The sequence below is a fragment of the Microtus pennsylvanicus genome, chromosome 1, assembly GCF_037038515.1.
Source record: "Microtus pennsylvanicus isolate mMicPen1 chromosome 1, mMicPen1.hap1, whole genome shotgun sequence".
In the NCBI taxonomy this organism is placed as follows: domain Eukaryota; kingdom Metazoa; phylum Chordata; class Mammalia; order Rodentia; family Cricetidae; genus Microtus; species Microtus pennsylvanicus.
Window position 1 is genome coordinate 32,051,067 of NC_134579.1, and position 121,896 is coordinate 32,172,962.

Below are 121,896 nucleotides of genomic sequence, written 5' to 3' on the forward strand. Positions count from 1 at the left end.
AGCCCTGCAGACTGGTCACGGCCCCAGAACTCTCTCCTGGATCTTCCCTCCTGCGTTGGTGTCACACGTGCTCCACCTGCTGGTCAAACATTGTCACTACATCTGAATGCCTTTCCACTCCAAGCATTGGTGGCAGAGATAAAGACAGTTGGGAATTTTTAAATGGCGAACTAGGCTATTAAATTAACTAATTAAATTTTAAAAAAGAAAGTGGATTAAATTTTAAAAAAGAAAAGTGTAGAAAAACAATCTTAAAATCTTTCCCATGTTAAAAATTGAAAATACCACAATGCAGGGAATTAGTATTCTGTTTACTGTTACTATAGACCCAATGCAAAGAGAAAAATTAAATGAGATAAACAACTTAGCTGGGATTGATATTAATGTCAGTCATAATTATTATCTATTTGGCAATTCATATTTTGTCCTTAAAAATAGTTTGATAATTGGGCCAAATATAGAAATCGGCTAATAAGATTAAAACCTTAGGAAAAACTTACTCTTCAGAAGATACAAGCCTTAGAAAAGGTTCTAAGCAGGCATATCTCTGTGAATTCAAGGCTAGTGTGGTCTACAAGAGCTAGTACCAGGACAGGTTCCAAAGCTACAGAAAAACCCTGTCTCGAAAAAAGAAAGAAAAAAATTCAACCACAAAAAGTACAAATCGTGAAAGACCAATTTCAAACTCTTAATGATTTTCAAAAATTGCTGGGAAATATTAACTGACTACAGCTCACAACTGGATTAACAACTCAGGAACTAAGGAACTCAGGAATTTATTTCAAACCTTACAAGGTAAGAAGGACTTGAGTAGTTCAAGAAAATTATCAGCTGAAGAGAAGAGAGACTCGGCTCTGGTGGAAAAGAAATCGCAGGATGCACGTGTGGATGCCTTGGATGCAGAGTTGACTGTGTTCCAGTCTTCGACCTTCTACTCATTCTCCTTCGGGGATTCTTATGCAGAGAGAAGATAATATTCTAGAAAGGATATTTTTGCCACACAGAGTAAAAACCTAAAGACCTCTCATGTGGGGTTCACCTCTGTATGCTGTAAATACGTTTTATTACAGTTAGTTAATAAAGAATCTGCTTTGGACCAAATGACAGCACAGGATAGAGCAAGACAGGAATTCCAAGCAGAGATAGATAAGGAAAGAAGGCAGAGTCAGGGAGACCCCATGTAGCTGCTGAAGGAGACAGACGACAGAACCTTACCAGTAGGCCGCAGCCATGTGGTGATATACAGATTAATAGAAATGGGTTAATTTAAACTGTAAGAGTTACTTAATAAGATGTCTAAGCTAATAGGTTGAGCAGTGTTTTAATTAATATAGTTTTGTATGATTATTTCAGGTCTGGGCAGCCAGGAACAAACAAGCAGCCTCTGGCTACAGACCTCTATAGGTTCTGAAAGGGAAACTGAGACTTCATCAATTAACAGGGATAGACTCAGCAGAAATTGTGGTACCTTTTACTAATGTGAACATTGAAAAGAGCTTGCAGTGATTTTTTTGGGAGAGATTAGCAACAGATACCCCAAAAGCAAGAGACTTCTGTTTATAAAAAACCATTTTGGTTCTTCCTCATATGGTTCAGGGAGCATCAGTTTCCGGAGCCCCTACATTCTATGCTGATGCAAATAAATCAGAAAAGACAGGTTATAAATCAATAAATGTAAGTAAAGAAATTTAAAACACTTATGATTCCATTTAAAAGTCAGAATTATATGTTATTCTCATGGTATTATTGGATTTTCCAGAACCTTTTAATTTAGTTACTGACTCTCCATATGCAGAAAGAATTGTTTTACATATTGAACTTATTCCTGATAATTCAGAACTAACTTCATTATTTATCCAATACAGGAGACAGTCAGAAACAGGAATCATCCCTTGTATATAACACGTATCAGACCCCATACAGGTCTCCAAGTCCCTCAAGCATGAGGTAATGATGAAATTGATCAGCTACTATAGGAAAGGTGCTAGAAGCATCCAGAATTTCATAAGAAACACCATATTGATAGGAAGGGTTTGGAAAAGAAGATTTTTCTATCACTTGACAAAAGCCAAGGAAATTATTAGGCCATGCCCTATTTGTTCTTTGTATAATCAACCCTCACAACCTGCAGGAAGTAACCCAAAGGGTACTCAAAAAAGTGAAATTTGACAAATGGATCTGTTCCATTTTGCAGAGTTTGGAAAATTAAAGTATATATGCCATGCCATAAATACATATTCAGGATTTCAATGAGCAACCGCTTTGAGTTCTGAAAAGACTGATTCTGTAATTACACATTTATTAGAAGTTGTGACCACATGGGGATACCTGTACAAATTAAGGTTGACAATGATCCGTTGTATGTCTACAGTAAAATGAAACAGTTTTTACATATTACAACATAAAGAATATCACAGGTGTACCACACAACCCTACAGGACAGGCAGTTATAGAAAGATCTAATCGAACTCTAAAAGAAATGCTCAATAAACAGAAAAGGTAATAAAGACCTCCTAGAGATAGATTACACAATGATTTATTAGCTTTGAAACTTTTAAATGCTAATAAAAAGGGAACAACCACTACAGAAAGACACTGAATAACAGAAAAAAAAAACCCACTGAACTGAATCAGTCTGTATACTTTAAAGATGTGTTTATCCCAAAATGCAAACCAGGATATGTGTTACATGGGGGAAGAGGTTTTGCTCAGTCTCCACAGAAGAATAAAATTCATGGATACCATCAAAATTGATAAAGATGTGATTCAAACATGAAAGATCTCTTGATTAGGGAAGGCAATCAGTTCATCAAACAACATGGCAATTCAACCTGGCAAAAAAAGAAAACACCCCAAAATTAAGGTCAGGGCAGGGTTTTGTTTTTATCTTTCCAGGAAAATAAAAACATTCAGCTAAAGAATCCGAAGACCTTTGGACAAATGAAGGATCCAAAGAAGAACGGAGAACAATCTGAAAAAATATACCAAGAAAAGGGGTAATACACTGGCCTAATGTTACAGCACACTCTCAACAGGGTAAAATTTCATAAACCTTTTAAATGTCTGTTTCTGCTGGTCTCTACCGACATGTTAGACAGACACATGGTCTTCATGTAGTCCTGACTCAATTAAAAACTAAAGTGGGCTTTGGAGGTGGAGTGTGACTCTCTCTTTCTCTAAAGTCAAGCATGTTTGTTAAAGAAAATCTAAAGTCTCTGTCTCGTATCAGAAGAACCACCTGGTATGGGTCAGGAAAAAAAAAACAAAATCTAGGGACTGTTATATTGTCACTAATCTCATATCCTTCAGATTTATTTAGACTCTTTAAAACTTTTCTTAAGGTAAAAATACTATCTCAAAATTAAAACTTTCTGTTTTGATATTAATGGTTGTATAGAGTACTAACTAAAGCCGGGCAATGGTAGCGCACGCCTTTAATCCCAGCACTCGGGAGGCAGAGGCAGGCGGATCTCTGTGAGTTCGAGACCAGCCTGGTCTACAGAGCTAATTCCAGGACAGGCTCCAAAGCCACAGAGAAACCCTGTCTCAAAAACCAAAACAAACAAACAACAAACAAAAGAGAGTACTAACTAATTCTAACCTTAGGCTTCATTTAGCTTTCTGTATGTGACATCAGGCCTGAGTCTGAAACAGGTATTTAGGAATTAAACCTGTGTATCCTGGATGTATTTAATAGATTATGGTCCTTTAACATCCCCAAGATCTACTGCATGTAACATTTAAAATGTTTAAGTTTTCTGCAGTGAATGATAACATTTTTTTCTTTTTTTATTGATATTTATTTATTAATATTTATTTATTATGTATACAATATTCTGTCTGTGTGTATGCCTGCAGGCCAGAAGAGGGCACCAGACCTCATTACAGATGGCTGTAAGCCACCATGTGGTTGCTGGGAATTGAACTCAGGACCTTTGGAAGAGCAGGCAATGCTCTTAACCTCTGAGCCATCTCTCCAGCCCCGTTTTATTGATATTTATTGAGCTCTACATTTTTCTCTGTTCCCCTCCCTGCCTCTCCCATCCCCCTTCAACCCTTCCCCAAGGTCCCCATGCTCCCAATTTACTCAGGAGAGCTTGTATTTTTCTACTTTCTACTTCCCATGTAGATTAGATCTATGTGAGTCTCTTAGTGTCCTCATTGTTATCTAAGTTCTCTGGGATTGTGGTTTGTAGGCTGGCTTTCTTTGCTTTATGTTTAAAAACCACCTATGAGTGAGTACATGTGATAATTGTCTTTCTGTGTCTCAGTTACCTCACTCAAAATAGTGTTTTCTAGCTCCATCCATTTTCCTGCAAAATTCAAGTTGTCGTTATTTATTTCTGCTGTGTAGTACTCCATTGTGTAAATGTACCACAGTTTCCTTATCTATTCCTCGGTCAAGGGGCATTTAAGTTGTTTCCAGGTTCTGCCTATGACAAACAAAGCTGCTATGAACATAGTTTAGCACATGCCCTTGTGGCACAATTGAGCATCCTTTGGATATATACTCAAAAGTGGTATTACTGGGTCTTGAGGAAGGTTGTTTCCTAATTTTCTGAGAAATCGCCACACTGACATCCAAAGGGGTTGTACCAGCTTGCATTCCCACCAGCAATGGGAGAGTGTTCCTTTTCCCCCACAACCTCTCCAGCATAAGTTGTCATCAATGTTTTGATCTTGGTCATTCTTTCAGTCTAAGATATTTCAGACTACTCATTGCCCTGCCTCTACTTCCTGCCTGGCTATTGGCCAATCAGCATTTTATTAAAAAATAATACAAGTGGGGCTGGAGAGTTGGCTCAGCGGTTAAGAGCACTGGCTACTGGCTGTTCTTCCAGAGGTCCTGAGTTCAATTCCCACAACCATATGGTGACTCACAACCATTGGTAATGAGATCTGGTGCCCTCTTCTGGCCTGCCCATTTACCTGCAGGCAGAATACTGTATACTTAATAAATAAATACTATCTTTAAAAAAAATAATAATACAAGTGACAGGATAAAAGACCACTGACCCACAGCACAGTCCTTCAAAATTTCCTGCTCCACAGAAAAGTCTGTCGGATATTCTAAGCCTGTAGGCCAGGTATGGATGCACCAAAGTTACAGAGGAAACCTGGGTGAATATCTGGACAGCCAGATATTTCTGTCATCTCTTAATTTTTTGGAAGACACTTTCTCTGCACTTCCTGTTTACTTGGGTAATAATAATTCCTCCTCAGGTCTTTAATGGGGTTGACTGAATAGTTACGGTCATCCTAATCATGGTAGGAAGTAAATTAGCTACAAAACTTTGAACTCTTCAGGAGAGGACATCTAACAGAGTCATCTCTCTAAATTTCCCAAACACATATGGACTGAGCATTGAGAATGTATTTCTTACTTGATAATTGTTCTTGCTATCTCTAGCTTTATTTTTATTAAGGTTATTACCTTTCCTTTCTATTATTATTAGACATTACCTGATTATCATTTTTATTGTATATCATATTTTGTATAACATATTTTACTATGTTAGCATTAGAAACTTCCCTTTTTAATTAAACAAAAAGGGGGTAATGTTGTGGGGATTTTGTCTGTGTTGTTGTCTGATGCTCAGTGAAGTCAGGCATTGGTTAGAGAGGCAGAGTTCGCATTCAGTTGTCCAGAATGGATCGCAGAGCTCCCCAGCGAACTTAAGGAAAGGAGGTCTCCAGCAAATAGGAGGCTTTTGAGACAAGAAGCAAGTGGTGGCGGGTGTGTCACAGCCATGGTGATTGTCTCGGGTTCTTATATTTATATTTGCCCCCAAGTTTTCTATTATAATAAATAGTGAAAAGAAATCACTCTAGTTCTATTGAGAATAGTTTCTGAGGGGTTTTGTTTTTGGGCAGAGAATGGCCGTTTCAAAAGCTAAAACCAGCCCAAGAGAAAGTAATTAGTCTCTGAACCTGAAAAATCCCAGTCTCTCCGTAATACTGAAATTCCAACTGGGTCCAGCAGTCTCTGCTGACAAAGAACCTCTTTCTAGGAGTTCTGTTCACAGCCAGACCCAGCTTTTTATTTTTCAGGAACTTTCATTCACATCAGTATGCTAGGCAAGTGTGAGAGCACTGAACAACACTCCAAAATCCCCACTGGTCTTTAGGGAAGAAAGCAGTGGAATCCCAGCACTCGGGAGGCAGAGGCAGGCAGAGCTCTGTGAGTTTGAGGCCAGCCTGGTCTACAGAGAGAGTTGCAGGACAGCCAGGGCTACACAGAGAAAGAAAGAAAGAAAGAAAGAAAGAAAGAAAGAAAGAAAGAAAGAAGGAAGGAAGGAAGGAAGGAAGGAAGGAAGGAAGGAAGGAAGGAAGGAAGGAAGGAAGGGGAGGAGGAGGGAGGGGGAGGGAAGGAGGGAGGGAGGAAGGGAGGGAGGGAGGGAGGAAGGAAGGAAGGAAGGAAGGAAGGAAGGAAGGAAGGAAGGGTGTGTTCTGATTCACAGTGGAGGGTCCTGCCCATTATCGTGGGATCATAATGGCAGGAACATGGCACAGACGGTCTAACTGTGTCTGCAGTCAGGGAGCTGAGAGAAATGTACACCAGTGCTCAGCTCACGTTTCGTTTTGCGTGTGTGTGTGTGTGTGTGTGTGTGTGTGTGTGCATGTATGTGCCACTGTGTGTGGGGTGGGGTGTCTTTGAGTGCCAAGGCCAGAGGTTGACATCAAACGTCTTGCTCCATCCATCTCCTCCCGGTTTTTTTGAGGCAGAGTCTCTCACTTGAACCCAGACCTTGCCAACTTGGCTAATCAGCTTGCTTCTAAGGGCTGGAATTGCAGACCAGCCAGGAATCCTGCCTCTGGTTTCTAAGGGCTGGGATTGCAGACCAGCCACCCTGTCCCACATTTATGTGGACCTCGGGGATTTGAACTCTAGTCCTCATGACCTTTACCCACTGAGTCAGTTCCACAGCTTCAGCTCGGCATCCCATCCTGCCTTCTCACCCCAGTCAGCCTATTGAGAAAGTCCCTCACAGACACACCCAGAGGTCTGTCTCTCAAGCTAACCATCACAGGCGCACCAGCCCCTCCTGGAGCTCATCATTCTGACCTCTGGGATCTTTTGAAAGAGAAGGTGGAGTCAGGAATAAGAGGCTGGGGCAGTTTGACAGGATCCGCAGGGGAAACGCTGAATCACCGTGAGGACTTAGTTGTCCTTAAACCCCGAATTGCTAGCCAATCCCTGGGATCAACGCCGACTGGGATTCCACCGAAAATGGGAGGAGGTCTAAGTTCACGCCCACACTTAGACAAACCTGGAATTTTGTTTCTGAATTCGGTCTCGTGGGGAGAGGATTCGCATCGTTCTAGACCCTTATAGGTCTACCTACATACTTGGGAAAACCAAAAAGGCCGGCAGTGCTGGCTCCTGTAGGTGTGCGGATTACATAAAAAAAACGGTCCTGTAAATGGGAGCCTGCTCTCCCACGTGCGTGCGCACCGCGACCTCCAGACGCGCAGAGCTCGCCCACACCTGTCAAGTCTCCTCCCAGGCTCTGTTCCCTAAAGCAGGCAACCGGGAATCGGCGCTACAGCGGCTCAGGTTATCAGTGCAGAAGCAAGTTCCCCAGAAGCAAGCATTTACATTTTGCACAAAACGACGGGCTCCGGTCCAAGAAAATTACGTTGACTTGTTTTCCTCCTTTTGAGGTTTTCCCAAAATAGTTGCTTCCATCCGACTGCCAAGAGTCCTGCTGACCCCCTCCGATTTCTTTGGGAGCAGGTCTCTGACCCACACACAGCTCCGAGCTCGGATGACTACCTCGGCGGGCTTGAGGAAAGAGGCGGACCCTTCGGGAACAGATGGCCCCTCCTCGGAGGGGAGGGACCGACGCCCAGGGCCTTGTTCTCTAGCAGTCGCTGCGCCGGGTCCCAGAACTTAGTCCTGCGCCACGATTCTAACCACGCGTGGCCCGCTGCCCAGCCGGCCCTGCAAGCCGGTGATCCGCGTGTCCCTCCGATATGTCATCCTGCAGCCGCGTGGCGCTGGTGACCGGGGCTAACAAGGGCATAGGCTTCGCCATTACGCGTGACCTCTGTCAGAAGTTCTCCGGAGACGTGGTGCTCACCGCGCGGGACAAGGCGCGTGGCAAGGCGGCGGTGCAGCAGCTGCAGGCGGAGGGCCTAAGCCCGCGCTTCCACCAGCTGGACATCGACGACCTGCAGAGCATCCGCGCCCTGCGCGACTTCCTACGCAGGGAGTATGGGGGACTTAACGTGCTGGTCAACAACGCGAGCATCGCCTTTAGAAGTAGGTGCGGGGCTCCAGGAGGAGATGCCCGGGGTTCTTCGAGGGTGCTGGGCAGCGAGCGTTGGCGATACGAGAGGGCTGCGCCATCTCCTCTTGTCGCGCCCAGCTCACACCCTGCGCGGCGGGTTCCCGCGTGCCGTGACTCGGGTGCGGGCCTGCCCAGGCGCCCCACTCCACGCCCCGCCTGCCCAGCCGGCCAGCGGCCTGTGCTGGCCTGTGCGCTGCCGGAGGCCGTCCTTGGAACTTTCAGCTGCGCTTGTTTGCGAGAAAACCGGCCTCTTGGGAGTGGGCCACGCCTTGCCAAGCTCATCAGCTTTCTGTCCCGCGCACGAAGGCTTTTCTCACAGAAGGGTCTTCCAAAAGCGGTTAGAGCTTTCACTTTGCGTGAAACAAGGGCGCATTCATAGATGCCAGGAGACATCTGCTGAGGACAGGAAATGGGTCGCCCAGACACAATTAGCGCGCGCTGGCACGATAGTGGGTTTCCTACAGGCTTTAATGGAGCGTTTTGAGAAGCTCTAGCAAAAAGGAAGCGAGCCCCGCTTCCCTCCTCCTGGGCACTAAGGTTTGTTATCAGACTTGCAAGTGTGGTTTTGAAAGCATCTTCCTTAAGGGGGGGAAATAAAAATCGCTTACTCTAATAAATGCTCAATTAACAAAGTTATCCAGTTGTCACGTGCTGGGAACAAAAACAAACAGGCCAGCTTCACTTTAAATGCTGGTGGGACAGAGACAATTGTGGAGCCTAAGTCTCCCTCCTGTCTGTCCTGGGCAGCCACCTGTGCCTTGCATGAGACCCAAGGTACACTTCCACCCGCCCGCACTTCCAAACTCAGCCCCTGGACTTGGGGGGCGGGGGGAGGGGGGAATTCACCACCCCAGCAACTGTCAGCCGCTGATGGAGGGGGTGTGATCTTCAGCCCTGCAAAGCTCCCGCTTCTTCTGGAAGTGCAAGCGCTGAGTGTGCAAATCCGAGCCCCAGCCTTCCACAGGCAAACTGAGGCCTTAGACCTGCTGCGTCAGAGCCTGCATTGTCACCCTCTACCCTGGAACCGCCTATGTGCATCCCAGCTTGAGATGAGAAGACCCAACTAGGTGTTTTTGAGGTGTGGCCTGATCGCTGATCTTGAGAAACTTGGGGTGTGAACCGGAAAGTTCTTTCCCTATGCTCACAAGAGCTTTAAAACTATCAAGATCTAGTTTAGAGATTGTGTGCATGTGCGTGCGTGCGTGCGTGCGTGCGTGCGTGTGTTTGAAGATGTTTACATCGCCATGCTCAGCAGGACTGTTCTAAATTTAACTTACTTCTTCTTTGCTATGTGATGGGATCCACCTTCTCACTGGAGTTTCAGAGGGAAATGTAATTCCTCTTTTTTTGCTTATGCTTTTCAAAGTGGATGATTCAACGCCCTTCGACATTCAAGCAGAGACGACACTGAAGACGAACTTCTTCGCCACTAGGAATGTCTGCACGGAGTTACTGCCCATCATGAAGCCACATGGTAAGCCCAATGTGGGACTGATGTCCCTCAGGAAGCAGCCATGGGTCCCTCAGACTGGGCCACCTACAGGAGTCACCCTGAGCTGCTATGTGCTCATGAGTTGCAGGGTAGAAAACACCTTTTTCCCCCCATCTCAAAGTGTCTGACTTCTCCCTTGAGCCTTTTAGCTGTGGTTTTCAGAGCTCTGTGGGACAGACTGGTGTTCTTGGGTCGGTGTCATGAGCTCAACCCTCCAACACAGGATGTAGCATGTTTCCCAAGGCCGTGATGTCAGAGAGTCCTCCCCTGTGATGTCAAAGAGTCCTCCCCCATGATGTCAGAGAGTCCTCCCCTGATATTGCAAGGATGGGCCTGCCCTTAGCTTGTCTGGCCTTATGACATTCCTTCTATCTTTCTTCTTGTATAAAATTTCAGAAAACTTACATGAAAGTTTTTATTCTAAATGTTGTAAGCTGACTGAGAGAATCCACAAGCAATGTTCTTTGGTGGGAAATATCTTACCTGGGGGTTCAACAGATTATAATTTCCCTCTAATGACGTTTATGCCAGTTCTGCTGATGTATACATGAGAACCATCTCATCCACAGAGCCTGGCGCTGACTTGGGGACACAGATTAATTAACAAAGAATCAGACCTGGGAAATGGCCAGTTCTGCTGGGGGAGAGGAGCAGAATGCTTCTCTGAAGATTCCCCCCCCCCCCAAGATTAGCTGTGATATTGAGGGGAAACCCTGTGGCTGTTGTTTTTTAAATGTAATTTTCAGAGCTAGAGAAATGGTTCAGCAATTAATAGCACTTGTTCTTGCAGAGGACATGGGTTCTGTTCTTATGGCTCCCAGCACACACATAGCTCACAGTCATCAGTAACTCTAGTTCCAGAGGATCCGACATCCTCTTCTGACTTCCTTGGCCACAAGGCATGCATTTGGTGCACATACATACATACAGGCAAAACACTCATACACACACAGAAAATAAATTTAAAAAATGCAATTTTCAGCCGGGCAGTGGTGGCACACACATTTAATCCCAGCACTTGGGAGGCAGAGGCAGGCAGATCTCTGAGAGTTCGAGGCCAGCCCGGTCTACTGAGTGAGTTCCAGGACAGGTTCCAAAGCTATAGAGAAACCCTGTCTCAAAAAAAAAAAACCACACACACTTTTTTAAACATTTTGAATGAGAATTAACTCGAGATACAAGAGTTTACCTTCCTCTGGTTTTGTTTGATGGTGGTTGTTTTGAAACAGGATTTCACTCCATAGTCTTGTCTGGCCTTGAGCTTGCTGTGTAGACCAGGCTGGCCTTGAATTCTAATGCCCTCTCCTACCTTTGCTTCCTGGGTGCTGGGATCCCAGGGGTGCTCCTACCTTTATTTCCTGACTTCTGGGATTCCAGGGGTGCTCCTACCTTTATTTCCTGACTTCTAGGATTCCAGGGGTGCTCCTACCTTTATTTCCTGAGTTCTGGGGTTCCCAGGGTGCACTATCACACCATGGGATTCAAGGGGTGCTCCACCATACCATGGGATCCCAGGGGTGCTTCATCACACCATGGGATTCAAGGGGTGCTCCACCATACCATGGGATTCTAGGGGTGCTCCATCACACCATGGTATTCTAGGGGTGCTCCATCACACCATGGGATCCTAGGGGTGCTCTACCAGTTTAGCTGTAAGAAATTTTCAATCTGAAAAGTGTGGTAAGAGAGGAATTTGAATTCCTGCCCACCCACCTGCTCACACCCAACCTGCAAGGTCACTCCTCCATCATTTTCTTAGTGTGACAGGATCACAGAAAGTCTGTGGGCACTCCACACCCGTCGTCCCCAAACTCAGGAGCCTGAGATTCTGGAGGTCAGCTTGACCTACACCACCTGATCAAATACAATTCATTCCATTGAAATAAAAATTATGGTATCAGCAGGGCGATGGTGGCACACACCTTTAATCGTAGCACTCGGAGGCAGAGGCAGGTGAATCTCTGTGTCTACAGAGAGAGTTCCAGAACAGCCAAGGCTATACCAAAAAAAAAAAAAAAAAACCCTATGTCTTGAAAAAAAAACAAAAAACAAAATAAACAAACAAACAAAAAAAGAATTATAGCATCAATGTGAACCAAGCTATTTGGAAGGTAAAGAAAAGCCCCAGGTTAGCCCAGCATGTCAGCAGAAGGAAGGGTGTCACATCTTTAATCAACCTGCAATTTCCTCCCCAAAGGGAAATCTGATTTATTGTATGGCTAGAATATTTGGCTTTGCTAAACATATGTTCACTGAGGGATGCAGTGCTAACCATTGTGGGCTCTTACTATTAAGCTTTTAACATATTACTTATAACAAACTTGCTTACTTGCTCAAGACAAAAATAACTTAAATAACTTAAAGCAACAATTAAGCCACTAGAGGGAGCTACTTGCCTGTTCTCTCTAAAAAGAGGCAGGCGATGTTTCTGGATGGGTGGAGACACACACACATACACACACACTCACACCTTGTTATGAGGCTGACCTTTGATCTCCCCCAGTATTTCTCACACATGTGCACTCAGATCAAAGAGAACACAAGACAGTTTCTCCCCATAATTCCTCGAAGGCATCCAACAGCAGCTACAATTAGTGTTCACTTTCTTCTTTGCCCTCCTGCCCTCTCTCCCTTCCTTCTATATGGACTTTGCAGACCTGAAACTGTTTAACCCAGGCTGGCCTTGAACTCATGGCAGTCCTCCTGCCTCAGCCTCCCAAGTATTGGAATTATATTATGGACCCAAAAATGCCTCTTTAGTAGCTATGAATTTTTGTCAATGTGAATATTAATTCTTATTAACATTAATTAGAATGTTATTGCTAATTTATATTAATGAAACCAGAACCAGGGTGGAGAATAGGTCTCCCTCCTGTGTAGATGTGGTCATCACTAGGTTCATCACCCCCAGGAGCGGACTGATTCTGGTTTAGGCTCAGGGATGCAGGTGGAAATGCAGGTGACTGCCCACAGCCCTAGCTAACTGTGCAAACTCAGGGAATTAAGAGCTTTGATACTGAAGGAAGAAGGCATGGTCCCTTGGGATGCAGGTTATAAGTAGGTGAAGAACATGTATTGAGGGAAGAAGGTTTTTTGTTTTGTTTGGTTTTGTTGTTGTTGTTTTGCTTTTTCGAGACAGGGTTTCTTTGTAGCTTTGGAGCCTGTCCTGGGACTAGCTCTTGTAGACCAGGGTGGCCTCGAACTCACGGAGATCCACCTGCCTCTGCCTCCCAAGTGCCGGGATTAAAGGCCTGCGCCACCGCCACCCAGCGGTTTTTACAGAACTGCCCAGTGATTCTGTCACCTGACATGATGATTTGGGTCTAGAAATCATAGCAGTAAGTCTGCTGGGTCTGGACTCGGGGGTAAAAGAGAAGCTTCTCTGTTGCTTAGAAACAAACAAGAACACAACAGCAGCTAAAGGATATCTGTTCATGCTGGATGAGAGCTTTGAACAGAGGAAAAGGTGGGTCGCTGATGCAGGAAGAACCGAGGATTGCAGTTTGCACAGCACATCCATCTTGGTGGCGCAAGTGTTTAGGAGGCCGGTCCTGGCTGTGCGTAGGGTGTGTTTGCCACTGCGGTATTTTTAATCATAGGGCTGTGGGTGGCCCCTGGGTCCCGTGTCTGTTCTTATGTGTCTCTGCTGTGAAAACATCAAACAGATGTGTTCCCGAGGACTCCTTCCCTGATTCTGTATTTCACTTCCCTCTTGGGTGGTCCCCAGCTGCCACAGATCTCCTACAGACCTAACGTGCCACATCTTTGAAGCAAGTTCTGTTAAACCTTTTCCGCTTATGCCCTTTTTACTCTGGGGAAATTTAGTGCTGCACCAGGTCTATGAAATAGGCATACAAACCGACATTTTCTGATGATAAACAATCAAGACGTTTATTTTAAAATAATTCCTATTACAGAGCTGAAGCTATAGCTCAGGTGGTAGATAGACAGCTTGCCAAGCATGGGTTCAGGGTTCAGTTCCTAGTGCTATACAAACTGGATATGGTGGCATATGCCCGTATCCAGAGGTGGGGGCCGGAGGATCAGGAATCCAGGATCATCCTCAGCTCCTTAAAGAGAGTTTGAAGTGAACCTAAGCCGCATGAGGCTCTGTCACCAAGAAAAAAAAATGAAGCCAGGTGGTGGTACACACCTTTAATCCCAGCACTCAGGAGGCAGAGGCAGGAGGATCTCTGAGTTAGAGGCCAGCCTGGTCTACAGAATGGGTTCCAGGACAGCCAGGGCAACATAGAGAAACCCTGTCTCAAAAAACAAACAAAAAAACAAAAACAAAAACCCCAGAATTTATCATTTAAGATTAAGGCAAGCTTGCACGCTAATGAGATGCATATGCTTTATTTGCATAGAGGTTCTGATCTTGGTTGAATATTTGGTGCTGTAGGATGTAGCCTATCTTCACCATTCTCCAAAAGTCAAGCAGTATTTTGATTTTATAACCATTAGTACCAATAACACCTCTTCACATGAGTATATTACAAAACGGTGGAAGCATGTTAGGGCCATTTCAAAAGTAGCTGCAAGTTCTACGCTACGAATGCATTCCACTAACTTTTATGAAACTTAAATCAGCAACTCCAGCAACAGTAGAATAGAATTGCTGTGGAAGAAAAACCTGGTGGCCAGTGGTAGAGATGTGTTTGTCCCTTTGGAATACACACACACACACACACATGCACGCACACACACACACATGCACGCACGTGCACACACACGCACTCGTGCCCCTGGGTGTATAGATTGTATGTCTTCAAGACTGGCTTTCTATTTTTATTTTTTGTTTAATTTCTTTGGGGTGTCTTTGCGTGTGCATGCGCGTGCGTGCGTGCGTGCGTGCGTGTGTGTGTGTGTGTGTGTGTGTGTCAGAGGACAAACCACAGGAGTCAGTTCTCTTCTTCCACTTTGGGGCCTCAGAACAGAACTCAGGTCATCGGGCTTGGAGGCAAGTGCCTTTACTTGCTGCGCTGTCTCTGCGGCTCCACCTTCTATTTTTATCGGCAATTGAACACAAACTGCATGGTGACCGCAGCACAGCGGCGCACACAGCCTAGCGCCTGTGAAGTTCCCGCTGTGGTGCAATGCTCCCCGGTGTTGTCTGTTGCAGGGAGAGTGGTGAACGTCAGCAGTCTACAGGGGTCAAAGGCTCTTGAAAACTGCAGTGAAGATCTTCAGGAAAAGTTCCGATGCGACACCCTTACAGAAGGGGACCTGGTCGACCTCATGAGAAAGTTTGTGGAGGACACCAGAAATGAAGTCCACGAGAGGGAAGGTTGGCCAGACTCAGCCTATGGGGTGTCCAAGCTGGGTGTGACGGTCCTTTCAAGGATCCTGGCCCGGCAGCTGGATGAGAAGAGGAAAGGAGACAGGATTCTACTCAATGCCTGCTGCCCGGGCTGGGAGGGCTCCAGGACCGCGGAGGAGGGGGCTGAAACCCCTGTTTACTTGGCCCTCCTGCCTCCAGATGCCACTGAGCCTCAGGGCCAGCTGGTCTGTGACAAAGTTGTGCAAACATGGTGAACATCTGCTCTGACTTAATGTGTAGTAAACGCTGGCGAGAAGTGAACGGAGACTGATGTAGTTTGACCCTCACTGCACATTGAGAAGGAAGGGCCCTTTGTACCTGTGTGGTTCCACAATCAAAATCTGAAACGATTTGCTGTGTCCAAACTCTTTTCAGTCCTTAATTTTACATCCAGTCAATTGGTCCTGCTTTGTTTTTCAAATTAAAAAAAAAAAAGGTTTGCTTTTACTTTATGTATATATGCAAGTGCCATGTGTGTGTTCACGGGCGCACGTGTGTGTGCACGCGTGTGTGTGCACGCCTGTGCGGTGTGCGTGCCTGGCGCCCATAGAGGCCTAAAAAAGGTGTTGGATTCCCTGGAACTGGAGTTACAGGTGTTTGTGAGAGACCCCTACAAGAGCAGCAAGCGCTCCTAACAACCAAGACATCTCTCCAGCCCGCAGCCTTCTTTTACTTCACTGATGAAATCCAACATCTACTCAGCCAGGCTGTAGCTCCTACACCACTAACGGTCCCAGCAAGCTTCTGTGTGGCTTCCACAGCCACGTGTCCCCCCTGCAGCCAGTCTCCAGAGTCCTGCTGCTGGTGGGGATCTAGCGAAGAAGCACCCAGCATGGCAGGCTCGGCTTAAACACAGGAAGTGGAGAAGTAGGAAGTGGAGAAGTCAGCTGCCTAGACTTTCCTTTCTCCTTCCTCTCCAGCCAATCCCAGCTTTGAGGGTGGAGCCATGAAGCAGGAGAACACTCATGGGTGTGCTGCCTCTCCTCTGGATGCTCACGGTTAAGTGACAAGTGTAGGTGACTTGGTCTCGCTCTAATAAAAGCCGGACTGGTAGAACTGGCTTAGGGCTAGAGCTGTGAATGGCCACACCCATCCATGTGCTCAGAGGGACAGACCCAGGCAGGTCATAGACAGAGGGAAAAATAGGTCAACCCTCAAGAGGAGCATTTACCAAGGGGCCTGGGGACTAGCTTGCCTCCAAAAATGTCTGTTCCTTTGCCTCAGATAGTTCCCAAGAACATGGACATCTAGGAGATGCTTCAAGGTACTCTCATGTGCCTATGATTCCTCATTCCCTTATCTACATGGGATTGAACTGCTGCTGGCAGCGAAAGGAACTTAAGTCTAGAAATGGTTTGCTGTAGAGAAAATAATAATTGGGTTTAGAACCCAAAGGGAAGCAAGGTCACGACCTAAAGGCCCACCACTTACTGGCTTGTGTGTCATGCTGGTGTTACCCAACGTGGCTCTGTGTAACCAGCGTGGTAACGCGTTATGGCTGATGACACTATTGTTTTCCTTGCTGTTCCTTCACTTTGGGTTTTTTTTTTTTACGGGGAGGGTGTAGCATACAAAAAAGTAAGTTTCATGGTGATTGCTGCATATATACCATTTTATTTTGTTATTTTTATAAGCTTTGTATTATTTATTACTGTGGAGTATGTGTGTGTGTTAATGCCATATGATGAGTAAGTCATGCCATCTACATGCCACGGCATGTGTGTGGAGGTCAGAGGACAGCTTTCAAAAATCGTTCTCACCACATGCTTGCCAGGGATCTGCGGGCTTCTGGTTTGTATGGCAAGAGCTCATATTTTCTGAGTGTTCTTGCCAACCTGATTTGGGGAGTTTTTTTAGATGGGGTCTCGCTCTGTAGTCCAGGCCTAAATCTATGCCGTCTAAACTTGTATCAGTGCCCGGCTCCAGCCCCTTGAGTGTGAGGGTTACAGGATGAGCTCCACACCCTGCATTCAGTGTTCAGGCGAACATATAATCTCAGAGGCATTAATTCACTCGTCCTGGATCACACAGCTGTGGAGAGCAAGGCCACTCTGAATAGAGTCCCTTGATACCTGACACTGGGCACATCTGGTTTCTGTTACAATTCTCGAGGCCATGGTGTGGTGGTTTGAAAGAAAATGGCCCCCATTGGGATTTATTGGCACTATTAGGAGGTGCGGCTTTGTTGGAGTGGATGTGGCCTTTTTGGAGGAAGTATGTCACTGTGAATGTGGGCTTTGAGTTCTCATATACGCTCAAGCCACACCCAATATCTCAGTTCACTTCCTCTTGCCTCAGCTCCTTTTCCAACACCTGCATGCCACCATGTCCCACCATGATAATAGACTAAACCTCTGAAACTGTAAGCCAGCCACCTCAATGTTCAGAGTTGCATGGTCATGGTGTCTCTTCACAGCCATAGAACATGAAACCCTGTCTCGAAAAACCAAAAAAAAAAAAAAAGATACATGGGGAACTCTGTTGTTGTAAACTTAAGGGAGATTTCGGGGTATCTGGGATGTTCACCAGCTGTAGACAGACAGGTCACAGGAATTCACCTCAACACTCAGCAGCTAGTATTGGCTCAAACCTCTGGTGTTTGACCCTGAATGGCTTATTTTAGGCATATTTAAGCACAGCACAATTGTAGTAAGAGGAGCGGTGGGCTGCATTCCGGCCGCCCCAGCTCCCACATCGCTAGTTTATGCCCCGAAATAATTACACGGAAACTGTATTCTTTTAACACTGCCAGGCCCATTAGTTCCAGCCTCTTATTGGCTAGTTCTTACATATTGATCTAACCCATTTCTAATATTCTGTGTAGCACCATGAGCTGGTTTACCAGGAAATATCTTAACCTGCGTCTGTCTGGAGTGGGAGAATCATGGCGACTGCCTGACTCAGCTTCTTTCTCCCAGCATTCTGTTCTGTTTACTCCACCCACCTAAGGGTTGGCCTATCAAATGGGCCAAGGCAGTTTCTTTATTAATTAACCAATGAAAGCAACAGATTAGAAAGAAATCACTCCCACATCACACAATTTGATGAAAATTGGTGATAATTAGCTGATCCTCATACATAAGTCTCCTTGAGGAGCAAAGTAAGCAAAACTGGGTCCAATGTGACCACATTGAAACTCATTGTAAAGACCATAAAGATAGGTTCTACAGACTGACTGAGAAAACAAATTTACCCTAAGGGTCTGGGGGAGTGTCCTGAGCTAGAGAAGTCTCTATCCACCCAGACAGAGCAGAGGCTGGAAGCATGTCTGTTACGGTCATTCCCCAAGGGGCCTGTAGACTACGAGGGGCAGCGAGTACTCCACCACTGAGCTCATCCTCCTCCTCCATTTTCTTGTTTGTTACTTTTTGATTAAGACAGTATTCTCTTCTGCTACTCATGGTTGTGATAAATATTAATGGAAACCAACTTGGAAGATGAGAGGGTTAATTTGGTTCACAGATTATAGCCCATTACTGACAAAACCATGGTGGTTTGAATGAGAATGGTCCCATTATATAGAGTCCCCAGTTGGTGGAAACTTTTTGGAAAGATTAAGTGCTTTGAGGTTTCAAAAGTCCATCCCATTCCATTTCCTTCTCTTCATTCCCTCCATCCCCTTTGCTTGGGCATAGAGTTTATTTAGTGGGTATTGGGAAGGGTATAAGGATAAAGGAATTATTGATGGAAGAGATAGAGGAGGGGTGAGGTAGGGAGAGAAGGGGAAGGGGGAAGAAAGATGGGGGAGAGGCAGTAGATCAGCTTGCCTCCGTGGGAAGGTGGGGTAATTGGGGGTGGGCGGAGTTTGTCTCTTAAAGGGACAGGGTCCCGTGTGGCAGGGAAGGCCAGCAGAACGATAACACTTGGTATCCAGCAAATGGATGGAATAAAAGTCAGCACCCCAACCCTTCCCGCCGCCCCCCATGTGTGCTGGTGTTTGCCTGCATGTGTGTCTGTGTGAGGGTGTCCGATCCTCTGGAACTACAGCTAGTGTGAGCCGCCATGTGGATGCTGGGAATTGAACCCAGGTTCTCTGGAAGAGCAGCCAGTGCTCTTAACACCTGAGTCATCTCTCCAGCCCCATATTTTTTGTTATTATTGTTCTTTTTTCAGCAACCCAGATTTAACATTAGCATAACTCTTCCCGTTCGGGGTTATCATTCGGGCTTTGTTTTGTAATTTTTTTTACAGTTGTTTGTGTGTGCATGATTGTGCACACCTGTACTACACTGTAAGCATCTGTGAGAAGGCAGTTTTTATATGAGTTGGTTTTCTTTTCCTGGGATTAAATTCAGTCTTTTGTTTGTCTGTGTGTTTGTTTTTCAGACAAGGTTTCTCTGCATAGTCCTGTCTGTCCTGGAATTCACTCTGTAGACCACGCTGGCCTCAAACTCACTGAGATCCACCTGTCTCTACCTCCCAAGTGCTGGGATTAAAGGCGTGTGCCACTGCCTGGCTCAGGCTCAGTCTTAGCAGCAAGCACCTATACCCACTTAGCCATCTTGCCCACTTGGACAGATCTATTTTGGAATCAACAAATTTTGGTATCAACAAATGACATAGATCTCTCCCAGAAACATATATATTCACTGAACGTTTTAAACGATTACTAAATGGATTTGGGTTGTGTCTTAGTTACCATTGCTGTGGTGAAACACCACGACCAAAGGCAGTTTGGGGTGGGGTGGGGGATTTATTTGGCTTACACTTCCACAGCACTGTTCATCATTAAAGAAAGGGCAAGAACTCCAACAGGACAAGAACTCGGAGGCAGGAGCTGATGCAGAGGCCATGGAGGGGAGCTGCTTACTGGCTTGTTTCTCATGGTTTTCTCGGGCGTTTTCTTATAGAACCAAGGACCAGCACCCGCCATGGGCTGGGCCCTCCCCATCCCCATCAATCACTAATTGAGAGAATGCCTTACAGCTGGATCTTACGGAGGCATTTTCTCAATTGAGTTACCGTCCTTTCAGATGACTCTGGCTTTTGTCAAGTTGACATCAAACTAGCCAGCTCCGTCCAAACTTTCAACGACTGCCTAGTCCCAGAGTGGCTCCAAAATCGAGGACTCTAACGAGTGAAAAGGGGAAGAGGCCATCACTGACATGACCACTTAGTCAGTAGGCAGCGCTGATTCAGCTGGCTGGGAGCTGCAGCTGGAGTGATCGAGTCAGGGTTAATGTCAAGGGGAGCCCTGCGAGCTCCCAGACCCCGCCACTCTTCTTGATTCGTAGCTGTGGGTCCCGAGATATTAATGTTCGAGGATGCAGAGACACCTGAACCCGGAGACCCCCAGCCTTCGGCTAACCCTGGAGCTTGGGATTCTTCCTGCCTCCTCCCAGCGGTGGAGGATGTGGGTGTGGTCCTGACGCAAAGCCTGGGAACAGCCCTCCGTGGGCCAAAGGGGCAGGGGAGGGACGACTCTGGGCAGGCCCTGACTGATGTCCGAAAGCCTTTGCTTGTGTCAGAAAAGCCCAGGGCTACCTGCCGAACCGTGTGAGGCTTCCCCCGACTGCACCGCGAAACCACGTCCTCCCGAGGCAGCTTGAAGGCTCAGTCTAGACCTCGCGGACACAGGCCTCTGACCCCACGGCCCCGCCCTCAGAGGCCCCACCCACCCGGCCAAACCTTCCCCACCCACCCTGCCGCCCGTCTCCTCCTTCGGTCTCAGCCCTATGAGGTCAGGGCCCGGCCCCCTCTCGCCTAGGCCACGCCCACCCCACCGCCAGGGCCCCGCCCACGAGGAGAGAGGCTCACCCAGGAGGTCAAGGCCCCGCCCTCCGCACCGCCCACGCACCAAGGTTGTGGCCCCGCCCAGACACCCCGAAGACTCCTCCCCTCGCCGAGGGCCTGCCTCCGGGTCCCGCCCCATCTCGAGGCCCCACCTTCCGGCCCCGCCCCCAGCCGCCTGGTTCCCGGGAGTGGCGGCGGCTGGGCTGAGGTGCGGCTCTTCCTCCGCGGGCTGCCGCCGTAACGCTGAGCCGCTGTCTCCCGCAGCCGACTGGTCCACATACCCGCCGCCGAGCTCCACGGCCGCCCGTAAGTCTCGTCCCCGCCGGCCCGGGAGCGGTGGATGCGCAGGGCTCGGGCGGCGGCAAGGCTGCTGCACTGCGGGTACGGCCGCGCGTGGGTGTGGGCTTCAGCCCCGGCCTTCTGCGGCTGGGCAAGGTCCCAGCGAACCGGCCTCCGGCCGCAGGTGGAGGTCGGGCGGCCACCCCTCTCCGCCCAGCGGTCCCGGGGCGGTACCAAAAGCTCAGCCTTTGTCGGGCAGGGCTTCCCAGTTCCCCGATGGACTCCCAGCTTCCGTGCGTGTGCACCAGCCGGCCTGGCCTTGCGCCTGCGGATGAGCCGCCGAGGAGGTTGTCACCCGGTGACAACAGTCTCCCTCTCGGGAAACCTGTCTAGGGTTGTTTGTCGAAGACACCCCATATTTAAAAGCCATTCCTGTGAAGCGTCAGGTGTCTTGCTTTTATTTTCCAGTGCCATTTGGTCTCACTCTGAAAGGCCGAATTCAAAACTGGGCCAGTTGGTGAAGAGGGTTGATGTGCTGTAGACGCAGGGACATTATTATCTACAGGTAAATGGGAAGGCTGCTGTTTGTCGGTTGTTACTGTGTTCGCCTGACTCCTTCCTTGTACGCACATTTACAATCGACTTCCGGATTTGGCAGATGGTTTGGGGTTTTCACTTGAGCTAGGAATTAGGAATGGGTACGGTGAGGGAGCCCCCACTGATGCTTTCTGTGGTAAGGTTAATGAGTCAGGGGTGCCTGTGTGTATGCCTGTTCCTTTGTGTATAATCGTTTGTAGTCTACATAGCACACACTCTGCTAACTGAGCTGCCCCACTCACAAAGGTGTCCAGGACAGCTTGCAAGAAGAGCAGTGTAGAGTTTGACCTGGTCATTCTCACATCTTGTATAACAGATTCCCGCTGAACTGAGCCCTAATCCTATAATTCCTAATAGTCCCATCTTTTGGCAGGAATGCCCCTCGTGAAACTCCAGTGTGCTTCCTAAGTGAAAGATGTATTGAACTGACACAGAAGCTGTGTAGTTTTGTAATTCCCCTTGCCCCATATTTTGAAGGTGTTTTAAACAGCTTGAATGAGTAATTTCTAAGCATCTTAGCAGTGCTGTTACACCAGCTAGCCCTTCCTTCCGGCATCAGACCATAACAGAGAGCTGCACCTGCTGCCTTCATCCCTGGCTGAGAGCCTCGTGGCTGGGAGCAGCCTGGTATTTGCTCCTGAACACTGATCTTATCAGTGATGGCTCTCTTCCTGGTAACACAGGAGTCCGCACCTGTGCTCATAGTTGGGCTTCCTCTTCCCTTTGTTCTCGCCCAAATCAGACTCTGGTGTGTCTATGTCTGTCAAACTTTGAGTTTCATTTCTCAGAAAAGACCATTTTATTTTGAGGCAAAGTCTCTCCTTGAGCCTAGAGCCCAGGTTAGGCTATGGACAGAGAACCCCTGTCATAGGATGACAAGTGTGTGCCCCACCACATCTGGCCTTTTTACATGAGTTCTGGGGATGCAGTTCAGGTCCTGAGCACCTTTCCTGACTGAGCCATCTCCTCAGCCCAGACTGGATACTCCAGGCCACGTCGCTGGATGCCCAATTCAGCTGCAGTTATCTAAGTAGTTCCTCTGTTAATCCTGCTCAAGTTCTTTCCCTGGTTCTGGGACACTCAGTAAACAAACTGCACATAGGATATTTCAGGACTGCAGTGATGTTGGGAGTTCAGACTGGAAATTCTTTACAGGAAAAAAAAAGTGCTCAGCTATAGACTTTGCGGTTGTAGGAACTTCGTAGACTTGGCAAATTAAACCACTGCCCCAGATCATCACCTTTTTGTTTGTTTCCACAAAGCATGAAGCCTGTTATTTCAGAGAAAGCTTACAGGTCCTCCTGAGAGTGAAATTGCAGATTGACTTGCATAGCCCAGCTCTGTGGTAGGATGAGTCTCTCTGAGAACATGCCCCTGCGGTATAGGCAGCAGAGGATGGAGCCTTGTAGACTGGCATTTGTGTGGAGAGAGCGCGCTTACCTTACAGGAGGATTCTGTAGACTCGCATTTGTGTGGAGAGAACACTTACCTTACAGGAGGATTCTGTAGGCTGGCATTTGTGTGGAGAGAGCGCGCTTACCTTACAGGAGGATTCTGTAGGCTGGCATTTGTGTGGAGAGAGCGCGCTTACCTTACAGGAGGATTCTGTAGACTCGCATTTGTGTGGAGAGAACACTTACCTTACAGGAGGATTCTGTAGACTCGCATTTGTGTGGAGAGAGCGCGCTTACCTTACAGGAGGATTCTGTAGACTCGCATTTGTGTGGAGAGAACACTTACCTTACAGGAGGATTCTGTAGACTGGCATTTGTGGGGAGAGAGCACGCTTACCTTACAGGAGGATTCTGGGAGAGCTGTGTGAGAATGTGGTGGGTGGGAGAAGAATGGGAATGGGGGACCTGCGGGGAGCAGGGGCTTGCACCGCAGGACAGCAGGACTTGGGTTGAGTGTGGCAGGCCAAGGGAAGGAAGAAATCTAGAGCAACATGCCTGGCCACATAGGGGCCACTTTCTGCAAAGTGGGAAAATGAGGAACGAGTGTGCTGAGCAGATGGAATTCAGAGTTTAGGTTAGTTTTTGTTTGTTTGTTTGTTTTTGATTTTTCGAGACAGGGTTTCTTAGGTTAGTTTTTAAAAGTGTTAATTTGGGTATAATTTACAGACTGCAGAATTCACCAGGTGTATAATTCAGCGATTTTTGGAGATTTACAGGGTTTTGCAGTGATTGCCAGAACCTCATTTCGGTGACCTCAAATGACCCTATCGCTGTTTGTTTCTGGTCTACCCCAGGCACCCCCTAACCTGCTTACCATCACGAGAGGCTTGCACGCCTTGGGTATTTCATACAAATGAAGTCATACCATAGATGATCTTGCTTGGCTAGCTGTTTTCATGAAGCTTATATTTTCTCCCCCCCCCCACCACCACCCCCAGCCCCACCGCATCTCATGTCCTCCTCCCTGCCGTCTACCTATGTCTACCTATGTCTGTCTGTCATGAGCCCCAGGATCATGTATCTTAGGTTGAACTCGTAACTCTCTTGCCTTCCTGCCTGGTACTGTGATCATAGGCATGCTCTCCACATCTGGCCCAGAGTCAGGTTGCTGGTCCCTGTAACAAGCACTTTTCCCTGCTGAGCTGTCTAGCCAGCCCTCTTACCTGGTTTTGGTGAAGAATACTCCCAGTCTCCTCATTTAGTTGTAGAGAATTGAATTACTAAGTGAACCTTTCTGGTTGAAAGCACACACATCCTTAGGTTTGTAATGGAAGGGCCCTTCTGCGTTCAGAATTAGCAGCCAGCAGTAGGATGTGATTTTGCTAGTTTCTCTCCTAGAGTTAATGTTGTCCGTTAGGCTGATCTGGTCCTAGCATCCTTGCCTCTTTCTACCCAGCGCACTTGAATCCGTCAGGACCCATAACAGTGGGAGCTCTGTATCTTTATTTACATTGTGCCTGGCCTAGGAGCCTTGTAAATATTTGAATTGGATTGCCTGGTGAGTCTGTGGACACAGGTCTCCAAGTTGGAGAGGGACTTGTGCCTGGGAGCGGCTCCCTCATGTATTTTCCGATTTCCCCTGTAGACCCCTCCTTCAGTGCGAGAATGTAAGATGGACCCGGAGGAGCAGGAGCTGCTAAGCGACTACAGGTACAGAAGTTACTCCTCAGTGATCGAAAAGGCCTTAAGAAACTTTGAGTCCTCCAGCGAATGGGCGGATCTTATATCTTCACTTGGCAAGCTCAACAAGGTACGGGGCATTTCCTGTTTGGAAGGTGCGGAGGTGGGGCCAGAGTTGTCTTTTATTATGGTAAGGAATTTGTGAAGGTTAGAACACCTAGATAAACAGAAAAGAGGAGCAACTAGAATCTGTACCTCAGACTTACCACGGGTAGCACAGCTCCGCATGTAACTCTTCCAGCATCTTCTGAGCCCAGAACTCATCATGTTGGCTTTTATAGCGTTGATACAGGAGAGTGGCCTTTTCTTTTTTTCTTTTCTTTGGTTTTTTTTGAGACAGGGTTTCTCTGTCTGTAGCCCTGGCTAGCCTGGAAACTCAGAACAAGCTGGCCTCAAACTCAGTCCACCTGTTCCTACCTCCAAGTGCTAGGATTAAAGGTGTGCACACCACACCTGTCTGAGTGGCCTTTTCTTGATAAATCTGTGTACTGACAATTTTAAATTATTCAAAGATTATTCTGTGTCTGCTGAGAATTTTTCTGTTTCTTTTGGGCTGTAATTTTTGGGTCCTTTCATTGCTGACTGGTAACTTCTAGAAGAATGGAAGGCAAACTAATTGTGTGAGTGTGTGTGAGTATGTGTGTGTGTATGTGCACGCGCGTGTGTGTGAGTATATGAGTCTGTGAGTGTGTATGTGTTAGGGTGTGGAGAAAGAAAGGGTTGTGGTCTGGGAAGACCCAAGCAGATCAAATGGAGCTCCAACTACTTCTGTAGGACTCACCTGTTGTGCCCAGCAGGAAGACCCCCCGCAGAGATTCTTAGGCACACAGTGGGCTGCGAGCCCTCTCAGGCTGTCTGGCCAGCACTTGGGTTTGGAGCATGAGTGTCAGGTGAGAGAGTTGGGGGATTCCTCCTCCAGCTCTAGTCTGCAGGTCAGGGAACCCCAGAAAAACCCACTGAGGAGAGAGAGTGCTCCCTTTATCTTTCCCAGGAATGGACAGGGCAGTGAAGGACAAACAGTCTGAGCCTGGTACTCTGCCTAGGCAGCTGTGTCCCCCCCACCATGTACCCACCCCAACACCCTCACTCTGAGGCCAGAAAGCAGTTCCCAGAGTGTTGGCCTGACACGCCTAAGGCCCTGGGCTCAGTTCCCAGCATAGGGTGTGTGCGGGGCTTGCAGCTCAGCCTGGCAGATGGCTGTGGGGCTCCAGCGAGATAGGGGGTTGCAGCTCATTGGCCAGGAAAGGCCTGGTTTCACGCAAGGCACGTTCACTTGCAAATGTCACAGCAGGCAGGTGCTCAGTGGGATAGAGAGATCTCTACTCCTGAGGGTTTTTAGGTGATACTGGAGCCTGAGGTTCCTTGGTTGGACAACCCCTGCCCAAGAGGAAAAGTCTTGGCAGTTGACAATATTAGCCATCACGTCCAGGAGAGCTAACGCTTGCATAGCGGTCTGAAGGAAGTGTGTTCTGTTAACCGACTCTAGTACAGGAGAGTGGTGGCATTCTCAGATTTATTTCCAGCGAGGAAACTGGAGCCTGGGGAGCTAACCTATTACTGTGGGTACAGCTAAGGCACCCTGGGGCCCTCTCTGCTGCCCTCCTGGTATCCAGAGCTGTCCTGGTGCTGGATAGATGGTGCCTTGGACGTTTTGATAGGGCCTGAGACGGAGGCCATGGAGGTGTAACACGTGGAGATGTGCAAAGGCTCCGCTGTAAACACACCTGAGTGGGGTGGAGCTGGAGTGGAGCCGACAGGTTCCACCTTCCCACTTGTCTTATTTCCATCCAAATGGTCCAAACCAGGAAGGACTGAGTGCAGCCCCTCGCCCCTTATTTTCCTAAGGATTATTCCCTGATATGACACCTGCCAGTGAGATTACACTGGATAAAGGTTTAATTTGAAAGGTCACTTCTTGCTACAGATTTTACCCACTAAATCCCACCGTCGTTTGGGCAGTCTTGCTGCAGCCGCCACCACTGCCGCCGCCCCCACCAAAAACAAGGTCTGGTGTTTCGTGGTTGGCCTGGGGCTTGCTTTTCTGCCCACCCTCCAGTCCACCCCCATGATGGTGCAGTGGTGTGCGTGGTGATAGCGGTTGAACCCAGGGATTTACGCCTGTGAGGCAGTTAAGCTGTAGCCCTAGGCCTTTGATGACGTTTCTTCTTCTCTGCCACTATAATTCGGCCTAACGTGAGGCTGTAGGTTCAATCCCCAGTACTGTAGCATAAAAGAAAATAGAATAAAATAAAAAGAGACTTGTGAAATAGCTTGACACCCAGCTATGGCCATGCCCACGCACAGGCTCAGCCTGTGTTTCTGACCCCCAGAGCTCTACTATTGTTAGGCTTTCCCTACATTTTCCTGCCCTTTGTCTATGCAGTTTCTCTATGGAGAGTGGGCTGTGCCTTCTCAGGGCCATGGAGCCCCACCCCGTTGCCCAAGTGAGGCCAGTGTGATTTTGTTGCCAGTAAACAGTATTAACTAACTTGTTCAGATCAAGTAGCCGTTAGAGTTGTGCTGAGTTGTATTTCTCAGAGCCCTCACTCTGGGTCCTCAGAATCTAACTGTATTTGCAGATAGGCGCTTTGCAGGGATGGTCAGCCTGCAGTGGTGTGACTAGTGATGGCTGGACCCACTGGGAGGCACCCTTATCATAACGAGAATGTCTAATGCCATCCTTGGGAGGCAGAGGCAGGTGGAGCTCTTGAGTTAGAGGGCAGCCTGGGCTATATAAGAGGTTTTAGGCCAGCCAGAAATATATAGTGAGATCTTTTCTCAAAAAACAAAACAAGAAAACATCATAGAAAGGGGACATTTGAGCCAGGCCTGTTGGCTCAGGCCCGTAACCACAGCTACTCGGGAGGCTGAGGCAAGAGGATGGCAGATTTAAGGATTGTCTGGACTACAGAGAGTCTAATGCCAGCCGGGCAATTTAGTGAGACCTTGGCCTGATGAATTATAGAGAGGGCCGAGGGCTGTGGCTTAATGGTAGGACACTTGCCCGCCATGCATCAGGCCCTAGGCTCAGCCCCCAGTACTGAGAAAAAGGAAAAGAAAAAAGGAGGGAGACTTGGACACAGACATAGGCGTGTATAGACAAGTGACACCATGTGTGTGAAAATGGGGCTCAGGACCTTGACGTCCAGGAAACACCCCGAACACAGCAGACTAGCAGAGTGGCTGGGCCGTGGGGATCGATTATCATCAGCTGGGCCGTGGGGATCGATTATTACCAGCTGGGCCGTGGGGATCAATTATTACCAGCTGGGCCGTGGGGATCGATTATGAGTAGCCAGTGTTTGGTATCTGAAGTGTTAGGCGAGGGTGGCTTCAGTTTCTTACAGAACATTCTTACAGAACTTTGTGTGTGATATTTGTTACAGCAGATTCATCCGAGGCTGCCAGACGCCACAGTAGACCAAACATCTGGATGCTGGGTTGTGGCAGCTACGCAAAACACCCGCTCACATGGCATATGAGGCTTTATTGGTGGGACAGCAACCAGTGTGATGTTGAGACCTGAGCACTAGGGAGGAAAATTAAATGTGGGGCACGGGGGATGAAGGGCCCAGTGACCGTTCTTCAACAGCATGGCTTGCTGCTCACATGATATTTGAGCAGAGGCCTGAGTGAGGGCTGTGACGTAGGTCTAAAGTATAGCTGGTTTAGAGAAAGGGGGACTTCAGTTGTGGGGAGCAGCGGGGTTTTTATAGAGAGGGAAAGGAGGAGTTGGCAGGAAGACAGCTCCTGGGCAGGGACTTGGTTGACAGATCTAATAACCATGGTGGCATCTGACAAAGAACATGAGATGTTCCTGGTTATCCGAATCTAAAGAAAATTACTTTGGTAGTTAACGCGTTAACAGCTAGGTGGGAACATTCCTAGTGTAGTCTTGAGCCGGGTCTGGCCCAGGCTGGCTTTCATCCTGCAACCCTCCTTGCTTAGCCTCCTGGGTACTGGGACTGAAGGTGTGTGCCACCATGCCTGGCTCTAGGTGGGGATTCTCTTTAGCGGAATTAGGGAGGAGCAGGGGTGGGGGTGGGGCGGTAAAGGGCACCTCTGTCCCAGCCTGGTCATCCTCTGGAGGTGTCTGTACTGGTTGCCCCTTCTTTAAGTGTTGTAGGCAGCGGAAGCAGAGGACCTAGGGCAGAAGAGTTGAGTCTGTGTGCAGCTGGGCTTAGGGAAAGGTTTTTGAGCAGATTTCAGCTGGGCATTAGAAAGAAAGAGAGAGGCACTGAAGAAAACGACAGTTTGTACCCCAGTGAGCTGCTCAGGAGAGGTTCTGTTCAAGTGTCTTGGTAATGGCTGTCTGTGGTTTTGAAGTCAGATGGCTCCACAGGTTTCTGAGGAGCTCTCTCTAGGAAGTGGGGTCTGAGGGTGGTTCCTGAGGTGTGCTGGACAGGACTGCAGTCTGATCGGACAAAAATCCAAGGCCACAGGAATTCAAGGGATCCTTACTATAGTAAGACACAGGAGTTAAAATATGTGTGGGCCATAAGCAAACTTCCTAATTTTGTTTATGAGATTCTTAGGAAGTTTTGGGTTTTACAACTGAAAAGGAATAAGGTTAAATTCAAGGTTGTATACCTTCTGGTGTTAAGAATGGTTGGGGTAATTTTAACATTTCTCTAGGAAATACCTCAATGGAAGAAGAACCCTATTTCTAGTTAGGCAGCCTCCACAGTGAACTTAGTTGTGTCTTATAGTAAGGGTTCCTTGAATTCCCAAAATTCCCTGTTCATCTGGCTCAAGACTTCAACTAGTCTCTGAATGGGGGCTCCCCTTCCTTCCTGTGCCCCCTTTTTGTTCGTCTGATCTCGTAAGGATACCAGTGGCACTCCCTGAGGAAGATGACCCCAGTGCCTCACTCTGACCTAATGTCCTTTGGAATGGTCTCTCCACATGCAGTCCCTCTGGAAGGTGTTGGCTATTAGGACTTCAGATAGAAATTAGTAGATCTGTCCTAACTCCAGATGTCCGTCCACATCACAGTTCCAAAGCTCCTTCTCACTGATGACCAGATGGCTTTTCTCACCTACCAGTGGAGGCTGCCCCGTCCTTCAAGCCTTTTCAGTGCCGGTGATCTGGGGACTTCCTGGTCAGGCACCGCTGCTCTCACAGCCTTCCTGATGACTTGAGCTCTGGCTGGGGCCCTTTAAGGAGGGACAGCACTGTGGGTGACCTAGAGAGCGTGTGAGGATTCCTGTGGTGTTCAGCATCTCCTGGGACCCTGAGCAGCTAAGACTCACTCCTCACTCCGCACCCCCACCCCCCACCCCCCCTCGCCCCGCTGCCTGGGCCCTGAGAAGGGAGGTGATGAGACGCCCTCTCAGCCTGTGGCACCTGCCTGGAGCTATGCTTTATCTACTTGCTAGTGGCCATCTAATGCTCTCCACTGATAGAGATCAGCTCAAACCCCTGGTTCTGGTGTGTGGCAGCAGCTGCTGGATCCTGGTGTGTTGTGCCCAGCTCAGGGGTTCAGGTGACATCATGGCCCTTATCCAGGTTACTGGGGCTGTGCTGAGACTCTGAGGGCATTGCTGACTCAGCTGCCCCGTGCAAGCTTCTCAAATATGACAAGGCTGAGGTGGTTCTTTGAGATGAGCTTGCTGTCTGCAGAGGAGTCTGTTACACTTCCCAATTTGTGACCAAGATAGCTGATCTATTTTGTGTTTGTGTGAAAGAATTTGTTTGTAGTTTATCCTCTCCAGTCTGCTGGAGGTGTGGAAGTTGGCCAGGTTCACACAGACAATGAACTCTCCTGTGACCAATAACAAAAGGACAGCAGTGTGTCATCCAGCAGAGTGGCGTTCAGGGTCCAGGAAAGAGACTCAGTATTGCTCTGCCTAGAAAAGGTCCCCACTGGACAACCCCCAAGTGACTCTAGAGAAAGTGTCATTAGTAGGCAATTTAAGTTAAATAAGGTCATAGGTTGGGCCCTTATCTGATAGGACTGTGGCCTTACAAGAGGAAGGAAAGACACCTTTCTCTTTGTCTGCTTTCCCCAAGCACTCCATGCAAAGACACAGCCAGAAGGCAGGCATCTGCAAGCCAGGAAGAACCCAAGTCACCAAGCCCCTGAGAGGTAAATTTGTGTTGTTAAGAGAAACGTTGTATAGTATTTGTAAACATAGCCTAATCAGACAAAAACATGGCTGCCTTTGGTCATGAGCACCAACCTTCAAGCTGGTATTTTGGTTGTGAGCACCAACCTTCAGGCTGGTATTTGAGTCCAGTATAAACTGTCCTTTTTCGTGGGCCCCACATCTCCAGCCAAGCCATACTGACAACACAGTAGCCTGAATATTGTTCTACAAACCAAGTCTACCACCGAGCCGCAACACCAGCCCTACACGTATTCAGCCGGACATGATAGGTTTTTGACATGCTTACAACCCTTGTGAGACCCTGGTCACCATCAAATTGTGTGTCTGTCACCTCCAGAAGTTCCCTCTTGGCATTTCATATGCACATCACCAGACAACTGTCTCCTTCCTCTCTGTCACTGTAGATGAGTGTGTATTTTAAAAAGTTTTATGTAAACAGGCTAGGTGTGGTGGTAATGGCTTGTGATCCCAGCAGCTGGGTGCTAGGTGCAGGAGGCTCAAGAGTTCAAGGACAAGCTGGGTGGTGGTGGTGGTGGTGGTGGTGGTGGTGGTGGTGGTGGTGGTGGTGGCGGCGGCGGCGGTGGTGGCGGTGGGGGCACGCGCCTTTAATCCCAGCACTTGGGAGGCAGAGGTAGGCGGATCTCTGTGAGTTCGAGACCAGCCTGGTCTAAGAGCTAGTTCCAGAACAGGCTCCAAAACCACAGAGAAACCCTATCTTGAAAAACCAAAAAAAAAAAAAAAAAAAAAAAAAAGAGTTCAAGGACAGCCTCCAGCTCCAGTGTGAGTTTAAGGTTAGCCTGGGCTACCTAAGACTGTCCTAAGGGTACTGATCTAGAATTGTATGAATGGACACACCCTCTGTTTCTCCTGCTCTGGCCTCTCTTACTTAGCGAAGCTATTCTGAAGGTTACCCAGCTGTAGATATTGATAATTCATTTACCTGTACTGCTGAGTAAGGGCCACAGATACACGGTTTGTGGATTCATTTCCTGGTAATGGACAGTTGGGTTTCTTCCAGTGGGTATGTGTTTTTATTTTATTTTTTTAATGATTTATTTGTGTGTCTATGTGAGGATCCCCTGGAACTGGAGTTACAACATTTGAGAGCTGCTCTGTGACTGCTAGGAATTGAGTCCGTGTCTCTGGATGAGCAGCCAGTGCTCTTAACTGCTGAGCCATCTCTCCAGCCCCTGTTTTAGTTTGTTAAAGATTTATTTGTTTGTGTGCGTGTGTGTGTATGTGTGTGTGTGTGCATGCACGTGTGTGTGTGAATGTGTGTGTGTGTAGGTGTACATACCTGTGCTTGAGTGGAGGTCAGAAGCAGCTGGGATCACATGGAGTCACAGGCTTGTTGACAAGGGTACTGAACTACAGACCCTGTTCCTCAGGATTTACAGCAAGTTCTTTGAGCTGCTGAGCCATCTCTGTGGCCACACGGTTAATGTCTTTAGAGGCCACAAATGGTTTGGCACAGGGATGCACCGTTCTACATCCTGCCGTGTGTGGGAGCTGCAGCCCTTCCCTGTCCTCAACTCTTGGTGTGGGCAGACTTGAACCGCTCTCCAGAGGGAACAGAGTAGAGGTTCACTGTGACTTTGACGTTTCCCACATGACAGACAATTAGGATGTTAGCGCAGGCCAATATAAATGGACAAGAACCACAAAGGCAGTTGTAAGAGCCTTTATTGTTGTATGGTGACAAATAATTGGAAGTAACCACGTCAGTCAGGGAGTGCCTTGAAATGTACCATGATGTGACAGTATAATGGCTTATGTGTCCTTCAGATGAGGTAGACCAGTCGTCTGACAGGAGAACGTGCTCGTGATAAGGGAAGGGACAGAAAAACAAATGGATTGTTCTACACAGCTCTCTCAGTCCTGCAGTGCACACATGTGTGTACTCGCTCATACGTGCATGTGAGTGCAGGTTTCCCGGGAAGGTGTCAGGTCCCTCAGAGCTGAAGTTAGCAGCAGTTATGAGCTGCTCAGCATGAATACCAGGAACAGATCAGGCTCTTAGCCACTGGGCACCTGTCCAGCCTACAGCGTTCGGGAAGTTTTAAGGGCACATGTTTCTTCCACTCACATCTTCAGGCTCACTGAAAAATGTCCCTGGCTGAGCAGATGGCCCGACAGCCTTTACTGTGGGAGACTGGGCAGGTGATCTCATTTGGCAGTGATTTTAACGGCAGGGCCTCTGGTGTTTCCCAGTGTCTCACCCTGCCCTCCCTCCGTGGCTTGTCTCAGTTTGTTCCTTAGTTGCTGTGCGTGTTATTTCAGTGGCTAATCAATATGTGACGTGCTGGGCTGGAGAGATGGCTCAGCAGTTCAGAGGACAGACTGTTCCTGCTTCAGAGCATGAAACTCAGCCAGGTAGCTCACAACCTCCTGTAACTCCAGCTCCAGAGGACCAGGGTCGGTAGGCTTCAAAGCTACTTGGACTCACATGCACGTACCCACACCTGGACACATACACGTTATTTGTTAAGATAAATCAGCCTTTAAAAATGTGTGTATAGGGCTGGAGAGATGGCTCAGTGGTTAAGAGCACTGCCTGCTCTTCCAAGGGTTCTGAGTTCAATTCCCAGCAACCACATGGTGGCTCACAACCATCTGTAGTGAGGCCTAGTGCCCTCTTCTGGCCTTCAGGCATACACGCAGACAGAATATTGTATACATAATAATAAATAAATATTTAAAAAAAAGTGTGTATATAGCCAGGCAGTGGTGGCGCAGAACACCTTAATCCCAGTACTCAGGAGGCTGAGGCAGGACGATCTCTGTGAGTTGGAGGCCAACCTGGTCTACAGAGCTAGTGAAGAAGGATACTTAAAAGAAATCCCACACCAGCTCAGAATTGAGAATAATAGAGGGTTATTTATTTAGGGGTAGACAGACTCACAGATCACAATCCTCTGCTGGAATGGGGAATAGTAACTGAATTCTGCAGCCGGAAAAAAAAAAACCAGACTCACGCTTTACATTGGCATAAATAGTATAAGAGGCCACGCCCAAGTGGGCGGGTTACTTAATGGCTACTGGTGGTAGGAATTCCTACAGCACAGCCAGTTCCAGAACAGCCAGGGCTGAAACACAGAGAAACCCCATTTCAAACTACAAAACAAACAAAAAAGTGTGTGTGTGAATAATAGTCAAATTGTTACTTTTATGCACGTGACAGATCTTTTCTTGCCAGTGCTCCTGGTGACTCCCCAGCTAGCTGTCTCAGGGCCTTGGTATGCTGGAAGACAGTCTAAGTGGATTGCCCTGGAAAGCAGGAGCACTGAGCATGCTCAGTGTGGGAGCAGCAGGGTTAATTCAGACTCCACTTCTGAGTGTGGGGCAGGCATGTGGCTGCCCCACCAATGGCCAGTCCCTTCTCTTCCTTGTTTAAAAGACCCTCTTCTGTGTGGAGGTCACCTGGTACAGAGTTCCGAGGTAGCTGGAGGCATACTGTTCTGGTTGTCGAATTTAATCCTCTTGATTCCATTTTCCATGGCACAGTTTACTTAGATGTGACCTTGTGACTTCTGGGGCCCCTGAGATGTGGCCGGAAGGCTGCAGGCCAGCTTCTGAAAGGGATTTCCTCTGCTTCAAAGGCATAAAAGGAACAAACACTGTTTGGTTATTTTTGTTCCATTGAGAATGGGCTATTTTTGTTGTTCTTTTTTCTTTCTGTGTGTAAGCTAGAGATGGAACCCTGCTCCTCTGCACCCTCTGCATGGGAGTGTCTCAGCCACGGCACGGTGGGCATCTGGCTGGAGGTGGGCCTTGTTCTGGGCACTGTAAGATGGTTGTTAGCATCCTGGCCTCTAGTCCACTACATGGCAGTATAGCCGAGCCCCTCCCCCGCCCACAAATAAAGTCATAAATGTCTCCGGGTGTTTCTGAATGTCATCCTGCCAATGGCAACATTGCCCTGGACTTTTGATTTTTTTTAGGTTACATTATGTTTTCTTTATTTGAAATTGCATGGTTGGATAGTCTGTGTCCCAACTAAGCCCTTCCTTTAGCCACATGTGAGCTGGAGCCTGGATCCCCTGTGGGCCATGCAGACACATTTGACAATTGACAGGAAAAGTGTTTTGTGTCTTTAAAAGATGCAGCACAGGGCTGAGGGTAGAGCTCAGTTTGCCTGGCATACACTAGGCCGGGTTCAGCACCGCAGTGCTGCCGAAAAGAACAAGGACAGAGCTTTGCTGGGAGTGCGGCTCAGTGTCAGAGTCCTGGGTTCAAATCCCCAAATAAGAAATTAAATCAGTCTTCTTATGACTGCCCGTCACCAGTCCCTGCCCTTTGTCTCACTGAGTGGCAGCTGGCTGGCTGGACCAGGGCTCTTCCTAAGCCACTGCAGGGCTAAGCACAGAACTCGCTGTGTTTATGAGCCATGCTCTTCCAGTGCTCTGTGTATCAACAGCAGTGCCCTGCTCTTTGCCCGAGTGTCCCAGGACAAGCTTCAGAGAGAACAGAGCTGGGGCTCTGCTGTCCACAGAGCAAGCCCGGCCTGTTTGACGGTACACTCCTGCGTACTGTACACTCCTGCCTACTGGTTACAGCCTCTCCCACGCAGCCACCTGGACAGACTCCTGGACAGACGGCTTGTTTCAGAACCAGGGAAGCTAACAACAGAGAAGGAAGACCAGATAAGATAAAACCAGACCAACGCTGATGAGAGCAAGACAGCCCTGTGTCCATGGAGAGCCTTGACCTCCAATCCCATCTGTGACTCTGAGTTACATCTTTTGGTGTTCTTGCCCCTGGTTGGTCACTGACTGCAAGAACTTGCCCATCTGGCATGCAATCCAGAATCTTACTCCATTTACTTATGTATGGGGGAGGGGTGGCAGTCATTATGGCACGTGTGTGGAGGAGAGGTCCCAGGGTTGGACTCAGGTCCTTTGACTTGTTGTCAGCTGAGCCACCTCCAGGCCCCGCTCCAGAGTCTTGTGTGGTTGTAGGGAATGGAGCGCTTGTGTGGCTTGGCCTAAATTCTCAGCAGCCAATCTGAAGCCAGTCAGCTCCAGCTGAGGAGGGCCTGGTGTGAGGCTCCAGAGATCTCAGGAAGGAGGTGTCGACGCCAGCTCCACACGTCTGTGTGACTTCTGAACACTGAGTTACCAGTTATACTTTGGGGCCTAAAGCCGTCGAGGACATGTGACAGTTCTGTTCCCTGGCTCAGGCCTTAACACACGGACTCCATGTAAGCTTGGCTACGGGTCTGTCACAAGTGTCGCTTGTATGTAGATGACAGTGTTTAAAAAGGAAAGCTGCTGTAGCATGCAGCATGTGGTCATTCGTTCTGAAATCCTTCCCCGTGCTCTGCGTCATACCTAGTGTGAGCTTCAGAGTCTGGCTTTTCCTACCTTCCCTCCTCCCTCCTTCCTTGTGGAACTCAGAGGCCTGGCTTCTGAGTCTGTGAGTTCTTAGCCCCCAGAAGGAGTGATTGCCTCTGTGAGCCCCTGCTGCTCCTTTGAGGTTCCCGCCTGTGTAGCCATACCCAGTAGAGTTTCTGTACTTAATGAGGCCCATTGCCTCTGGCTGTGGTCAAGAGGCCTATTGCAAAGAATAGAGCTGCAGAGCGCCGCAGCTGTTCTGAGCTCCTGTGTGGGGAGGCAAGGGAGCCAGAGGTCAGCGCTCAGATGGAGAAGTTAAAGAAGCCCCACAAAGGGCTGGGGAAGGTGGCCGTGGCTGGAAAGTACTTGGTGTCTAGGCATGAGGACCTGAGCTGAGACCCCGAGTAGTTATAAAATGGTACTCGCCTGTGTTCCTGGACTAAGGAGGCGGGGACACAGATGTCCCTGAGGCCACTGGCCCACCAGTCCAGCTGAATCTCTGAGTTCCAAATTCAGTGAGAGACCTTGTCTCAGTAGTGTGGTGGCAGGTGACAGAGAAAACACCTGACATCAGCCTGAGGTTCCACATCACACAACACACGATTGTAAACCACACGCTCCTGGAAGCCGCACACACAGGGAACGAATCTAAATGGAATAAACGCAGAAGGCAGACGATGAATAGCCGTGTCTGCATGTGGGTCGTGTTTGCCGCGTGAACTCCGTGTGTTACCTGCATCGGGTTCAAGAACTAGTTTCTGCTCATCCTGAGGGCATGCACCTGTAATCCCAGCCCTCGAAGACTGAGGTAGGAGGATTGCCATGAGACCTTGTTTCAAAAATTAAGAATTTTCTGTTCTGGCACATTGATTTCCATGTCATCATAACCAAGAGATTGGAAGCCCCAATGTGGTTTAAGATCCTGTTACTCGGGGGCTGGAGAGATGGCTCAGTGGTTAAGAGCATTGCCTGCTCTTCCAAAAGTCCTGAGTTCAATTCCCATCAACCACATGGTGGCTCACAACAGTCTGAAATGCGATCTGATGCCCTCTTCTGGCCTGCAGGCAGACACACAGAATATTGTACACATAATAAATAAATAAAATATTAAAAAAAAATCTTTAGGAAAAAAACAGATCCCGTTACTCATGATGTGTGCGCCCATGCGTGTATGGGGAGTGTTTATAATGTGCTAGAGATATATGGGTGTCGGTGCATATGCTGTATATGCATATGTAGGATGTGTGTACGTGTGATATATGTGTGAACTGTGGGTATATGTGAAGGGATGTGCGCACGTATGATATGTGCGTTATCTCACTGTATTATATGCAGGTATACATGTGTGGAGTGTGTGTGTATATAGAGGGTACCTTGTGTGCATGCACAGGTGCAGAGGTGTATATGCATGTGTAGGTTGTATGTCTCTGTGTGTTTGCGTGTACTGGTGAAGTAGGAAGGATGCTCTCTGTGTCTCATCTCCTTTCAATGTTTAACCTACATGGCCAGCCAGTGAGTCTGTGATAGCACACTTCCTGTGTGAGAAAACAGCCCTGGGGCACTCAGGTAGCCTGGCATGACCTGGCAGCCCATGAGGGAGGAGCCCTGACCCAGCTCGGTAGGTTAGGTACAGACCCTTGACCTCATGGTGGCTTCCTGAGCATTTCCTCTTGACAGAGTGCACTCTGGGCAAATGGTAAGTGTCGCCTCTGCGCCTGTTCAGTGTCTGCCGGCTGCGCCTGGCCTCTGCGCCTGCCCTGCAGTAGCCTGGCCCCTGCACTTTCCTGCCTGTGCCTTTGGAACTCTCCTAGTCCACACCCCAGCCTGCCTTACTCACCACCCAGGCAACAGCTCAGAAAGCCCTGGCTGATATTAGCAGGAAGAAATGATCTTGGCAATCCTGCCTCTGCCTTGAAAGTGCTAAGACTGTATATAGGCAGCTGACTTAATAAAAATTTTTATTTGTTTGTTTGTTTGTTCATTTATTCATTCAATTTTTTGGTATTTTGAGACAGGGTTTCCTGGAACTTGCTCTGTAGACCAGGCTGACCCTGAACTTGATCCTCTTGCCTCTGCCTCTGAGACTAATGGTCTATGCCACCATACCTGGCTTAAGAATTAAAACAACAACAACAACAACAGCAAAAAACCCTTTAGCTTTCTAATGGATCTCGCTATGTGAGATGAACAGGTGAATTAACCTACCCAGGATCCTCTCAGGCAGCTTCACCAAGAGAGGTGCCAGGAGGTGGGTGTTGGAAGCTGCTTGGAGAGCCAGCTCATCCTGGCCTCGCCGGGTCAGAGTTCACCGACTGAACATAGCTTGGTGCTGCTCCGCGTACAACAGAAGTGGAAACAGTGTCACCCCCGTTAAACACATCCAGCCTGGCGCTGGCCCAGCAGTGGCTCTTAGGGGAGGCCAGCGGACCCATTTCTTCAATTTATCTCTGGCAGCCACCGCCATGCCACTGCCATCCTCTCAAGTGAGCCCCTGGCCTGCCAGGGAAGTGGGAAATCCTGGCCAATTTGTTATTACTCAATATCTGTTCCCGTCCCATTTGGTCTAAAGGGCACTCTTGATGTCCCTTGGCAAAGATGTAAACAAGTGCTGAAGCTCGGTACACCTGCCAGCCTGACTCACTGTGACATCTTATGGCTTTGTTTTTGCTTTTAAAATGGGCATCCCCCAAAGATGACAGACTTCCAGAGGAAGGCAGGTAGTATTAAACAGCAATGGCTGTTGTGCCTCGTTGGCCTGGTGGGAGATGTGTGTTAAACTAGTTTGCTTACATTTTCTATAGATGGCACGTGACCCTCTGCAGTAAGCATTGTCTTCTGCAGGGGCAGGTTGGACTGTGCTGTGTGTATGTGTGTGTGTGTGTGTGTCTGCATGTGTGCGCGTGTGCATAGTGTATACATGTGTGTGGATGTGCATCCATACAGAGATCAGAGGGACATGTTGAGTCAGGGTCTCACAGTGAACCTGGAGCTAAACTGATGGCCAGCAAGCCCAAGGGATCCTCAGATCTCCACACCCCCACCCCCTACCTTACCCTGGGGCTGGGAATGCAGTGTGTGTGTGGCCACATCCTGCTTCACATGTTGGGGCTTCAGATCTGGTCCTCATGCTTGTGCTGCAGACACTTCTCCCCCTCAGGCTTCCCTGCCCTGCTTCTGGGAACTTGAAGAGGAGACATTCACTAGCCAAAGAAAGCATCTTAAAGTCAAACCTAACTTCTCTCCCTCTCTGCCCATGTGTTAAGTTTAAACATGTTTAAACTATTTTTATTAGTAGTTAAAATACACATGACATAAAGTGTATCCCCCCACCTTTTATCCTTTCTTTCTTTTTGGTTTTTTGAGACAAGGTTTCTCTGTATAGCTGTGACTGTCCTGGAACTGGCTTTGATGCATTTGCCTCTGCCTCCTGAGTGCTGGGATTAAAGGATGCACCATCACCACCTGGCTGTCTTACCCCTTTTTAAATGCACCGTTCTGAGCACATGGTCCACGCTTCCAGATCCAGTTGCGTCGTGGAGAAGATTGTGCAGTCTGACTGTGTCATGTTAGAAGGAACCAAAGTGGGGTACAGAGAAACCCTTGGGTGGAACTGAAGTCTTTCTTGGCTCCCAGTCATGAAGCTAGGCTGTAATTTAGCCCTTTTTCTCAAACTTACATTTTATTCTTGTTTTATTAGTTATTTATTTGGAGGACTGAGAGTCCAACCTAGGCCTCTGCGTGCCAAGCAGACACTACTTAGGGACATTTCTCCTTTGGCCCCGTTCCTTTGTTTTAAGGTCAATCTGCTACGTCGATGGATGTAGTGAGGTCAAGATTGTAATTGTATCCTAAGTGTCCCTTCAGGAATTCTTTCAGGATTGTGTAGCTCCTGAGTGAAATGAATAAGAAAGCTTAATTTCCTGTTTAATCACAGTTTTTCTTCCCATAGAGCTGGCTGAAAATGATTTTGAAAACATAATTACTTTCCCTTTCTAGCCTATCAGCTTCTCTGAGTTTATTCTGTATTTGTAAACTGTTTCTCATGAACTGTATATGTTACTGGCCAACCAGTCTGGGCTTCCAGCTTCCTGAAAATAACCCCCCACTGTGTAGGCAGAGTTTCTCTTAGTCGCCACAGCTGCTCACAAATAACCACTCAAGACACTTCTGTACATTGTAAATGCTCAGCTAATAGCTCAGGCTTGTTACTAGCTAACTCTTACATTTAAATTAACCTACATATCTTAGCTATGTTTTGCTCTATAGCTTTTCTTAGTATAGCATGCCCATCTTGCTTCTCCCTGTGTTTGCTGGCAACTCCTCTGACTCCACCCTTCTTCTCCCCAGCATTCTCTGTTTGGCTCTCCCCCAACCTTATCCTGTCCAGCTATTGGCCAGCCAGCTTCTTTATTAAGCCAGTCACAGCAACGTGTATTCACACAGTATAGAAGAATATCCCACACCACTCTGACCTACTCTGGGGGTGTTTCTAAGCCCTCTTCACTGAGAAGTCTTTTCCACAGTGGCATCCTCACATGGGCTGGAAAGAGCAGCAGAGGGGAAGCCCTTCCTGACCTGGGCTGGGATGCTAGCATGTATGAGGGATGAGGATGGGGGACAAGAGGCTAGCTCTTCATAGGTGACCCCGAGTTCGTGTGGGGGAAGCATCTCTGAGACTAGATATGCAGGCAGGATATTGCCTCATCCTGCTGCACGGGAGGCAGGAAGACAGCATAGGACTGGGCTTCCTTTTTAATACCCAAATACTTGTGTCTTAATGTTTTTCAGCCAGGTTTGATGAGTCATGATATCAGATACGTGCAGTTGGGAGCTGGGGTGTGTTATTGACAGAGAGTGGCAATGGCTAGCTAGGGATGGAGGCGTATGCTTAGAATCTCATGTCAAAAATACTGTAGAGATGGCTCTTAGCCCACAACCACTCTGCTGTATGAGACCTGGGTCTCTTCCTTTCTAAGTTGTCGAAGCATATACACAGTATGGAAGTTACCGTCTGACCTTTCCTTGAGAGTATTTGCTGTGTCACTCAGGCTGTTTTCAACCTCAGGAAGTTGAGGTCAGAAAACTGCTTGTATTTGAGACCAGCTCTGAACTACATAGCAAGACCCTGTTTCCAGAACCTCAGCTGGAAGCGGTTGGAGCACAGGCTCTTTCCATTCTAAAATTGTGACATAATATAAAAGTTAACTTTTTTTTTTTTCGAGACAGGGTTTCTCTGTGGTTTTGGAGCCTGTCCTGGAACTAGCTCTTGTAAACCAGGCTAGTCTCAAACTCACAGAGATCCGCCTGCCTCTGCCTCCCAAGTGCTGGGATTAAAGGCGTGCGCAACCACCGCCCGGCTAATCCTTCTGAGACAAAGTGTCTTGCTGGGTTGTACAGGCTGTCTTCAAAGCCTCGAACTTCTGGGTTCCAGCAGCCCTCCCACATCAGCCCACAAAGTCTTTGTACCTGAAACTGGAGGCGTGCACAGCCTGAACCCACCCTCCCCACACGCTAAATAATAGGTTTTTAATGGTAGAAAATGATTGAGGAAAACACCCAATCAATGTTGACCTTTGGCCTCCACACACACACAGGCAAATATACACACATGCCCAAAAAGAAAAAGAAAGTGGAAATGGGGCAGGCCAGGCAGACTGCAGCCGTGCTCTGGAGGCCTTTGAGTGGCTCTCAGAAACCTGGGGTTTACCCTGTGTGCTCTCAGTACAGATATGTGTGGGCTGGTAGACCGCAGCGTCAGACGGGATTGTAAAACAGTCTCTGGAAATCTCCCAGCTATGGCGCTCTGCCTCCACTTCTCGATGCCAGGAAGAGTAGGTTTTCTTGTTTGTTTGTTTTTAGTACCCAGAGCCTTGCACACACCCAGCAAATACTTTAACTCTGAGCTGTATTCCCAGCTCTAGAAGCTACAGTGTCCTGGGTTCCCCCATCTGCTTGCTGGGGATACTGTTGTTCCACATTCCCATGGAATTCAGATGTTCTCAGCACAGTCCCTAGTTGGTAGAGGTGCCCGCAATAGCCCTTCCCCGTGTGTGAGCTCCACCCAGCGCCGCATGGCTAGGGAGCTGAGCTGAAGAGTGATGGGGGAGTGAGACCCCGTCCCCCCAGCAAACAGCCAGGGCTTCTGTGTGCACAGGAGACAGTGCTGTCTGTGCTGGTTGCAGTCCAGTCCTCCATATCTGTGGGACTGCTGGCCTCCTGGGATAGAGGTGCATACAGCCCTTGTCTGTCTGTGAGTGCCATGGTGTCACCAAGACACCATCTGCTTCCCTTCCAGCATTGGCAGGGCCTATCCAACCACTCAAAGCCCAAGAGTCTAGCTTGTGTGTCTCCATTGAGCCTCCACACACGGTCCCTCTGGCTCCTCTCTGTGTGTCTGTCTCACAGCCCCACATCGTGTTCTGGCCTCCACAGAAGTGTTTTCTCTGTAAATGGCACAGCTGCCCTCTCTCTTGACTTTGCTTGTCTCACAGGCTCTCCAGAGCAACCTGAAGTATTCCCTGCTGCCACGAAGGCTCCTTATCAGCAAGAGGCTTGCCCAGTGTCTGCATCCCGCCCTGCCTAGTGGTGTGCACCTTAAAGCCCTAGAGACCTACGAAATCATCTTTAAGATAGTGGGGACCAAATGGCTGGCCAAGGACTTGTTCCTGTACAGGTACAGCCCCTTCCCGCTCTCGTACAGTCGTCACCAGGGCAAGCTGTATTTCAGTTCCCAATCGGAAAACAACAGGCATGGGACTCGGTAGACTGCTTGCCTGGCATGCACGAGGCGCTGGACTTGATGCCAGTACTGATAAGCCAGGTGTACTGGTGCATGCTTGTAATTCTAGCACCCTGGAGGTGAAGGCAGGAAGAGTAGAAGTTCAAGGTCACCCTTAACTACGTGAAATCCTATCTCAAAAAATTTTTAAAGAAAAATGGCAATCAAAATATACAAAGGGGAGAAAACCACACAGCAGCCAGTCATCCATCCTCGACCAGGAGATTATCACCTTCAGAAAGACCTGCATTTGGGCTCCACGCCTTAGCACACCTGTGCATAAGGAGCAGAATGTGCAGGCAGCTCAGTTGCCTGCTCCTGTGGCCATCTCAGATCAAATGTGCATCTGTCAGCAGTTCAGTGGCTCTGCTTGCTCTTAACTGTTCCCTGCTGGGGCTAGGGTGGAGCGTGGCCTTAGACTGTGCAACCCCAAACCTCTCCTTTCCCCGAGCCCTGGGATCTGTGACCAGGTGTCTGACTGCGCTCACCGGCCCTTCTTGTCTTTCTCAAAGCTGCGGCCTGTTTCCCCTGCTGGCCTATGCCGCCATGTCAGTGCGGCCTGTCCTGCTCGGCCTGTACGAGAAGTACTTCCTCCCACTGCAGAAGCTGCTCCTGCCCAGTCTTCAGGCTTTTCTCGTGGGCCTGCTGCCGGGCCTGGAAGAGGGCTCTGAGATCTACGACAGGTTGGTGGGCCTTGTGTCCAGGGTGCGGCTTTACCTGTCTGGGTTTGGGGTCTTCCACTTCCATTGCAGAAGCACCGACACCCACGTGATGGGTCTGGGAGGTACAGAGACGGCAGGGTTAATTCACATTTCTCTGTTCACCACATGACAGAGTCCCAAGAACTCACCGTGGCACCTTACCAGAGGGGAAGTCAAAGACTAGAGAGACGATATTGACCCTGACCTTGAGAGTCCTATGCAGGGCATAGTCCTATGCAGGGTGCCCATTAGAGCCTGGCACGTCAGGGAGCTATCCACAGTTGGAGGAGAGATGCACACAGATGCACATGCCCTCCTCCTCTGGTGGAGGAAGCTTTTCCTGATGGGCACCTCCATTCACAGGTAAGGGAGGGAAGATGGGCAGGGTTCTTAGGGCCACCACAGGGCGTAGAATCCACGTGGTTCAGAGTCCAGAACTGCCCTTAAAGCCAGGTTCCTCAGCAGGCAGGACTTAGCGAGAGGAGTCTGTAGTGTGCAAAGCAGGGTCCTCTCCCCGCTTGTTCTTTATTTTAATTTTTGACACAAAGGTCTTCTACATGATGCAGCCCCAACTGGTGTCTAACTGCTATCCTCCTGCCTCAGTCCCTGCCTCCCAAATTATAGGCATGTGCTGCCATTGGACCAGAGCAGAGTCTCTGACCTCTCTCTGCAGGACCAGAAGAAGCACTTAGCGCTCCTGAGTTCTCACGGCCTTCTGGTGACAGCTCAGAGGCAGAGAAAGTGTGCGGTCGTGTAAACCATTGCGTGTGCACAAAGCCCTTGCCAAATTCTTTTCTTTCTTTATAAAGAATTGCTGTCCATGTTGACTGTTCTGAGAAACGTTGCAGTGATTAACATCACTAGTGATAGGGCCCATGTTCCGGCCCATCTGTGGTGACTGCTGACTGCCTGTCACATCCCGTGTACTGGCACCCTGCCTCTCTCGCCTCTGCTGTTCCCAGGCCTCAGACGCATCACCCTGGCATGCATTTGGAAAGTGCCTGGGGCTCCTTGTAGAATCAAGAAGTCAATCCTAGCCATACTTGTAGTGTTCCTGTAAGCGCCAGAAAATCTGGGGACAGAGCAACTTAGAGCATTGTAGCCAGAGACAGTGACACTGTAGAGCACTGTACAGACAGGGACCCTGTAGAGCACTGTACAGACAGGGACCCTGTAGAGAGCACAGTACAGAGACAGCAGCCCAGGCTGTGTTCCTTTGCATCTGTACTGGATTGCATAGACCTAACTAAAGGTTTGCATGTGGACCACTTGCGGCTTTCACTTCTCTGTCCTGATTTCCCCAGGGGATAGCCCACCATTATAGTTACATCTGTGGAGGAAGAATCTGTCTCATTGTCACCCATTGTCACCATAGCTCAGTAGTTGTGGTGACACAGGGGCATTACCAGATTTTCTGCAAGTTCTTTTGCCTTCATGTTCTGATAACAGGTGTGTGTGTGTGTGTGTGTGTGTGTGTGTGTGTGTGTACCCATGAGTGTCTATGTGTGCTAATACTTGCACATTTGAGTTTTTATTATCTCTAACAGATTAAACGTATTACTTGGCTCCCCAAAGGTCCTTCAGTCTGTGTTACTCACACTAGAAACGTGTTAAAAGTTGGAGTTTTGTTTGTTCTTTTGGTCGATGAATGAGAGTTTGTTTGAATAGTCGATAGTCTTGTTTAATATTGGTATTTTTCCCCAACCTGTGATTTCTTGACATTGAACCAAGAACATGAATTACTGAAAGCCAAGCTGGTGTGTACCACGCCCAGAAGTGGTGACCAGCTTCCCAGGGTAGATGCTGGCCAAGGCTTATGTAATCCCTGAGTGTGTGTTACAGGCACAGTGAGTGAGCTGGTAGTAGAAAATCGTTTTTGCTATTTCTGTTTTACTCTGAGAAAGAGCTGGACCCCTAAGCCCTTAGGAATAGAACCAAATACCACAGCACATAATTCTCATACACAGACAGGAAGAGGAGCAGAGTCAACAGTGTCCATGTTGGGAGACATTGCGAGGGGCTGGGCTAGACCCAGCTGTGAGGATGCTTTCATGTGGGTGAAAACTTTTCCCTGTTTGCACTGCTCAGTTAACAAGAACAAATGGAACTCTTGGCCCGTGACTGACAATGTCACTGTTCTGACTTTCTGACCCCTGGAGGCCGGCATGTCACCTCTTCCTGCCCCAGAGCGTGCGCACAAGTGCTTTGCTGCACTAAGAAAAGGAGATTAAAAGGGCGAGTACTCACCAGATTCCTTTCTAGAAGAGGGAGGGGAGTGCCTTGATGGCTGTAAGGAAGTGAAAGCCAGAGCCAGGTGTAGAGACAGATCTGTGATCTTGGCCCCAGAAGTGCTGAGGCAGACCAGGGAAAACGAGGGAGGAAGAGTGGAGATGGCATGGGCTTGGAGGTTATGATGTTGATGGTTGCTGATGGTTGCTGTTAGTTGCCTTTGAATTAAAAGTTTAGGGTTCTGTATTCTAAACTGCACACTGATTTTTAGAGTCTTAACGACAGAGGTAATCTGGGTCATTCTCACACGATAGAAAGTTCCCTAGCTTTTCACCCTAGTTATTTTGCTTTTCCAGGGTGAAGTTATGTCAGAATTATTCTTTGAGACCTTTTTTAGTTATTTTAATGTGCATTGGTATTTTGCCTGCATGTATGTCTGTGTGAGAGTGTTAGGTCACCTAGAACTGGAGTTACAGATAGTTGTGAGCTACCACGTGGGTGTCTGGAATTGAACCCAGGTCCTCTGGAAGAGCAGTCAGTGCTCTTAACCCCTGAGCCGACTCTCTAGCCCTTATTTTTGTTTTTATGAGACAGGGTTTCTCTGTGTCACTGCCCTGGCCGTCCTGGAACTCACTGTGGAGACCAAGCTGGCCTCACACTCACAGAGATCCACCTGCCTCTGCACCCAAAGCTGCCAGCCAGGCCTGGACTTACTTTTGCAATGAGTACAGTGAGATACACAGTTGCATTTCTTTAGGACTAGCTAGCCAGTGTCCTCTGCATACCGGAAAGGAATCAGGAGAGTTTCCTGGGTTTTGATGGTGGAACTTTCTTGGGGGGAAGCAGTGCAAATGGCTGGCATCCTCATCCTGTGGCTCGTACTTAGAAGAACCTGTGCGTGTGTGTTCTAGTGCTCACAGTGGGCTTTATCTAGGGACTTCCCAGCAGGGCTGTGTCCTGGCACACACCGACTCGTCTGTCCAGTTCACCACATAATGCAGCTGCTGATGGTGCTTCCGCCCGGGTGATGGCTCAGAGCTGAGCAAAGCCAAGCTCTGTGTGTTTGCTCTGCTTTTAATAGAAGACCAATCAATACCCTCAGCCACAAAACCCTCCTGTGTACTTTGCCTAAATCCTTGGTTTGACTTCTAACTCCTTGTTTTTCTAAGATGCAAGGCATCATTTCCTACAAATATTTTATGTGCATTTAAAACTTTCATTAACTTTTTATTCTTTAGCAGCTTCACAGTTTTTCTTTTTTGGTTTTTCAAAACAGAGTTTCTCTATGTATCCTCATAAATTTATATAATGAATTTTGTCATTGTAGCCTCTGACCCTCTCAGGTCGCTCCCTCTCCCACTAAAGCCAGTCCTCTTCCCAAAAAGGCCCTACTTTCATGTCTTTGCTGGGTGTAATGCACTGAGTTTGAATAGGGTTCCTGAAGAGCACAGGCAACTTAGGAACAGGCACACCACTGCAGAAGGTGATCCCATGGCCCTCAGCTACATTTAGTTGTCCCTTGGGCAGGGGTGGGGCCTCGTGAGTCCTGCCTTCTCTTGATGAACAGCTGAGAGACCCGACCTCTGCCTGTCTTGTGCAGCGAGCTTGTGAGTTCATGTCCAAAGGGTGCCATGTCCCTGGCTCTCACAGTCTTTGCACCCCTGAGCTTTAGGGAGGAGGGCAATCATTCATTCTCTGCACTTGACCAGGTGTGAGTCTGTATTAATCACCCAGACTCATGTTTAAGAACAAACTCTGTTTGTATATATAATGTAGTATATATTCACAACATTTTTTTTCTTTCCTTTTATTTGTTTTTGAAATCAAAAAGCAAGCTGACGGTGGTTTATGTGGCATGGTCTTCACAGTGCCAACTGTGTCCCACTCAGCTGGCACTGGGGACCGTGAAGGACCTCAGGCGCCAGTGGTTAATGTCCAGCAGTGTGGCCTGCGTACCCACTGTTGCCCTGTGCTGTTTTTACGTGGACACTCCCATTCCACTTTTGCACCGTCTCCCCAAGGCAGGGACTCTTGGCTCTGTCTCGTGGCTGAGTATGGGTTCGTGCTGAGGTCTGTCTTATCCTGGGTCCCATAGCCAGGATTTGAACACAGAAGGGCAGAGCTGAGAAAGCTGTGAGCTGCTCTTCACACTGACCTGGTCCTGGCCTTCTTTCCTCCCAACACTTTGCAAGTAGGAACCATGAGACATGGAGTCCTTGCAGGGGCTGAGTCAGATCAATCCTGAGGTGAGCCCTCTTTGTCGGGTTGCTGGCAGGCCTGTCACCAACCCACATGTGGTTTTTAGTGCCAGCACTAGAGCAGAGCTTCACTTTAGCATCCATGGAAAAACGGGCCCTGATCCGCTGATTGCTGACTGCGTCATAGGAAGACTAAGTGCAGATAGGAGGTGTGGCAAACCTGTGCTTCCCAGCGCTCAGAAGGCTGAGGCAGGAGGCCAGCTGGGATACCAGAGACACTCTGTCTAAAAATAAGGGGACTGGCGGGTGGCCCAGCAGTTAGGGTGGCTGCTACCAAGCCTGGTGTCTGGACTGATATCCAGGGCCTGCATGGTGGTAGAAGAGTCAGCTTTTCTAGATTGTCCTCTGACACAAGCACATGCAGCATCATACTACACACACAGGTACACACACACACACACACATGCATTAACTAAATGTGTGGGGCTGGAGGAATGGCTCAGCAGTTAAGATCACTTGCGGCCACTTTCTATGTTGGGTGGCTTACCTTTTCTCCGTCTCCAGGGCATCCAGTGTCCTCTCCTGGCTTCCTCAGGCACCTGCAAACAAATGCACATACACGCATGTAGACACACAGACATAAATAAAAATAAATCTACTTAAAATGGAGTAAAGGGGACAATGGCTCAGTGGGTAAAGGCGATTGCCACCAAGCCCATCCCCAGAACTGAGATGTGATCAGTGTGCCACATTCGTGTGACACGTGACAGCGGGTGGGCGGGAAGTCCAGCAGTGTAGCCATGATAGCCGTTTGGAGTGACAGAAGGGAAGATGGGGTGTCCTGGTCAGGGGCGAGCCCATGAGAGCCTGCTCTTTCACAAGGAGAGAGGAACTGTGAAATGTGTCTCTCACCAACAGGACAGATGCCCTGCTCCTGAGACTGTCTCTGGTCGTGGGCCGGGAGGTGTTCTATGCCGCCCTGTGGGGGAGTGTCCTGACAAGCCCTTCCATCCGCCTCCCTGCTTCCTTGTTCGTGGTGAGCCACATCAGCCGGGACTCACCAGGCAAGGAGCATAAGTACATGCTGGGTACCGATTACCAGCTCACGGTAGGTGCCTTGCTCCCCCTGAGACATGGACATGGCCTTTCCCTCTGGGAGAATTCTTTGTGAGTGGTGTGTGAGAGACATGGAGAAAGAGACAGAGCTAGGTTAAAATGAATGGGCACATGCTGAGGCCAGAAGGTGGAGCCCTGGGAACACATGGGTGCTGGGAACTAAACTTGGCAGCAAGCATCCTTTACCCACAGAGCCAGCTTTCCTGCCCCTGCTCCTCGGTGAACCATGGCTCTGTATGCAGGTGCTCAGAAGCCACTGCCAGCAGTCTCTGCTGTGCCTCTGGTCTTGCTTCCTCCCCTGCCCGTATCACTCCCTCATTATTCATGTACAAACTGTCTCCTCCCTGCTCTAGTGTCCCAATGACTCATGGTCCTGTCCTTTCTGCCCTGGTCCTCTTAGGCTGCTGGTGCGGGAGAATTGTCTGTATTCTGTCAATCATGTTTTAAATAAATGCTCGTTGGCCAGGCAGGAAGTATAGGCAGGAAAACCAGACGGGAAGAGAAATGATACAAGGAGAGCAGGAGAATTCTGGGAAGGAGGAAGTTGATTCCTCCCACTCCTGCCCAGACCACCGGAGCAGCAGGATATGATCTGCCTCACTGAAAAAGGGCTAACATAGATCAGAAAAATGGGTTAATCAAGATGTGAGAGTCAGCCAGTGAGAGGCTAGAGCTAATGGGCCAATCAGCTTATAATTTATGGAGACCTATGTGTGATTTTTTTTTTAGGGCTAAACAGTTGTGGGGGACCTGGTGTGAGGACAAAAAACCCCAACAAGAAGGCCCCCGTTCGTGTTACAGATTGGCACCCAATGGGTATCCACATGGGCACCATTCTGTAACAGGCTGCACTTACACCTACATGCCAGGGTTCCCCAGCTTCCTTCTCCAGGCCCTTCAAGGGTCTCTGCCTACCCTGACAGCTACAGCACTGCCATGAACTTGGTAACGTGAGCACCCCATCTATGGCCCTGTGCTTGATGGCATGCTGTATGTCACCCCCTGGTAGAGAACCCACACTCTGAGCTTAGTGTTTGCAGATTAAATTAATGGGTTACAACGTGTAGCGAGCAGAAATTTCTGTCTTCGGAGGATTGGCAGAACTTTCCCACAGGGTCTGTCTGGGGATTGCATGATAGAATTGAAGAGTCCCCTAGGTTGTGATAGGGATGTGGACAATCTCAGCTTTCCTGCCCCATGTGTATGCCCTGTTCATTTTCTCCTTTTCCCCGGCCCTGTTTCTCCTGCCTACATCTCCCTTGGACCAGCAGTTTTCCCACCAGCTCCCTCCACCCACATCACCACGTCTTTATCAGTCACTAAGAGGTGGCTTTGAAAAACACGGCTTTGCTCACGCCTGTCCTGTGCTTCTGTGGTATGTGGTTCATACAGTCCCACTTCAGGAGTTTCCTAGTCTGCGCTTAGCTGTCCACTCCCTACTTTCTCCTCTTACCCTTGGCTCCCATGTCTCATGACCTCATGACTTCCCATAAGCCCCTAGTTTTTGTGGCCGCACAGAAGCAGCCAGCAGAGGATGCCGGGTCACTTAGGGATCAGTCCTGTGGTTTGTCATTTCAGGTGAAGTCGCTGTGCGCATCCCTGCTAGACGCCAATGTTCTTGTGCAAAGGAATAATCTGGAAATCATTCTGTTTTTCTTCCCATTTTATACCTGTCTGGTGAGTCATGTTTACCCTTCTGGACACTTCCTGTTACTTCAGAAGCCAAGGGCAGGTGTTTGTATCGACATATCAGGGAGTGATGCCACCTAGACCCAGCTTGGCGAAGCAATGGCTTTGTTGGGGGACTAACAGGAACATTGGTGACTCAGAGGCAGGCAGCTGCATTATCATCCTGGAAGGCCTACCCTGGCATCACTGAGACTCACAGAAACTCCCCTGGATCCCCCTGTGAGATTCACAACCTTTACAGAAGAGAGTCTCCTCTTCCCGGCAGTTACACTGCTCAGATGACACTGGGAGGACCTTGGGAATCCGGTGACTTTCCTTAGCTCCCCACACCGTGGTCTCTCTCCAGGGTAGAGTGCATCAGGTCTGAGGAGCTGGCTACCCAGCAGGCAGACCTTGATCAGCTGCTTTGGTGGGCGGCATGGGGACAGCCAGCCTTTTGAGAGCCATCTTTTGGGATTGGATGGTCAAGTAGAGCCTCATGTGAAAAGTCAGAAGCCTACTCAACGTTCCCTTAGGTAAGCTTTCTCCGTCCTTCCGATAGGATCCTGATGAGAGAGCCATCCCTCTGCTCAGACGTGACATCATACACATTCTGTCTGCTGCCACCCAGACCCTGCTGAGAAGGGACATGTCTCTCAATAGAAGACTATACGCCTGGTTGCTAGGTACTGAGCACCGTGTGAGCGTGAGCCCCAGTGCTGGTTTGTGGATTAAGGGGTGGCCTGAGTGGTGTTTCTGAGTCATGAATTGTGGAAAGACCGCCATGACTAATACAGCCCTGGGCAGTTGAGGTCGGCTCTGATTATCTGCAACTTTTTTTTTTCTTTTAAAAAAGAGAAGTGAGTGGGGTTTTAAAGTTCCAGCTGAGTTCCATTTTAAGAGCTGGAAATACCAAAAATCTGTAGCTAAATGATATTTAATGAGAAGCCTGTTTAAAAGCCAGGTATGATGGGACATTTGTATTAGCCACAGGGCAAGGACAGTAAGGATTTAAGTCTAGGAGGAGACATAGCAAGGCCCTATCTCAAAATCAAATTAAGTTCGGACAAGGGTGTAGCTTCCCTGGCATGGGTCCAATCCTTGGTACAAAAAAGAAATTGGTGGAGGAGGCAAGAGCCTGTCGTGTGTGCTCTGTAAAGAACACTCATGGGGCAAGGCTCTGTGTGGAGAAAATCCCCAGAATATTGTAAAACCCATGTGAAGGCAGGCGGAGGTCGGGGGAGACATTACAATTTCTGAGTAGCGTTTTTGTGGTGGCTGTTGGTTGGGAGGCTTCCAGGGCAGAGCCCGGGACGGGACGTTAAAGGATGGAAAGAGGGCGTGTTATGTGTAAGTTCCCATCTTCCTGTGTTTAGGGACGGTGGTGTGCAGAACAGTCCTGGAAGAGTTCTCAGCGCCTCTCTTTCCTTCTTTCATGTTCCCAGTACTGGGATGGAGCATAAGGCTACCGCTGAGCCCCCAACTCCTCCACAGCATTGCTTAACCTTCAGGCTGTGGATCTTACCACACTAAGGTCAGGGCGCCCTTCGATTGCTTCCCCCTAGTTTTAAATGTGCAAAAGTCATCGTAAGGATGTTGACTATGGATTTTAAGATGAGTAACTAAGGCTTCTGATACATTTTTTTTTTCAGAGATAGGATTTCATGTTTCTCAGGCTGGCTTTGAATTCACAGTAGAGTCTTAGATGACGGTGTACTTCTGGTCCTCCTGCCTCTACTTCCCAAGTACTAGGATTATAGGCATCTGTAAATAGCCCAAGCCCTCTGTAAATGGTTCTGGGGATAAGAAACCTCCAGCTCACTTTGGAAAACTTAGATTTTAAAAATGTGTGTGTGTGTGTGTGTGTGTGTGTGTGTGTGTGTGTGTGTGTGTGTGTGTGTGGTGTATTAAGGGTATTTTGCATGTTAGTATAGTGCCGACAGGGACCCAAAGAAGCTTCCAGATTTCCCTGGAGCTGGAGTTCCAGACTGTCATGAGCCTCCTAACACGGATGTGCTCCTCTCCAGCCTCCTTTTAAAGGTGGTTCCAGAAAGGGGTGACTGTGAGAGGCGCTCACGGTTAGAGTGTGGCATTCTAACCAGGCAGCAGTGGCACACGCCTTTAATCCCAGCACTCAGGAGGCAGAGGCAGGTGGGTCTCTGAATTTGAGGTCAATCCGGTCTACAAGAATGAATTCCAGGACAGCCAGGGCTGCACAGAGAAACTCTTATCTCAAAAAACCACTAAAAGGAAGATCATGGCATTCTGTGCATAGAGAAAGCTCTAGGCCTTGCTTAGCTGTGACTTGGGACCTCATGTTTTTGCTTATACCATGAGACTGTTCTCTGCCCTGAAGATCCCACTAGCTAACTGATCCCAGGCCCAAAACGAAGGTATGTAGTCAGCCAGGAAGGCAGTCTGCCTTGATGTCACATAATGCTGAACCAATAAACAGTGGTGTGAAAATGGTCTGTGTTCCAGTCTTAGAAACATCCTGCAGAAGGGGCCAGCGAGTGATCGGCACAAACCAGACTTTTGCCCGCTGGGATGAATTCTCTCCTCCTGGTCCTTAGCCAGGATGGTGCTGTCAGAAGATACAAAGCTCAGTTGTAGGACACTTGCCTTGTGCATGTACCTCCGTGGAACAGGGGAAAGTGTCTAGATCCAACTGCTTTTCTGTTGAAGGAGCTCTATTTATTAAAATACTGTAGCATGAGTGTTTTACACAATACAGTATCCCTATGAAACACAAGGTCTTTTTACAGCCTGTGGCATTTATTATTTTATAGGTTCAGACATTAAAGGAAATACCATTGTGCCAGAATCTGTCATTTCAAATTCTTCTGAAGACCAATCCTCATCTTTTTTTGAGAAATATTCCAAGGATCTTTTAGTTGAGGTAAGGACATTTCTGAAAATGGAAATTTGACTACAATCAGGACGTTTCTTATTGCAGTCTTTTTCCTTCCTTCCTTCCTCCCTCCCTACCTCCCTCCCTCCCTCCCTCCCTTCCTTCCTGTTTTTTGTTTTGTTTTGGGTGTTTGTTTTAAGCCACACTCTCATATTTCCCAGATTGTCCTTGAACTCACCATGTAGCCTAAGATGACTGTGAGTTCCTAATCCTCCTGCCTCTGCCTCCTTATGTGCTGAGATTACAGGTATGCACCATTGTATCTGCTTAAGTCGTGCATGCTAGGCAACGCTACACTGACCAGACCCCAGCTTCTTTTCAGAGTTCTTCAGTGCATTTCTCTGTGAGACCTCAGAGTGACACTGACTATGACCTTGAAGGACTGCCGTGCGTGTGTTGTGGAATGGTCCTCATTCTCGCCCAGTGTTTAACCAAAGACAGCCAGTGATGCCGTACCCTCCCACAGGCTCTGGCCGAGATCCTGCATCAGCAGTTCTTAGACACTGACGTCGAGGAGCGCCACCACGCATACCTGAAGCCCTTCCGCATCCTCGTCAGTCTCCTGGACAAGCCCGAAATAGGTACAGTGGGGAAAGCCACTGCCGCCGGTACACATGAGGATCTCATGTTTTGGCAAGTTTAAACACAGATGTGGTCGGCATTTGAGTCTTGAAAGTGCATGGTTCAGGGTTCCTGCCATGCACAGTAGGCTAAGAAGCTCCGACTTCTGCTGTGGGTGCGTATGCCTTCAGCGTGTCTGCACTTTTCATGAGACTGTTCATCCCAGTGTCATAACCACTAGTGAGCCTCGGTTTACACCTGGGAAGGGACCCTGTGACCCTGTGAGCGTGAGCAAGCCGCCCCTCTGTTACGTGAGAATATCTCAGCATAAAATAAAGACTCTACTTCTTAGAGGGCCTCTCTCACGCACACTGTGACCCCGACTCCTCTCACATGCACACTGTGACTCCTGACTCCTCTCACATGTATACTGTGACCTCTGACCCCTTTCTCACGCACACTGTGACCCCTGACCCCTCTTATACACACACTGTAACCCCTGACCCCTCTCACATGCACACTGTGACCCCCACTCCTCTCACATGCACACTGTGACCCCTGACCCCTCTCACATGCATGCTGTGACCCCTGACCCCTCTCACATGCACGCTGTGACCCCTGACCCCTCTCACATGCACACTGTGACTCCTGACCCCTCTCACATGTGTACTGTGACCTCTGACCCCTCTCACACGCACACTGTGACCCCTGGCCCCTCTTACACGTACACTGTGACCCCTTAATGGAGTCACAAAAAAATCCCACACTAATTTGGAATTATGATTAATAAAAGGTTTATTTATTTAAAGGGAAAAAACTTACAGATCACCGTCCTAGACAACAGCCTTCTGCATGACCAGGAAAAGCATCTGATAGTCAGAAGTGGAATCCGAAGCAAGAGAGAGCGGAGGGCTGCTGCCACTTTTTTTAAAGCAAAAGATACCACACTCCAGTGGGCTGGTATCTCAAAGGCTATTGGCTGAAGGAGCAAAAGTAGCTCCCGCAGCAACCCCTGACCCCTCTTACACACACACTGTGACTCCAACCCCTCTTACTTGCACACTATGGTCCCTGACCCCTCTTACACACACACTGTGACCCCAACCCCTCTTACCTGCACACTATGGTCCCTGACCCCTCTCACACACACACTGTGACCCCAACCCCTCTTACCTGCACACTATGGTCCCTGACCCCTCTTATACACACACTGTGACCCCAACCCCTCTTACCTGCACACTATGGTCCCTGACCCCTCTTACACACACACTGTGACCCCAACCCCTCTTACCTGCACACTATGGTCCCTGACCCCTCTTATACACACACTGACCCTTGATTCAGCTTACATACTGTGGTCTCTGGACCCTCGTGCACACACACTGTGACCCCTGACCTTTCTTGCACATACACTATGGCCCCTGAGAATCTGTTGAGGAAAGTTTTCTCTCCCTTTGACACCCCTTCATGATCAGATCTGATGTCTAGTCACCTGAGCACCATAACAGGACAGAGACTCCACTCCCCCACCCTCTATTGCATTGCATGGTCAAGGGTGTTGGCTAGGAGGCCAGGATAACAAAGAGCCAAGCGCGTTCTTAGGCCATGCAGCCTTTCAGTGGCTAGTTCAGATGTGGCCGTGAGTATCTGTTGTATGGCAGGGCTGGTGTGACTCTAGAGCAGCAGGATGGAAAGGACACCCCAGCCACTGGGATGTTGGTCTTGTTGCCTTGGAGCATTTGAGACAGTCTGTCTGTACCCTTCAGACTGGGATGGAACTTCATGTGTAGTCAGGTGGCTTTGAATCCATCCCCTCCTGCCTCTGCCTCCAAAGTCCTTGGATTATAGACATACCATCACACTCACTGCAATTCTCTAAATATTATTACATGTGTCATGTACCGTGTGTGTGTGTACTCCCACAGGTCCTTGTGCATGTCACAGTGTACATGTTGAGTCAGAAGGCAACTTTCAGGAGTCAGCTCTCTTCCATGTGGGTCCTTGGAGTCAAACTCAGCTCGTTGGGCTGGGTGGCAGACGTCTCAACAGGTCCTGCCTGCTGTTTTTACCCAGCAGTTAGTTTGTTCAGGTGGCTTGCATGCCTCATGTGTCTCCACACCAACATGAAGGTGGGCCCTCTTGTGATACCCACTTCACAGAGGGAGAGTCCGAAGGTGATTCATGTCCCCAAGGTCCCCCAGTGCCCGAGCCTTCCTTTCCAGGAAGTGCTGCTGGCCTGGCAGTGCTGAGCATGAGCCCTGGAATGCTCGCCATATTACAAATGGGATCTTTGCTGAGCCTCCCAGGCCCTGCTGCCTTTAACCAACCCCCAGTGTGAGCGTTCTTTCTGGAAGTACCTGTGCTTTCTCTCTTCCTCCCTCCCACCTCCGTCCACCAACAGTGGCTCCTAAGATTTCTCTGTATTTGGAAATAAACCCCATCTCAGAAAAGTCGTGTTTTAGCCACAGAAATTAGCCGAGTGGTATTAGCATGTTGTGCTTGATGTGTGCCTCGGGGAGATATTCAAAGAAGAAACAGGGGTTAGCATTAGATGTGTGTTCTGTGTCATAGCTGCTCTGTTGTGAGCCAAGAAGCTGCACCATTTAGCCGGGTACAGGCCAGACTTTCTAGAAGCTGCCGAGTGTTTCCCTTCATATCGAGCAGTTGTTAAATCCACTCTTCTGCTGGCTTAGTTGTCTGAGGGACACACACATAGGTCGGTAGCAGTTGGTTTTGCGGGAGCAGGAGCACCAAGCAGTCACTTGGTCTCTTTCAGCAGGTGGGCTTTAGCCCTGTCTTCTTGTCTGCTCCATGAAGGACGCTGCAAAACACCCTGTGGTAGGAAGCATTCGGCACCCTTCCAGCAGATAAAAAGACACGCAAGCTTATAAAAAATAGTTCTATCACAGGCTGGAGAGATGGCTCATGAGTTGAGAGCACTGGATGCTCTCCCAGAAGACCAGAGTTCAATTCCCAGCACCCATATGGTAGCTCACAACCGTCTGTTAACTCCGGATCCAGGGATCTGACATGCTCACACAGACATACATGTAGGCAAAACACCAATGCACATAAAATAAGAATAAAGTATTTAAAAAAAATGTTCTCTCAGAGGCATTGTGATTCTCTGAGAAGCATAAAAGATTAAGTTAATTCAAGGCTCAGTGTAGCTCAGGGTTAGAACATTTGCTTGGTGAGGCCACAGGACTGGTCATAGCACTGAGAATAAATGCATGAAAGGCGGATGTGCTATCGCCATTACACAGCGAGAATATGGCGTTTTCCTTTGCTGAGAGTGAGTGCTTTCATCCATCCAAATATGCTCAGGAGAAGTCAGCTTGGAACTCTATGCCTTACACACGACCCGGTGGGCCAGGAAGTGGCTCCGACGTGTGGCTGCTGGTGCCTCCATGGCTCTTCTTGAGCTTCTCAGGATTAGACAGGGCAGGGAAGTTGCTCTCCTCTGTGGGTATTTCTCCTGAATAATGTTTGGCCAAGCAGTTCATGGGTTTGGAACGTGTAGTGTTCAACTGCCTTTACCCAGTGAAAACTGGCTTGGACAACCTACTCGAGCCTGCTGTGACCTTGTGTAGTCAGGAGGAGCTGCACTGCCCCTGCCTGTGTGCCTGTGGGAAGGACTCCATCTATGCCCAGGTGTAGCAGTGACTGACACTGAGTGAGCTGTGCAGTAGTGTGCTGCTTTCCTCCAGGTCGTTCCTGCTGCTGCGGCCACAGCCCTTGGTTATCCCTACACACCTGTAAAGGCCTAGACAGCCTTTGGTTATCCCTGTACACCTGTAAAGGCCTAGACAGCCTTTGGTTATCCCTGTACACCTGTAAAGGCCCAGACAGCCCTTGGTTATCCCTATATACCTGTAAAGGCCTAGACAGCCCTTGGTTATCCCTACACACCTGTAAAGGCCCAGACAGCCCTTGGTTATCCCTACACACCTGTAAAGGCCCAGACAGCCCTTGGTTATCCCTATATACCTGTAAAGGCCTAGACAGCCCTTGGTTATCCCTACACACCTGTAAAGGCCTAGACAGCCTTTGGTTATCCCTGTACACCTGTAAAGGCCTAGACAGCCCTTGGTTATCCCTGTACACCTGTAAAGGCCTAGACAGCCCTTGGTTATACCTATACACCTATAAAGGCCTATGCATACGAAGTTATTCCGGGTGTTTTATGTGTGCCTTAGTATTTATTGGTTTAAAATTTGATGGATAAGGGTTGGGGTGTAGCTCAGTTGGTAGAATGCCTGCCCAGCATCAGGAAACAGCATCCAGTCTCTGAAGAAGGACGCTTAAAAGAAATCAATCCTACATGCTAGAATTGAGTATAATAGGGTTGTTTATTCAGGGGTAGACTCACAGATCACAGTCCTCTGCTGGAACAGGGAACAACAACTGAATCCCGCAGCCAGAAAAGAGACCAGACATGCGCTTTACAGTGGCATAAATAGTATAAGAGGCCACGTCGAAGTGGGCAGGTAACTTAAAGGCTACTGGCGGTAGGAATTCCTACAGCACATCTCTTATCACACAAACCAGGCATGGTGGCAAAAGCCTGTTTTTCCTTGCACTCAGGAGGTAGAGGCAGGAGGACCAGAAGTTCACAATAATCTTTGGCTGTGTAGAGAGTTTGAGGCTAGCCTGGGCTAGAGACCATGTCTCAAAACTCACAAACATTTGACTGTGGTATTAGTACTTTTTCTAACTGTTTTCTCTTATTTCAGGACCCCAAGTGGTTGAGAATTTATTTCTGGAAGTCATCAGAGCCTTTTATTCTTACTGTCACGATGTCCTTGGCTCTGACCTTAAACTTAGCTACACTCAGAGTGGGAATCTGCTAGCAAGGTATGAACACAGCCTCCACATTACACATCCATCCCTTCCGTGGTCCCCCTCCACGGTCCCCTCTTCCGTGGTCCCCCTCCGTGGTCATTCTCCATCGTCCCCCTCCGTGGTCCCCTCTTCCGTGGTCCCCCTCCGTGGTCATTCTCCGTCGTCCCCCTCCGTGGTCCCCTCTTCCGTGGTCCCCCTCCGTGGTCATTCTCCATCGTCCCCCTCCGTGGTCCCCTCTTCTGTGGTCCCCCTCCACGGTTCCCTTTTCCGTGGTCCCCCTCCGTGGTCCTTCTCCATCGTCCCCCTCCGTGGTCCCCCTCCATGGTCCCCCTCTGTTCTTCAGTGTGAATCATCAAGTGCTAAGAGGGTGGGCAGGCCACAGGTTGGAGCACTATGGCGGTCCCTCTTTAGGAATGTGGGAGAGCTTAGTCTGGTCCCCTCCTAACCCACAACAGGGAGTGTTACTGATCAAACATGAATGTCATTCAGCAAAGGCAACTTGATCTACAGTGCACAAGTGGGGAGGCCCAGGGGAAGGGGACTCAGAGGATGGGAGGGAGGAAGTTGAGAAATGGGGCGTGCCAGTCCTCAGAGGTGGAGGAGAGACCAAGGCGTGGCCCTGAGGGCAGGGTCAGGAGTTGAGCCTTCAGTTCAAGGTCAACCTCAGCTACAGAGTAAGTTTAAGGCTAGCCTGGGCCATTTGACACCTTGTCTTCACATGAATTAATAAACAGAGCCACTTCTTTACTCTTCACTGTTAAGCACTTGCTTTCTGCCCGGATCAGTAGTGTGTGTACTAAATTTTATTCTCTTATTTTTCTGGTTTATTTGTTATAAATTTCCTGAGGGGTCTGTTGTGGTGGTTTTTTCCTTTCTCAGAAAATAAGGATTTTTTTTATTTGAAAGCAATAGATGTTTATTGTAGAATACCCTGATATTTGAAGCTACCAAAAACAGCAGAAATACTATCTTCCATAATCCTACTCTCCTTTGAGGAAAAAGGCCTCCACTGCTTTCAGACCCTCCTGCATGCTTAAACACACCAACCCCATCACAGCCCATAGATGGAGCTGCGTGGTATCACTGAGTACAGCTGGGCCTGCTCTCCACTCTTTTCCTCTGGAATGTGATGCCTGAGCTTCCTCATCAGGAGCTTGTCATTGAGTAAATCCTGATGGAACAGTCCGTCCCTTGCTGATTGACACACTTTTCTGGTGGTTTCCACTTTTTCCATGTTTTCAAATGGTCACATATCTCCATGTACATATGTAAAGATTCCTGTAGTATTCCCTAGAGGGCTTTGCTGAGCCTTAGATACACATTTAAAACTGTTTGTGATGGCCTGTGGATGACCTGTCTAATGTGTCCAAGGCCCTGGGTTTAACATCCAGCATCATAGTAAATTATAAAATGGTAGCCAAGTCTCCCTGCTGAACCTACAGTTGGGTGGTGGGTAGGGGTGGGCACCGGTGCTGAGTGTCGTGTTCTTCACACAATAACTCTCACATCTGTTTCTAAGAGATCCAGCGGTAAGAACACTCTGGCAGGGAGTCATTCTCGTGGGGGATGTGGCTGTTGGCACATTGCTCCTGCTCATACAGGCAGTGATAGGGACAGGAGGGGTCAGGACAGGCTTTATCATGGTACATCGTGCATATGTATGAAACTGTCAGAGGAGAGATGAAAAATGTTTTAAAAGCTGTTATTCAGGGAAGCCTTGTGGAAACCCTTTTTTAGAATTGAGACAGCAGCATTTGTGTCTTGTTCAGAGTTTGTCAGAGGCAGGGCAGCATCTTGAGCGCTCGTCCTGTAGTTCGGATCCCATCAGTCACTTAGCTGCTTTCCCTCCTCTGCAGCACAATCAAAGAAAACAGACACGCCTCCGAGATCGTGAAGACGGTCAATTTGCTGTTCTCGTCGCTCAGCACGGACTTCCTGTGGGATTACATGGCGCGGTGTTTCGAGAAGTGTTTTAAGTGAGTGGGCCTCTGAGGACGCCGTGTGGGGAGGAGCCGGTGATGGTTCTGGGGCTGCATGGAGGCCAGGGTCTCACCAGTAGTGACTCTCAGTGGTCTCTCCTGAGCTTTAGAGGCCAGTGACACAGGGCTGGGAGTCATGTAGGTCTCTGATAGGATAGAGACTGTGTCTGTGCCACAGGATCCTGGGCCACTCTGTTACTCACGGAATCCTAACTTCAGAAAGCCCTCTGCCCGTGTTCTCTTGTTCATCAGTGCAGCCTCCCCTGCAAGCCCCATCTTCTTCCCTGGGCATAGGCATATGTCTCTGTGCTGAACACGGACTCTTCGGTCTTCTTAGTGTGAGATGGGTTCAAAGTGGTCATGTTTAAAGCTATTATGGTGAGCTCTGCGCCCCTATTCATCCAGCGGTGAATGCTGCGTGGGCTCATGAGTCCAACCCATTCTTCAGAACCTGGAACTGTAAAGGGAACTTCCCATGTAAACTTTGGCCACGTGTGTCCTGTGGCTACAAAGCCTGAGGTGAATTCTTTGGGCAGCCTCATGAAATGTAGGCATTTTGTTCTCATACTGTGGACCTGTGAGGAAGCGGCCAGAGACATAAAAGGTCCTGTCTAGCACAGTAGATCAGTACCTGCCAGAATAGGGTTCTGCAGGAACCCCAGAACCAGGTCCAGATGGCTTACCCTGTGCTTTCCCAGAAGACATCTCATAGGGGTCTCTCAGGGGACCTCAAAAGTAAAACAAAGGTGGGTGTGATGACGTACACACTTGACCCCAGCACTCAGGGGGATTTCTGTGAGTTCAAGGCCAGCCTCACCTACGTGCCAAGTTCCATGTCAGCAAGGTTATGTAGTGAGACCTTGTTTCAAAAACAAACAGAAAAAAACAGCCTGACTCATGTTGTGTAACATAGGCCAGTTCCTGTTGCCCTGGAAACGAGTCTTTGGTTTGGTACTAGGGACTTGCAGCCATACATAGTGACATTGCTGTTTGTCTCCTGGATGATAAGTCCACGCCTGGACAAATCTGATTAAGTCGGAAGCAGTTTGTTCCAGAGATGTTCAAGCAGCGCTCTCTCTAGGGCATCTCCACATGAGGCGGTCTGTCACAAGAACCGAGGTGTGAGGCCCACAAAAGCTGTCTTCCACTGTGCTGGAAACCGTAAGATATTTGCAATTGAGCTGGTCAAACCTGCAATTCCAATGCCTTTGGAGCTAGCCAGGGCTACTCTAGTGAGGTCTTGTCTCAGAAACAAAACCAACCTTTAATCCCAGGAGGCAGAGGCAGGCCAATCTCAGTGCTACATAGAGAGACCCTGACTCAATAAACAAACAAACAAACAAAAATGCTTAAACACTAAACAGAAAGAAAAGTTGTATGCAGTGACTGTGGGAGAGAGGACTAACCTTCTGTCCTGTGCTTGGCCTAGACCAGTGAAGCAGCCGGCGGCCATCAGCCCTCCCCCCACCGTCTCGGAGCTCTGCACCCTCCTGGTGTTCCTGCTGGATGTGATCCCCTTGGTAGGTGTGCTCAATGCTCCGCACGTACACAGTGCCATCTCTGCTGTCTTGTCAGGGTGTACCCACAGAATCTCATGGTTTTTGTCACGACGGGAGCAATCCCAGGCCTCCTGCCTGCTGAGCACACGTTTGCCTTACCTGTGCTCCCAGGCTTTCTGGTTTTGTTGTGTTTTTGTTGTTTTGATTTTTCAAGACAGGGTTTCTCTGTGTAGCCCTGGTTGTCCCAGAACTCACTTTGTAGGCCAGGCTGGCCTCAAACTCACAGAGATCCACCTGCCTCTGCCTCCTGAGTGCTAGGACTGAAGGTGAGCACCACCACCACCAGGCTCATTTTTGCTGTTTTAATTAAAGAGACTGTAAATTCTGGGCCTGGTAGTAGGCTGATGAACAGTTTGCTAACTAGTGAATGACGCATGTGACAGTTGCGGGACTTTATCCGAGAGAACGCAATGCTGCTGAAAGGACAATGTTCTTGGCTTGGGGATAATGGAAACTCAGATTCTAAAATCCAACCCCCTAAGCTGCTGTTCTGAGGCGCTTGCTTTCCTGCTGTGGCCAGCGAGGGTGAGTGACCGATCCTTCTGTGTTGCAGGAGCTCTACTCGGAGGTGCAGACTCAGTACCTCCCACAGGTGCTTGGCTGCCTGCTGCAGCCTCTTGCTGAGGAGGTGGAGGCCCTGAGCTTAGCTGAGCTCACGCACGCCTTGAAGACATGTTTCAAGGTGCTGAGCAAAGTCCAGATGCCTCCCTCCTACCTAGACATGGAGCCCAGCAGCGAGAACTCGGTATGTGCCTCTGAGGAGTGGGAGGTAATGGGCACGGTTTGGATAGCAATATGGACAGGAAGATGTGCAGCCACTGTGCTGAGGACACTTGTAAGGGTTAGTTCATTTCACCCGCTCCCATGCCCCAGCCCGCTGTGCATGGCTAGACAGTGCTAGTAATAACTGCAGGTGGCCCTTTCATTGCAAGTTTGTATGCATGTGACTTGACACACGTAAAAAGCAAACCCAGTATGCCCTGAATTGGCAGTGTGGTTTAAATAACAGAAATCACTTTTCTCAGTTTGGAGCTCCAGGTTGTTTTCTCCCAGAGTAAATAAAAAATCTGCCCCAGACCACTTTACAAGCTTCTCTGGGCTCGTTGGCCACCTGTGGTGCTTCAGGCTTGTCAAAATTTTACCCCCTCCACCCCCACCCCATCGCTGTGTTTACATGCATGTGGTGTTCTATGTGTGCAGTCTGTGCCTAAATTCCCCCTTTTAATGAAGACAACAGCCTGTTTGGATTTAGGCTACCCAGATGCCCCCACTTAGGAGCTGCTAAGACCCTTTCCTCACATAAGGCCCCACTACAGGCCCTGGAGGTTGGGGCTTGAACACCTATCTGGGGATGCAGTTCATCATAACCCGCTCCATGTGGTCATTTTGTCTGTATTTCTCCCAGACTATGGGGAAACCCTTGTGTGTTTGGTACAGCAGTACCGACCTTTGTAATTTCGTCATGCCTTCTGTGATGTGGACTTGTAACTGCTTCCCATGATGGGATGTTTAGATTCCCCTTGGTTCTCACTGTTGAGGAGGTGCAGTCAGCATCATTCTATAGCGTGTAGGTAGATGTCAGTGTTTTTGAAGGGTACAGTTTTGTCAGTGGGCTGCAACCAAAAGGCATGATTGCTCCTTTGAAACTAAACAGTTACAGGCTTGGGGTTCAGGAGGATACTGAGGCAGATTGCTCTTTAGGGGTGAGAGTTCTTAGATGAGTTGGTAGTGCTGCCGACGGACAGGTAGACAGCAGCAGCATGCTGGGCCTCTGAGGAGAGCTCAGACCCACATGGCAGAGTGGCCACCCCGTCTTCGTTTTCACTGGAACAAGGGTGGGAAGGAGATTAAAAAGCTCCTGATTTTAGCCCACAGCTGACTGTTGCCAGAGGTGAGCAGCAAGTTTGGAGAATGTCAGATGATCCATAAGTGTCCTTCCAGGCCGGCCATTACTGGGGGGTTAAGGGAGGTGTCAGTAGGGCAGGGAAGGCAAGCATCTAGAGAAACAGCTTCAGGTCTGGAAACTAAATTACCATGGTTACTGCCATTATCCTGGTTTATCCGGAGTGGAAGAGCCAAGGGGGTGGGACACAGCTTTTTCTTATGTTTCAGAGTCCAGTAAAAGGAGAAAACAGTGATGTCATTTTGGATACAAAGGCTGTAGTCGCAGGCGATGAAGAGGCTGCCTTCCCCCCACTGAAATCCGAAGACAGTGGCATCGGGCTCAGCGCCTCCTCTCCAGAGCTCTCTGAGCACCTAAGGGTGCCTCGGGTGTCTGCTGAGAGGGACGACATCTGGAAGAGAGACGGGAGCATGCAGAGGACATTTCTTTGCATTCAGGAGCTCATTGCCAACTTCGCCAGCAAGAACATTTTTGCAGCATCACTGACAGTGTCTGGGGAGGAGCGCAAACCTGAGGAGCCCACAGAGAAGAGCAACAAGGGCCAGACACCAAGCATCAGCCACTCCGGCAGGAAGGGCTCGTGGGATCCCAAACCCATCACCGTGCCCCAGTTTAAACAAATGCTTTCAGACTTGTTCACGGCACGCGGGTCTCCCTTTAAGATGAAGAGTTCAGAGTCACTGTCCTCTGTGCCCAGCAGCCCACAGAGAAAAGCTGGGACAGAATGGGACATTGACCAGGTGGTCATTGAGTTGGTGGGCTCCAAGGAGGACTGTAGGGAGGCCTTCGCCGCCGCCTGCCACCTGCTGCTGGACTGCGCCACCTTCCCTGTCTACCTGTCTGAAGAGGAGACTGAGCAGCTCTGTGAGACGCTCTTCCAGGCTCCAGGTGAGAGGGTGGTCAGGAATCCTGTGATGTCCAGCTTCCTACAGTCATGTCCACCAAGAAGGGGGATGGGGAGAACTCCTGGTCAGATAATAACACATGGTTTGGGGTCATTTTAGATTAGGGAAGATCACTCAGTAAACTCTGCAGAGATCCCCAAATCTGAAAACTCGTGGCTCAGAAGCACACCAACACCAAGCTTTTGCTTAGGGGATTTGTCCCAGCCACACTCATTTGCTCTCTAGTTCCTGCTACCTGCATCAATGTTAGCTTGTTGACGTCCTTTGTGCGCTGACTCCTTGGCTTGTCTGTGTCTGAGACCTGTCTGGCCCACCTGGACATCTCCTGAAAGGTACCCGGTGTTGCTATCCTGTCTGCCATCACTGCCATCACAAAGCTGAGAGGCTTAGCAGACACTTCCTGTCCCATAGTTCCAGAGACCAGAGCAAGGTGGCAGCAGACCCACACTCATGTCTGCAGGCAGGTCCAGCCCTTTGTGTCTTCCGAGCTGGCGGTGTGGCCTGCAGTCTTGGGCTCACAGTGTCACTCCAGTCTGTCTTCACACAGGCTGCTCCAGTGAAGGCACCAGGCACAGTGGGTTTGGGATAGATTAGCTAATGTTGTTATTGTTGCTGCCATGGCCAATTACCTGGCAGGAGCAACCTAAGGGAGAGAGGTTTATTTTAACTGAGGGTTTCAGGAGACAGGGAAGGGACAGCAGCTGGGACAGCCCGACCTACAGAGGTGAAACATGAGGTGGCCGCCACGTATACCCTGGCAGATCTGGAGGCAGGAGAAATACAATAGAGACAACAGGTCGTCACAGGCTACTTCCTGCTGACCTGCCTCCAACATGCAGGCTTGAAAACTTTCCAGAGCAGCGCCCCCAGCTGGGGGTCGGGTGTTCCAACACAAGCCTCCTGGGACAAGTCAGGTCTAATCACAGCACAGGTCCACCGAGATGAGGTTCGTCTTAGCCTGAGTCTCTCTAGGAAGGCCTCCTTGTCAAGGTCATCTACAGATGTGTGCACAGCTGTCCAGGTGACTGTGTAGAGTGAGTGCTGTGGTGTCTGAATGGAGAGCCTTCACCTGCTTGCTTCTGTTCTCCGCCTGGTGTCCTAGGAGCCAACGATTGCAGCTTCCCGTCCTGGCTGAAGTCCCTCATGACCATCTGCTGCTGTGTGAATGACTGTGCCCTCCAGAATATAGCCATTGCCACCCTGCTGGAAGTGATCAACCATTCCCAGTCCCTCGCTCTCGTCATTGAAGACAAGATGAAGCGCTACAAAACCTCTGGCAACAACCCATTTTTTGGCAAGTTACAGATGGTGACGGTCCCTCCCATTGCTCCTGGGATTCTGAAAGTCATTGCGGAGAAAACGGACTTCTATCAGGTGTGTCTCCCCGGGAATACGTACGCGTAGATTAGCGGGCTTTTTCCTCAGACCTGTTTATTGGACGTTGCCCTGGAGACTGGCACAAGGGCTGTGAATGTCCAGCGGCAATGGAGGGTTGGGAGGCCTGGGTCTGCCTGGTCTATCTCTGCATCCAGCTCCTGGTGGCCTCTGTCCCTTAGCAGGTGGGGCAGAAACCTCTCTCGGCATAGGTGTTCTCTCTGCAAGCAAGCTCTGGTGTGAGCAGCGGGGCCTCTTGGCCAGGCACCTCCTCGTGGGTTTCTGCTTGGTCCTGTGCCTTGGTGACATGACAGTGGGCTCCCAAGAGCCTCACTTAGCAAATGTGAACAGAGGCCTACACTCTAGGCATGGGTGTTAACTCCTTTTCCCTCAGAGGGTGGCTCGTGTGCTCTGGAATCAGCTGAACAAGGAGACCCGAGAGCATCACATCACCTGTGTGGAGCTGTTCTACCGCCTGCACTGCCTGGCTCCGACGGCCAACATCTGTGAGGACATCATCTGCCACGCCCTGCTGGACCCCGACAAGGTGAGCCTTGCACCTGTCCCTCCGTGCCACGGCCACTTGCCATGCCCAAAGCAGACTGTACCCACCCAGGCCAAGTCTCTTCTGAGCGCAGGGAAGTGTCCTGATGAGCGGAGGTGGTCTAGAAGCCCAGAGCTGGAAGAGTCAGGGAGCTATAGCCATTCCTTTTAGGGTCCTGAAAAATGCAGTTGTGTCCATATTGAGGCTCACCACGGAAACTTGCCCCGACTCCCAGAAAGTTGGGACTTGCAGCCTTTGGAGCCATTTGTAACCATAGTTGTAGAGAGTTATCGGCCTTCTGAGAACTTTCTGCCAATTGGTTGTCCTTGTTTTTTAAGGTCCATGGGCCTGACATTTCCAGCATTTCCAGGGGTATACAAGGAAACTGAGTTCTGTGTTTTCCTTGGACCATAGGACTTGGGTGTGATTCTGGACACTATGATGCCAAATCCCTTTTTAAAGATTTATTTAATTTTATTGTATGTGTATGTTTGGCTTGTATGCATGTACATATATGCACTCTATATGTGCCTGGTGCCCCTGGAGGCTGGTATAGGGCACTCATACCCTTGAACTGGAGTCGCAGCCAGTCATGAGCACCATGAAGGTGCCAGGAAATGAACCTGGGTCTTCTACAAGTGCTCTTAACTGCTGAGCCACCTCTCCAGCCCCTAGTGCCAACTTAAACACCTATTTCAATAAACATACCTCTAAAGCCAGGAGAGATGGTGCATGCCTTTTAAGCCCAGCACTTGAGAGGCAGAGGCAGGAGCATCTCTGTGAGTTCTAGGACAGTCTGGGCTCTGCAGAGGGGGCAAGAGAAGTGAGCGGATGCAGGCTTTTCCTTTCTGGTCAGGACTCTGGTGAGAGCATTGTATCTTGGCTGAAATTGCTTCCTGCTCTGGTGACTCCATTTGTTATGTAAATATTTTTACATGTATTTGTGTAAGAGTGTGTCTATGTCACAGGGACAACTTGGCAGAGTCAGTTTTCTCCTACCCTTGTGGGTCCCCAATATTGAACTCAAGGCAACCAGGTTTGGTAGCAAGTCCTTTTTACCCTATGGCCCATCTCTTTGGCCCTGTATTCATTGTTTAAATGGATGTTGGAGTTGAGCCTGCTGTGACAGGCCAATGCTCCCTTCAGGGGGGGCTGGGACAGGAGGAGTCCAGGTTCAAGGCCAGCCTGCACAACTGAGACAGTCCCTATGTCAGAATCAAAACAAAACAAAAGTGTTAAGAGGGCTAGGTAGAAAATTGCTTGGAGCACCCCAAGGCTCAACCCCCAGTAATACAAATAAATAAAAGCCTTATAGTGACTCATAAAGATCTAGGATGAGACCAAGTTCCTCCCGTTTATCTCCTGATCAAGGGAACAAGGCTGGAAGCTCTGTTTCGATTTTCTGTGATCTGGCATCTGACACGGGAGATCCAAGGCAGTCGTGTGACGTCTCACAATCGCTCCTTTGACAGGTGAGGTGGTTCTTCATTGTGATCTGCCATTCTCAGCCACGTCTTGTGTGGGCTCGGGAGGGAGAGACGGTGAAACTGGCAGCAGGACACCCGTTGGAGCTGTGGCCCCGTGCTTGACCTCATTCCGTGCTGTACAGAGCACCGTGTCCACAGTCCTGTGATTTCATGTGGCCCAGAAGTGTAAGACACTTCTGAAGATTTCCACGTGGCAGGGATGAGGAGCCCACCCTGCCTCAGTAGCTCACCCTGACCAGAAGACATCCCCCGGGATAGGGATGGTCTCCCGACTAAGGGGCCACTTCACGCTTAGGATGCCGTATTCTTTGGTGTATTCCACTCTGCTTTGTCTGGGCCATGTGTTCACTGTGACTAAAAGCACAGCACGCAGCTGGGCACACAGCCTATTGTTCCCTTGGTCTGTAAGGCCATGACGATGCTCCCGAGGTGTCTGTCTGCGTTCAGTGCCTGGCACGCAGGGGCAGCAGAGTGGGGGCTCAGTGGCGTCTCTTGTAGGTCCTTGTTTGTCGTCCTGGACAGCCTGGCTTGTACAGATGGCGCCATCAGTGCGGCAGCCCAGGGCTGGCTGGTGCGTGCGCTCTCCCTCGGGGACGTGGCCCGCATCCTTGAGCCCATGCTGCTGCTGCTGCTCCAGCCCAAAACCCAGAGGACCTCCATCCACTGCCTCAAGCGGGAGAACTCAGACGGTGAGCAGCTGCAGAGCCCCGGGGAGGGAGGCCAGCAGCAGGCCTAGGCCTGCTCTACCTACTCGGGGTGACCTTGTAAGTTTGTGGGGACGGTGAACATTTAAGCACCACGGGATCTAGCACTTTGAACTGGTAGGTGTGGACTGCTGTTTTCACTGAAGTATTTGAAATATGCCGCGTTACTATTAGCTATGGTCACCTTGCTGCTACCAGAGGGCAGCAGCCTTCACACCCTCTGGCTTCCCAACCCAGCCTCTGGCAGCTGCCTCTGCTCTTGCTTCACCTCTGTGGAAGCAGATCCTGAATGTTCTCACCATAAACGAAACGGCGAAGTGAGATATGTGGATGTTTTATTTAACTATTTCATGATATATGTATGCATTTAAAGAGCCCCATTCCATCCTGTCACAACTCGTGCTTGTTATTTTTCAATGCGATACTTTTCAAATTACTTAGAAAGCACTGGGATTCTTGATTTTCTCACTAGAGAAAACAATCCACGTGTCTCTAGCACAGATAGAACATCCTTGCCAGCATCCAGAAAGCTAAGCCTCCTCCCTTGTCTAGCAGAGGTGTGGGGCCTGCGTGTGAGCGCCGTTGTTAAATGAGGTTGCCAGGCGCTCCGAGTAGATCTGCAACCCCAAATCTAGGATAGTTTGGGGTGACTAAAAATGTCAGTTTGTGTGGAATCTGCTAATCTTTCAGAAAGAGACAGCGCCACCCTGAGGTAAGTGGAGGAAAATCAAGTGGCCTCCCCTGTACCTGTACAAGTTCTTCCCTGAATCTGTAACTGCTGATGGACCTTAGGGAGAAAGGTGACTGCCTCCTCGGAAGGAGACTGATTGATTCCACTTCCTAAGAAAGGGCACTTAGAGAAATAGAAACCAATTGCCCACCAGTCCTACGCTTTAGTATTTCTTTTGTCTTTTGTTTTACATGTATTGTGTGTGTGTGTGTATGTGTGTGTGCGTGTGCCACACACGTGTATGGACAAATGCATGCCATGATACATGTGCAGAGGTCAGAGGTCAGCTTGCAGGAATTCTTTCCTTTTCACCAGGCAAATCCCAAGGATCAAGCTCAGGTCCTCGGCTTTCTGCCGCCAGCCCCCGCCCTACTTCTGCTCTTTAGAGCTCCCCTGCTCTGCTTCTTTGGACTCATCTCAGGCTGCCTGGTGCTGCAGCCTGCTCCCTGCTAATGCAGAAGTCCACCGTCCGCCCCGCTGTGCCTGCGCTGCTGTGGACTGGGTGCTCGCAGGCTCTCCGTCTCTGCTCTGCTTCTCCTTCCTCTCCCAGTCTCACTTGTGTTCATAGCATAGTCCTGTTGAAAGCTGCAAGCCAAGAATTTTCATGGTATCAAAGCCCTTTGATTTTCACCTCTTTTTAAAGGACGGTTGAGGGCTGGAGAGATAGCTCAGAGGTTAACAGCACAGGCTGCTCTTCCAGACATCCTCAGTTCAATTCCCAGCAACCACTTGGTGGCTCACGAGCATCTATAATAGAATCTGATGCCCTCTTCTGGCCTACATGCAGGCAGAATGTTCATATGAGGAAGGAAGGAAGGAAGGAAGGAAGGAAGGAAGGAAGGAAGGAAGGAAGGACTTGAGGGTTGATACTTAAAAGTGCTGTATATTTCCTCAATGCAGAAATATTATTGTGCTTATTTTAAAATCGAGTATTGAGTAGGCATAGTGGCTCACACTTATAATTCTAGCATTTGGTAGACTGGGGCAGGAGGATCATCACCTTGAGGCCAATCTGGGTTACTAAAGGAAATTCCCATTGAAAACAATAGCAAAAACAAAACAATTTGGTATGGAGCAGGGCCTGGGTTCAGATCCTCGGCACTCACATAAATGCTGGATGGACACAGTGGTCCTCCTGTAATTCCAGCACTCGGGAAAGAGACAAACTCCGCAGAGCAAGCTGCCTAGCTGTGTCTGAGAGCTCTGACTTCACCTAAGAGACCCTGCTTTAAGATGGAGATCAGTAGAGGAAGCCCCTAGACATTAGCCTCAGGCTTCCACACATGCCCACACAGATGTGCCCACATGCATCTGAGCGTACATACATACGCACACACACAAAGAAATATCTCTCTCTCTTACACACACACATGTACGCACACACACAATGAAATCTCTCTCTCTCTCACACACACACACACACGCTCATGTGTGCTCAAAAAAGAAAAAACACCCCACAAAAATTCAGAAGTAAAGGCATTACCGACAATGCCAGCTGATGAGCTGGGGCGTTGGCGGGTTGCCTATGCCCCGCCCCTGCTCTTTCACAGCTCCTGTGTTCCAGCTGTTCTGCAGCTGAGTCCTCCCTTTGTCCTGTACGTGCCTCATATCCATGCTTGCAGACACACGCTCTAACAGTCCAGCAGCCTCTGTCACAGTCCTGCACCCGTGCTGTGTGTCTTGTGCTCGCCTTCCTGTCTTCACACCTTTTAATGCATGCCCTGCCCTCACAGCTCTGAAATACGCCATGTGTCTGAGGAATGCATTTCTGAAGAGGACAATTCTGCAAGAAAATCGTTTATATTTTTTTAAAGTGCTTTCTTCCAAGTTTATAATAAAGACAGAACTGATGTGTACAGCAGATACAGTGGCTCCCAGTGCAGGTCCCGGCCCTCAGAGTACCTTACTGAGGACAAGCAAGACTTTGTCACGAAACAAAAACAAACCCAAAAGTTGCTATAACAAACCCTTGACAGTGGGACTAAATCTGATGGCCTCCTGAATGTTCTAAAGAGCCGATGTGCCTGTGTGTGCTGGCACCCGGCTTTGTGTGGTGCTGGGCGGCACTCTTCCCTCTGAGCTAAACGTATCTGTGCTGCTGTGTCTGTGTTTTACCCATGATGTAATCTAGGCTCGGGTGCAGTTCCAGAGCTCATTGTCTGTTTAAGCTCATTGTCCCCTCGTAGCTAAGTTGTCATCCCTAGCCATGCTGGTCTAAAGTCCTTTGTCGTTTGTGATCTCCAGAGGATGTACATCGCTGGCTTAACAGGAAGAAGCCCCCATTCAAAGAGGCGTGTGGGGTGTCTGAGCTGCAAGAAGCTGCCTCCGAGGAGCGCCTGCCTCTAGGCCAGTTCACCACAGTGGATCGTGAAGCCATCTGGGCTGAAGTCGAGAAGGAACCGGAGAGATGCCCACCGAGGAGCGACCTGAGTGAGGAAGACCTGCCCTACTACATGGACCTTCCAGACAGGATGGCCTCTGGTGGCCCGGACAGCAGCGAGCACACGGAGTCTGCAGACACGAGCTCTGGCCACACTGACAGTGAGAGCACATCCCCGTTCTCGTCTCCCTCCCATGACCTGCGTGACCTGAGCCACGAGGAGAACTGCTGTGCACCCATACCCATCGGCGGCAGGGTGTACTCGAAGCGAGCAGGCCTGCTGGCAGCCTTCCAGCCAGAGAGCGCCAAGTCCAACGCCAAGCTAAGCCTAGTGCGAGCAGACTCGGACAAGACGCAGGCTTCTGAATCGCTTTCCAGCGACGAGGAGGCTGACGTGGAGCTCCAAGCCATCACCACGTCGAGGCTGTTGAAGCAGCAGAGAGAGAAGCAGGAGACCCTCGAGGCCTTGTTCAAACACATCTTGCTCTACTTGCAGCCCTACGACTCCCAGAGGGTCCTCTATGCCTTCTCTGTGCTGGAGGCTGTGCTCAAAACCAACCCCAAGGAGTTCATTGAGGCTGTGTCCAGGACCGGCATAGACACCAGCTCCACCGCGCACCTCAATCTCATCTCCAATCTCCTGGCCCGCCACCAGGAGGCTCTCGTTGGCCAGAGTTTTTATGGCAAGCTGCAGACCCAAGCCCCCAATGTGTGCCCCCACTCCCTGCTGATTGAGCTCCTCACCTATCTCTGCCTGAGCTTCCTGCGGTCCTACTACCCATGCCACCTGAAGGTCTGCCACAGGGACATCCTCGGCAACCGTGACGTGCAGGTCAAGAGCGTGGAGGTTCTGATTAGGATAACGACGCAGCTGGTCTCAGTGGCCAAGTCCTCGGAAGGGAAGAACGTGGAGTTTATCCACAGCCTGCTGCAGAGATGCAAGGTCCAGGAGTTCGTCCTGCTCTCGCTGTCGGCCTCCATGTACACCAGCCAGAAGCGCTATGGCCTGGCCACCGCTGACCGAGGCAGGGCCCTGGTGGAGGACAGCCTCTTTGAGGAGAGCCTCATCAACCTGGGGCAGGACCAGATCTGGAGCGAGCACCCACTGCAGATTGAGCTGCTCAAGCTCCTGCAGGCACTCATCGTCCTGGAGCACCACCTGGGCCAGGGGCAGGAGGACGCTCAGAGTCAGCCAGCCCTGTCCCGAGAGTGGCAGAGGGCCCTTAACTTTCAGCAGGCCATCGGCGCCATGCAGTATGTGCAGCCCCACCCCCTCACCTCCCAGGGTCTGCTGGTCTCAGCCGTGGTGCGGGGTCTGCAGCCCGCCTATGGCTATGGCATGCACCCCGCCTGGGTGAGCCTGGTCACACATTCCTTACCATACTTTGGAAAGTCTCTGGGCTGGACGGTGACACCCTTTGTTATCCAGATTTGCAAAAATTTGGACGAGCTGGTCAAGCAGTATGAAAGCGAGTCTGTCAAGATGTCTGTCAGGTATGCTGAACTTGATGCTCTTAATGACAGGTTTTGTAGGGAATGTTTGTTTTGCCAGCGTTACCAACTGAAAACCAATCCAACCCCCTGAGAAGACTGGTGGTTGTCAACAGGAGTATATATGTTTGGACCCTTTGGATTTAACCCCACATAGTCTGGTAGCGTGCTTACCTGGCAGCCTTTATAAACCCGTGGGTTCAGTCCCAGCATTGCGTAAAGCCAGCTCTTGGGACCATCTTTGGCTATGTGGGGCTTTCTGCGCTACATGATAATCCTGCCTCAGAGCGAAATTAAATAAACCCCACACAGCTACCCAGCCCATCTCAGAGTTGCTAGTCAATTGAGTCTGTTAGTTTTGCAAAGCAGAAATAAACCAAACCAAAACCACCTTCAGAGTAAGTCTAAAACACCTTAGACCATTTCTCGATAAGATCAAAGATGCCTATACATTTCATTTGGGGAACATTTTATTTCACCAAGCACAGCAGTGACTTCTCTCTACTTTCTGTGTTTAAGTGTTGGACTGAAAACCATCATGGCTTCATGATCTTTTAAATTCTCAAGCCCAGCGTCTCATTTTCCCCCATTTATTTTTATTATTTTGGGGTTTCACATATTACGCCCTGATCACACTCACTTCCCTGTCTTCCCAGTCCATCCACCCGCCCCCCACACCTCCCTACCTTCCACCTGCATCCCTTTGGGACCTCACCCAAAGAAAAGGAGAAGAAGAATACCAAGTCTAATTTGTGTTGCTCATACACCCACTGGAGCCCGGTCAAAGTCCCAGCGGCAGCTCTTAAAGAAAACCCAGTCCTTCCCCACCCCTGCAGAAGCCTTCGACCTGAAGAGCTACATCTTTTACAATTCAGAGTTTCTAATATTTATTGACCAGCTATTTGTGTGTGCATGCATATGTGTACAGGTATGTGTGCATGCATGTGTGCACGCGTGTGCTTCAAAGGGCAACTTAGGAGTCAGTTCTTTCCTTCTAAGTGGGTTCCAGGAATCAAGCTCAGGTCCTCTGACTAAGAGTCTTGTCATCTCCTCCCGGTTATTTTACTGAACAGTTTCTCATTTCTTCGCCATAGCACAACTGCGAAGAGGGAAAACATTTCTCCGGATTACCCACTCACTCTTCTGGAAGGTCTGACAACCATTAGCCATTTCTGTCTTTTGGAACAGCCCACCCAACACAAAAAGGTACATTTTCTTTCCCCTGAGTTTGAGGCAAATTGCTTGTATTGTTTGTCTTTGCTGGGTTGTGACTGTGTCAAGCATATAATAATAATAAATGGTCTCTCACCAAATCTCTAGGAATGAAAGTGCAAGGTATCAAAAATATATCTTTTAGATTTGTTTCTTAACCATGAAGAATAATTCCTCAGAGCCATTAAATAAGAAATATATTCCATAACACTATAACCTAAAATAAGATGAATAAATATTATATGAAATGAGTTGCTCCATTACCATCCCAATAAAGAACTGCTATCAATTTGGAAAAAAAAGTAATGAATGATGCAAACATCTTATAAATGTATAGGAAATATGCAAATTGAGTGTGGATATTTATGAGTTTGAGTGTATTATGCAAATGTATGTGAGTATGCAAATGTGGACATGCACATAGGTATATGTGCACAGGAAACAAATAAGGGTGAGTTCCTTCAGCTGTTGCCCATTGTTCCATCAGCTGGTAATGGGGATAAAATATAAAGCAGATTGTTTGATTTTAGGCTTATATTGCTCTGTGTGTGTGTGTGTGTGTGTGTGTGTGTGTGTGTGTGTTGCCTGCCTCCATGGCAGATTCATAACCCTGTGTTCGTGCATAGCATATGGGGGCCAGAGGAAGACTTGGGTGTCTTCCTTTATTGCTGTCTGCTTTGGCTAACCGGTCAGGTGACTGGTGAGCCCCCAGGATCTGCTGAGTTTTCCTTCCCAATACTGAAGTTACAGGCATATACAGCTATGTCCAACTTTTTGTGTGGATGCTTTGGATTTGAACTCAGGTCCTCGTGCATGCACAGTGAACTTTGTCCTTACTGAACCATCTCCCTTGTCCTGCACTCACCTTAGTCTGAGTGTTTGGTTGTTGTTTGTTTGTTTGTTTACCTCCTGGTGACACTGTGCTTGTGGCCTCTCAGGAGGCTGCCCTCCCCTGTCTAGCTAAGTCTTAGGACAAAAGCTGGGCCTGGTGGTGCTTGCCTACAGTGCTACCAGCACTTGTGGAGGCAAGGGGATCAGGAGTTCAGGGACAGCTTTGGCTAAGTAGCAAGTTTGAGACCAGTCTGGACTACATGAGACCCTCTCTTTAAAGCACAAAACAAAACACAATATTAAAATACACTTACTGTTGATTGATTTGAAAGTCTAAGCCAGTTATAGTGGCCACACCTTTAATCCCAGCACTCCAGAGGTAGAGGCTGGTGGAAGTCTGAGTTCAAGGCCAGCCTGGTCTATGTAGTGAGTTCTGGGACAGCTAGGGCTACATAAATGTAGAGAGACCCTGTCAAAAGAAAAGTTTATAATTTGCAGCATTGCATGTCAGCTGTGACTTGGCACATGCAGGGACAGATGTCACTTGCAGGCTACCTCGTGGGTAGTGGTGAGAGGGAACTTGGTTGGTGCCCCTCTCATGCTCACATTGGAACTTTCAGACTGCTACCATCAGTGACCCAATCAACTTGAGAAATGCCAAGAACGCCATTCTGGAAGAGCTGCCTCGAATTGTGAATACCATGGCCCTTATCTGGAATGTTCTCAGAAAGGAGGAGACTCAGAAGAGACCCGTGGATCTCCTGGGAGCCACAAAAGGATCCTCCTCCGTTTACTTTAAAACCACCAAGGTCAGTCACCTCTTGAGTGCTGTCCTGATTCCATCTCTGGCTTCCCATCTCCTTTGTCCCCATAAGCCGGGCATGGCAGCACATGCCTGCATTCCCCACACTCAGAAGAGAAATGTTGCTGCAAGATCTAGTTTGAGGCCAGCTAGATCTACACAGTGAGTACCAGTCAGGGCTACGTAGCCAGACCTTGTCCCAGTAAACAATGAAAGGAAAATGTGTATGTATGGAAACAGATACAAAAGTCATTAAAAATGCTTAGTAGGACCCACAGTTCAAATGAGAGGCAGAGGTCTCTCCTCCAGGTAAATAGTATGGCATATGCCTGTAATTTTCAGCATTTGAGAAGTGGAAACTGGAAGACCAGCAGTTCAGGAGCCTCAGCTACAAATTGAGCTAGCGGCCGCCTCTACCTGAGACCCTTTCTCACAGGAACTGATGTTTTCCTTTTTATACAGAACAGCGGAGGGTGAGTGGTTTCAGCCTTTGCTGGAAACTCATTCTTGACGAAACTGAATCCTGATGATTAGACTCGACCCTCACCTGAGTGTCCAAGGAGTCCCCTGAGGCCTGGGCACTCCAGTGTGGGCTGTCAGCATGCTTTCAAGAGTTGATCTTATTGAACGTTATCACCCCCCAAACACTGACTGTCAGTTTTCACAGCTCTGTCTCAGAAGGCTCCAGGCACGAGAGCTGGTCTGTGATTATCTGTTACTGTTTGTGTGCCTCAGAACTATTCAGGTCTTCAGACACACTCATCGGTGCTTGGTGGCACTGGCGTCTTAGATGCTCTGAAGGACAGGTACACGCAGAACGTTCCATCCGCTCCAGAGGTGCTGGTAGAGTACCTGTCATGGCCCTTGCTGCCTTGAAGTCAGAGCAGCTGTGATGGATCCCATGAGACTCTGGGGCCCACTAGCATTCCGTGATGTGGGGGAGGAAGATGCATAGGAGACCCTAAGCGTGTGGTGCTCTGCCCCTCCCTGAGGAGGTTTCTCTCCTGTGATATAAGTTACCTGTGTTCCTGAAGGTAACTCTCTCACACATGCTGTAGGTAGCAACCCCACTGGGGTTGGTGAGACGACTCAGTGGGTAGAAGCGCCTGCCTTTCAGACATGGTGACCTGAGTCTGATCCTCCAGACCCACATGATGGCCTGATGCCTGAGGGTTGTCCTCTGACCTCCACACATGTGCTATGGCACACAGTTTACTCTCACACATACCTATCACACACGATCATACACTCACACATTACCCGCTAATTATAAATAAAAATCAGTGCTACTGGATTCTTAAAAAAAGGAATAAGCTGGGCATGGTAGTATACACCATTAATCCCAGCACTCAGGAAGTGGAGGCCTGCACACTCACTGTGTGAGCCTCGGTTCTCATCCTGCACACTCACTGTGTGAGCCTCATTCCTCATCCTGCACACTCACTGTGTGAGCCTCGGTTCTCATCCTGCACACTCACTGTGTGAGCCTCATTCCTCATCCTGCACACTCACTGTGTGAGCCTCGGTTCTCATCCTGCACACTCACTGTGTGAGCCTCGGATCTCATCCTGCACACTCACTGTGTGAGCCTCGGTTCTCATCCTGCACACTGAGCAGTGAGGACTCAGTGAACTCTGCCCATGGTCCTGGGGCCAACATGACAGAGTTCCTGCCCTCACAGCAGAGGCCAGAAATGAGAGGAGGCAGACAGCATGCTCCGATGGGCCATGGCCTGCCGCTAGCTGCTCTGTGGTATCAGGAAGGGTGCAGTCCTGGGCAGAGTGACAGACCTTAGGCCAGGGTGGGAGGCTGACCAGGGTTAGCTGCTCCTCCGGGACATTTACCGCCTCAAGATCTGTCAAGCACCTCACCTAGCTGTACCCCTCCTTCCTGGCCACTCACTGTGCCTTTCCTCTGGCAGGGGTGGCATGTCCCATCTCATATCCAACTCCTGCAAGGGGTGTCTGCCCCTGCTCTGTCCCAGTCCCCTCAGCAGTGAAACACACGGCTGCAGTTCTGAGTCAGTTCTTACTGTAGATGGCAGCTAAGTGTGCATCGGGCGAAGGCCTGAAACCTTTCTGGGAAAACTTCTTATTTCCAGTTAACTTCCTGCTTTTTTGTTTCCCAGATCATAAGACAAAAGATTTTAGACTTGCTGAACCCCTTGACAGCCCATCTCGGGGTTCAGCTGATAGCCGCAGTTGCTACAGTTTGGAGCAGAAAGCAGGCTCGACGCCACAGCAAGATGAAGGTAAGATGTGAACAAAGAGGGGTTGGCCAACGGGCCCAGCGCATAAGTGTGCTGCTGCTGCGCTCCCTGACCCGAGTGGTAGACAGAGAGAACTGATTTCCACAGATGGTCCTCTAACCTCTTCATGTTCACTGTAGCATGTGTTCCATGGCACATGCATTCCTACACATATGCACTCACACGTGATAAAATGAAAATAAAAAAGGCAGAGGATAATTGTGGAGGACAGCCAACATGAACCTTGGGCTTCCACATACATATGCACACATCCACACAAGCACACAGAAACATACGCACATGTGGATTCACATATGAACATACCTTCGTACACACACATGGATTCACATATGAACATACATTCATACACACTGGCAAAAGCCAATTTCTTTCTCTGGTGGTAGCCACTGTGGAAGGCTGTGTGTGTGTGTGTGTGTGTGTGTGTGTGTGTGTGTGTGTGTGTGTACGTACGCGCCAGAGCCGCTGTGGAAGGCTGTGTGTGTGCCAGAGCTGCTGTGGAAGGCTGTGTGTGTGTCATAGCCACTGTGGAAGGCTGTGTGTGTGTGTGTGTGTGCGTGTGTGTCATAGCCACTGTGGAAGGCTGTGTGTGTGTGTGTGCGTGTGTGCCATAGCCACTGTGGAAGGCTGTGTGTGTGTGTGATAGCCGCTGTGGAAGGCTGTGTGTGTGTGTGTGTGTGTGTGTGTGTGTGTGCGTGCCGTAGCCACTGTGGAAGGCTCTGTGTGTTTGTGTGTGTGTGTGTGCCGTAGCCACTGTGGAAGGCTGTGTGTGTGTGTGCCAGAGCCACTGCGGAAGGCTGTGTGTATGTGTGTGTGCCGTAGTCACTGTGGAAGTCTGTGTGTGCCGTAGCCGCTGTGGAAGGCTGTGTGTGCCATAGCAGCTGTGGAAGGCTATACTTGTGCTGTTTGATTTTTTGTTTCCCCCTATAAGCGTCCAAGGTACTCTTTTCTTCTGGACAGATAGTCCCCGTGGCTAGTGCATCCCAGCACACGCTTGTGGACCTGGTTTGTGCTCTCAGCACCCTGCAGACAGAGTCGGTGCTTCAGCTGGTGAAGGAGGTAGTGAAGAGGCCACAGCAGATCAAAGGCGATGAGGTGAGAAGCCCCAGGGAGCAAGCCCAGGATTCTCGGGTTGGAATGAAGGCTGTCACTGTGCTTTGGATGGGGCTTCCAGGGTCTGGTGCTGTAGTTCAGAGGTGAGGTTAGCTGAGGTTAGCTTGCCTGTCCCCTGCTGCCACATGCACTGCCTGGTGCTCAACTCTTAGCACCTTCTATGCACCACGTGGAACAGTTTTTAGAAAGAGGAAGTGGCACCTGCCTGGGAACTGCACAGCCTGAGAGGTGTGGAGCACAAACAAGGGCAGAGTGTAAGACAGGCTCAGGCCAGTGATTCAGCAGCCACCTTGGCAGGGGAGGTGCTGGGCTCAGTTTCCATTTGTGTGTGTATTGATGATGAAGGAAGGGGGGAGACTAGGTAAGGACAGGAACATGAGATCAAATGGGTCAGGGAAGGTGGGAGGTCTCAGTGGAGCAGGCAGGAGGGGTCCGAGTATGAGATGAGCTCTCTGGTCGGTGTTCATGGAAGTCAGACCTGACCCTCCCGTAGAGCCTAGGATATAGAGGTCAGGCTTTCCTGTGGTGCTGCTTCCAAAGGACCACGTGTCCTTGAGAAGGATGAGAGCTGTGGAAGGCACAGCTCAGAGTGTGTTAATAGTCCTCAGCTCAGATAAGGAAAGGCTCCAGGAAAGCCGGTGAGGAATGGGCGCAGAGACTGTTCAGGATAAACAGTGGATTCCTCGGGCAACCTTGCGCTTTCTCTGCAGCCACTTGAGCGACGCAGCTTCAGCTGGTATTGATGGCTGTAGCTCTTACAGCACAATGTCAACACCTAGCCGAGAAAGTTTGTTTCTGCGGGTTAGTTGAGAGTTGGTTTCATGTCACTTGGCTACAAAACAGACAGCTTGAGGAAGGAAAGCCATAGGTATCTGGCTCATGGTTCATAAGGCTCCATCCATGATGGTAGGGAAGGCATTGCGAGCTGCTCAGTTCATGGTAGTATCAGGAATGTATGTGGAGACTGTCCATGTCACAGCAGACCAGGAAAAGAGACGGGAGGCCCATCCGAGGGCCACGATGTGACCTTCAAAGGCTTGTCACCTTCACCTTCATCTTCCTCCCCTCCCCCAGTGAGAGGTCTGTCTCACCTCCAGAAGGTCCTTCAGACTCCTGAATAGCACCTCCATTTGGGGAACCAGTGTGTAACATGAGTTTGTGGGAGACGGTTTCCCATTCAGACCATAGCAGCTGCAAACCTCCTGCATTTTCTGTTGAGTTCTCTGACTGTCTCCCTTCCTCCTGGCCTGGGTGACCAGTGTTGCTGCCTTCTCTGCCTTCCTCCCAGCCTGGGTCACTGGTGTGGCCTTCTCTCCCTTCTTCCCGGCCTGGGTGACTGGTGTTGCCTTCCTTTTCAGAAATCGCCCCTGGTGGACATTCCTGTGTTGCAGTTCTGCTATGCCTTCATCCAGAGGTGAGCATCTCCTCCGGCAAGTCTGCACTGCAGGTGCCACCAAGGAGCAGAGTGGCTTGAGTTCAGAGAGATCCTCAGTGCCTTCACTCTTCCCCAGGAAGGGGCGTGGCCTCGGTGTAGGGGCGTGGTCTCAGCATCTATCCTTTTCTTTCTCTGAGGAGCTGAGCTGACCTTGAATAGTTCGCATCCCTGAAGCTTTTCTTTTTTCTTTTTTTTCCTATTTTTCTTTTTTGGTTTTTCGAGACAGGGTTTCTCTGTGGCTTTGGAGCCTGTCCTGGAACTAGCTCTTGTAGACCAGGCTGGTCTCGAACTCACAGAGATCTGCCTGCCTCTGCCTCCCAAGTGCTGGGATTAAAGGCGTGCACCACCACCGCCCGGCTCCCTGAAGCTTTTCACGGGCCCTTTGAAGCTGGAAAAGGCTCAGATTGATATGGACTTTAAAGACCCACAGTTAGGAAAGTGAAAAAGGCCCCTTTTAGAAAAAGGAGAAATGGTTTTTAGGGCCTCCTGTGGTTTATGCCCAGTGACTTCTGGTTTGGTTTACTCAGCTGAATTTTATGTGGACTGAAGCTGGTGTGCAGGGGATTCCCCAACGTGCACAGAGCCTTTAGCTGGGCCTCTATTGCTTCATCCCTGGTACAGCTTGGCCAGGGCTGTCTGTGCTGGGATAAGTGAGGAATGGAGGGGCGTACACCTCAGCCAGCCAAATTCCACAGCATCCTTAAACAGCGCCACCATCTGGAAACCATGTGTTTGAAACACATGAGCCTGTCCATTAGAGTTGTAGGGGACGGGGTTCATAGTAAACATGTCTGACAACTCAGTACAGTCTCCTTGGTTCACACATCTCGGCCATTCCCACTCTTCATAGCCTACATCTGCCCAAAGGTGAACTGAGGGCTGTGGTCCTGCAGTCCCTGGGTTGATCACAGGTGAACTGAGGGCTGTGGTCCTGCAGTCCCTGGGTTGATGATTAAATTCACGCTAATTGTCAGTCTTCACCACTTGCACTCCTCTGGGCTAGTCAGGCCACTCCTTAGGATAGCAGTGCTGTTGTGACAACAGCTGACCTCAGAGGCCTTTGTGCTCTGAGCTGCCCAGCAGATTCAGCTTAGGTTCTTGTCATCCTTCTGCTGCAGAGGAAGAACCACCAAGGGGGAACAAGAGGGAGCAAGGTAGGTGCCAGCGTGTGGACCTGCGGCCCCCTGACTGCATCTGAGCTTTGGCAAACTGTGCTACAGTGCCTGGCCGTGTAGTGGTGACATCAGCATCCTCCTCGCTGCTTGAGAGCTGCCATGGGCAGCGGTCACTAGCGAGTGTCACCTTCCTTTATGCTGCATCCTTACTACCCACGATGCTTGCTGTCCTCAGTGCTGGACAAGCACAGCCAGAGAAGAAAGCTGGCCAGCTCGTTGAGGCTTTTATTTTACAGACAATAAAACCCAGAGTACCCCACATGTCAGCAGCTGAATTCCGGTACTCTACCTGCAGATGCTTGCCGCAGCGCTAAAGCCAAGCTTGCGCAGACTGTAAAAAACTACAACAGGCAAGATTGGGCCAGCCAGATACACTGCCTGTCTGCGTTCTTGCATCTAAAATGTGCTTCTAAGTAAACATGCTTGTATTGTCGCGCTAAGATCGTTGTTCCCTACTTCTGCTTTACAAACAGGCTCTCCGTACCAGACTTGCAGGAGAACTTTCCTGCGCTCTTGGGCGTCCTGAAGGAGTCTGTGCAGCTGAACCTGGCTCCCCCTGGGTATTTTCTGCTTCTCAGGTATGGCGTCTTTACACGCACAGGGACACAGTGTTTCCTATAGAAACACATTTTATTTTATTTTATTTCTGTAACCGTCTGACCAGAAGCTGTCTGTCTCCCAACAGCATGCTGAATGACTTTGTGGCGAGAACACCCAACCTGGAGAGCAAGAAGGACCAAAAAGACCTTCAGGTGTGTGTGTGAGAATGTAGGTGTGTGTGTGAGAATGTAGGTGTGTGTGTGAGAATGTAGGTGTGTGTGTGAGAATGTAGGTGTGTGTGTGAGAATGTCTACAAAGGTCAGCAGCCCCGCAGTGCTGTGGTCCTTAGCGCTGCAGAGAAACCATCCACAGACTCACATGTCAGCTTTGCCTGTCTTCTGAGTCTCCTCAGGTAGTGAGTTCCAGCAGGCTTGTCTGGGGGCTCTCAAAGTTGTGTCATGTTAGAGCTGCCTGCCGGGGAATCGGTGAGCTGCCACCCTGCCTGCTGGGCACTGATGTCTGTGAAGCACAGATACTTCTCCAAGGATGCTTTCCTTAAATCCTTCTCTTTGTCCCAATATATGTGTTCATAAGAAAATTCAAAAATACTAGAAACAGTAAAACCTACCCAGATGTAGCTGCTCGTGCCTATAATCCCAGGATTTAAGGGTCGGGAACTGGGAAGCTGAGGCAAGGGAATTGATATGAGGTCCAGAAATCGCCAGGCTACTTAGTGAGACTCTAGCTCAAAAAAAGAAAAAAAGCCCTGGTACAGTTAAAATATCCTTATTCTACAGTTACTAATATTGACTAAGACTGTGGCTATTTTCATTTTTATCAAAGGCTGCAGTTTAAACACAGATGTACAGTATTCCTTGACTCCAAAACCAAATGTTACAGGGAGCCCACCAGAGATGACCACTCAGACACAGGGAGAGCCAGCTTGAAGCCTTTGTTCCAATTGGCCAGGGCTACACTCAGGTAGTCAGGACCCAAGTGTAGCCTTGAGCGTTTAGACCAAGGGGCTTTTAAAGGCAAAAGTCACATCCTGGTATCTCTCTCTGCAGCTTCAGGGAAAGGTTTTCACCATCAAGCACTTTTTTTTTTTTTTTTTGGTTTTTCGAGACAGGGTTTCTCTGTGGCTTTGGAGCCTGTCCTGGAACTAGCTCTGTAGACCAGGCTGGTCTCGAACTCACAGAGATCCGCCTGCCTCTGCCTCCCGAGTGCTGGGATTAAAGGCGTGCACCACCACCGCCCGGCTCTATTTTTTTTAATATCTATTTATTATGTAAACAATATTCTGTCTTCGTGTATGCCTGCAGTCCAGAAGAGGGCACCAGACCTCATTACAGATGGTTGTGAGCCACCATGCGGTTGCTGGGAATTGAACTCAGGACCTTTGGAAGAGCAGGCAATGCTCTTAACCTCTGAGCCATCTCTCCAGCCCCCATCAAGCACTTTAATAGGAGCTAAGTTAGCTGGGGCATCTTGGCCCTGGGTCCTAGAATAGAGGTAGGTAATGTACCACAGGATTCTCCACCAAGGAGATCAAATTCTAGTTAAACCTGAACTGGCCTGAGCGAGAATCATGGATGGAGGAGCCTCTGCACGGCCTTGCCCTGTTACACTTGCACATAAGATGCTCAAGTCCCCATGTTAGGACAATGTCTGCCAGAACTTTGACATATCCTCATGTGTTCTCCGACCCCTCCTCTCCTACGGGACTGGGGTCAGACCCCTCCTCTCCTGTGGGACTGGGGTCAGACCCCTCCTCTCCTGCCAGACTGGGGTCAGCCCTGGGCTTTGCACATAGCAGGCGCTAGGTCAGTACTCTGCAGCCCACCACGCTGCATCCTAGCCCTTGGTTTTCATCATCATCATTATTGTTAATCTCAGGTTAATACACAAAGTGATGGGTTTCATCACGGTGTCGTTAGGGTTCGTTCTCGTCCATTCCTCTCCCCGATACTCGCTCCCCATCCCCACCACTAGTCAGTCACCCTTCTCCTTTGTACTGAATGTGCCCCATCATCCTCACCATCGTCTACCTTCCTTAAGACCTCGTCTACCCCTCTCACAATCCTATTTCTGGTTTCATCACACACACACACACACACACACACACACACATACATACATGTACACATAGTGTACATACATACATATAGAAACCTCACATGTAAACATACTACATGCATATAGAAAACTCACCTATAAACATAGTGTACATACATATAGAAAGCTCACATGTAGACATAGTACATGCATATAGAAAACTCACCTATAAACATAGTGTACATACATACATATAGAAAACTCACAGAGTTTGTTTTCTGAGTCTAGCTTATTTTACTTAACATAATGACTTCCAATTGCATCCATCTTTCTGCAAATGTTATCATTTCACCTTTTCCTTATGACTGCGTAAAAATTCCACTGTTCACACTTTTGTGAAATCCCACTGTTCACACTTCCATGAAATCACACTGTTCACACTTTTGTGAAATCACACTGTTCACACTTCCGTGAAATCCCACTGTTCACACTTCTGTGAAATCACACTGTACCACATTGTTCTTTATCCATTCGTCTCTTGGTGGGCTCTTAATCTAGTTCTCTTTCCTCCTAGCCCCTGGTTTTTGAGAAATGGTCTGCTTGCCTTAGTCCCCCAGAACCTGTACCACCGTGCCTATGACCGTTGTCTCATTTGTGTTTGTGATGCTTAGAATTAACCAGGACTGCCTGACTATATACCAAATCATTTCAAAATTTTTATTTTGAGACAAGTAGTAGGTTTTCTGTAGCTCTACAGTAGGTTTCTTCACCAAGCCAGGTCAAGCAGAATTGAAACAGTAAAAGAACAGGTTTATTCTGAGCAAAGCAACTCCTGGGTGAGTTCTCCAGCCCCAGGGACCAAGGCAGGAGAAGGGGCAGGAGAAATCATGTGCCTAAAGCAGGGAGCTTAAATACCCTGTAGGCAAGGGGTGATGACATGTCCTCCATAAGCGAGGTCTGTGCCTGCTATACCCAGATCACAGAGTCCCCCAAATCCAATCAGGAGACCGAGTCCTATATGTAAAAGACTTTATTCCTATTCAAGTTCAAACTCGGACTCTCCACGTGTGCACCTCTCTCAGTTTTTTATAATATCAGAGGTTGGGGTGAGGGATTTCTAAGATTCAGGAACCCTGATTGGCAGACGTTAGTCTTGGGGTGTCCTGCTGAAAAAGCGATGAGTGTGTGCTGGCCCGTGATTCTATCTACAATGGCAGGAACATTAGGAATTTCCTTTGGATGCTCTATTCCTGGGTGGTCTCAGTTTGTGGTCTTTCTTGGAACCACTTATTGCCTTAGGGTAAACTATTGAGACTCTGGCCCCTATTGAGCTTGTCATGGCTGGGCCCTATGGTGCCCAGTATGGTCTTGGGCTGCTGGCAACTTCAGGGGAGGAGAGGCTGCAGCCACCAAGAATGTGGAACTGGGCTGTTGGTGCCTTTTCTTTGTTGGAGATTCTCTGAGAGGATGGGGTTTGGATGAGGGACAGGTGAGCTTCCTGCTTTCACTTCTTCATTGTGGCTGGAGAGATGGCTCAGTGAATAAGAGCACTGGCTGCTCTTGCATAGGACCCAGGTTCTGTTTCTAGCACCCACATGGCCTCTTACAACTGTCGGTAATGCCAGTTCCAGATGATCTGGTGCCCTCTTATGGCCCCCACAGGTACTGCATACATGTGACACACAGACATATTTGCAAACAAAATACCCTAAAATAAAAATAAATAAATCTTAAAGCCCTTCATTGGCTTAAATAGGCAACATTTTGTTCCAGTGTTCCAACAGGCAAGCAATGGAAGTTGTTTTTCTAGGTGGAGGAGAATTTGAGAAATCAGTAGGGAAAAAAAAAAAACCAGATTACCACTTATTCTATGGAAATCAGGAACAGAGGAAAACAACAAAGTCCGGGAACTAGGCATTTAGCATCAGGCTACTCGCCAGAATTCAAGCAGAGAATGATCACCAAACCAACTGAAACAGTCCCCTGTGGGCAATCTGTGGGCTACTTCCTGTTTTTCAGGAAAGCATAGTAAAGTTCACCCTGCAGGTTCATGGCCTTGCTCCCACCAGAACCCCACCGGTAAGGCTTGGCTGGGAGGCTCACGCTAGCCTAAAGAAAACAGTTTTAGACATATTTTAGTTTATGTACAGTTTTGACTAAAACTGCTAGGTTTAGAAAGGCCAGAACAAAAGCCTGGAAATGCATGTGTAGATTTACCTTGGGCCCCTGTGCCCTGCAACCACTGTCTCTGGCAGAGACTAGGGCTCCCTCCCAGCCGTTGGGTCCAGGGGGGGTCACGCAAAGATGGGACAGACCACCAAAGTCTAATAAACCAGAAGCAAACTTTATTCCAGAATGGGGGGGGGGGATTCTCCATGGGGCACAAAAAGTTTATTGACTAGATGAGCCCACAGCCAAAGATGGATTTTAAGGCTGTGGTAAAGGCCGGTTTCTGAACCCACCTTTTTATAGTAGGGGCACCAAGCATTCAGTGTGAACAAAGGAATTTTTATAATCTCAAGGTAAAACTCAGATAAAGATTGCCTTACTTTAAAATCTTCATTGACAGAGTTTTTCAGTTAAACTAGAGTTTGTACTTAATCTATTGTCTTCCTTGGTACTTCCAGGTGGTGTTTTCTGTGGTCTCCCCTTAGATGCTGCCAGTTTCACATAGCAGGGATAACGCATAACCCAGAGGTCATATATCCATCTCCTAAAAGGTGACTCAGCTCATATCTGTAGGCTAGCTCTCAGTTTGCAGAGATGCTTTGGTAACCCACTGTTAATAGTTAATCCTCAAGCTGCTGAGAAAGCTGCTGACAGTCTGCTCTCATTCTCCTAGGCTTACAACTTTACATTTCTCTGTTTCTACATTCCTATTTCTGGAATCTACATTTTTATTTTCTTATTCTTGGACTCTTCACCAGCATGATAGTGATGTATTCTGTAGGAAGCTGGAGGTGAAAGTTGGGTTTTGACAACAGGTCCTGGTTTCTTGTACATTCCTCAGTACCAAGGACTTTGGCACTCTGTGGCATCAGAAGCTATCATATGTTGGTGCGTGGAGTCCATCAGTGGCACCTGAGGCACCGAAGTTACAACGGATCTAAGCTGCTTGCTCTGGAAAGTCATAGAACTGTTAAAGGGCAGTGCTGTGTGCAGCCGGAGCCAAGGCTGGACACCAGTAAATGTCGCCATCTCATGGTGTGATCAGTAATGCCTAAGAAAGCCAGTCCCTGGCTTTTTCAGTCAATTTCCATCTTGACAACTGCCCTTTCTGAAGCATTGCTGATGGCTGATGAGCCATTCTGCATTTAGGTCTCTTGCTGATGGGGAGTAAAGAGAGGTGGCCCTTACGTTTCCCTGGAGTCCACTTAAAGGGATGCAAAGAGCAAAAGTTGCATTCCTGTGAATGATGGCAGGGCCAGGTTGTGAAACAGGCAGTCAGAGCAAAACAGCTCTCTCTTCATAGGAAACTAGAGTTTATTCTGAGCCAAATATGAGTGCCGTGACCCAGAGCACAGGTTTGGGTTCTTGTGAATAGCATGGTCCATCACCAGAGGGGATCCCATGGACTGTCAGTGCACAGGGCATGGGGGGAGGAGCAGGTGATGGCAAGCCAAGATCTCCGCGAAGGTGGAAGGCTACCCGATGACATCCTTAGCTTTTCGGTTGGTTTTACCTGACAGTTGAAAGGATATAAAATCAGAAAGAGCTTTGGGAATTGAATGGCTGTTACTGAATCAAAGGCAGCCAGCAAGATAACTTGGCCCTGCATCTGCAGCAGCCAAGGGAGTTCTCAGCAGAGCCCACAGCGCCTTTGGCAAGGCGTGGCTTTTCCGGATATGTCAGTTCACAAAACTCAGCTCTGTGAGAACACACTTAAGAATGCTAAATCAGCCGGGCGGTGGTGGCGCATGCCTTTAATCCCAGCAGATTAAAGGCGTGCAGAGGAGGCAGAGGCAGGCGGATCTCTGGGAGTTCGAGGCCAGCCTGGTCTACAAGAGCTAGTGCCAGGACAGGCTCTAATTCAGAGAGATCAGGCTGCCTCTGTTTCCCAGGTACTAGGATTAAAGGCGTGCACAGCCACAACTATATTAAAAATTTACTTTATGTCTCTGAGCGTTTTGCCTGCACGTATGCCTGTCTCGAAAAACTAAAAAAAAAAAGCTAAGTCAGGGGCTGCAGAGTTGAGTCGGTGGCCAAGAACACTTGTTGCTCTTGCAGGGGACTCAAGATTGCTTCATAGCACCCATGCAATAATGCATAGCTCCAGACCAGGGAGTTTAACACCCTCTCCTAGCCCCGTGGGTACCAGGCACATGTGTGGTACATAGGCATACGTGCAGGCAAAACGCTCAGAGACATAAAGTAAATTTTTAATATAGTCGTGGCTGTGCACGCCTTTAATCCTAGTACCTGGGAAACAGAGGCAGCCTGATCTCTCTGAGTTTGAGGCTAGTCTGGTCTACAAATCCAATTCCAGGATAGCCAGGACTGTTGCACAGAAAAACACTGTCTCAAAAAAACTAAAAAAAGAAAAAAATTTAAAAGTTAAGAATTTTCTGTTAAGAGTTCTTTTATATGACCCAGGTGAAAGCGGCTGCTTGGATTTTTCAAGAAAGCGCATCATACTTAATGAAAATCAGGCAGAAAATGTTTATTATAAGTTCCTTACTAGAATTTGGTGTCTCATATTTGTTAACCGATCAAGTAGACTTTATGAATGTTATGGTGAGCCTGCCAGAGATGACCATGCAGACACGGAAGTCTTTAATTCAGTAGTCTAGGACTACACTCAGGCAGTCAGGACCCCAGCGGAACCCAGAGCTTTTAGACCAAAAGGCTTTTAAAGACACCGCGGGAGGCTGGAGATGGCTTGGCAGTTAAGAGCGCTGGCTGCTCTTCCAGAGGTCCTGCATTCGATTCCCAGCACCCACTTAGTGGCTCACAGCCGACTATAATGGGATCTGATGCCCTCTTTTGTCATTCGGGCTTTTATGCAAATAGAGTACTCATATGCATAAATAAATAAATCTTTAAAAAAAAAGTCCTGGCATCTTGCTCTGCTGCTGCAGGGGGAGGTTTTCACCAGCAGGCAGGAGCTTGTTAGCTGGGGTATCTTAGCCTCCAGTCTAGAGTTGAGCAATATTCCACAGGGCTTCCCATCAAGGAGCTCAAATTCAAGAATACAGGATGGAAGAGCCTCCGCATTGTGTTGCCCTGTCATAAGTTGCTTGAATCATAGAGAATTTCCAGAATTGCTGTTTTTTGTTTGTCTGCTTGTTCTTAGCTGGGGTCTCTCTGTGTAGCATTTGGCTAGCCTCAGAAACCACAGAGACTGGCTTGGCTCTGCCTCCCAAGTGCTGGATTGAAGTCATACTTACCACACCCAACTGAGCTGCAACTTTGGGTGTAATAAGCTAAAATAAGATGCATAAACTGGAGTTGTCTTTGTTTGCAGCAACATCTATAGAATTCTGGCAAAATCTATAGAATTGGCTTTAATCCTAGCACTCAGGAGACAGAGACAGGTGAATCTCTCTGAGTTCGAGGCCAACCTGGTCTACAGGGCAAGTTCCAGGACAGCCAAAGCTACAGAGAAATCCTATCTTGAAAAACAAACAAACAAATAAAAAAAAACCCAAAAAACAAAATCCATAGAACTGTGAAATGTTTAAACGTGCGAGCAGCAGTCAGGTCTGGGCTGGGTATTTCGGTCCTGAGTCCAACTCAAGGAACTGGAATGGGTGCACTGTAGACCCAGAAGAGCTGCAAGGAAGCGCCTCCTTCTGTTGTCAGGGTCAGCTGGCCCCTAGGGCAGTGCTCACCAGCCCTGGCTATTAGGGAACTCCTTCAAGAGCAGGCCAGAGTTTGGTTGTCAACAGGCCTTGCATGGGTGGTTCTCTGTTTTGATTGACAGGCTTGGATTATGTAAGCCTTTGCTCACTCCCCAAGCCCTTCCGCCTGGATGCATCTGATCTTAATCATAACCACACCCAAATATGCACAGGCAGAAGATGGGAAAGGGAGAACCTCTTTGAGATTCTCTCGGAGGCCACACGAGTTCAAGTCAGAGCTGCCTTTGCTCTTGTTTCAGGATGTGGTCTACATGTGCTGGAGTAGAAATGGGGCAGTACCTAGGGGCTGACGGTGGGGAGTGATGGTGCTGTGGGAGCCCCAGGTTATCAGCAGGTTTTTAGTGCATTGTTCAGAGCCGAAGCTGAGTGGAGGCCCTGTGGCTAAGCTGCCCTCTCTGCTCTTGCCTGCCTCATGCACACCAAGGGCTGGAGATCTGGCTCAGCTATTGAGAGCGCACACTGCTCTTGCCGAGGATTTAAGTTCGATTCCCAGCACCCGCATCAGGTGGCTCACAACCAGCTGTTTCCAGCCCCAGGGAATCTGGCCCCCTTTTCCGGCCTGTGTCAGCGTCCGCCCACACAAACACATGTACACCTAAGTAAATTATTAAAAATTGAGAACACACACACATGTGATTACTTATTAAGTGTGCCTTGCAGTTTAGCTTTTACGTGATCAGAGTGCAGTTAAGAAAATATAGATCTTCAACCCACTATGCTAGATGCACTCAAACACTCTGAATCTCAGGAGGAAGAGCAAGGCAAAAGATTGGGAGTTCATGGTGATTCTTGGCACAGCCAACCAGCCTGCTCTATGTGAGACCCTATTGAGAGGTGGGGGGGGGGGGAGATTTAAAGCCAGTCTTAAAACAGACAGATGCTTAAATACAGTGACTTTTTTAAGATTTAATTTCTCGCCGGGCGGTGGTGGTGCATGCCTTTAATCCCAGCACTTGGGAGGCAGAGGCAGGCGGATCTCTGTGAGTTCGAGGCCAGCCTGGTCTACAAGAGCTAGTGCCAGGACAGGCTCCAAAAAGCTACGGAGAAACCCTGTCTCGAAAAAAAAAAAAAAGATTTAATTTCTCCAAGGAAAGAAATAACAAAACCCACAAGAGCTTTCCTTGCTATATAAAAACCTTTGTTCGTTAATTTAAACCCACTGGTTTTTGTGACTTGTATTAAGAGTGGGCCATGGACAAGTTAGTCACTGTCTCCTGCCAACCATGACTTTGTTCTGAGCATAAAGTCCTAGATTCTGATTCTGGGTTTCTATATGTGTGTTGTTCTGTTCTTTTTGTTTGTTTGTTTGTTTGTTTGTTTTTCGAGACAGGGTTTTTCTGTAGCTTTGGTGCCCTTCCCGGAACTAGCTCCTGTAGACCAGGCTGGCCTTGAACTCCCTGAGATCCGCCTGCCTCTGCCTCCCGAGTGCTGGGATTAAAGGCGTGCGCCACCACCGCCCCGCTGTTGTTCTGTTCTTAGAATATGAATAGTGCCCCCTCTTTATAGCCAGCTTAATTAGATATAAATCATTTCTATAAAACCAGTGTTTTGCGGATCTCCCTGTATAGTTTAGAACTTTTATAATTAGAGAGCTCCGGTGATGGCATCCGTGTGCACTGTTGAGCTCTGGTGACGGCATCCGTGTGCGCTGGTGACGGCATCCGTGTGCGCTGGTGATGGCATCCGTGTGCCCTGGTGACGGCATCCGTGTGCGCTGGTGACGGCATCCGTGTGCGCTGGTGACGGCATCCGTGTGCCCTGGTGACGGCATCCGTGTGCGCTGGTGACGGCATCCATGTGCGCTGGTGACGGCATCCGTGTGCGCTGTTGAGCTCCGGTGACGGCATCCGTGTGCGCTGGTGACGGCATCCGTGTGCGCTGGTGACGGCATCTGTGTGTGCTGTTGAGCTCCGGTGACAGCATCCGTGTGCGCTGTTGAGCTCCGGTGACGGCATCCGTGTGCGCTGTTGAGCTCCGGTGACGGCACCCGTGTGCGCTGTTGAGCTCCGGTGACGGCATCCGTGTGCGCTGGTGACGGCATCCGTGTGCGCTGTTGAGCTCCGGTGACGGCATCCGTGTGCGCTGTTGAGCTCCGGTGACGGCATCCGTGTGCGCTGTTGAGCTCCAGCTCCGGTGACAGCATCCGTGTGCGCTGTTGAGCTCCGGTGATGGCACCCATGTGTGCTGGTGAGCTCCGGTGACGGCATCCGTGTGCGCTGTTGAACTCTGGTGACGGCATCCGTGTGCGCTGTTGAACTCTGGTGACGGCATCCGTGTGCGCTGTTGAACTCTGGTGACGGCATCCGTGTGCGCTGTTGATGCTTTTCAAATCCACTGTGAATGTTTTCATGTCCACGTCAGCCTAGGCACAGACAAAGAAAGAACAAATAAAGTTAATATTTCTTAAGTTTAAAAAATCTGATAAGTGTAAATAGCACCTAATCATCCTCTAGAATTCTGTTCTTAGCATATAGTCTGTGTGTGATGCTGTTCCTGAGGAGGGGTGAACAGACATCTTCCCACCCCAGATAGGAACCAATGACAGGCTGCAGGAAGGAACCCACCAAAGTCCAACCTGGTGAACCAATGAGTTTTATTGGAGTTACTTACAGGAATATGGGTGAGGGGTTACTCAAAAACATCACACAAACCCTCCCCGGCATGAGTGACAGCTGGGACCCTGCAGCAAGTGAGTATCTTTTTCCTGGCAGCTCAGTTGTTCTGAGCCTCTTCCAGGCCTGCTTCTGGCTTCTCTGAGCAGCTTGGCTGGTGTCTGGCTTCTCCAGGGAGTTTGGCTAGTCTCTGGCTTTTCTAGGCCACTCAGCTAGCTTGGGAATCTTCCCGGCAGATCAGCTTGTCTGATTTGCTAGGCAGTTCATCCTGCCAGCCTCCTGACATCTTTTTATCCAAGGCCAGTGAGCCATCAGAATCAGCTCTAGAAGTGATACATACATCTTGTGACACCATCAAGAACTGTCCACTCATTGTTACCAAAGTCTTCCTAGAGGCCCCTGCCACAAGTCCTGGCTTTGGGGTAGAACACTTGCCCATAAAATAGCATATTTATATAAATAGGAAAGTGGATTTCTTTATTCTTCTGGCTAAAATAGGTGGGGAGAAACTCTTAGTTGTCTCTGGTCTGCCCAAAGCAGTGATGTACCTTCTAGAAAGAATGAAGCCACAGCCAGCAAACACCCTGGAGAATGAGCTGCGACCCCCGATTACAACCGCAGTACTGAGCTGAGTCTCTTGGCCCAGGCCACGGTTTAGGAGGTGCACCCAGCACTTTGGAAGCAGCCTACTTTCGCCCCTGGCATCATATAACTATTGGAAGCCAAAACTAGAAAAGACAATTTTTAAAAAGAGATCCTAATTTCTAGGGCTTTATCACAGCACTGTGGCAGAACTGGCTCCTTCTTTGTTGGTTGTTGGCTTTGTAGGGTGGGGGAGAGGAGGATGGAATCCTGGCCTTGGTGCATGCTGGGAAAGCATTTCGGGGCCCAGAAGTATTTTTTGTTTTTTGGGTTTTGTTTGTTTGTTTGTTTGGTGTGTGTGTGTGTTGTGGGTTTGATTTAGTTTGGTTTGACTTTTTGAGATAGGGTTTCTTTGTGTGTCCTTGGCTGTCTTGGAACTCACCCTGTAAACCAGGCTGACCTCAAACTCAGCTATCTGCCCGCCCCTTCCTCACAAGGGCTGGGATTAAAGGAGTGAGCCACCACTGCCTGACATAATTTTTGCTTTAACAACTCATAATAAGAATTTTTTTTTTAATTCTAGTAATCAAACTGGGGGTGGGAGGATCTCTCTCCAGCTGGATTTCCTCCAGCTTCTTTCAGTTCTGACTATTTACCTAGCATGGTAGTCCCAGAGTTTAAGGCTGAAGTGTGTGTGTCTGTGTCTGTGTGTGCAAGGGTGTGTCAGTGTGTGGGTGTGTGTATGTATGCATGTTTATGCACCTGCGCATGTGTTGCCCTCCACAGGCCTGTGTGTTTGAAACAAGGGCCTGGCTGGCTGCACTGTCTGGGAAGATCTTGGAGCAGGAGTCTCTCTGGAGGAAGGGTGTTACTGACAGATCTTGAGTCTCGTCTTCACTCTCTGCTTCCTGAGATGAATGCGGGACATCCAGCTGGCCACCACAGGCTACCTTGTTATTCCTTCACTGTTAGCCAGAAACCCCTCCCCTTTGCCACACATCATTTCTTGTTAGTTGTTTAGTCGCAGCAATGGGAAAAGTTCTTCTGTAATATTGGGGCATCCATCTTCAGTCTACAGGCCCATAGTATCCAGCAGACAGTTCCATGAAGCAAGAAATTTTATTTTATTTTGGTTTTTCGAGACAGGGTTTCTCTGTGGTTTTTGGAGCCTGTCCTGGAACTAGCTCTTGTAGACCAGGCTGGTCTCGAACTCACAGAGATCCGCCTGCGTCTGCCTCCCAAGTGCTGGGATTAAAGGCGTGCGCCACCACCACCCGGCTAAGAAATTTTAAAGATAGCTTTGCCTGTATCAGCAGTTTGTCAGTCACTTTCTTCTCTGTCCTACAGAATGTCTGACAGACTCTTTCATGAATCAGGAACCCTGAAGGACTGTCTTGCCTTCTTTAGGCAACTTTAGCAGTCTTTTTTTTTTTTTTTTGTGGGTCCTTTATGTCCAGTTTGTACAGCATACCATCAGGCAATCCAGGCAAGACCAGTTTCTTGCCAAATGGATTACAAACTCTATAAGGAGCCTCTTTGATGCCCATTATCATCACAGAAAAGGGGAGGTGATGTGGAATTCCCCTCTGTGTGCTGTAAATACCATTGGTTAATAAAGATGCAGCACAGAATAGGGTAAGGCTGGAATTCCAAGCGGATAGGGGAGAAGAGAGTGGCAGAGTTAAAGAGAAGTCATGTAGCTGCCAAAGGAGAAAGATGCTTGCTGGAGCCTGTCAGAACCTTGCCCATAGGCCACAACCTGGTGGTGATGCACAGATTAATAGAGATGGGTTGATTTAAGATGTAAGAGTTAGCTAGAAATATGCATAAGTAATTGGCCAAACAGTGTTGGAATTAATATAGTTTCTGTGTGATTATTTGCGTCCAAGTGGCAGGGAAACAAACGAGCAGCCTCCACCTACAGATTCCCAGTCCCTGCAATAAGTCAGATAATCAGTCTAAGCCTTGACAACTTGGAAACACAGTTACAGCTTGTTCCCAAGGAACTGGAGCTGAAGAGCCGCTGCTCAGTACCCTCCTTCCAGAACCCCACTGTCTGCAGGCTCTCCCACACCGTCCTTCCAGGACCCCACTGTCTGCAGGCTCTCCTACACCTTCCTTCCAGGACCCCACTGTCTGCAGGCTCTCCCACACCGTCCTTCCAGGACCCCACTGTCTGCAGGCTCTCCCACACCGTCCTTCCAGGACCCCACTGTCAGTCTGCAGGCTCTCCCACACCGTCCTTCCAGGACCCCACTGTCAGTCTGCAGGCTCTCCCACACCGTCCTTCCAGGACCCCACTGTCAGTCTGCAGGCTCTCCCAGCCCAGGTCTTGAAGGTTATGGAAACTCCGGCACGAAGGCATGATTGACTAAGGTACTGCTATTATGGTCAGGTCAGCTCTCAGACCTACCCCAAGAGTTTTGAGGGGCACAGCTGGAAGTTTCGACTTTCTCTTTCTGTCTTGGTACTTGCAAGAGAGTCCCTACCCTGAAGCCCGCTGGGGACCCCCAGACACTGGCCTGCTAATTAGCATTCAGAAGACATTTATCATTTTAAGGATTTGGGGGTGCTGTCTCTTATTCCCAAAGATTCAATGAGAAAGAACACTGATCCAAAATCGTCATGGCCAAACTAAAACAAGATATTTTTATTCATGTACATACTGCCTCTCCCTAAGGTAGGGTTTGAGAGGTCAGCATCAGATTGAGGAAGACAGTTTTATATAGCTCAGGGATAGGGGGTTTCCAAATGGGACATTTGGCGGGCAAAATAGGCAGGGTTACAGGATCAGAACAGAGGTATAACAAGTGAGTCATAACAACCTCCTGAAACAAAGACGTGATTGCAGGGTGGGCATAACAAGGGAGTCGTAGCAAACCTTTTGAAATAAAGGTACAGTTGCAAGATGGTTATAATAATTTTTTTTTTTTTTTTGGTTTTTCGAGACAGGGTTTCTCTGTGGTTTTGGAGCCTGTCCTGGAACTAGCACTTGTAGACCAGGGGTTATAATAATTTTTGAAACCAAGACATGGTTGCCATTTCCTGGAACAGGCAGTAGTTAAGGTGACAGGCGGGGCACAGCCCAGTCCTTGAGAAGCAGATTTAATCATAAGCAGGAATGAGCCTAGTTTGTCTTTAGTGTAACATGGCTTCTAAGCCTAAGATGGAGGCAGGCTGGTTCATCACCTCAAGAATTTTCAAAACTGGATACCAGGAGTATTTCAGTGTCATGCCCATTGCTCAATACCGGGCCTCCGCCAGGAAGCCCCTCTCACCCCCAGGCCCTGCTATGGCCTTTCCTTGTGGTCATCACCTTGGGTGAACCCAAGTGCCTCTCTCCTCTACAACAGATGTGTTCTCACAGGTAGAGCAGCACGGTGGGCAGGGTCACATGGACCGCTTTCACCTCCAAGGGAGCAAGCTAAGTGAGAGTGACAATGGCCTGGGAGCAGTTTCAGGTTGTTCTTAAACCGTGTTCCCGTGGAGAAATGGCTTCATGGAGTTCTTATGGTTACCGCACAAAGACAAGACTCCAGGCATTTTCAGATATATTGGTGGAACAGAGGCATGGCTTCACATTGTCACCAGCTTAGTCTGAGGAGTTTTGTGCCCCATGGAACCTGTGCTCAGGCAAGCCAGGATTCTCGGCTTTGCCACAGAAAAGATTTTAGGACGAACCTGTGTGCCGCATTGCTGTAGTTTGTTAGGAGAAATTGCAGTGCGGATTTGTAAACTCTTGGGAAAGAAAGTGTGGGGAGCCCTGTGCGCGTGATGCTGTGGCCTCCCGGTGGCGCCCTCCGAGCGTGATTTACACATGAAGATTAAAGAATTCCTTTCTGTAAGCAAAGTTGTGTGGTGTTGTTATGAGGGGCACTGTCCAGGCTTAGCAGTGAGAAGTTTCAGGGTAAAGAGAAAAAGAGGTCATTTACCCCGCAGCCACTGAGTGACATGGCCCAGGAACACAGAATTAGGTTACTCCAGGTTCCATGTTCCAACCCGGAAACAGTTTCATGAACAGAGACAGTCATAATCAAGGCAAATTGAAATACATTTTGAGGGGTACACCAGAGAGGCAGGTGTAAAAAGATGGGGGAACTATGCTATAGACCCAAGATGTTGTCTGATGATAGTCTCATCTCTTGGATTGGTGGGAACTAGTGTTCTGTTGAGTTAATAGTTTTTATTGTCATCACAAACTGTTAGTTCAGATATGGAGTTGGGCAAGGAGTCCCAGAAGCTGGAACTCGCCCAAGATAAAGTAATTAGTCAAAGTCCTATCAGTCTGTCAGTCTCTGAAGACACAGACTCCTCCTGGAGTTGTGGTGACGGCAGATGCAGCTTCTCTTTAGGAACTTTCACTCACCGGAGATCTACAACCTCCAGGTCATAGGTCATTTCAGCATGAAGTAAAAACGGTTTGTGTACTGTACTTGACATCCTAGTTTGGGTATCTTTAGCCTAACGTGTATTGTCTCTTCAGGCAAGTCTGGTTTCATCGGTGGTATTGAAATTTCCTGCCAGCAGGAAAGGCCAGCCAGATGAAGGCCCTCTGGGCTGCCCCTTTCACCAGACTTCTGTGTCTTAGGAGAGGAGAGAGATCATTGCTGTGGGTTTCGAACGCTGCCTCCAACGATGTCTGAACTTTTGGACAAGTAGAAGCAGTGTTCTGCTAAGTTCATTCCCTGACAGCCGTAAAGATGCTGGCTCAGATGGGGCGGCAATAAATGTCTGTCAGGGGAAGCAAAACAACCAAAGAACAAGTGGTGTGGAGCTGCAACATCATGGCGGTCCACAGAGGGTTTCCATCAGTCCTATGATGGGATCCTGGGGCTCTCAGACGTTGAGAGCACAGCTGCTCTTGGTGACGTGGTGACAGTGGTCAGAACCTGTCTAGCTACTGCCAGAATCTTTCATGGGTCCCAGCATGGCCGTGGATGGCCTTCAGCTTTCCTGCCTCTGCCTCTCTAGTGCTGGGATTGCAGGTGTGTGCTACCGCTTCTGTCTTTATACAATGGTGGGGACCAAACCCAGGGAGCTTCATGACACACTCTGCCACTGATTTACATATACCCCCAGTCCCTGAGCAGACGTATATGGGAATTGTGCGTGTTTCTCTTTTAAAGAATTTAGTGTGTGTGTGTGCTTGCATGTGTGTGGTGTGTGCATATGTGTGTTCCACCATGTGTGCATGTGTTAAGGCCAGCGAAGGGCATTGGCTATCTTCCTCTGCCACTCTCTGTATTATCCCCTTGAGACAGGGCCTCTCACTGAACCTGGAGCTCCATTGACCTCTGGCAAGGCCAGCTGTCCTCTGTCTCCCTCTCCCACAGTGCTGGGGGTCACAGACATACTTTTAGCCATGCCCAGCCCTCTCTGTGGGTACTGGAGATTCAAACTCAAGTCCTCATGTTTGCACAGTGCTCGTGCCCAGAACCCAGCCAGATTCCTGTCTGATAATACTCCTTATTGTAAATAAGTCACTTCACCCAGTCTAGCCAACTTTTAACTACCTAATTTTGTTTCTTCTTATTGAAAGACGTCTTTCTCATGCAAACAACAAAACCACAGCAATTTCTCTTAAGGACATCTTCATCTGAGACAGAGTCTCACTGTGTAGCGCCCGCTGAATACTCCTCTGCCTACCAAGTGTTGGGGCACCCGGCATGCACTGCTGCACACAGCATGGTTTATAAAGATCTTGACTGACTTATTGTGGCTTAAGAATAAGGCGATACTTCATCCTGTAAACGAGAGTGAGTGTTCCAGTGTGCTGGTTCTGCAGACAGAGAAAGACTGAGGAAAACAAAACCAAAGGAGAAAACTGCTCTGAGGCTCTCTGCCTGTCAGGGGCACAAGGGGAGGCAGGACACAGCAGAAGGCAATCAGCCCAGGTCGTTTTGCTTCTGCGTGAGGAGGCAGGACACAGCAGAAGGCAATCAGCCCAGGTCGCTTTGCTTCTGCGTGAGGAGGCAGGACACAGCAGAAGGCAATCAGCCCAGGTCGCTTTGCTTCTGTGTGAGGAGGCAGGACACAGCAGAAGGCAATCAGCTGAGGGAGTGTCACCACCATGCCAGTGAGGAGGACTTCATCGTGACTCCACGTCCCCTTTTCGACCTGGCATGGTAGGACTGGTGTAGCAGCTTAGTAGACAATGCAGTGCATGTAAAGTCCTTTGACTTCTGGATTCTGTGTCTTTTGTCCCCATGAGCTGAAGTGAAGACTTGAGGTGTGGCCATTCAGAATCACACATCCTCTGAGTGTGCACTACACATGGGAGTACAAAGCCTGGGTAGGAAAGGAGACTGCAAAGTCTCAATAATGTTTATGTCATTGTATTTGGTATCTTTTAGGCAGAGAGCCTTCATTGACATCTGTCATCCCACCGGCTTCTCACTGTCGGTGTGGCTCCTTGGAAGTCTAGTGGTGCCGCAGTGGCTCACATCGGCAGCCTGTAGCCTGTCTCTGGTGGACCTGAACTGTCCTTCTCCTAACTAAGTCCCATTTCTTTGCTGGCCCTCCAGGAAATCACTCAGAAAATCCTCGAAGCAGTGGGAACCATTGCTGGCTCCTCCTTGGAGCAGACCAGCTGGCTCAGCAGAAACCTGGAGGTGAGAGCCCAGCCTCAGGTCTCTCTGGAAGAGTCTGACGCTGACGACGACACGCAAGGTATATGGAGGAGGATTGGGAAGAAATGCTTGCCTCAGCCAGGGGTCAGAGGTTTTCTTTATAAGAAAAAGGTGTTCAGCTGGGTGGTGATGTGCACCTTTAGTCCCAGCACTCGGGAGACAGAGGCAGGCAGATTGCTGTGAGTTTGTGAGCTAGTTCCAGGACACCCAGAGCTACACAGAGAAACCCTGTTTCAAAAAGGAAAAAAAGAAAAAGAGAAAAGTGCCCTTAGGGTTTTGTTGACCTATGCAGTTCTCCATCAGAGAGAACTGGGATCTGAGGACCTGAGAGAATGGGGCAGATCACAGTCTAATGCTGTGGACAGTCTTACTTCAGTCTTAGTCTGCTTTATACATGAATGTAACAAAGGAAGCCATGATCCCAGGAAGGTGTCTGAGTACAGAACACATGTGAACGTCAGTAGGCATGTGCTATGTTCCCAGAATAGTCCGACCCAAACACAGTCGCCCACCTGGTGCGCACTATAGATCCTGTCTCAGAAAGCATGAAAGCAAGGCAGATGGCCGTATCCAGATTCAGGGCACTCTGAGGACAGCAGCCAGCATGTTCTTCCACCAGACTGGGTTCTAGAGCTGTGTCCAGACATACAACAGGAGTACACATGTCTTGTAAATTGGATGTTAATGTTTGTTGTAGAAATTATGTCCAAGGACAATCCAGGGAACAAATGTACCTGGGTGAACTCTACCTCTTCCTGGAGCCTCTTCACAGGTCCCCAGGGCATTGCTCACCTGGCATCAGTCTTTCAACCACGCTCCAAGCGTGTTCATTCGGTCCTCCTCATATCCTCAAAGGGAAGAACACAATCTGTGTGGGATGGGCGTCCCGTGAGTCCGCCTGATTATTATGGCCTCACAGTTCTGACATACGTCAGGACACCAGGCTGTACTCTCTGGTGCACGCCATTTTACAGCCATCATCTATCTGTGGTCGAGCGTCAGGGCGCTGGAAAGGGAAACCACATCTAACCACATAAGCAAGCACACTGCTGTAGGTGTAACTGAGGAAGCCCATGAGAGCCCGAATAAAGGATAGCAAATACTTACCTGGGGAACACTCACAATAAGGTAGAGGGCCACGGTCCTCTGCTCTGTGGGCGCTGGATGCTGTGAACAGAGCTCCGAGCACAGCCCAAGAGAGCAAGCATGCCTCCCGTGTATACTATCGGTCCACATGTAGCACTTCAGACTGCGCCCTAGGGGCCGGTACCCAAAAGACTCTTGGCTGGATGCATTCCCATAACACACTGCCTTCTTAGCCTGTTCTTTGGCCCAGATGCCCACCCCATTCATTCCCACACCCATGCACTAGTAGGCTGTGACTGCACCTGTTCATGCCTGTTTACTTATATGTGTATGTGAACATATATATTTATGCATATATACACATATAATTGAAAATAATTTTTTCAGACAATATATTTTCATCATGGTTTCCCCTCCCTCAACTCCCAGATTCTCTCCAACCTACCAACCCCATGATATTTCTCTCTTTCTTTCTCTTTCTCTCTCTTTAGGAAACAAATAAGTAAACAAACAAGAATACAGAATAAAAAAGAAAAAGCACAAAAAGCACATACAAACATATATGGATACACAAAACCAAAAACCATAAAAACACAAAATTGTCAGAAAACAATAATATATGAGCAAAAGGCCAGGAAAGAAAAAAAAGCTCAAACAAAGTCATATGAGACAAAAATACTATTGAGTTCACTTTGTGTTGATCACCTGCTAATGGATGTGGGCCCTTCAGTGTGGTAATATGCCCAGGGGGAGGCCGGGCGGTGGTGGCGCACGCCTTTAATCCCAGCACTCAGGAGGCAGAGGCAGAGGCAGGCAGATCTCTGTGAGTTCGAGACCAGCCTAGTCTATAAGAGCTAGTTCCAGGACAGGCTCCAAAACCACAGAGAAACCCTGTTTCTAAAAATTAAAAAAAAAAAATATGCCCAGGGGGACCCCCCTACTGGATGTGGGCTCCCTTCGATGTGGTTACTATGCCCAGGGAGACCCCACTGGAGAAAACAAACAAACTTTCCCTTTTTGAGCTGATGCCACTGGAGAGGCTTCCTGGTTAGGGCTGGGAAATTGTGTCCATTTCCTCCCCTCAGAGCTGAGACCCCATCTGACTGCTCCTGCAGGCCCTGTGCTGCCATCATCTGTGTGAATTTTCCTGTCAGTCCTGTTGTGTCTGGGAAATGCTGTTTCCATGGAGCCACTCACCCTTTGTCTTCCCGCCTCTGCCTACCCCGAGCCCTGCGCGAAGGGTTCGACTGAGCACTCCAAAGTCACATTGTCCGTCGTGGATCTCCCCAGTAGTTAGTTCCCTTCTGCTGCAAGAGGAAGCTTCCCTGGTGATGGCTAAGTGAGACACTGAGTCCGGTGTGGCCCTTGGGGATCCCAGTTAGCAAGTCTGCTTCACTTCTGATAACCTCCAGGTTGCTAGGAACATGGGCTGCCATGGTCAGCTTCTGAACCTAGATGGGCGCCCACAGAGTAACATCCACACTGATTATACAAGGCCCTGGCGATGAGACAGAGAGCACGTGTAGGGGGCAGGGTGTGTGGGAGGAAAGTGTACCGCCTGCCTGCCCGTGTGGTCCCAGCTCATTCCTCACTTGGTGTTGGCCAAAGGCTGGGAAGCGCTGAGACACTGCCTTCACCAGCGCTACCCGGGGCAGAAGTCAGGAGCCCTGAAGGAAATGCTGTAGCAGCCAGTGTGAGCTGTCCCTGCATATCTTGAGGCATTGCCCACTGCAGTTGAGGGGCACGGGGAGCTGTCCCTGGGCTGTATTGTGTGGCTGGTCTTACCAGGTGTGCTAGTCCATTTTCTGTTGCCAGTAGCCATTATGAGGAAGGGAGTTTGATCTGGGCTTAAGGTTCTGGTGGCATAGCCTATAGTGGTCACATTTGGGGCATCCTCCTTGCTTGTACAGTTCTGAAGTAAGATGATGTCACCCTAGTCACACCAGAACTCACCTCAGGATACCTCATCCTCCGAACACCTCAAAGCAGAGGATTCAGATCAACACATAAAGCCCTGAGGGACACTCAAATCATCCCCAAGCCTCAGCACTGAGAAACTGCTTGGGATGTGCAGGCTGGCATTCTGCAGAGGTGAACCTTGGTGTATCAGAAACCAAACACAAGTAAAAGCTGACAAGTGGGAAGTATTGGTCAGTATGCGGGCCCAGGCACATCCAGGTCCACGCAGTGGAGTCAGGTTCTCTGCAGACTCTGGGCGCTTCTTTCTGGCTCTCGTGCTGCCCCAGGAGGGCGAAGGGGGCTGGTGCCTGTGGCTAGAGAGGTTGGCCAAAAGTCAGGAGTTCTTCCTGCTCTTCAGAGAACCTCATTTTGTTCCCAGCATCCCTGTCTGGCTGCTCACAACTGCCTGGAACTCTGGTTCCAGGGGATCTGATGCCCGGTTCTCACTAACTCAACACACACTCACATGCACGCATTCACGTTACAGACACACTTATACGTGCAGTGAAAAACGCAAATAAAAACCTTTGGTTAAAAGAAGCCACATAGCATGCCTTGCCACCCAAACAGGAATTCTCTCCTAGAACAAGGAGGGACAGACCTGGCCACTCAACCCGTTAGTCCTGCCACAGCTGCTGGATTGCTGAGAAATAATAATACTTTGTTCTGTAATAACAGTTCTGTAACTGGGATGGCTCTGCTAGTGTGTGATGGTAGATGGTGGTGGTTGTGGAGGTGGTGGAGGAGGTGGTAGTGATGGTGATGGTGGCAGGTAGGTGGGTGGTGGTGGCGGTGTAACACAGCCCAGGAAGACCAGCTCCCAGGATGCCACCCAGGGTAGCAAAAAGAATGCCTTCAGAGTAGCTGGGACTTAGAGGGCTAGACGTTTTTTATCTGCAGAATAAATAAGGAAACACACACATTCTGATGGTGATCTTCTATTTTACTTCATCTTAGAGAAATCCTTCTTTAGAACTCTGTCTCCACACAGTTGTATCTCTCTACAGACAGCTAGCTACATGTCTCTTTACATACGTCCACCTCTCTCCTACGCAGCCACACATCTCTACACACAGTCACACCTGATTTCACACAGTGACATTCTCCACACAGCTACATACCTTCACACTGCTCTACATGGCCGCATCTCTCCACACAGTCATGTACTCCACATAGCTGCCCATCTACATAGCTCTCACACCAGACAGCCACCTCTCTCTGTACACACACATGCACACGCACGCACACGCACCCATACTTCTCTGGCTTTTCTCTTCTACAGCAAAGCCTGTGGACGAATATGAATCACATTTTCAGGGTCACACGGCACTTCTTGAGTGAACAATAGGAAGCAGAGCCATACTGGTCACAGTCTCCCTCAGGCTGGGGAGGCAGCGCTGACCGAGCATGGTGAGGAAAGCAGGCCCGCAGCTCTGCGTGGTCAGGGTTCCCAGACGAACAGTGACCCTGTGATGTGGGAGTGTCATATATCAATCTGTTGATTTCATTGGTTAAGCAATAAAGAAACTGCTTGGCCCTGATAGGTTAAAACATAGGTGGGAGGAGTAAACAGAACAGAATGCTGGGAGGAAGAGGAAGTGAGCTCAGTGACGCCATGCTCCCCTCTCCTGGCAGACGCGATAGCTCTGCTCTCTGAGGCAGACGGCGATGCAGCCAGCCACCAGGTCAGACATGCTGAATCTTTCCTGGTAAGCGGACCTTGTGGTGCTACATAGATTATTAGAAATGGGTTAAGAAGCTGAAACAAATGGGCCAGGCAGTGTTTAAAAGAATACAGTTTGTGTGTTGTTATTTCGGGGCATAAGCTAGCCAGGCTGCCGGGGTGCTGGGGACGCAGCCCCGCCGCTCTTATTACTACAACCCTGAGACTCGGGACTTGCACAATAAAGAGGTCGTTGGCTGGACCTCGAGGTTAGGAAAGCATGCAGAAAGTCCATTACTGCAGGGGCTTATGTCTACCAAAGTTGTTTTATGCCTGGCCTTGAATTAGCAGTAAACACCTGGGAAATTGTCTCCAGGGGCAACCAGTTTGCTTTGAGTTTGTTCTAGAGTCGAAAATCAGCTGTCTTTGTGACTATTACTTTCCTATATGAGTCTGAGTAGTGAAAAATATTCTAGTGTTATTTCTATTCATCAGAAATATACAGTTAAGCAGAAATCATCTTCCTGACCATCCACGGTTATATGTGTGCCCAGTAGTTGAAATATTTTCATGAGATAAACACACAAGCAGTGGGAAAAATACCCATAGCTGTTGTCAGGGAAGGATTATCTTGGCATGTGAGAGAAATGAGAAACAGAAACAGACGTCATTCAGTCAGTGACCCCACAGTCTTTGCCAGTGGGGCTTCCCATCAGAGGGTATTCATGTGTGGGTTGATCTGTAGAATATTAGTATACTCCCACAGCCTCCGGCACTGGTCAGTGATGGTGGTCTGGTGGTGTGTGGATGTGGCAAGACTTCGACCTCAGTTATTATTCTTCAGAAGTGAACACCTGCCTTATTTTTTGGGACAAATATTCTCCCTGGGATCTGAACTTGCTGACTGGGCTATTTGGCTGGCCACTGAGCTTCTGAGACCCATCTGTCTCTCCCTCCCCAGCACTGTGGTTCCAGGACAAACCACCATGCCCAGCTTTCTTCATGGTGCTGGGGTTCAAACTTGGGCCTTGTGATCACATGACAAGCGCTTACTGGCTGAGCTGTTGTCCAGCCCTTCACTTTACTGTATGCCAATTATTATGCTTCTGCAGATGATGCTGGGGTCGAGACTGTGGTTGCAGGAATGGAGCGCCCCACCCCCACTCCAGCCATGCACTGGCTGCTTTGCCACGGCTGTTTCTGTGGGTGCATACCTATTGCAGCTGTGTCCGTTCTGTTGCCTGTCCGCTGCTCAGTATTAAACTCCGCCCAGCAACAGCACTGTGAGCTACTTCCAGCTGCTCCATAAGCCTCACTTAGCAACTTCACAGCAGCCCTCCACAGTCTGCTGCATCTGCTCAGCAGGGATAAGCAAACGCCGCTGGTGTCTGTGTTGTGGTGAGGTTCTCCTCCACCCAGTGTGCTTGCGCTGCTGCAGATGCACAGGTTCTCAGGGCGCCCTCATGTTAGGTTGAGACACCTGCACTGGAGGACCAGTGTCGTTCGTTCGTTTGTCTGTTCCGTGTTATGAGCATTTTGTCTGCCTGTGTGTCTGTGCACCACATGTATGCCAAGTGCCCACAGAAGAGGGTGTTGGTTCCCCTAGACCTGTAGTTACAGATGGTGGTCAGCTGCCACGTGAGTGGTAGCAATTGATGGGTCCTCCACTGGAGCAGCTTTTAACCACCGAACCATCTCTCCAGCCCTGTTTGTCAGTTAAAGAGGGAAGAGTCTGAAGCTCAGCAGACAGTCAGCAGCTGAAGGAGGCATCTGCTGGGATGAGGAAACACGTACACAGCAGACACGGAGGAAAGACCCTGCACAGCACAGGGGCTCCTGTCTCAGCTGCACTAGCTTGGTCAGTTTGAAGACAGACAGGTGATTGATTGGTTCGCAGCTGTTGTGTGGACGGCCTCGTCCTTCAGCAGGCAGCCTGCTGGTGAGAGACAAAAGCTGCCGGCTTTTGTTTTAATCAGGAGCGGGAGGAAGAAGCCAGCCATCTTGGAAAACTGCCACCTTTATTCTTGCCATGGCCCCTCTCCCTATCCTTCTGTTCAAATGAGATGGAAGATGGAGACCGACGGCTGTCTATGACCTCACGCTGCCCTATTAGTCAGAGCGGTCATGTGATCATGCTCCATCTTCAGAAAACATCACTCTGACTGTGGCAAGCCTGGCTACATTGTGCAAGAGCAGAAGCCAGAAGGCCGGTCTAAGGATGTCAGAGTGGTTTGCTCATGAAGCAGTGGCTGAGTTGGCAGCAAAGCCAGTTGAGAGGAGCCATCTAAACTGGGGACCAGCCGTCCGTCTGGAGGTTGGATGTGGTGGTCTGAAAATGCAGCCAAGGATGCTTGAGACTTTTGGCTTGGACACTTTACTGGCTTGTAGAAACATGGGGGAGACTGAGTTAGCGTTGCCTTCAAGGATAAGTAAGAAGTCGCCAGCGGGGAGAATAACCATGGCGGCCCAGTAATAGAGTCTGCGGTGGAATTTCCCAAAGGGGAGGGCTGGTGATGACTGAAGTAGGTCGGTAGGGCAGGGACCCAGGGTGACTGAATGGAAGCCTGTGTGGCCAGGGTCAGGTAGATGAGAGGGAGCGTAGGGAGGGGTCGGCAGAGAAGAAGCAGGGGGGAGGTAGGAGCTCTGGTCTCAGGACCGTGGCCAGTTAGCAGTAAGGACTGGCCAGTTAGCAGTAAGGACGGTAGGACACTGCTGGCTTGTTGCTGGCTTCTCATCTGCTTCCAGCTTGCTTGCTTGGTATTTGTTTTGGGCTTGGGGACTTGGTTGCTGTTGTTTGCCGCAATCTCGCACAATTTGACCTTGCCTCACACTTCCTATGTAACTGAGCATGACTCTGAGCTCCCAGTCCGTGTCCTCCACCTCCTCACTGTCGGGGTGACAGGCAGTGTCACCATCCTGGTGTCGTTTCTGACTCTGAGCTCCCAGTCCGTGTCCTCCACCTCCTCACTGTCGGGGTGACAGGCAGTGTCACCATCCTGGTGTCGTTTCTGACTCTGAGCTCCCAGTCCCTGTCCTCCACCTCTTCACTGTCGGGGTGACAGGCAGTGTCACCATCATTGGTTTCGTTTCTTTTCTTTTTTTACACTTCTGGTTGAGCCCCAGGCCTCACACATGTTGGCAAGCATCTACCCAGGAGCAGTTGCCCAGCACAGTTTAGCCTTGCTGTTTAACAGTCTGTTCTCATGGCAATTAATTCAATTCCTCATGAAAGATATTTATTCATCTTTATAAAATTTAAACATTTGCATTTTTGAGAATTTCATATACGAGTACTATATTTCCATCATTTCTACCTCTCCCCGCCCACCCTCCCACTGTGTCCCCCTGGCTCCCTCTCGTGTTATACACACCCTACTGGGTGGTTGTTGCTCCTCTGTGTGTCTGCTTATGGCTGAGCACTTGGCATTGAATAACCTTGGTGTTGAATAACATGTCCCTGGAGAAGACTGCCTCTCTCCTTCTCTGCTGTTCATTGCCTGTAGCTCCTCATGTAGGGGTGGGGCCTTGAGAAATCTCCCCTCTCTGATTACCATGTCCATGGTGTAATTGTACAGGTTTTATTCAGGCAGCCATATTGTCGAGGTTTGTGGGTATACTTTCCTGGTCATGTCTCTCAGGCATTATCTAGCAGCAGGTGTTCTGGTCCCCCAGCTCTTACCACCTCATTTTCTGCCTTGTTCCCTGGAGCCTTAGGTGTAGCAGTTTCATTATAGATGTAGCAAATAGGACTGTGCACTCCGTGGACACTAATTCCCTGCATTTTGACCATGGAGTCCTCAAAAGAGATTATGTCTACTGTTCATGGTTGGCAAGTAGATTATATGAGGGAGGAAGGGATGTTAAGTCAGAGGACACCATTTTATTCAGGTTGGAAGGAGACATTCAAGAGAGCTATTGTACAGCAAGGTAACTACTTAAGAACAATGTATAAAATGGGCAGGAGGTCTCCTGTGCTGTGTGGATTAGACACATAGATGATTAACTCTGAGTCACCAATAACACATTAAGGAGAGAAATAAAAGTCCTTCCCCTTGGAGTCATAAGCAAGAGCACATCCAGATTGGAATTTTGCTTCATGCTCCCTGTGTCTTCTATCCTCTGTCTGTCTGTTATGTGAGTCTGGATGCTGTCTTGTGACTCTGTTCCTGTGTCTGACCGTTGTGTGTCTGTGTCTGTCTGTCCTCTGTCATGTGAGTCTGGATGTTGTTTTGTGACTTCATCCCTGTGTCTGCATATATCTGCATGTCTGTCCATGCTCTCTGTCTGTCCGTTGTGTGAGTCTGGATTCTGTCTTATGACTCCATCCCTATGTCTGCATGTGTTTGCGTGTCTGTCTAACAAAGGGCTTTGCTCTGTATGTATCACACAGCATAAAAAGCATCACTGTAGTGAGGAGCAGCGGACTGCGTTCCTGCCACCCAGCTCCCGGCCACCTGGCTAGCTTATGCTCCAAAATAACAACACACAAACTGTATTCATTTAAACACTGCCTGGCCCATTATATCTAGCCTCTTCTTGGCTAACTCTCATATCTTGCTTAACCCATATTTTTTTTTTTTTTTGGTTTTTTCGAGACAGGGTTTCTCTGTGGTTTTGTAGCCTGTCCTGGAACTAGCTCTTGTAGACCAGGCTGGTCTCGAACTCACAGAGATCCGCCTGCCTCTGCCTCCCGAGTGCTGGGATTAAAGGCGTGCGCCACCACCGCCCAGCGCTTAACCCATATTTAGTAATCTATGTAGCACCACGAGGTGGTGTCTTACCAGGAAAGATTCAGCATGTTTGACCTGGCATCTGCCCTGGAGAGGAGAGGCATGGCGAGATTGGGAGCCAAACAGTGTTAGCAGATGGAGTCTGGCATCCAGACCAGGATACTAGTTGGTCACCCAGCAGGACCTGGGGGCGGTGACCTGGTGCTGGAGTATTTGATCCAGACACCTAAATTCTTTGTCCTGTTAGGTTTCATGACTTCACACCAACTAGAGTTATCTAGGAAGAGGAACCTCAGCTGAGAAAATGCCGTCATCGGATTGCTGATAGGCAAGGCTGTAGGACATATCCTTGATCAGTGACTGATATGGGAGGGCCATGCCCTGCCATCCCTGGCCCGTGATCTTAAATTGTATAAGAAAGGAGCAGGCCAGTCAACAGCACTCTTCCATGGCCTCTGCTTCAGGTCCTGCCTCCAAGTTCCTGCCCTGACTTCCTTTCGTGGAGGGTGACAGCTGTTAGCTGAAATGAACTTTTCCTCCCCAGTTGTTGTGGTCATGATCTTTATCCCTGCAGTGACTAGAGACCTCAGACGTTGTGCATGGATGAAATCCAATACCATCGGCAGATCCTGGAGTTAGTGTCACAGTCACAATCAGAGTGAGAGTGTTTGGGGGAAGAAGTGGTGACTCAACCCTCAGCTAAACAGACGCCTCTCTCTGTCAGCAGATGCTGCTGCGGCTTCAGCGATGGTGTCAGCCTCTGCCCCCTCCGTTTACAGCGTGCAAGCGCTATCTCTCTTGGCAGAGGTAAATACATACCTGACTTTTGGTCCCTCGTGGGAATGCTCGCGGTCTTGAGTCACTTGGAAGGCACGTGTTCTTTCTGGGTGCCGAGTTCCGGAGTCCAGACCTGTGTCAGCCACCTTTCTGTTCCTACAACAGAAAATACTCAAGAAACTCATTTTAAAAGGAGGGAAGGTCTGTTTGGCTCCAGGTAGTTGGTTGGTTGTGTTGCTCTGAGCTGTGCTGAGGCACAGGCTCACGGTGAGAGGGTAAGGCACAGCTCTAGCCTTCTGGTGTTCAGGGAGCAAGGACATGCTGCCAATGACCCCTCTCCTCCAGCTCGGCCTCAGCTCTCTCGGTGGAGCCATAGGCTCCCCCCAACACATAGGTCTCTGGGGGACATTCTAGATCAAATTAGAATAGATGTCAGACTGTAGCGTGACACAAGTCTGTTTTCTTAACGGCCTCCTCCTTTAGGTCCTGGCTTCTCTCCTGGACATGGTTTACCGAAGCGACGAGAAGGAGAAGGCAGTACCACTGATCTCCCGCTTGCTGTACTATGTGTTCCCTTACCTGCGCAATCACAGGTGACTGCACCGTCACCCGCATACAGAGATATGGTCCCCTGGACAGTCCTTGACCTGGCCCTCCTCTTCCCTCAGTGCATACAACGTTCCTAGCTTCCGAGCGGGCGCCCAGCTGCTGAGCTCTCTGAGCGGCTATGCCTATACCAAACGGGCGTGGAAGAAGGAACTGCTGGAGCTGTTTCTGGACCCCACTTTCTTTCAGATGGATACTTCCTGTGTTCAGTAAGCATGCTATTCGGCCAGGCAGTGGTGGGGCACACTCGGGAGGCAAAGGCAGGCAGATCCCCAAGTTCCAGGCCAGCCAGGGCTACACAGAGAAACCCTGTCTCAGAAAACAAAACAAAACAAAACAAACAAACAAACAAACAGACCACCTATTCTGAGTCTTCAGTGCTCGGGTTTGCATAGTTCCCAGTGCTGAAATGAAAGTAGCCCAATAGTGTCCCCTCACCTCCTAGTCTGTCCCTGCCGTGGGTGCTCACGTTTATAGTGTCCCCTCACCTCCTAGTCTGTCCCTGCCGTGGGTGCTCACATTTATAGTGTCCCCTCACCTCCTAGTCCTTCCCTGCCGTGGGTGCTCACATTTATAGTGTCCCCTCACCTCCTAGTCCTTCCCTGCCGTGGGTGCTCACGTTTATAGTGTCCCCTCACCTCCTAGTATGTCCATGTCATGGATGTTCACCTGAGTCCTGTGTTTGCTGGAAAGATGCCAACCCCTTCAAACAACTGAGTGGCTTTTTATCAAAAGAAACACTGCACTAGATGAAGAGAACCTGCCATTCGTAAGGAGCATGATGGAAGGTTCTGCTGCTGTTCTGTCCCCGTTCCCATTAGTCATGAAATGCTTGACCAGTGTTGAGGTAGTAGATTGCATGGTGACCCTGATGGTTTCTCTGCCTGACTTCCTCACTCCAAGTTCAGTGTGTGTGTGCACATGAGTGTGCACTTCTGTGTTACAAGATGTTTGATTACACTGTGTAAAGATACTGTGATTGGTTTGATTAAAAACTAAATGTCCTGTAGCTAGGCAGGAGTTATAAGCAGAGAGAAACCTGGGAAGAAGAAAGGCAGAGTCACCAGCCAGACAGGGAGGAAGTAGAGAGTAAAAGTAACTGAGCCACATAAAGGAGCGTAGATTTAAAGATAGAGGTTAGTTTAAGTTATAGCTAGTTAGAAGCAAGCCCAAGCTAAATGCTGAACTTTTATTTTTAAAACTCTCCAAATCATTGGGTTTTTTTGTGAGCTGGTGGCCCAAAAAAAAAAATCAGTCTACATTTCTGGGTGAGTGTGGTTACAGGACTGTGTGTGTGTGTGTGTGTGTGTGTGTGTGTGTGTGTGTGTGTGTGTAGGTGGAGGCTAGAGGGTTAGACAGGGCCTCTCACTGAACCTTAGGCAAGGCTAGCAGCTGATAAGTCCCAGTGGTCCCCTGTCTCCATCCCCACAGTGCTGGGGATGTCAATATCCAGGCCTGGCGTTTCCAGAGGTGCCGGGATATGATCTCAGGTCCCTGTGTCTGCACAGATGTGCTGTCACCAGCCGAGTCATCTCCATAGCTCCGCGGAGCAACTTTAATAGCTCATAGAAGGGTGTGTTATTTTCTTGATGCTTTTAATCAAATTGTCACTAATTGCATATTTAACTAATTTTGTTTTTTTTCATATCTAGCTGGAAGTCCATTATTGATCATCTTCTGACTCATGAGAAAACAATGTTTAAGGATTTAATGAGTAAGTTTCAAATTAATTGTCACACTTCAGGAGGGCACCCTCGCAATTAGCTTTTACCATGTCAAACGTTTTTTGAGATGGGATCTCTCTCTGTAACCCTGGCTGTTCTGGAACTTGGTCCTTAACACAGAGAGTTCTGTGTGGCTCTGCCTCTCCGGGCACCACCATGCCCTTGCACCCACAAACTCCTGTGCTGCTGAGTGACAGCTGGTGAGGTGTGTAGATTTTCCTAAGTGAGTTGCCCTGCCTGTTAGCAGGCCTTGACTGCCTGTGTTTCACAATTTGAGAAGAGATGCTGCTGAAGGCTTTTGGGCTATATCTTGACACCTGTCCTTGAAGGTCTTAAGTCAGCTGTAGAAGTTTCTGTCCCACCTGGTCCCATAGCTTTTCAGTACCAGATAAACACACAAAGGCTTATATTAATTATAAACTGTTTGGCCTATTATTCAGGCTTATTACTAACTAGCTCTTACAACTTAACCCATAATTCTTGTCTATGATTAGCCATGTGGCTTGGTACCTTTTCTCTATAAGGCATTCTCATCTTGCTTCCGCAGCATTTGGCTGACAATTGCGTCTCTGCTTTTCCTCTTACCCAGAATTTTCCTAGTCTGGTCACCCTGCCTAAACTTCCTGCCTGGCTACTGACCCATCAGTGTTTTATTAAACTAATACAAGTGACAAATCTTTACAGTGTACAAAAGCATTGTCCTACAGCGTTTATTAGGCAGATCTCTGATCTTTCAGGCAGGGTCTCACTCTGTAGCCCTGGCTGGCTCTCAGTCCTCCTGCCTTGGTCTCCAAATGCCAATGTTACAGGCCAGCATTGCATGCCCACCCCAAACCTTTCCTGACTCTGACATTGTGTGTCATTGTTTGGGGGCATCTGGTCCCCCAGGAAATTCTTTTTCCAAGATCCAGCCTTTAGACAAAGTCCCCATTCCCTTGGGCTTGAAGAAAGTTTCTGCTTGCTAAAAAGTGCACCGTTCTCCTCACCTCTGGCAAGAGGAACTTGCAACTCTTCCATTAACACAGGACTGTGGTGCCTACTGATTAGTCAAGGCCAATGCTAGCCTCTAGGCTCCTCAGCCACTGTCCTCTCATGTCAAGCCTTCCTCCCATGTCCCCCTCAAGCCTTTCTCCGTTCCCATTTAGCTCTGGAAGTCTTTCCCCTGTCACTTCTCCTTGCTTTCCCAGGAGACAGCTTTGGCAGTTTGGGATAAACTTTTCCCTTTCACCCACAGAGTAACTATTTTGTTTTTTTTTTCCTGAGGGAGGAGTAGATTAGGTTTGGTGGTATAGGCATTTTGGTTTTGGCATTTTGTTTTGTTGTGAAAGGGCCTAGACCTATGGCCTAGACTTCCTGGAACTCATCATGATGTAGTTCAGACTTCCCTCAAATTTTTTGGGTTTTTTTGAGACACGGTTTCTCTATGTAGCCCTGGCTATCCTGGAACTCACCCTATAAACCAGGCTGGCCTTAAATTCACAGAGATTCACCTGCCTCTGCCTCCCAAGTGTTTGGATTAAAGGTGGTCACTACCACACCACACCCACCACTAACGCAGCTCTAACCTCAAACTCTTAGTAACCCTCCTGTCTCAGCATCTTGGGTGATAAGATTATAGACGCGAACCAACATTCTTAGCTGAGATAAGTGTTTTTTTTTTCCTTTTAAATGTGTACAAGTTTTATTTCTATGTGCTCTCAAAGGAGAGCCAGACTTTTTGAGAGGAGGAGGGGAGCGTCGAGTGATCTTCTTACACAAGGCGACTGCAATGTGTTTATTGCAGACATGCAGAGCAGCTCCTTGAAGCTCTTCTCCAGTTTCGAGCAGAAGGCCATGCTGCTGAAGCGGCAGGCTTTTGCTGTCTTCAGTGGCGAGCTTGACCAGTACCACCTCTACCTTCCTCTGATACAAGGTAAGGCGCCTGCCCGCAGAAGACCCAGTGCTGGTATTCACGGTGAACAAGAAGTCTTTGTCCACAGTTCTGGAGCTGGAAGGTCCAGGGCTGACAGGCTTGCATGCAATGAGGGCTTCTTGCCACGTGCGTCCTGAGGACATACTCACATGGACCTAATTACTGAGAGGCAAGGAGGTGTGTGCTGCACCCCAATCCTTTCAGTCTGAGGCCTCCGCCTCTTTCCTGACTCCTGTGTAGGTGAGACCCAGAGGGCTCAAGAGTTGCGAGGGCTGTAGAAGCTGGGCCTTGCTTAGGCGGTCAGTGACCTTCTAACTGCAGCCTCCTATTTATGAAACACAATAGCTCCTATATTGTATTACTCTTGTGGGGTTCTAAATAGAATCACTCTGTATATATGTGCCCACATTATCCAGTAAGCAATAACTTCATTATATTGTCCACCAAAATAAAAGTACACAGCAGCCTTTTTCAGACAGGGGTGAGCAGAGTCCAACAAACAGCTCTGAGAGATCACCCACTGAGGGGGATGAGAGCCAGACAATGTGATAGCGTGACCCTCATATATATATCACACATCCACATGTGTACCATACGTGCAAAGTTACGGTTATAGTACGGTGGCTAGAGAGAGGACTTGGCTCCTCAGAGAGGGGTCCGCTCTTCTATGGACCCCAGCTCAGCTTCCAGCACCTAAGTCAGGCAGCTGACACCTGCCTGTAACTCCAGCTCCAGGGCATTGGCGGCATCTTTGGGCACCTGCATATAAGCACATACACAGAGCTAAAATTAATAAAAGGAGTGAGAAAGAAGAGATGAGAGGGATGCTGAGGGCTAGGCAGTCTTTTATAAGTTTTTGTGGGGGCTTATAGGACATTTTGTATCATATGATATAATTTAGCATAGTATATATAACAAGGAGTATGGAGGAGCCATGTTCTAGTTAGACTGTAAGTCAGAGGCTGCTGTTAGGCAACACACGGGCAGCTCCTTAACTGTCTGTGCAAGGGCTTCACGGATCCCCATGTCTCCTGGCTGTGGAATGCAGCCTCTTCCTGAGTGGCCACTGTCCTATGGGGCAGGCCTGGGCTCTCGTGCTGAAGGACATCTTTGTGCACAGAGAGCATAACTGAACACACACCTCGCTCAGAATGATGGCTGTTGTAATGATGGGGAGATGGGAAGGGGTGTGGTAAAGCTACCTTGCTGCAGTCGTACTGGCTGCGTGAGATTGCGGTGAGATGCCTGGCGGGTGGACTCTGGCTATTACCTGTGATCAGATGGTATTTCTCAAGAGGATAGATGGAAGAGTCAGGCGTGCTGGCACATCCTATCACTTGGAAGGCCAAGGGAGGCTCACTGTGCTGGAGGCTAACCTGGGCTGCAGAGCAGGACCTGTTGGTGTTTGTGGCATAAGCACACACTCTTTGTTTCCCTGTCTGTCTCAGAGTTTCATGTAGTCCAGGCTGGCTCCAGACTCTCTGTGGATGACAGACGTGTGCTACCAGTTTATGTGGGCTCCATGCATGCTAGGTAACCCTTGTACCAATTAAACTACATCCTCTACCTGTCCCCCTTCCCCCATAGTCCTGGCTAGCATAGAACTCATTCCACAGAGCAGACTGGCTTGCACCACGGCAATCCTGCCTCTGCCCGGATGGATTACAGGTGTGAGCCTGCACATGCGGATAGGACTCTTCGCTCACACTGGGTTGTCATCAAAATGTCAAAGTGCTTATAGTTGTCTTTTTCTTTTTTTAGCTAACAGAAACCCTGACCTGCATATTTGTGTAACTTCTCTAAAATCTCTTTCCTAGAGCGCCTGACAGACAACCTCAGAGTCGGACAGACATCCACAGTCGCTGCTCAGATGTTTCTTTTTTTCAGAGTTCTGCTGCTAAGAATATCTCCCCAGCATCTGACCTCACTGTGGCCAATCATGGTCTCTGAACTGGTGAGTGCACCCGTGCCCATCTTAAGCAAGACGGCACTTTTACAGTGCCTTTCATTGCCATGCAGTGTGCCACTCTGGGCATCTAACTTTGTCTAAAAGTTATTTGTAATCGTGTTGATAGCAATAGTTATCTCTCACCTAGAGATTGTTTTCTTCTGAGACCTCCCAGCTCTACCTAAGCACAGTCTGCTCTATTCGCTAGTTTTCCTCCTGTTGGCTGGTTCACCCCAGGGCCTCCCCGCTTACCAGGCTCTCCCCAGCTCCTTCTGCTAGGTTTTTCTTCAGTTTGCTTTGGTTCATTTTAGTTTTTGGAGACAGGGTTTCTCTGTGTAGCCCTGGCTGTCCTGGAGCTCGATGTAGACCAGGCTGGCTTCAAACTTAGAGATCCTCTTGCTTCTGCCTCCCAGAGTGCTGGGATTAAAGGCGTGTGTCCCCATACCCCACCTGCTATCTTTTTATCAGTACATAAGTTTAGGTAAATGTGATCTTTCTCACATAGTGACTCGAATATACATTTTCTTCCTAAGATCCAGACATTCATACAACTTGAAGAGGATCTGAAAGAGGAAGACGAATCGTTGAAGTAAGTCACGTGAGCTCTGCTGAATGCTGGGAAGTGACAGTCTAGGCATAGCTATAGGGTGTAGGCTGCCACACCACCTACCGTCTCCTGGGAGTACTTGTGATGGGGCCAGCTAGGGTGAAGACTTCTCCTCTCTTTTCAAGATGTGTTTCTCTGTTTTGCACATGTGTATCTATATGCACCGCAGCCATGGAGTGTCTGAGGAATCCAGTAGAGGTCATCAGATCTCTGGAGCCCTACCGTCTGGGTGCTGGGGATTGAGGCCTGGTCATCTGGAGCAGCCAGGGCTCTTAGCTGCTGCGCTATCTCTGCAGCCCCCTTCTGTTTCTCAGACAGGGTCTCATGTGTGGTCAGTTGTAACTGAAGGCAGCCTTGAGTGAAGGGGGGTGTCTAAGGACTTCTGAGCCAAGGGAGTGCAGAAGATGTGCATGGGCACATAATGAACATCCCTTTTGAATCCATAGAAACAGCCACAAAACAAACAGAGTAAAAGTCCCAGTTGCTGATGGGAGTGGACCTTCGGGCGGGGCCGTGTCCCCAGGTGATCTTGTCATGTACCTCTCCGCTTGCAAATTCCTGGACACGGCGCTTTCCTTCCCACCCGACAAGATGCCGCTGTTTCAGATGTAAGTGGAGGAGACTGCACGTCCTTTGAAGATGGTGGTTTTCCCGGCCGAGCTCTGCGGTTGCTTTCATGTGCAGTGGGCCTGTGGGAAGCCGCAGCACTGAGCAGCTTGGCTACAGCCCAGGGTTCAGATTTCCCCAAACAGCTGTGGTTTCATGACTCTGCTCACGGTCGCGTTTCAGATGTGGCTCTGTGACAGACCAGCGCTTTTATGTCTGCTGAGGTGACTTTTGCTACCGAATGCTTGTGAAACGGGTCACCGGTGCTGATCCTGTCTGCATTTATATAGCTGGAGTTGTCTCTTGCCATTAGAGGCGGAGGCTTTATTTGGAGTGTAGCCTCTCTGGGTCACTTGGCCTCTTTGGCACGCATTTCCTACAGGCTTAACACAGCTGTTCCTGCTTTGAGACATGCCTGGCCCTAAAGGCTGCTCTCCAGCTGCCCCAGAGAGAGGAGTCATGGGTAAAAACACTTGTGCATTCTCTTAAATGGCTACGAGCAAGTGAAGAAGCCAGACCGGAAAGGCCCCACGCTGTGTCCATCCATTTGTGTGATAGTCGAGAAAATACCCCACCATAGGAGCAAAGAGCAGTGGCTGCTGGGGGGACAAAAGTGGGGTGGCAGGCACAGTTTTAGGGCAGTGACACTACACTGGTCCCCGGCTGGGGGACAGATCAGTACTCCTTGTCACGCCAAGGGGAACCTAGTGGAAAGCATAGGTCTGAGTGGTGGTTGCCTGTCAGTGCAGGCCAGGCAGTTCCCCAGCTCTGCTGTGCACAATGTCTGTAGAGAGGCTGTGCGGGGCCATATCAGATCTGAGGAGGCTTTACATCTGTTCATTTAGCTACAAACCTAAACAAGAGGCCATGGAGAGAAGGGCACTCCCATGCACACCGTGAACAATGGCAATGGCCATTATGTATGGTCTCCCAAAGCTGGAAACAGCCTGTGTGTTCCTCAGCAGCAGATGGACAGACAGCATGTGGTCTGTCCGTGTAGTGAGACCTCAGTCCACCATAAGAAAGAAGATGATGATGCCTGCTACACCATGCTGACTCCTGAGAATGCGCTGGGTGGCAGAGGCAGCCCTCTGAGGAGCATGTCTGATTCCACGCCTGCAGGTCCAGGGTGAGAAATCTGCAGATAGAAGTAGGTTAGTGGGTCACCTCGGTCTTCGTCCTGGAGACTGAGCGTTAGTGGCTGAGGAAAGCAGGATTTCTCCTAGGGTTGGTGGAGTTGAACTGAGTGTGTTGGTGGTCATACAGGGCCGTCTATGAGAAGGTTAAGCCAGAAGGTTAAGCCGCTGAGTTGTGGGATGTATCATCTCACTGAAGCTGCTGCACACAGCTTCCGAGCTCTGTGTCAGCATGCCTGGCATTGCTTGTCCCTGCAGCTACCGGTGGGCGTTTGTTCCAGAAGTGGACACTGAGCACCCCGCCTTCCTGTCAGAGCTGGAAGAAAATCACCAAGAGTGCAGACCTCACACTGTCAGGATTCTAGAACTTCTAAGATCAAAATACGGGGTAAGTGCTTTCCTTTCAAAAACAACTTCCATAGGCCTGGAAATGTAACTCAGAGAGAGCTTGCCTGGCGTACGCAGTGCCCTGGGTTCACGCCACAGCATTACTTAGACTGCGTGGAGTAGTGCATTCCATGCCAGTAGTCCTAGCACTTGGGAATTAGAGGTGAGGGTCATCCTTGGAACATAGTGAGTTCAGGGCCAGCCTGGGCTATATAGGACCCTGTCTCAAAACAATATTTGTGACAAAGGCTTGTAGACTTAAGTAGTAACAAAGCCCTGAATTTTAGGACTTCAAATTCTCTTCTCTTAGTTTTAAAGCTTGGGATGGTTGTACATCCCATCCCTTGTTTTCTTGCTGGGACATGCTAGCTGTGAGCAGACTGCCCCTGCTGCAGATGTGCACTGCTAAGGCGGTGTGTCAGTGCTAGCCAAGGTCACTTCCCTGGCTTTGGGTCTCTGCAGGAAACTGGCAGCTCTGATGAGATCACCGGGGAGAGCGAGTTCCCTCTTCTGCGCCAACATTCCGTTTCCAGCATCAGGCAATTGATGCCCTTCTTCAAGACAGTAAACTGTGCTTTCAAAACCCAAAGCCACCTGCCCTCCGAAGTTCCAGGAACGTTGGTGCCTGAGTTCCCTGTTGCTGAAAGCCCAAAGGTCCTAAGGCAGCTGGAGGAGTGTGTGGAACATGACTTCCTGGAGCATCCGGAGTGCTAGCGCCCTAGGAGGGTCTCTTCATCCTGTCCTCCCTATCCCTGCCGCCCTAGGAGGGTCTCTTCGTCCTGTCCTCCCTATCCCTGCCGAGGACAGGGATGTTCTGTGAAGAGGGGAGCTGGGGAATTTGAATCAACTCTACCACAGCCCTGAAAGTCCATTCAGCAGCCAAACACGCCTCTCTTAAATGCCTTGTAATATATTTCAGTCTCAGTTTGTGTTTCTTCCTCAGTTTATGTAATGGAAATAAAATTAATATATCATCTAAGCAGGCGTGATTGCCTTTGTTTCCCTGAAGCAGACACGTAGCTCTGCTCTCCATTGGTTTTTTTTTTTTTTTTTTTTTTTTTTGGTTTTTCGAGACAGGGTTTCTCTGTGGCTTTGGAGCCTGTCCTGGAACTAGCTCTGTAGGCCAGGCTGGTCTTGAACTCACAGAGATCCGCCTGCCTCTGCCTCCCGAGTGCTGGGATTAAAGGCGTGCGCCACCATCACCCGGCTTGCTCTCCATTGTTGTAGAGCGCTCTAGCAGGTTGTTAGGCTGGCAGGTACTCAGCCGCGCAGAGTGGCCACAGAGAA

The 121,896-nt window shown here is 49.1% G+C and overlaps 2 protein-coding genes across 7 annotated transcripts; both read left to right on the plus strand.

The window, feature by feature from the left end:
- The first annotated feature begins 7,816 nt into the window (after positions 1-7,816).
- On the plus strand, positions 7,817-15,553 carry LOC142843341 (carbonyl reductase [NADPH] 3). Its single transcript, XM_075960580.1, has 3 exons — positions 7,817-8,266; positions 9,661-9,768; positions 14,909-15,553. The coding sequence occupies exons 1-3, from the start codon at positions 7,978-7,980 to the stop codon at positions 15,319-15,321; spliced, it is 810 nt and encodes a 269-aa protein (XP_075816695.1). The 5' UTR covers positions 7,817-7,977; the 3' UTR covers positions 15,322-15,553.
- A 5,455-nt stretch (positions 15,554-21,008) lies between these two features.
- Dop1b (DOP1 leucine zipper like protein B) lies at positions 21,009-121,586 on the plus strand. 6 transcript variants are annotated; one of them, XM_075960592.1, is made up of 38 exons: positions 21,009-21,145; positions 21,587-21,683; positions 24,755-24,919; positions 42,784-42,965; positions 43,583-43,753; positions 49,117-49,306; positions 50,893-50,991; positions 51,545-51,668; positions 53,772-53,881; positions 54,360-54,474; positions 59,191-59,311; positions 61,156-61,275; positions 62,708-62,798; positions 63,391-63,582; positions 64,950-65,628; positions 66,748-67,019; positions 67,414-67,566; positions 68,935-69,035; positions 69,549-69,739; positions 72,729-74,358; positions 75,450-75,561; positions 77,019-77,207; positions 79,329-79,451; positions 80,427-80,561; positions 81,938-81,993; positions 83,663-83,767; positions 83,875-83,941; positions 101,364-101,508; positions 111,631-111,713; positions 112,167-112,276; positions 112,352-112,498; positions 113,942-114,003; positions 115,797-115,925; positions 117,743-117,879; positions 118,407-118,462; positions 118,927-119,088; positions 120,481-120,610; positions 121,072-121,586. In XM_075960592.1, exons 3-38 carry the CDS (start codon positions 24,782-24,784, stop codon positions 121,321-121,323), a joined length of 6,879 nt encoding a protein of 2,292 aa, XP_075816707.1. In that variant the 5' UTR covers positions 21,009-21,145; positions 21,587-21,683; positions 24,755-24,781; the 3' UTR covers positions 121,324-121,586. The 6 variants fall into 6 exon arrangements, 4 of the variants coding, with proteins under 4 accessions (XP_075816707.1, XP_075816736.1, XP_075816716.1 ...); XM_075960621.1 differs by having other exon boundaries at positions 111,634-111,713; XM_075960601.1 differs by lacking the exon at positions 21,587-21,683 and having other exon boundaries at positions 21,012-21,145.
- Positions 121,587-121,896: the final 310 nt, after the last annotated feature.

Coding starts and splice junctions, on each gene's coding strand:
- Dop1b (XM_075960592.1), top strand. CDS start 24,782: ATGGACCCGGAGGAGCAGGAGCTGCTAAGCGACTACAGGTACAGAAGT. Junction 63,583..64,949: donor AGCCCAGCAGCGAGAACTCG/GTATGTGCCTCT, acceptor CTTATGTTTCAG/AGTCCAGTAAAAGGAGAAAA. Junction 115,926..117,742: donor CTACCTTCCTCTGATACAAG/GTAAGGCGCCTG, acceptor TCTCTTTCCTAG/AGCGCCTGACAGACAACCTC.
- LOC142843341 (XM_075960580.1), top strand. CDS start 7,978: ATGTCATCCTGCAGCCGCGTGGCGCTGGTGACCGGGGCTAACAAGGGC. Junction 8,267..9,660: donor CGCGAGCATCGCCTTTAGAA/GTAGGTGCGGGG, acceptor TGCTTTTCAAAG/TGGATGATTCAACGCCCTTC. Junction 9,769..14,908: donor GCCCATCATGAAGCCACATG/GTAAGCCCAATG, acceptor TGTCTGTTGCAG/GGAGAGTGGTGAACGTCAGC.